Source organism: Lynx rufus, unplaced genomic scaffold (assembly GCF_022079265.1).
Source record: "Lynx rufus isolate CCGP_SWC_20201006 ecotype Redwood Valley unplaced genomic scaffold, mLynRuf1.p SCAF_17, whole genome shotgun sequence".
NCBI classification, from domain to species: domain Eukaryota; kingdom Metazoa; phylum Chordata; class Mammalia; order Carnivora; family Felidae; genus Lynx; species Lynx rufus.
The window spans coordinates 45,710,017-45,854,195 of NW_025814831.1; the positions used below are offsets into that span (position 1 = coordinate 45,710,017).

Genomic DNA, 144,179 nt, shown 5'->3' on the forward strand with positions numbered 1-144,179 from the left:
GCTCTGATTCTCCTAGATCACTTTATCCTCCCCACTTCAGGTTTCTCATACTCGATGGAAAGTTAGTGTAGCCTAGAGCCATCAAAACCTGCCAGTGCACCTCACATTAAGGTGGTCCCTAGAGAGGATTATTAACGTTTTATGGAGCATGTACTGTGTGTGAGGCACTGAGGGGATGGCATGACCAAACTACCCTCTGTGAGCCCATGGTGGGGGAGCAAGGTCAATACATAAAACAGGACACGTGGCAGATGTACACAGGGTGCTTGCTGAAAGGCACCCAGCCCAATAAGGTGGGCAGAATGGGGTGGGGTCGTGTGCACCTCCAGGGCACAGAGCTGTCAGTGTGCTAAGGCAGGGAGGGTATGTGGTCAGTTTCGAAGGATTCCTTCACATGGCCATTTTAATGCCAGTCATTTTGATAAGGCCTGGATACAAATTTTTTATCTTAGCCCCTTTCCCATTTCCAATTCATTCCTGCCTTGGCTATCTGGCATCATCCACTGGGCAGGGAACAAGAGCTGAACTGCCCCAGGGATGATTCCCAGATTTCTCTGACTTTTCTTTCTAATGGTGAGAGAGGAAAACTAAGCCAGGCACATCAGAGCCTGAGCAAAAGCCGAAAGGTGTAAGTCTTCTCAATCTGTGTCCCCGTGGCAGTGGAGGAAGCTAGGGTCCTGGTGCCCACACTGTTGTTTCCCTTTCTTAGGAGTCTAAGGTTCTGGAGCAGTGCAGGAAGGCGGCTAGTGCTGCACTGTGGCAAGAAATTTCAAGTGGGCTGCTTCCTCCAGCTTGGCACTAGGGGGCTCTGAAGCACAGCGCCTTCCCCTAAGGGGAAAGCTACACTCCTCTAAATCAAGACCAGGGAGGGGGTGGCCTCTGATGCAACCTGCTAAAATCCCCCATCATTCACACAGCACTGGGAACTCGGTCCTGCCACAAAGTTCAAAAGGGGTCGTCCGTGATCTCTGAGGCCCCCAAGAATCACATGCCAAGATGGGGTTGGGGTATTCTTACCTTGTCCTCTGCTCTCGGTCAACTTGAGGTACAGCTTTGCGTCCCATGTGAAAACCAGATCCTGAATGGCTGACTTGGGAAAACCAACCAAAAGAATGGTTTATTTATCCTGCGTGTCCACCTGGGCAAATGGAGGACCAACAGCCAGCAACAATGAGAGCTACGTTTTCTGGGCACTTACCACACACCCAGCTGTCCTCTAAATCCCGTGTGTGCAGATCTGCTTTGATCCTAAATCACAAGCCATGACAATGCAATCTGGAAGGTATGAAGAGATGGCCAGGGGAGGAGGACGAGCACTGGAGACTTCAGCCCAGGGCGCTCAGGCTGAAAAGCATTTCCAGCATACCTCCACTGGGGCAAGACCAGAGGAAGGGCACAGAGCCCATCAAGGAAAGGGAAGCTCTCTCAGCCTCTCCTTGTCCTGTATTACAGACGCATCAGTGAGTCTCGGGCTCTGGCCTAGCGTGTCAGAGGTGTCACTGTCGTTTCCTGCCAGGGACAGACTCGTTCAGCATTGAGAGACACTTTTCAGTTTTAGTACTGCCTCTTTGGAGAGGAGCAGCTTGCCTACCGATAAGGGGCAGAACAGGCCAAGGCAGATTCCAGTGTGGAAGCAGCTCCAGGGCCACCCACCCATCACCTCAGCCACAGGTGACCCTGGCTCCACCTGGCTCCAGTCCCGTTCCACTCTGCTTTGCTGACCGAGCCAAAGCCTACTCAACCTTTACAGCTCTCTCCTTCAGAGCCATGGAGGCCTTTACTCAATCACTTCCCCATCAGCCACTCTCTGGAGGTGACAGCAGTTACAAGGGTTTCTGGTGGGTGTCTGATTTCAAGACTAGTTTTTAGGTCCTCCACAGAGCTTTCTGGGGTCTGGTACCTTCCAGCCGCAACCAGCATTACATGACCATAGACCTGAATGTATCCTCACTGACTTAGTAACGATTAGTTATGCCTAGACAAGCGGTGAGAACATTCTAGATAATACCTTCTCCAACAGGAGATACAGTGGGTGGGTGTTGGGTAGAACAAATTCAAAATAAGCGTTCAAGTGTTGCAGAAATGTAAGTTCATAATGTTAAGTGAAGGTGGTCTCTTTCCCGTGGCAGAAAAACAATTTTCTCTCCCTGCTTCTCCTAACAACTAAAAAAACCTTAAACTCTTAACGATTCAATTCACAACATAATTCTCCAATATTACCTCAAAAAGAGAGGAAAAGAAATCTGCAAAACTCAGGTCCCATTTAAGATGCATGTTTTTATTGAAGTTAAAAAAAAAAATTCATAACCAGACAGAAAGAGTAAAGTAGACAAGAATGTTATAATCTGACTATATAATATTCTCTCATTCTTGATGGATCACTAAAATATAACAAAGGATTTTTCTCTATACTAATTTTAAGGTTGTCCAGTTAAACCATTATTTGGTATCTTCAACAGGTTAACCTCTTAACTATTTAGAGTTTCTTCTCAGAAACGTTCATATATTATACAGGAAACATTCATAGTTTATTTGGGAAACATTCATATTTTATACAGGATGTACAAATTTAAGATGAGACCAAAAAAAAAAAAAAAAAAAACCAAAACAAAACAAAACCCACACAATTGGAGCCGCAACACTATCCTAGCTGCATTGTGGGGATTCTCTTCAGTCAGCTATCCGCGCTATACAACTGGATTTAATAGTGTTATTTACAGAGGGGTCAAAAGCACTCATCTAAGGTAAAGGCGCTCGGGTTTAATGTGCACTTTCACAGCCCTATGAAAACACAACCATTATATACACTGTAAACACCACAGGGCATGAAATCCATCTCCAACCACAGACCTCAATCTCACAGATCAAGCATACAAGGGCTAAGGTAAGGTGCCTGACTTTTCCTTTGTAAGCATACTTTTCATCCGAGAGTGCTGCTATTCTTTCCAGAGGACACTATTCACTTATTTCAAATATGGTGCCAGTGCTTGAAAACATTTCTGGAACCCCTTTTTGGGGATCGCCTGCATAGTCTGCAATGAACTCTTCTGAATGTCCTTGATGGTGGCAAGTCTTCGTCGTTTGAGGATGGATTTGATTTGGGAGAATAGGCATAGTTATTCACAGCCAAGTGAATCAAACCGTGGGATACCACCCTGGACCAAATGGGAGGTGCCACTATAAAACAATGAGACCGATTTCCTTGTACAGCTCGTAAAGCAAGAGTTTAAAAATTGCCTGAGCAATGGCAGTCCTGATGGAATACGTACAGATTCGCCTACAGTGACGGCTCTGAGAGGCAACACTCACTTGCATGGTAGCTCTACAGCTCTAGGTGGGGTTCTGCAATTCTAGAAAACCAGTCCTTCTGTCGCCTCTCATGTAGACTTTAGTATTCCTCTTCAGTTTCAGTCCCCTTTGCTTTCTTATGGATTGCCCGATTAAAGCTGTGGCACGCAGGGACCCAGTGATTGTCATGAAGCCCCAGCTTACAGCCAGGGAAGGCTTTCTGAGACCGGTGGCAGCACATCCAGTATCCTGGCCCATAGGGCAATGCCTGGCAATAGGGCTTGGGGTGCCACCGGCACAGGGACACATCCCCTTTCACGTATTTTTTCTTGCACTGCTTGCAAGGGTCCTCTCTGTATCGTGGATCTCGCACCCAGCGGGAATCTGCTGGCCTGATATTGTAGTATTCAATGATAAACTTGAAATAGCAGCAGGTACACTTAAGAGCCACTAAGCTCTTGGTGGGAAGTAACCTGAAGATTTTCACCATGAGGTGGTGGGGCAGAAAAGCCATGTACTGCTGAGGCTCCAAAAGCTGCTGGATTTTAAACCTGGTCTCCAGAAAGTCATGAGACACTTGCTTCTTCCAACTGGATGCCTCAAGCACCGGTAATGTACTTTCCACAGGAGAGGCTGGCAGGACAAATGAATCAGCTGAAACACGTTTTTCCTCAGTGGTACTGTCACCCTCAGCAGCATCCTGAAGGTGGCCGGCATCGGAAGACTCCCTTGTGCTTTCATTCAACTGGGAACAGTCTGACTGGTGCTGACCAGGTGGCAAAAAAAACAACATCCCTGGAAGTGGGTCTTCACAGGGCTTTAAACTAGAAGGCTGGCCTTGCTCTACCTTGGACACAGTGATACTAATGCACAAAGATTCCTTTCTTCTCTGATCAGGATTTTGGCTAGTAAGTGGCACGAGCTCTCTACTCAGACAATCAACAGCATCTGTGGGCAATTCAATGGCTTGAGGGCAGGTGCCAGCAGGAAAAGATGACCCAACAAGTTCTTCTGTCATCTCCACATCATATTTATTGCCATTTTTCAGGGCAGTTTGCTGATCTGGCTCAAATTCTGCACTGTCCATGAGGAAATTCACACTCGCTGGCAACGACGGACAGCCCCGAGGAGCACCGTCCCAGGACTCATCCCCCTTGGGAGAACAATGGTCGGCTCTTGAGGGGCCACAGTCCACAGATACAGACCCCACAGGATTCACCTGAGTGTCTGGTGCCTCCAAGGCCCCTTTGTTTGTTTTGCCTTCATTAGCCTGAGTGCCATTTGCAAGCAACACGCGGCCCACATTTCGACGGAAGCTGTTATTCCTCGAGAGGCTCCCAGGCTCACGCTGGCTCTGCCGCTTCAGGCACTCAGACTCCAGCCTGGCTACCATGTCAAGGACACGGACTGGCTCGCTCTGTGGTTCACCAACCTCAGAATTTCCCCTTTCCGTGGATTCTTCACAAGCTCCTGGGGCAGAAAAGGGCTCGGAGGCTGGGGGCACACTTCTGGATTGCCCAGGAAACTTCACCACAGCAGGTGAGTTAGTGCAGTTTTTCGTACATGTAGCTAGCAGGGCACTGGCTCTTTGCTCGAGGAAGGCAACCATCTGTATGACTGACAGAGGCCTCCCGGCATAGACGCCATCCCCACTGTCACTCACATAATGCACAGAACAGTGCTCAATGCCACACGCAAAGGGCTCAGGCTGGTAGCACCTGCTGTTGACTTCCCTCATCCTTTCCAACTGTATCTTGGCTTTTTTAAGATCTCCTGATTTTTTCCTTCTTTTAGTAGCTCTCCCATCAATATCCCAGGAGCTTTTTATTTTCATAGATCCTATCCTATTGCTACACTGGTGGGCTGCAAAGAATGCAATTTTCTCCTTGGTATTTCCCGGTTTCACAACAGCCCAGATATCAAGCGGCCCTTCCCCTTCTTCACCCTGGTGGATTGATGCAGACGGTGCATTCTTCTTGGTTTTAACATTCAAGCTGCTCTCTATCGGACTCTTCCCACTCATACTGCACAGAACATTTGGAGAAAGAATCCCAAGAGGCTTTCGAGATGACGCTTTACCAAGAGAGGGTGAAGGAAAGACACTTGGTTTCATGTAGCTAGCTTTGCATTTTTCATCATTTATAGCTTCGTGGTGGCTCATAGGAGTTCTCAAAGTTTCCCTGCTGATCTCCAGAGGTCGCTCTTTCTTCTGGAGTTTCCAGTATGGCTTTAGGTGCATAACAGAGGCTCTACAAGAAAGACAGACATATTTGATTAAGGTGGTAAATTTGTTTTTAGAAAAGTTTTTTAACATACACTCAGATGGTTCTAGCAAGTAACAGAAACACTGGCAGTTCATTAAATCTTTACCGTACCAACTCTTATTTCAGCTAGTTTTTAATGTGTACATCAAGACTAACAAGAGCAAAACAACCACTTTCCATGGTATATAGGCCAGAAGATAAACTGGAGAATTTCAGACTGAATAGACAGTGAATTTCAGAAGCTGACATTAGTTAACATTCTATATGTGAAATTAGTCCTTCAAATGTATTTTTTTTTAATGTAAAGTACTGAAGACTTCCAAGTATAAGGCACAGTATAAAAGGAAAGGATAAAGAACAGTCCAGAATCTCCAGTAGACTGATATGATTTCTAAGTCACCACAGCTAGCTTTTTATTGGTTGCAAACCAGTCTATCAAAATGTTGTACCTGCTTTCTAAGCTGGTCCCATACTGTTCAATACTTATAGATGTTTATAATTTTTCACTTGTTTGCTTATGTACTTTGCCCATCTACTAGTCCTGACTTTCTAAATAATCTATTTGTATAAGCTCTTAACTGTTAAATTTTCTCCACATACCTTAAATCAAACACAGAACACATAATCCTTATTAAGTCTAAAAACCATTTTGAACTACTGCAGAAAAAACAATGCCTTGTTGTGTCCCCTGACCAGGGCTGGAGATGGGAGCCATCTTAGAAAGAGGATTACATGCAGAGATCTGTGTTCTAGTCCTTGCTATATCATTAACTAGCTAAACATGGTGAGTGTACCTTGGAAAAGTCACTTCCTCTCTGGGTCTGACTTGAAATGTTAACCGAGGAGTTGGAATACTAAATTATCTAATGATCTCATCAATTTTACAACAAAATATCCACTGTTACACAGAACACTGTGTATTGAGAAAAAGTGTTTTGTAGGGATGCCTGGTCTCCTACAAAATAAACCTACAAACTAAAATAAACGTCTGCAGTCACAGGTTGGTGGTACGAGCCCCTCACGGCTAGGCAAATAGAGTTTCCCCACTCTTAATCGTGGGGACACCAGTCTAAGACACACATAATTTGGCAACTCAACATATACCTTTATCATTTACCTTAAAACATTTAGTGCCTGCAATGTGTCAGTCTCTATGATAACTGCTTTCAGATACTACTTCTAATTGTCAAGGATGAAAAGTGATCATCCAGAACAAATTCACCTTTCAACTCTTAATTCCTTGAGTCTAGGCTCAGCTAAAAGAAGAAACAGGAATATGAATATCTTCTAGCTAAGTAAAGAGAAGTCTTGCATTTAAGACAAAGTACCTTTTCAAAATTATCCTGAAATAGATCAGATTGGTTTCTTGACTATCTTTGGCAATTTCTATCCTAAATCTGTGATGTGCCCCCTTCCTGCATTACAGCATTTTTAATAGCTTTCTATCATTGTATTATATAATTTAGTCTTATAAACAGACCCACCCAGAATTCTTCAAAACAAGATGAATACATATGAATAAAATAGATAAATGAATAAATGACAAATGAATAAAAAGAGGTATATCTAGTGCTAACGTGGTCAACGATTTTCTGGTTTTTCAAATTCCCTTCAGTCCTTCTAAGTGAAGGGAGAGAAATGGAGGTTGCTGAAAAATCCAATAAATTCTCACATAATGATCTCATTACAGAGTGTGAATAAATTTAAACTTCAGCAATGTGTGTGCCATTCTGCATTGCACAATATGTTCTCTTCGCCTTCCTCCCACACACATTATTTTAGGTGCTATTATTGATAGACAGGGACATTAAGAAGAAACTAAATGTAGTTACAGAAGGCTTTTGTTTGCACTTACTAACCTATAGTCAACTCAAGTGACACACTGCTAATAGACAGGGCTTTAGCAGGACTAAAATAGGAGATGATCCCAGGGAATAGAAGTGAGGAAAGGTACAACCAAGGAAGGAGAAAAGCCAATACAGCCATTCGACATCATCAGGGTGACTGCTGGAGGGTAGCGGACAAGTCTGTGGGACCCCTGGAGAAAGCACAATGATGAGGCATGGGCTCTTGTCCCCTAATTAAAGGTGGTCCAGGATATTAACCAACCTCCTTCCTTTGCTGGGTTTGAATGTCCTGAGGCAGAAAACAGAAAAGTGGTGGCAAGAGTAGTAAGTTCAAATGAGAAACTACGGAAATCTGAATTTGCGATGAAATCAGTGGTAGACCACGAGGATATGATGCAGGGCACCAGGAGCTCTCCCCCAAAAACCCGAAAGGCAGAAACGCAGAAACTTTACATCTCCAACAGATTACACCAGATGGTGGCGCTTTCCCTACCCCCCCCCTCCCCAAACACAGGCACTGTGGAAAGATTCAGCCAGGTTTCCATGGTTGCCAATCTCTTCATCACAATTGTACTTTGAAGTTCACCATAAGAAAGTCTTGCTCTCTTGCAATTAAATAAAATGCTGAGCTATAGCACCTACCTACACGAGTGTTCCATAGACATTCAGAAATATCCTTGTAAAAAATTAAGATCCCTGGGTACAATGAATCAGAATTTCTGGGAATAGATCCAGAATTTCTGAGATCTGTTTTCAACCTTTAGATTTAACTTGGAAGGGATTAAAAGTCATGTGTTAGATCCGATGTACGAGTATCAGTGGGGTCCCAGATTTGGGCTGGGGTGCTGGGACACCAAGAGGGGTGAAGTGGACCTGCCCAAAAAAAGCCTTGCAGACAGTCCACACTGAAGCATCTATTTGAACAGCTGGGTAAAGACAGAACCATTTTCTTGTTATTCCATTTAAAGCACAAAACAGGCCAATGGTCTTTTATTGCCAAATTTCCCCTAGAACTCGAACTCCTCAGTTTCTTTGACAATGCTTTTTCCCAGCTCTTTTCTCTTCTTCCCCAGCCTTTTAAGTCCATGTTCCTCAGAGTTCCTTGTTTTTCTAGACCGTTATTAATCTTAGGCTATACATCTAAGTGCTGCCTTATAGTTCTAACAACCACATACTGATGACTCTCCAGTGGCATGCTCTCCCAAATTTCATATCCTATTGCCTGCCTAGTAGATATATCTGGATGTCAAAAAGAATCTAAAAAACCAAAACAACTAGTTAATGAAAGCAGCAAGTACCTAGCCAACCAAGCCAGAAAGTTGAGTCACTTAAAGATTCCTCCTCCCTGACCCCCATATCCAATCACCAAGTCTCTAAAATGCTCTTCTCTTTATCTCTGGCAAAACTGCCCTACTTTTCAGCAGCCATCTGATCTCTGCTCCACTACGGGCACCTATAGGAAAGCCTAACCTCTTTATCAATGGAATGCAAGGTAGAGCCCACCCAGCCAAGCTATCAGCTTCATTCCTGCTTTGCCCTACCATACTTCACACTTTGGAAACTTATGCACAGAACCATTACTACTGGACCAGATAGACAGAAGGCCAATCACATCACTTAAGATGCAAATTTTAAAGCAGCCAGAATCCTAAAACTAACAAAACAGCTTCTAATTTTTTTTTTTTCACACTAACCACCACCCATTTCCTACTATCCATTTATCATCAGAAATTTACTAAACACTCTGGGCTGGATATTACCAGTGCAATTATGAATAAGACATAGTCACTACCCTTACAGAGACAGAGAAGTCAATAAACAATTACAATGGAATATGATGTGTGTTTATAAAGATAGTATGGGTGCTGAGAGAATCTAAGCAGGGGGACAACATACAGAAGGAAGGGGTGTATGAAGGGACATAAGGGAACCACAAGCACCAAGCTCAGTCTTGAGGGTGTAGAAATAGGTCAGAGAAGCCCTGACCTTCTAAGCTAAGCCCTCAAGGAAGATACACAAGTCCTAAGAGGTTCAAAAGTAGATGATGCTTTTGGGAAACTGAGGTAGGTGAAGAATAATCAGTCTAGCTAAGGTGCTGGGAGTGGAGAGACAACAAGTAAATTAATTAATAAGCAACAACAGACAGGAACTTTAGCTGCTGATTATAAATGGAGCTTGAGGGACAGGTGTCAAGGATGGGTCCTCATCTTATGGCTTCATCAACTGGATGAACAGTGGTACCTTACAGTGAGATGGTGAAAAAAGGTGGCTAAGCAGATTTGGAACAGGGAAGAGAGACAGTTGGGTTTTAAAAAAGTGTTGCCTGTCATTTGCAAATATCTTTTCCCATTCCGTTGGTTGCCTTTTAGTTTTGGTTGTTTCCTTTGATGGGGGGTGGGAAGGAGGGGCGGGTGGGTGATGGGTATTGAGGAGGGCACCTTTTGGGATGAGCACTGGGTGTTGTATGGAAACCAATTTGTCAATAAACTTCATATATAAAAAAATAAAAAAAAAAAGGGTTGCCTGTAAAACAGATATCTAGTAGGCAGAATGACACAGGTATGGTCAAGAAAAATAGGAGGAAAGGAATAAGGCAGTTGCCACAGAACCATTTCAATGAGAAAAACATTTTCTGGATGGAGATTACAGATGTCATTTTCCAAAATTTAACAATGAACATATATTACATATATTACTATTATAAACAGGAAGAATGTTCATAAAAGAACAGTCACTTTTAGACCCTATAGCAAGGTCAATGAATAACTGTGTCCAGTTAGCAATGGAGATCCTTGGTGACTCTGTTGTAAGAACTACAGTGGGTGAGTAGGGCAGAGCCAGAAGTTCATGGTGAAGGAGTAACTGGAAGGTGACAAAGTGAACCTTACCAACTCCTTCACGAAGCATGGCTGTGATAAAGTCTTTGTACATACCTGCCATCTTAATCCTTTCCAGGAATAAAGTGACATATAACAATGAATCAATTAAAACTTGAACAACTTTCCTCCAAACAAAAGCCAAAATTCTGTTTTCAAATAATTCCAGTATTCCTTTTAGACTCTAACTTCTGTTTTCAGCTCAAACAAAGCTGGAAAAACTCTCACCTTTAAACACAGTGTACAATCCCAAAATAGAGCCATGGAAGAGAATTTTAACTTTGTTTAGAAAAAAAAAAGTGCTTGGATAAATCCCAAAGTTGAAAGAGCCATAGTAACTAACTCTAGACTATGGAGGAGTGAATTTGATCAATGAGGAATCAAATGGCAATATGGGGTCAGAATAGAGGAAAAGGATGAGATTTCTCTTTGTGCTAATAATAGGCTTAGTGCTAATAGGAGGCCTAAAATCAAAGACAGATGCTTGTTTTTTAACTTGTCACTCAGTGTATGGCGTTGCCTATCGAAACAGACTAGGAAATAAGTCATTTCCTAAGTTTCTTTCTGCTATGTTAAAGGTACAGGAATGCACTCCAAAAAGGAGTCCACTTAAAAAAAATTTTTTTTAACTTTTATTTATTTTTGAGAGAGAGACAGAGGGTGAGTGGTGGAGGGGCAGAGAGAAAAGAAGACACAGAATTCGAAGCAGGCTCCAGGCTTTGAGCTGTCAGCATAGAGCCCGATGTGGGGCTAGAACCCACAAACTGTGAGATCATGACCTGAGCTGAAGTCGGACGCTTAACTGACTGAGCCACCCTGGCACCCCAGGAGTCCACTTTTATTAGAATAGTTAAAAGCTCTTCTTCCTTTACAAAAGGCCAGAAGAATTAAAATAGACTAATCCTTGAAAGACCATTCCCATGATACCTTTAGAGGAGTTCAAGTATACAGTAAATAAATTCACTGTTTCTTTAAGAATGTAAAAGCTTAGGCTTAGGTCTTGATCTCCCGGCTGGTGGGCTGGTGGGCTGGTGGGTTTGAACCTCTCATCAGGCTCAGTGCTGACAGCTCAGAGACTGGAGCCAGCTTCAGATTCTGTGCCTCCCTCTCTCTATGCCCCTTCCCCACGCGTGCACACGTGCGTGCGTGTGTGTGCGTGTGTGCGTGTGCTCTCTCTCAAATAAAAATTTAAAAAAAAAATTTTTTTTAATTAAAAAAAAAAAAGAATGTAAAAGCTTCCGGAGAACATCTTAAAACCACCTTCTTCACTGAACCATTACAGAAATGACTAGCAACTCCAGCAAAGTATTACATGTATATATAATGAAGTCTTTGTTTTTTCCAAATGAAATAATGGAGCTATAATGACTTTTGAAGCCCCACAGTGAGATAGTGGTAGCATCAGGATGAGAATTAGGTTAAGAGTCTCCTGGATCTGCACTTTCCTTGTTCAAAGCAAACAAAAATAAAAAACCTAGGCCCAGAGGTGCCTGGCTGGCTCAGTCTATAGAGCATGCAACTCTTGATCTTGGGGTTGTGAGTTCGAGCCCCACACTGAGCATAGAGACTACTTAATAAAAACATATATTTTTTTAATGATAAAGTGTGCCTAGCATTAAAAAAAAACACACACACTTGGGGCACTTGGGTGGCTCAGTCGGTTAAGCATATGACTTTGGCTCAGGTCATTATATCTCATTCATGGTTTGTGAGTTCGAGCCCCGCGTCAGGCTCTGTGCTGACAGCTCAAAGCCTGGAGACTGCTTCAGATTCTGTGTCTCCCTATCTCTCTGCCTCTCTTTCTCTTAAAAATAAATATTTTTTTTTAAACACACACACACACAGGCCCAATTGTGACACAAATGAGATTAAATAATTCTGACAGCATCTATTCAAAGAGATTTTTCTCTCTCAAACTAGGTCAGTTTTTCTTCAGTGCCACATAAAACCTCTACACATAACTGTGATGAATTAAAGCAGACACACCACATCACAAAGCCATACGAATCTATAAGTATGTAGAAACTACTTCCATGGCTGTTAAAGTAGAAAAAGTGCCAAGACTAGGAGGGTGTGAATACACGTGGAGGCAGAAGATAGTACTTCCCTTCATAATCCTCTAAGCACTGACAGAATGCATCCAACTCCCACTGAACGCCTTAACCAAAATATATAAATAAATAAATAAATAAATAAATAAATAAATAAATAAAAACTAAACAAACTGTACATCAGAAAAGACAGTAGTTCTCAAACTGGGCTCCAAAATATTGGGGGAGGGAGTTCACTTCTTTCTTTCAAGGAACATTCTCTAAAGCCATTGCATGGGACCTGGAACCTTTGCCTCAGGAGGTCTGGATGGTTAATTGTACACAACTTAATGGAAAAATCCTTTACTGTCTGTTAAAAGATACTGAGTAATACAGAGACTAGTCTTTGGAAGCACATGCATAGTTTTCCAGAATTCGCTGCTCACGGCTTTCATCATTCTTAGAATTCACAATCTTATTTAAGTACAGCACACAGGGGCACCTGGGTGGCTCAGTCGGTTAAGCGTCCAACTTCAGCTCAGGTCATGATTCACGGTCCGTGAGTTTGAGCCCCGTGTCGGGCTCTGTGCTGACAGCTCAGAGCCTGCAGCCTGTTTCGGATTCTGTGTCTCCCTCTCTCTCTGACCTTCCCCCATTCATGCTCTGTCTCTCTCTGTCTCAAAAATGAATAAACGTTAAATAAATAAATACATACATACATACATACATACAGCACACAGCTCCATCATGATTATCTAATATAGATTCTATACCATGATTAAAGACCAAACAAAGCTAACTTCCCCAAAATAAAAGTTTATGATAAATTTGATGGGCCAATAAAGTATCTAAAACATACTGAAAGGAGTATTACAAGTTGGGAAGGGTAGCCACTACTTTGCTTTTCCATTGTGGTCACAACTGAAGCAACACCTAACAGTTTTACAGAGTACTGCAAAATACTGAATTAGTCATTAATTTACATGGATCCTCTACCCCCTCTTTTCTTGGACTAGGTAGGAAGGGGGACAGGAGGCTAAAGGAAAGAACACTTGCTCAGTCTATTTTGAATTATTAAATAACAGTTGGGGATACAGACAAACTGAAGTATTATGTTTTGTTAAACTTACCATGTTTAAATTAATCCAGTCAACAATGGTTTACAAAGTATTTTCCTATTGTTCCTGTTCCATAATGCTAAACCCTCACATAACTCTGGCGTATCACAATTTATTGCTACCTAAAACTGATGAGAAATCTACAGTTTTGTAGTTCCCACGAGAAAGAATATCAATATCCAGCGAAACATTTAAAAAGTTTAGTCCCCCCAAAATCATTGATATATATTGAAAAGTACATTGAGCATTACCAAGAAAATTTCGCCTCTATAAATTTCAGATACTCAGCATTCCTGTTAAAACCCTCTTGCTTATTTTTCCTATTCTAGTATTTCTTAAAGAAAACAAAGGAAAAGAAAATTTCTATCCTCTCGCATAGCAAAATGTCATTCCTTGAGTAAGCTTTTTTTTTTTTCACTTTGAAACCAGGCATTCTTCCATATATAAATGTAACATATTTTTAAAAGTTTATTTATTTATTTTGAGAGATAGAGAGCACAGGTATGAGGGGGTACAGAAAGAGAAAGGAAGAGAGAGAATCCCAATCCTCACTGACAAGGCAGAGCCTAATGCAGGGCTCGAACTCACAAACCAGGAGATCATTAGCCAAGCCAAAACCAAAAATTGGACTCTTACCCAAATGAGCCACCCAGGCACCCCATAAACTTAACATATTTTTTTAATGTTTCCTTATTTATTTTGAGAGAAACAGAAAGAGAGCACGTGCGCAAGCAGGGGAGGGGCAGAGGGGAGTGGGGACAGTGGATCTGAAGTGGGCTCTGTGCTGATGGCAGAGAGCCTTACGCAGGGGTTGAACTCACTAACTGTGAGATCATGACCTGAGCTAAAGTTCAATGCTTAACCACCTGAGCCATCCAGGCGCCCCAATATAACATTATTTTTAAGGCAATATTTTCTTTAAGAGTAATGCAGTACTTTCAAAGAACTGATCAGAGCTTTAACATATAACCTCTTTGACCAAATGTAACTGGAACATAAAAATGTCATCTTTCCTAGGGAATAAATTGTTAAACATTCTAAGGCCAAGGTCAGCCACAAACACAGTTCAAAAATCCATTAGGTACCAAATAATGTTTGATATGAAAAATCAGAGAACAGGGGCATCTGGGTGGCTCAGTTGGTTAACCAGCTGACTCATGATTTTGGCTCATGTCATGATCTCATGGTTTGTGAGTTCAAGCTCCACAGTGGGCTTTGCACTGAGTGTAGATCCTGCTTCGGATCCTGTCTCCCTCTCTCTGCCCTCCGCCACTTGCTCACTCTCTCAAAAATAAGTGTTAAAAAAAAAAAAAAGAACTAATGTAAAAAAATAAAAGAAAAATCAGAGAATAGCATGAAATTCTGAGTGTAAATACAATACCACACTGCACATCTGCCGTGCATGGGGCCTCAATCTTGAGCAAAGTACCAGCTTGCTGGGCACAGGCTGGCCCATTATAGGTACCTGAATTTAAAATAGGTTATTCCTCACAGGAAAGAAGAAAGAGGCAAAAAAGTAAAAATTCAGAGTAACAAATATTAATGCACCAAGCAAAAACAGCTTGCTTGCTGTATCAATGCAGACAAAAGATCTGGCAAATGAAGACTTTGGTCAGCAACCCTGGGTAGGGGTGGAAGGGGTAGGGAAATTACTTCAGAAATAGGACCCAGGGTATTTACCAAAGAAATAAAGCCTGAGCCACAGTCCTGTGCCCAGCTGTTTAGTAATTACTCTTCCTTCTATCACATATCGCCTAGGATCTGTTGAACCAAGAACGAAGTAGCAATCTATGCAATGGCTGTTCAAAGTATTCTTTAAGAATTACCACTTATAAAAGAAATGAGGCTTATTGTCAATCGAAACCTGAGAGGTTGCTGTTCTGGAGCCTGTTTTTTGAGTTTACCAAAGCCAATTCAAATCTTGGGAGTTAAGGGGTGCCTGGGTGGCTCAGTCAATTAAGTGTTCAATGCTTGGTTTCAGCTCAGGTCATGATCTCACGGTTCACGAGTTTGAGCCCCACATGGGGCTTTGTGCTGACAGTGAGGAGCCTGTTTGGATTCTGCCCCTCCCCTGCTTGCTCTATTAAAATAAATAAGTAAACTTTAAGAAAGTAAAAATAAATAAATCTTGGAGTTAAAACAGTATTTCCAGAGTGCCTGGGTGGCTCAGTCACTTAAGCGTCCAACTTCGGCTCAGGTCATGATCTCATAGTTCATGAGTTCGAGCCCCACATTGGGTTCTATGCTGACAGCTCAGAGCCTGGAGCCTGCTTCAGATTCTGTGTCTCCCTCTGTCCCCTTCCCTGCTCATGCTCTGTCTCTCTTGCTCTCTCAAAAATAAATATTTAAGATTTTTTAAAAGAAAATGAGTATTTCCAAGGAATAAATGTGAGAAATCTGTATTACCAAAAAAACCCCTCAATCATTAGGCACCAAGGAGCCCAAATTGTCATATTACTGGAGAAAAATCACAAACCAGGGCTTATGTACTTGTCTTAAATCTCATATAAAACTTCCTTTAGTACAGAGGGTATGTCTTCACTATTCTGCAGAATTTGACTAACCCTGGAATTCCTAAAGCCAAACAGGAAAGACAATGGTATACAAACAAGGTATAGAGACCTCTCACTTACAGGGTAAACTATGGGCCTTCAGAAGCAGCTTTACATAAATGCAGAATTTAACAAGTCGGAGGTTAAAAGAGCTCTTATATATAAGTCCTATCTTCTGAAATTCCTGGATGTGTGTATTTACTTAACATGGTTGTAATCATATTATATATACAATGTTATGCTTTTTATCAGAAGTATTGTCCATGTTATTACATGGTCTTGAAACCCATCAAAACTGTTAATGTATAAGTGCCAGAATTTAATAAATATTCCCTCCAATCCTGGAGGTTCTAATGCAACTTTCATGCATGCATTCTCTTATGCATTTAAAGGTATGTCCTTAGAAGATTCCCAGAAGTGGAATTTCTGAGTCAGAGTTTGAGTATTTTTATGACTGGGTACATCTTGCTCAATCACTCCCCAAGCAGTGCTAATTTACCCTGCCACTACCAAGAAAATCATGCCAGTTTTATGGGCAAAAGTTGTGTTGTTTAAAGGGAAAGAAAGCAAGCAATGTAGACCTAGAGATAAAAAAATAACAAAGAAGTAAGAACAGAATAATCTGTTTTCACTTCTAGAATAATAATAGCTCTAAAATGTTTACTATATGCTAGGCACTGTTCAAAGCTCATAACCACCCCACCCCCAAAAAAACCTAAGTGCATATTCTTACTAACCCTAATTGCAGGTGAAAAAACCAAAGCAGAGGGAGGTTAAAAAAACTTGCCAAGATCACGCAAGCAAGCACATCAAGAAGCCTGGGTGTGCACAGTCAGGAATCAGAGGCTATCCTCTTACCTAGCACATTATGAAAAGAGGGAGCGCAGATGAGGAACACATGGATGAAGACTTCATCAGTAAGCTTAATCTCATTGTCATAAATAAAGACTGAGAAGTCTAACTGTGACAGGAAACAGAATTTGGGTTAAATTTTGGATGTTGAGTTTGATAACCAACTTAAAATTAATCTATTCATTTATTAAATACTTAACTTCCCTTTCAGTGTCAGACTAGACCCTGAGACTTCAGCAAGAACAAAACTAACAGAATTCCTGAACGCATGGCAAACCTAAGAAATCTACACTGATCCTTTAGCTTTTCACTCATTTACAAACTTAAAAGTTTCCCATGTGCTGAGTCAAGTTAGCAACAAAGATAGACATCACTAAGATCACTCAAATTTTATTTCTGACAAAGAGAAACTTCAAAAATTTAATGCAAATATGACAGTCTGGGTCACAGGCCTGAGTACAGATGATATTATCAGAGAATAAGGCTGGGTTGGAATGACTGTATACAGAAGAATACACAGGACAATACATACAGATATTATTCTGGTGTTGATTTATAATAGACTTATTTATTTACGACAATTAGTTTCAAAGAAAGAAAAATGGTAGAGAACAGATGAGATAAAATATAACCATAGGCAAGTGGAAAACTATGAAATGATAAAGAGTAAGACCAATATGAATAGGAATATTAATATATATCTAGATTTCAGAGGTCCTACCATCTCTTTCCAGTACTAGACTACATGAAGCTATACACAACACTTTGTCATTTCCCCAAAAATGCTTTGAGGCAAAGAGAAATAGTTACCCTTGCTATACTTTTTACTGACACTCAACCACTACTTCATCAGCAGCATATCGCTTTGCTAGAGCTACCATACAAAATACCACTAACTGTGTGGTTTAAACACAGAAAAGTTACTTTTCATAAGTCTGGAGTCTAAAAGTCCAAGATCAAGGGGACGGTGGGTTTGTTTTTTTCTGAGGCCTTTCTCCTTGGCTTGCAGAAGGCTGCCTTCTCATGGTGTCCTCACAGGATCTTTCCTCTGGACACACATGCCTTTGGTGTCTTTCTCTTGTGTGCAGAATTCTTTCTTTTAAAGACACCAATCAGATTAAATTAGGGCCCACCCTGTCTACCTTCTTTTAACTTAACTTACCTTCTTTAACTTAAGTTTAAAGTTTAACTTTAAACTTAACTTGATTAAGTTTATTTTGAGAGACAGAAAGAGAGAGAGAGAGAGAGAGCGCGCAACATGAGTGGGGGAAGGGCAGAGAGAGAGGGAGAAAGAGAATCCCAAGTAGGCTCCACACTGTCAACACATGGAACCTAACGCGAGCCTCCGTCTCATGAACCATGTGATCATGACCTGAGCAGAAATCACAGAGTCTGGATGCTTAATCAACTGAGCCACCCAGGCACCCCTGAATCACCTCTTTAAATGCCAGCTCTCCAAATTCAGTCACATTCCCAGGCACTGGGGATTAGCGCTTCAACATATGCAAAGGGAACCAGCAGGCAATTCAGCCCCTAACAATGGGGTAAATGTAAGAATTCATGAGTTAAAGCTTAATGTTTTAAGATCATAAAATAAAAATAACCAGAAAGCTATTCTGATTTGATCTCCATACAACCCATATTTATTTAAGAGAACACTTCAAATCATTCAAGAGCTCACTGCTCCAAATAATTAACACCTGGACAACTGTCTTTCTGCAAAACATGTCTGGAAGGGGAAAAATGTTATCATTCCTATTAAAATCTCATTAGTACAAAATACAATGGTTATTATTAACCTTTTTTGCAGCCACTATAAGCCCTTTAAAATTCTGATGAAAGAAAATGGATGCTCCCTGAGGAGGGAGCATGGGGCAAGCTGAGGGCAAAATACAGGCTGGCACCACCCCACCTTCCAGGTGGAATAAGTGTGATAGTCCTCAGACACTCCTGGCTACCCAAGAACAAAGGAAAGGGCTTTAAGTGCTTGCCACGGTAATGTGGGAAACTAAGGCAAATGAAAAATTAAATTCCCTTACTGCCTAGAACCCACTGACAAGTCCTTGAAACCAGCAGTGACCCCCCTCTAGGAGCCCAGCTGTCTCAATGATGACACTTTGCTGGGGGCAAAAGAAGTTTAGCTTAACATTATCCCAACCTTGAGGATCCTGTAAGTCTATTTCCTCTATCTCAACTGCTCCACAATATATGCTGGCAATCATGCTCCAAACTTACGGCCTCCAGATAAACATCTGAAGGGTCTCATGACTGAGGTTTTACTAAACGGTAATAAATGGCATTTCCGTAGCAACAGCTAGCCCCTCAAGGTCCTGGAAACCTTGCTTCCAAAATTTCTTAGAGACTTACTCTATCCCTGACCCCCTCCCAACCTGAGGGTATATAATGAGTTACCTGTCATGACCCCAGTGCAGAAGCTCTTCCTGCCCACAGGTCCTGTTCCCATGCTTTAATAAAATCATCTTTTTGCACTAGAGAGGTCTTCAAGAATTCTTTCTTGGTCGTTGGCTCCGGACCCCCCACCATCACCCCCAAACTTCATCACTCCCTGAGGAAAGGACACATAGCCACAAAGTCTGGCATGATTATTGTTTCGGGAGATTCACAAACCACCTCCCTAAAGCTCATCAGGATCCATGGACTCAGGTTAAAGAGCACTGACCTAAAGGACCATTTATATCTAAATCAAAAACTAAATCTATACCAAAATGGACCAAAACACTTGAAATTGAGATTATCTTGAAAAATACAGGATATACAGTAACCATGTTTATATTTAGCTACTTGCCAAAGGGTTGGAAGTAACTAATGATCAACCAAACAATATTAGAATAAATTTTAAGCCTATTAGCCAACACTAAAGGTGGGGAGAGGAGTGAAGAGAGAAGAAACATTACTTCAGAAAGTCTAAACTAAGAAAACCTACTGCAATTCAGCACAAAATCTTAGAATAAAAAAGAGACAAATAACAAGAGGTAGAAATCACTAACAAGTTTCTTGTTTACTGACAGAAGATCCATTATTTTCTACACACCAAAGTCATAGTCAAAAAAGATAACATTATGTTGTGAAATTTCAAAACCTGGCTTGTCGTCTTCTCTCTGTATGCCTGACTGCCCTCAAAAAACAGCTTTGGATATGTTCAGACAATTGGGCAAAAGAGGAACTTCTGTTGAATTCACTATTCCACCTAGGGACGTACCTCTGTGGACAATTTTACTAAAGTGTAAACTCCCAAGGATAGGAACACTTGTCTGCCTGATTTACCACTGCGCCTCTGGAGCCTCATTCAAAAATCATTTGTTGAATTCGAATGGATGCTATATTCTAGAGACAGCCTGACTGTGGAAGACAGGCTGAGAATGTAACATCCATCTCTACTGTACAAGCAGCTCAAATGGATCACTATAGTTTTGTGTTGGATCCAACACGATATGAAGTGGCAATATGGAGCCCCAGAAAACAAAAGTGCTATTCATTAAAGAGATTTCTTGTACCATTATTTCTAAAGAGATACCCCAAAAATAACTTGCTAGAGCTCCAGCTGGCAAACTGCTGAAAACCTTGAATTTTTATTTCCTGGTCTAGTAATTCAATTTCCCTTCTATGTCCATTTATATGATCCAAAGTCCAAGTTCATCTGTAAAGCGAACACACAAAATCCCCCACAGAAAAGTGAAAAACAGGTTTATTCCACTGTAGATGTATCTGAAGAATAAATTCAACTTCTTGGCTCTGAGCAGTAAGAGAGAAGTCAGCTCACCTCAAAAGCCCTGAGCTTGAACAAGAGCTGAAAAGAGTAAGAAGAAAGGCAGTACAATGTATGAGGGGAAAGAAATTAATTATCTGGTTACTTTCTGATTTACTGAAGAAAAGCTCCTCTATTAAACTCACCACATATTCTTATGAGCTTCACTGACCTGGCAAAATCACTAGGTCTTCAACTACTTTCTAGTGCACCAGCTTCAGATGCTTGCTTTAAACGAAATACCAATGAAGAAACTGGGTTTTTTCCCTAAATAAATCCTTTCCAGAAACAAAAATATTATATTATAAATATTAGTAGGGGACTATTTGAAAAGTCCTTAAGGACACCAAGTGAGCCCCAGACTCCTTGATAACTCTCAAATGTAAAATATAACAGCTGTGAAATGGGAAAACTGAACAAAATCAGATTACCTTCCAAGCTGCCCTTCTACAGTTATAAGAAAGAAAATTGCACAATTTAAAAACCAAGGTCTTCAGTAAGTAATACCAAAGCTAACTGTACTAAGCAGACATATTTTAGACTTTACTGCTCCTGATTCCAAATCAAGCCCAGAAACAGTTTTAGAAAATTAAGTGCCTAAGCTCATTAAAAAGAAAAAAAATTACACAAGTAGGTAAAACTTTAAAACAGCAATTTATAGTATTAAACAAGTAGGGAAGTACACACTCCTTAGAATGCATATTCACCCCTCATACTTATTTCTAGCTGGGAAAAAACTACTGGTAATCACTCTAAGACAACTTCCTACCTAGATGAAACACATGGGTCTAAAGTTGCTCTGCAGTAGTCAGCTACCCAATAGAGTATACAGCACATCTCAACACCAAATCATGTACAGTACTGCTACAAAATCAAAATAAAATACACTTAAAGCCATTAAATGCCTTAAATTAGAATTTTATTTCGGGGGCACCTGGGTGGCTCAGTCTTGGTTTCAATTTAGGTCATGACCTCATGGTTCATGAGATCAAGCCACAGGTCGGGATCTAGGGCACTGACAGTACAAAGTCTGCTTGGGATTCTCTCCCCCCACCCTTTCTGTCCCTCCCCTGCACGCTCTCTCTCTTTCAAAATAAATAAATAAACTTTTTTAAAAATGCTCAATCTCTGAAAAAATTATTTAAAAATTTTTTAAATTTTCTGATAGGTTTTGATTCAAAATAAATGGAAGGAATGATAGAAATAGATGTTACAATTTTCCAACTTTTACTGAATTAATGGATCTGGGCAAACCTGAAACACAGCACATGCTTCTGAGAGAGGAAAAGAAGGCATTAAAAAAAAAAAAAAAAATTCTAATCTGGTCAGTCCTTTAAAGCCAGCTACCAATTTATAGAAAACACAGGAGACAAAAATATATTACACATCTGAGGAATACAAACAGTAAAATCTAGCAGGGAAACTACACTATAGAACAAAATAAGGCTGGTTTCTTCAAGCAAATTCCAAGTTAGAAAGACAGACAGACTGGGGATGGGTGGGGTGTGTAGGCGGGGAGGCTATCCCATTAAAAGAAACTTAACAAGGAGTGCCTCTTGCTGGCTCAGTCACTACAGCATGTGACTTCTGACGTCAGGGTCTTGAGTTCAAGCACCATGTTGGGCGTTGAGCCTACTTAAAAAACAAACAAACAAAAAACCCTTAAGAAACCAGCCAAATAGAATGGATGCTGAGTCAAATAGACATACTATAAAAATTAATATATATGTGTGTATATATGTATTTTTAAGTCCTTATCTGTTAGATATACATCTTAAAATCTTTTTAGAGTAAGTGATATGATAGTTGAGATTTCCTTCATAACAATACGGGACAGAAGAAATGGTTTGGAGTATAGATCAAATAAGATTGGCCATGAGATGATAAACTGTTAAAGCTGGATATGGCTAAGTGCAGGTTCGTAACTCTATTTCTACATTTCTGTACATAACAGAATTTTCTCATAATTACTGGTTTTTAAAAAGGGGAAATAATTGGAAGCATTTGGAAAACAATGGATGAATAAGCCTGGAAATGTTCATTATACACACACAGGGTGAAGCTGCATACAGTCTGATTTGGAGGAAAATGTGGTGGAGTTCAGTGGTTCCTGGGTAAAACAGCTCCACAGGACTCTTTGTAAGTCCCTCTCCACTAAGCCCCAGGCTATCTGATGTGTCACTCTTTCCGGGTTCAGACACCGGGCACCAACCAATAAAAATTCTTCTTGCCCTACTCCACACTAGTTACTAAAAATTGAACAGGAAATAAATTAGAGAACAAAAAAATATATAAAAAAGAGAGACAAAAACAGAATCAAATAAAAAAGAACTAAAAGACAACAGTGATCAAGATCAATCAATCCATTTCTTAATTAAACAGATATGGCTTTCAATTCCCTCATTCTGTGACCTAAATGAGCAGTCTAATTATTAATAACTGAACCTGCCTTATGGATAAGTGCACTTAACTTTCATAACTTTAAAGATAAATATAAACATTTCAATAAATGCATAAGAAATTTTGCTATTTAAAGATACCTCATTGTAAATTCTTTTATAACAATACTCACCCCCTACATTCACCCATGGGGAAGGGAGAAATGATAGTATTAGTATTAAAATATTAATATTATTAACAACATAGCCATTGATATTTATTAAGCACATATAAACATTAATTTCATCTTCAGGACAACTGTATGAGATGTATACAATTATTATTTATTCACATTTCACAAATGTGGAAACTGACCAATTAAAGTGTAATGAATATTTTTAAATAATTGGTTATACAAGCAGTTCATCTTAGAATATTAAATGATGGGTCTTTTTTTTTTAAGTATTTATTTTGAGAGAGAGAGTGAGCAGGGGAGAGGCAGAGAGAGATGGAGAGAGGGAGAATCCCAAGCAGGTTCCATGTGATTAATGCACAGAGCACGACTCAGGGCTCCAACTCAGGAAACCATGAGAACATGACCTGAGCCAAAATTAAGAGTCAGAGACTTAACTGACTGAGCCACCCAGGTGCCCCGACAGGTCATTTTTTAAAATGTGCTTTATAACATTTTTAAACAAAGCTGTGTGTGTATACACACATATTGATATAAAAATAAATAGTCAGAAGAGTCAAAGGATTTGCTCAGAAGTCACCAAATCAGCTGTACAGGACTTCCTAATTACAAGTACAGTATAATAATGATTCTATTTCCTAAATCCTCAAATCCCAGTGGTTCTCCATTCTTTAAAAGGAAAATTAAGTCACACACCAAAGTCAGTTCAAGTTCATTTTAAAAGAAATGTTTCTTTTGCCCAGGAAATGGTCAAAGACTCAAAGATTAACTGAACATACACAGATCCAGGCTGAACAAAAAGCCAAAAGGAAAGCATTAGATACCATCTACTCCTTAAGGGCAGGGACCCTGTATGGTATTTTATAGATTCCCCCTATGAGATCAAGCACAGAATACTTTACACATAAGAAGAGTTCCATGATGGGAATGCAAGCTGGTGCAGCCACTCTGGAAAACAGGATGGAGATTCCTCAAAAAACTAAAAATAGAACTACCCTCCGACCCAGCATTTGCACTACTAGGTATTTATCCAAGGGATACAGGTGTACTGTTTCAAAGGGACACATGCATCCCCATGTTAATAGCAGCACTATCTGCAATAGCCAAAGTATGGAAAGAGCCCAAATGTCCATCGATGGATGAATGGATAAAGATGATATGGTATATATTTACAATGGAGTATTACTCGGCAATCAAAAAGAATGAAATCTTGCCATTTGCAACTACATGGATGGAACTGGAGGGTATTATGCTGAGTGAAATTAGAGAAAGACAAAAATCATATGACTTCACTCATATGAGGGCTTTAAGAGAAAAAACAGATGAACATAAGGGAAGGGAAACAAAAATAATATAAAAACAGGGAGGGGGACAAAACAGAAGAGACTCATAAATATGGAGAACAAACAGAAGGTTACTGGAGGAGGTGTGGGGGGGGGGTGGGCTAAATGGATAAGGAGCACTAAGGAATCTACTCCTGAAATCATTGTTGCATTATATGCTAATAAATTTGGATGTAAATTTAAAAAACAATAAAATTTAAAAAATTAATTTAAAAAAAAAAAAAAAGGAGCTCCACGAAAAGTAAACGCCGGGAACTATTCTGCAATAGCATCCCAGTCTCTCAAACCTTCATCAATCTGGCCTCCAAATAAAGGGGGAAATAATACTTAATAAACTCCTTTGACTCAAAATACCTACTCTTCATTGTCATGCAATCTACTAATGGACCCACCGGACTTGCTGGGTGGGAAAACCAGTTTGACAAGGCAATCACTGCCCTGGTCCAGAGACAACTTCATAAACTCAGTACCCAAATCCCCCCAATACCTCCCACAAGGAAAAACTGTTCTACCCCATGACTTCCTTATAAAGTCTCAATATCCTCTGTCATCGAAAGTTGATAACTTAACTCAATGGTTCTCAATCTTTCTTGAACTGCGGACACTTCAGAATCTGAGGAAAAGTCTAAGTCCTCTGCCCAAGAAAAAAGGCCAGGGCATGCACACAAACTATTCTGCACAGAATTCAGGGGAAATCTCAAGGCTTCTGATTAACAGCTCCTGTCTTAGTTCTTCCTTGTATCTTTCCTTTTACCGTCACAGGGACTGTTTAACCTTTCTTCCCTACCTGTTACCATCTTTATCATTTACTCACTGTACTACTACTGTAGTATATTGTACAACTACAGAAACTGCTTACCCAGCTGGGCCCCTCCTGCCCGGGTGTCATCCACTGCCCCACCCTCACCCAGCAGTATTAAGGAATAGCTACTATATGCCTCCCATCGGACACTTACCTTGGTCTATCTTGTCTTCCTCTCCCCTACTATACTGTAAACTGAAAGGTATGAGTAATCATACTCCTTTCTGTAGCTCTCACAGAGCATGGAGCACAGGGCCTTCCTTGCACCTGGCAAGTGTTCATTAGAGTGAATCAATGTCAAACCTAAGGATTTAATGTAAATCTTTCTTTTAAAAGATCAGCAACCATCTTTTAAATGGAACATGGGAGTGCCTGACTAATCGATACTTGGGCAGACCAGGAAGTTGATACAACTAAACAACTCCACCCACCACTTCCTGACCTAGTGCACTGCTAGCTCAGTGATGGGAGGTGGAAGAAGTGGAGATGCTCTCCAGGTCATGGTCACTTTTAATCTTCATTACTTTTCTGCAAAGCAAAACACAGTTTGGCTTGAGTAGCCACTTTTTTCCAGCACCCTACTTACCTAAAAATTTCTATGCAATGCCAGATTTTAAAGAAAATCCTACTCACCAGCCATGTGCAAACAAATACTTCCACAAAAGTTTTCCAACTTAATACTGTCAGTTTAAGTAGAGTAAAAACAACTTTCACGTTGCTAATAACCTCCACGACAGAACAATCTAGATAAGCAGACATTCAGCTATGAGTTAGGCAACATCCTTCTCATTTTCAAAGCCCCAAACCACATCCTTTAAATACTAAAATATACAGACATGAAGTCCCAACAAGAAATACTGTAAAGTCTCCCCATGGTTCTTTACTATATTAAACACAGCTGTCCAGGGTCATGTTTACATAGATTTTTTTTTTAATGCCAAATCAACATCAGTGCTAAAATATTTCTGATAAACAGACTCCTACACACCCAAACTAGAAAGGAAAAGGGCACCAAGAAGTTTAAAAATACTTTCATCTTTAAGGGCAATAAAAACACAAACTGGGTCCTATTATCATGTTTTGGTCATTCTGGTGTAACAGTTATATATATTTATTTCAAAGCCACAATGCTTTATTAATTACTTTAATAGAAAATCTTAACTTCCCTGGTTCTTTCTAAATCAATTGCAAAGTATGCAGAGTTCACACCCAGAACCCTTAGGTACTTCAATTATTAATAAACCAAACCACAAAGGAGAACCTGATACCAAGATCAGATTTCACTGCTGGGTTAATAGGTGGCAAAACTGTACATACCAAACAGCAAAGCCAAACACACTAAGAGTTAAGAAATGATACAAAACTACATCACCCCCAAATTTCTACCAATAAGCCTATTCCTCTCATACTACCAATCTTATAGAAACAGACTATTAGTACAAATAAAGTAACCAATCATAATTCACAAACTGCTGGAATTTGTGACTTGTGGGTCTCTTGTCAGCCTCTAAGCAGGATCCTACTCCCTAGGAAAGGTGGTCTTATAAGCTAATAAACTGTAGCCACTGGAAAAATAAAACAAGTATCTTCCCTAAACATACCAGCACCTGAGCTGTAAGAAATGTTTTGTATCTACAAAGCACTTTTGCAAACATCTCATCTGCCCTCTTTCTGTTCCTCAGATCATTTGCATCTTGGTTGTGTACAAAGGTATCAGCTGCTCCTTCTTTCTTTCCTCCCCAGTCTCCATATGCCTATTCCCCCATGCTCATGTCACCACAAACCTATATATAACCTTAATGTTTTTGTATTGAAGTCTGCAACCATTGTGCCGAAAGGAGATAAAAGCTCAAAAACTGAAACCTGCTCAAGATCAAGTAGGGATGTAGCCATAACTTCAAAGGTCAACATTTTCTGATACACTACAAGCTCAAAACACTATGTTTTAAGTTATAAAAGATTAAGGGGCACCTGGGTGGCTCAGTTGGTTAAGGATCTGACTACTGGTTTGGGATCAGGTCATGATCTCATGGCCTGCCTTAGGCTCCACACTGGGCATGGAGCCTGCTTGAAGTTCTCTCTCTCTCTCTCTCTCTCTCTCTCTCTCTCTCTCTCTCTCCCTCCCTCCCTCCCTCTCTCTCTTAAAATAAGATTCAAACAAAGAGGTACACCAAGTTCTCCTTATGAAAACACTTTACAATATATGTTACTTCAGGAACTGACACTTAGTCCCATCATGTATTAAACATTTCCAACTTTTAGAAAGCATAGCAAAAGACAATCTGAGAAAGAGCTTTGTATCCAAGAAGCCTTCTACAGTGATTAGCAAAGAACCAAACATTACCCAGAAGCAAACCAGAAGCTAACCTGCGTTACCTGGGATCTTACAGACAGGTGACAGTGCTAGACCTAATTTCATGCAGAGGCAGATCCTTTACATCAGTCATTCAGTGTTTCATATAACAACGCCCTCAAGGAGAATAACATTTACTATAATTCTTCTTTCTACTCTGAGTGGGATGTATAGGTGAGAAAAATATTAAATACCCAAGGATAATCAAATAGGAAGTTCTTCAGTTCCTGAATTCACGTGGAAAATAATTATTGAACACCTACAGACATGCTCCAAGGTGCCTGAAACCCTGATTTAATGAAGGAAAAATGAAAGCCAAACAATGAACAAAGGTTTCAGCAGCAGCTCAAATGTAAAGAAGTAGAGAAGATGAGTTATCACAGTATCTTTAAAATGTGACAAACACGGGGCGCCTAGGGGGCTCAGTTGATTGAGCATCTGACTTTAGTTCAAGTCATGATCCCACAGCTTGTGAGTTCCAGCCCCGCGTCAGGCTCTGTGCTGACAGCTCAGAGCCTGGAGCCTGCTTCGGGTTCTGTGTCTCCCTCTCTCTCTGCCCCAACCCACTCGCATTCTGTCTCTGTCTCTCTCAAAAATAAATAAACATTAAAAAAAATTTTTTTTTAAATGTGACAAACACAACAGAATTTGCAGAGTGAATGGCAGCACTTATACTGTAAGCATCAATTTAGTTTTTCAAACTGTATTCAAAATAGTATCAAAATAATATGAAACTAAATAGCATATTAAAGTATATTAATAAAGTATAAAGTATATTAGTTTATAGTTGTATAAGAACTAGAAGCATACAGGGTTTACTAGTTTTGTTCATACATATTTAACTACATAACAATGCAACGTAAAAATGTTTTAATTCTATTTATATTAAAGGGTCTTGGGGCGCCTGGGTGGCTCAGTCGGTTAAGTGGCCGACTTCAGCTCAGGTCATGATCTCGCGGTCCGTGAGTTTGAGCCCCGCGTCGGGCTCTGTGCTGACAGCTCAGAGCCTGGAGCCTGTTTCAGATTCTGTGTCTCCCTCTCTCTGATCCTCCCCCATTCATGCTCTGTCTCTCTCTGTCTCAAAAATAAATAAACGTTAAAAAAAAAAAAAAGTTTAAAAAAAAGGGTCTTAATGAATTTCTTCCTTTGGATGATTCACATGTTACTCAAATTTACAAAATAATACTCCAGACCAGAAATTATTTAGTGCGGGAGAAGATGAGAGCAGCACAGGAAAAACTATTAATATATTTATAATATAAGTGCATACCACAGAGATTTGATTAAAACTACACAGATGGTAGAGATTTTTGGACCCACTCTCATCTAAATCTGCAACACTAGCATTACACTCAAATTGCAACTACTGGGACACCTGGCTGGCTCATTCCTTAGAATATGAGACTCTTGTTCTCAGGATGTGAGGTCAAGCTTCATGTTGGGTATAGAGTCTTAATTAAAAAAATTAAAAAACAATAAATTGCAACTATCCTGTGGGGGGGCCTAAAGAGACCAGGCCTTTCCTACCTTTGGGAATTTTCTTCCGTTTCACAAGTATAAAATAATTTCCGGCCTCTAATTTGAACATTCAAGCAATCATTACTCCTATTCAAATCTCACAGTTTGTGAGCGAAGGTACCAACTAGATCTTTTCTTCACTCAGTATTTACTAAGCATCTACTATTTACCAGGCACTCTTCCAAAGATTAGCGATACAGCAGTGAGCTAAATATAAAAGTATTCGTCTTCATCAGATATACATTCTAGCTGGGAAGCAGACTAATAAAGCATATGGTACATGAAAGGTCTTTATGGAAAGAAAAGGAAGTATGGAGCATATATATCATATATAAAAAATATATCTAAAGCATAAGATTTTGGAAAGCTATTTTACAGTCAACCATATCATGAAACAATTTTTTTTAGTAAATAAAACTCATTAGAAAGAATATGAGTGCCCTTTTCTATGACAAATCTAGAAATGGAATACGAACAAATGGATAATTGAAACACAATGTCACATAAAGCAAGGTCTTTTAGGAAATGAATCTGATCCTGCTTTGTGCACAAACCATTCCTGAAATACCCTAGATTTGAAGCAAATTTTAGAAGATTTATGGAAACACATACAAAAAGCCTTAAAAGTGAGTTTAAGACAATATAAGGGAAAGGCAATATAAAAATCAAGAGATTATTATTTACGTCACTCACTGTTAGCATAAGTGTATAGTATTTCCTAAGTTTTTATCACTAAAACTAAATTTGATATAAAGAGAAAAGTGATGTCATGGCTATCCGAGGCAACTCAGCTGTAAGTTGCTTGCACGATTACAGGAAACACACAAATCAAAACTACAGATAAATGCCTTCTACAGGTTCTCATTTGGGAAGATGGCAAGGGGAAAAGAGAAACATCAGAAGAGGAACAAAAAACAGGCATATCCAACAGGAAAAACACGATCTTTGAACTTAACATGAAAACAAAGGCCAGCCATAAGGTAAAGAAAAGTAGTACTGAAATTAACATTTTTCCTAGCAAGAACCTAGAAAAATAGGCAATGGGAAGGCTCAAGAGGCAAATTTTATCAGAAAAAACAAATTATTGTGAAATTTTCTTTTTGGTCTTAAACAAGTACTTTAATTCCCAAATACCCCTTAAAAAAAAAGTTGCACAAGGAATTAGCTGAAGATCAGAAGAGTATGAATACCTAGGAAGTTAAAATCCATTTGGTTATATCAGCTGAAGAAAGTAACTAAAGTTGATTAGGCTTTAAGGAGGAGCTTAAAAAAATTTTAAGCCATGTTTGTTACGCCTTTAGGAAAGTGTAGGTAGGGGTGCTGAATCTTCTTGTATTGAGCAAGTTCTTTGATTCTTAAGGGGGTATAATCAGTTGTGGGTCAAAAACTGTACATCAAGATTCATCACAGCTTGGATGAATTCTTTCTTAGGTTATTCTTCTTTCTTCTATTAAAAAAAGTTTTAATTCTATCCCACTATCACATTTCTATCCATATCCCACAAATCCAGAAACAAAATTCATTGACTCTCCAAAATAATATTGAGTAGAAAGTTAAAATTTTAAGGGCTGCCTGGCTGGCTCAGTCAGAAGAGCATGCAACTTTTGATCTCGGGGTTGTGAGTTCGAGCCCCACACTGGGTATAGAGATTACTAGAAAATCATAATCATAACAATAATAATAAATTTTTAACAAAGTTAAAATTTTAGACAGAGAATGATTCAAAAGTATCAAGAAACATCAGACTTGGTTAAAAATCCTTTAAAGATCATCCAACTTCCTGGGCGTCTGGGTGGCTCAGTCGGTTAATTGTCTGGTTCTTGGTTTTAGCTCAGGTCATGATCTCATGATCCATGGGTTCGAGCCCCGCACAGGGCTCTGTGCTGTACAATCAGGCTCTGTGCTGACAGCACAGAGCCTGCTTGGGATTCTCTCCTTCTCTCTCTGCCCTTCTGCCTCTCACTCTCTCTCAAAATAAACTTAAAAAAAATTTTTAATTAAAAAAAAAATTACCCAATCCTGTTATTTCATGCTCAAAACAAAACAAAAACAAAGAAAGTGTAATGTTTATTTGGTTTCTTGAACAGAACTTCCTTACTGTGGGAAATACAAAGTCTGAGAATCAAAGAATCACGAGATGACCACCTACCCATGTGTTCATACATTGATGGAGGACCAGAAAACACACTTTTATCATTCAATTCTTAAGCTGACAGGGTTCCAAAGGCTAGCTTATACTAAAAATTCACGTAAATTTATTAAGTCATAATGGAAATCAAAATTCCAATTTCAGAAACTGGAATACCAAAGTTCTCCATTCATATTGTCTCCTCTCCTGGTATCAACATTATTAAACCAGAAGGTTTGGGTTACACATGAAAAAAAGCAAAGAAAGAAGAATAACCTAAGAAAGAATTCAACCAAGCTATGATGAATCTTACAGTTTTTGACCCACAACTGATTATAATCCCCTTAAGAACCAAAGAACTTGCTCAATACAACAAGATTCAGCACCCTTACCTACACTTTCCTAAAGGCACAATAAACATGGCTTAAAAATTTTTTAAGCTCCTCCTTAAAGCCTAATCAACTTTAGTTACTTTCTTCAGCTGATATAACCAAATGGATTTTAACTTCTAGGTATTCATACTCTTCTGATCTTCAGCTAATTCCCTTAACTGTTCTAATCTCTCTAGCTGCTCACTTACTAAACCACAAAGTTCCTTCTGAGGATGTCTCACTGCATCTATTACTACCCAGCTCTTCCTAATTTTCTGAGTCTCCGTATCTCAAAGCTGAATAGTATACTCCCTTCAAAGAGAAGAACCTGGGGTGCCTGGGTGGCTCAGTCTGTTAAGCATCCAACTCTTGATTTTGGCTTGGGTTATGATCCCACAGCATGGGATCAGGGTGGGATGAACCCCAAGTTGGGCTCCGCCCTGGGCATGGAGCATGCTTGGGATTCTCTCCTCCCCCTCTCTTCTGCCCCTCTCCCTCACTCATGCATGCACTCTCTCTTTCTCTCTCCCTCTCTTGTGGGGCTCAATCCCATGACCTATAATCAACACCTAAGCTGAAACCCAAAGAGTCAGATGTGCAAATGACTGAGCCACCCAGGAGCCCCCAAAATAAACTGCTTTTCAAAGACATTTTCTCAAATCTCCCTCAGACCCTTCCTGGGCCTCCAAGCAATGATTCTCTAGTTTTCATGGCAGATTCTTATCCCCACCCCCTCAATCTCCCATCCCCACCTCCAGGAACTTTTAATTAAGTACAATCAATTCTGCTATATGGGATTGACAGATATATTGGGGAACAACTTGAATAGAATGTGAATTTTGTGTTTGCTTATGTATGATTTCTACTGTGAGAAACACTGAATGTACATTCAAAACTGCACTCAGCTTATCCCAGCTGTATAGAAATATAAAAAACACAAGCACACATCTCAAACATTTTAGCAAAAATTTTTTTTAAAAAACATGTCAAGGATACACACCAACCGTACTGTTTTCCTGGAAATTTTCAGATACATTGCAGCAACATGCGTGAGTTCACGGAGACATCCCAGGCTCCTCAGATAGTCTAGACTGGGAACTGGCTAAATGCTCCACCCAAGTCTAATGGCTCTAAATTCAACTTACATGCTATACCAAGTGGCCACCCAAACCTGTCTCCAGGACTCCAGGTTTATACACTGACTATTCAAAATCCCCACCTAGATGTCTAATAAGCTAGCAAGCATCTCAAACTCAACATGTCCAAAATCAAAATCCTGACTCCCTGTGCACGTTCCACCACCACCCTCCCAAAATCTTCCCCATTTTAGTAATCAACAAACCCATTTTTCCAATTTCCAAAGCCAAAGACCTTGAGTCATCCTTGACCCCCTTTTTCCCTCACAAACCACATCAGGAATTCAGATTGGCTCTACCTTCAAAATATACTCAGAATCCAACTACATCTGACCCTTGAACAACAGTGGGGATTAGGGGCACAGACACCTCCCCATCCCTATGCAGTCAAAAATCCGAATTATAAGTTCTGACTCCCCCAAAACTTAATAGCCTACTACTGACTGGAAGCCTTACTGATAACATAAACAGTTGTTTAGCACATACTTTGTATGTTACATGCATTATATTCTGCATTCCTACAATAAAGCTAGAGAAAAGAAAATATGAAAAAAAGCATAAGGAAAATACATCTACAGTACTGTACTATAAAAAAATCCATGTAAGTGGACCCAAGCAGTTCAAACCCATGTTGTTCAAGAGTCAGCTTGTGCCATTCACCACCTCCACTGCTAATACTCTGTTCTAACCACAATTTCTCACCTGCATTAGTCTCCCATTAGTCTTTGAATTCTATTCTTGCTCTCCATACGGTCTACTCTCAAACTCAGCAACCAGTATAATCCTATAAAGAAAAAGAAAAGCTCATCATATTTTTTCCTGTGCCACACCCTTGTTAAAAAGAAAACCATAGGCCCAAAATGGCATCACTTGCGGGGGCACCTGGGTGGCTCAGTCAATTAAGCATCTGACTTCAGCCCAGGTCATGATCTCATGATCTTACAGTTAAAGGGTTCAAGCCCCACATTGGGCTCCGTGCTGACAGCTCACAGCCTGGAGCCCACTTCAGATTCTGTGTCTCCCTCTCTCTCTCTGCCCTTGCCCTGTTCCTGCTCTCTCACTCTCAAAAATAAATAAACATTAAAATTTTTTTAAAGATTACATAGTCCTCTATATTTTACTAGCTACCTGAAAATTTAGTTTTATTGTTGACATCCTCTAAAATCATAGTAGGTGTTTCAGACAACAAATCCTAACATATTCTTTTTCTCTTTCCACCAAACTTCTCCCCAGGACTTAGCTTTAAATACAGCTTTAAACACATTTAAGGAAAATCTCTGAGATTTAAGTTCCAAACAACCTTGTCTCATAGCAAGATCTAACACCATGCACTTCAAAATCTAAGCATGCCTATTTACACCAAAGATTACCTGTGACCCAAACCCACACTATTTGGCCAAACCTAAAAATCACTTTTTACCTTTGCCTCATTCAATTCCCTCGTCCTCCTGACCTTCACTACCAGCTGTCTTCAATGTGGGGGGATTATGAATTGATGAGCTTTTAATAGGAAGCTATTTGATTATTCTTAGGCAGAAAGTAAAGTCCATCTGGGTTTGTTTTGGAGTCTCTGTGATGTGACAGAACCTCAACTAGGGATTTACTTCTTCTATAAACTATTTCATCTGCGACTTGTGTATACTGAGGATGTTTAGACACACCTTAAGCAGGCCTGGTGTCTAGTCTACAAAAGTATTTGGATTGTCTTAGGTCCTTCTGAAAAGCAATGGACCAGCATCCTGCCCCACTTCAAGAACGAGTTGGCTCCTTGTTACTATGGTGATGAACACCCTGTGAACAGATGTAATTTGCCACTTGCTGAAAATTCAAAGCATTCTGTAGCATTGTTTTTTATCAGGAACAAGGTGGGAGGAGCAGCAGAATCAATTATGGAGTATATTTATAAACACTTAAAGGAGTGTGTTACTTTATTCTGAATAACAAGATTTTAAATTGTTTAGTTTACAGGAAAAAATGAAGGAAATAAGAGGACTGAAGAAAAGAAACATGTTGACCTACATCCTAACACGTACAGCTCTGCATCATTGTTGAACCTGGCACTACAGCTTTTCCAGAATAGAGTTCTTAGACTGGTTTTCAGATTGGTCACACATACACAATATAAATTAGTTTTCTCACCAGGATTTAGTCTCCTATTAGTCTCCTGCTAGTGTGTTTTGTGTATGTGTGACCATCCAACAGTCTGGAAGGGAAGAAAAATCCACTCAAGTAACAAGTTATCAACCAAGTAGGGTAAGAACAATGCTTCTGAAACACTAACAGTTAAAGGAAAGAAATTATATCTCAATAAATTCTTAAAAGTCACACTCAGGGGCACCTAGGTGGCTCAGTCAGCTAAGTGTCCGATTCTTGCTTCTGGTCCAGGGGCATGATCTCATGGTTCGGGAGTTTGAGCCCCGCATCTCTCTCTCCTCTCTCTCCATCCTTCCCCTGCTTGTGCATGCTCTCTTTTTCTCTCAAAATAAACAAACATTAAAAAAAAAAAAAAAGGAAGAATAGTCAGCACCTATTCCTGATTTTCAAAAAAATTCTTACCAAACTAGGAAAACTTGACCTTAATAAAAGGAAACTAACAGAAATTTATATGAAACAGCATACTTAATATCAAAATATTTAAAACATTCCCCTCCTATATTCAGGAATAAAACAAAGATGCCAGCCATCACATTACAAAAACAAACAAACATGCCACTAACATATTCAAAGGGAAGAGACAAAAATCTGTCACTGCTTGCAAGCTACATGTTCTGAGCTTTCATGTTACTAATCAAATTAAAAGTTACTTGGTCTCATAGCTCAAAAACTTACCAGATACAAGATCAAAATTTAAAATCAAACAAAAAAAACCATGAAACAAATAATTAACACATGACCCAGCAACTCTATTCCTAGGTATATACCCCCAAAGAACTGAAAAGAGATATCCAAATACTTGTACACAAAATTTTACAGCAGCACTATTTAAAACAGGTGCAAACAAATGAGATGTCCGTTAGTGGATGAATGTATAAACAAATGGCGGTGTATACATACAATGGATTAATGAAACACTGGTACAAGTACTTGTAGAGAGCAAGATGGAGTCACTCAGGTCAAACAAGGGCCTTTGTCAAGCAATGACACTGTTAAGGGTACTGCAGCTACAAGATATCGTCAAGACCAGCACCAGTTAATGACACCCCAGAAGTGATAACAAGAAGCAGAGGAGGTCTGCAGGGGCCCAAGAATGATTAAATCCTTTTAAAGGAGGGGGGGGATTTTTGCAGCTGTCAGACTCTTTAGACACTGACGCCTCTTTGACCACTTTAAAAAGGCAGCTGCAGCTGGAAGGCTCTGCCCAACTGATCTCTGAACAGAGGTGAGATCCTTCACTGCTTGAACATAATAAGCAGTAAGTGCTGAGAGCTGACCCGAGCAGGACCTAGGCCTGATCTCAACTGGTCGCTCACAGACTGACTCCTCATTTGGTTCATTAATTTCCCACCCCCCTGTGTGATCTTGTGTGTTGTGTGACTTGTCTTGTGCTCTGCTGTGTAAGAAGCCAAGTTAATCATGTGGTGAAATGTCACTGAGTTTGGAATCCTGAACCTGCTTTATAATTATGTTAACACTGCTTTATGACTGAATAGAGCTGACACTGTAGACAGATACAACTTACGTGTGTACCTTCACAGCGTGCTTATAACAGTACTACAACATGGATGAACTTTGAAAACATTATGGTAAGTAAAAGAATCCAGACACAAAAGGTCACATATTTTATGATCCATCTGTAGAACAGACAAACCTATAGAGACCGAAAGTAGATTAACGGTTGCCTAGGGCCTAGGGGTGGGGGTTGGGGGGGCAGGACTCAGTGGGCAAAGAAATGCAGAGCAACTGCTAATGGATATGGAGTTTCTTTTGGGAGTGATGAAAATGAATCAGAGGTGATGGCTGCACAACTATGTGACTATACTAAACACCAATGAACTGTATACTTTTAAAATGCAAATCTTATGGCATATAATTCTTATCTAAATTTAAAAAGAATAGTAAGATTTGTTGTGGGAAAAATAAAGTTCCCAAAACATACAAAAATACTACAGTAATCAAAACAGTATGGCAAGAGAGCAGAAACAAGTAAGTAGTTCAAGAAAACAACACCCTAAATGATTACAGCAGGATGTTTGAATAAACTCACTGGGTATCTGAGTGAAAAGGTAGATGCCTACTTCATTATAAAAACTTAAAAGTGACAGATTGAATAAAATGTAAAATCCAATGCTGTCAAATATGAGAGAATGATTTTAAAATCTTAGTAGGGGAGGTGCCTGCGTGGCTCACTTGGTTGAATGTCTGACTCTTGATTTCCACAGGTCATGATCTCATGGTTCATGGGATCAAGCCTCTCGTTGGGCTCTGTGCTGACAACACGGAACCTACTTGGGATTCTCTCTCCCCCCTCTCTCTTCCCCTCTCCTACTCACACTGTGTGTGTCTCTCTCTCTCTCAAAATAAACATTTTTTATAAATACATACATACATACACACACAAAATACTGACATATCTGGCTAAATACAAATTCTAAATATCTATTTGGGGAAAAGACACAATAAGGTTAAAAGATAAGCAAAAGATTGGAAGAATATTACTTGCAATATACAAAAAGGATTAATTTCCATGATATTAAAAACTTCATGCAATCCAATGGAAATGGAGGAGAGAGGGGACAGTATTTTAGTATAATACCATTGGTGTGAAACAAAACTGAAAAGACTGTGTAGTTTGCAAATACAGAAAAACTGGTTATGCTTGGGATGACAGGGACATTTTTTTCTGCATCATATTTTCAATGTTTGAATCTCTGACCACAGTATATATAGTAATTCTATAATACCAAAAACAATTTAAAAAGGAAAAAAGTCTGAGAGGCAAACTTAAAAAAGAAATTTAAAAAAATGTTAATTTATTTTTGAGGTAGGGAGGGGCAGAGAGAGAGACAGAGAATCCGAAGCAGGCTCCACGCTGTCAGAGCAGAGCCCAACACTGGGCTCGAACTCACAAACCATGAGATCATGATCTGAGTAGACATCAAGAATCGGATGCTCAACCAAGTAAGCCACACAGGCACTACTGAGAGACAAACTTTAAGTAGCTGAGGGACACTAAAGGATTTTTAAAGGGGAAGTAGAATGGATGGTTTAGCATTGTTGACAGATCCCTGGAGTACCTTTATAGAGAATGGATAGGAGAGATACCAGTTTGGAAATAGTTATTGATTCATTTCTCCATTCAACAAATGTTAAACATCTACTGGGGCTTGGCACTGAGCTAACCACTGGCACCAGTTAAAAATGTTGCAAGCTGTCTCTCCAAAAGGTCATATACCTACTTTGGGCAATGGTGCAAAGGAAATAAGGGAAACACCTATTGTTTGTTTCTTTCTTTCTTTTCTTTTCTTTCTTTCTTTCTTCCTTTGGGGTGCGGGGGTGGAGGGGAGGGATGCATATAGAACTTTTGCCATTTTAAGACATCTGTGAATAATATCCTTGTGGTATTCATTGTATTACAAAAGGACCAGGTATTCCTTGTAAGTATAACCCATATTTTGGCAACTCACTGAAGAAAAAAAACAAAAACGCAACATCAGCCTTGTTCTTACAAGTTCAAGATTCTTTGACTTTGGAAAGTCCAAGTCCTAAAAAAATCTCTAAAAGAAGAACTTCAAAGTCACCCTTACTCATTTTCTGTCCTTTTTAAAATTCTCTGGTTTTGTCAAGAGATGAATAAAAAGAGGACACAATATTAACAGGCCAAAGGAAAAACATCTTAATGAATCATATTAAAGATATTTATAATTATGATTTAATCTGCATTGGTTTCTTTTTGCAGACATGTTCCCATTTTATCACAGCCATCTGCTATTTCAACAGTAAGCCTGTTTTACCAAGTTTTAATAAAGACCATGACTATACATAAAATTTTTTTAAACTTTCTTAACCATAAAACTTATTTGTTAAAAGTGTCCCCTAAGTGAAGAGGCAGAAAAAAGAAACTGCTGATGAATTTGGTAAAAAATTCACGCTACCATTTGGCTTAGGTGAGGGGTGTGGCACCAGCTCCTGGTTTACCACCACTTTAAAGCTAAGTGCTCTGCTTCACGATCTAGGGCTGAGAAAAAGAGCTTTTCTGAGGTTGCTGGTCAGCAGGCAATCACCGTCACCTTGACAAAACCAACTGGCTGAGTGAGCTTTCCTTAAACCTATCATAATGTTACCATCATTCTTCCCAAACCATGCTGACAAGGTCCCTCATGTATAGATTTCCTATTGTAAATGCATGATGTGGGCAACACCAAAGCAAATGCAAGTCCCTTTCTGAGGAAGGGTATGGTTAAGCATGACAGTCACAGGACCTAGATATCGTAAGACAGTCCCAATTTCACAGTATTCTATTGTTTTCACATAAGGTGATCTTTTAAATGTGTGATTCAAGATGATTTAATAGTTAGACTCATGAGAGTTTTTTTAAGTGAATACAAAGTTCAAAACACAGAAAAGAAAAAAAAAAAAACAATCTTCCCAGACTCTCCTGAGTCTGAATTTTGAACGTGAGCACATAATCATATGGAAAAAACCTGGCCTAATCCTCCCAACCCATCCTAAGAGAAGCATTTCTTCCCAGGCAGGAGCTCACCAGAAATTACAAATGATTTTTAAAAACAAAGCAAACACGAAGAAAAAGCCATTAGCACATACAAGCTTCTAATTGAAACACAAAAGACGGTGAGGAAAGGAGAGACTAGAAAAGGGAGCAATAAACAGTGGTTTCCAGAAGCCCTTTTTGCAGAAATGTTTACTTTAGCAGTTGGATACTGCTGTACACTGGATCTTACAGAAATAATTACCATCTTCACAACTGTGAACAAACAAGAAAGTTCATCTGGTCATCTAATCTATTTCACATGTGCAATGTCAAATATTTATTTGTTCCTTTTATATCTTATTAAATATTTATTCTTTTTAGCCATAGCTGTCACTATCTTGAGCCACAAAATCTTTTATTTTTATTATTATTTTTTTAATATTTATTTTTGAGAGATTGACAGAGTGTGTGCCAGGAAGGGGCACAGAGAGAGGCAGACACAGAATCCGAAGCAGGCTCCAGGCTCTGAGCTGTCAGCACAGAGCCTGATGCGGCAGGGCTTGAACCCACAAACCGTAAGATGATGATTTGAGCTGAAGTCAGATGCTTAATCAACTGAGCCACCCAGATGCCCTCACAAAATGATTTAAAAAAAAAAAAAAAAGATGTAAATATATGCATTCCTCAATAGAGGAATCCAGGAATTTCTTAAATGCCAGAGTGGCCCACATCCCCATTCTGAGACATCACAGGTAATTGCTTTTACTTGAGCTGCCATCCGGGTATCCTAGAACCTTCCTACTCTGACCTTATCCAAAAGGTAATCATCAATAGATAGGGGAGAATTTAGTGGACTGTGAGGTGGCCTGGTATGAAATTAAGGAAAAAGAGGGTCTACCTAACCCAATCACATCAAATCTAATGGGGGGAAAGGACAATATATTTGAGCAGAAGAGATTAAGAGTGGAGACAAAGTCAGAAGATTGGAAGACTCGCTAGATGAGGGAGCAATAAATGCCTGCTTCAGAGTGGATGAGGTGACCAGATCAGCAGACCCAGCCAATGAAGGACAACAGGAATTGCTACAGACCTGGGACAATTAGATACTATCCCAATTCACCTCAAACCAAACTATGTGACCTGAAATTGTATTATGTGTTTCCTTACGTCCCCACACATCCATATAAAAATCTAACAACAGGTCATGATTCAACACCTACTTTATGAAAAGGAAAAATATTCTACAATCAGAATTATTTCCTGACTGCATTTATATGACTTGCAAACCAGTAGGGGGTTGGCTAAGACTATTCAGATCCCCCTTAAATTGCTAAGGTTATCTACCTATTTATTCCCAGAATTATATCCCAGACTTCTCGATAATACTGGATGGTGGACTAAACACAAAGCTATTTGTTGCTCCTTCCCCAAACACTAAGATTTTTTTTTTTTTAAAACACATAAACCCAATGGTACGAAGAGAACTGGAGACTGTAGTCACAAAACCTGGAAAGATGAAATATAAATGGCTAAAGGGTAAAGGACTCAAAGACTTAAGAAAACTGAATCCTTAGGTAAGCATCAGGGAACAACACTCCCCCAAAAGTATCAGCAGAGAATAAATGGGAAGGGTTAACAGAAAATCTTTCTTTAAAAAAAAAAATGGGGTGCCTGGGTGGCTCATTCAGTTAAGCATTCAACTTCGGCTCAGGTCATGATCTCATAGTTTGTGGATTTGAGCCCTGTGTCAGGCTCTGTGCTGACAGCTTGGAGCCTGCTTCAGATCCTGTCTCCCCCTCTCTCTGCCCCTCCCCCCACTTGCACTTTCTCTGTCTCTCTCTCTCTCTCAAAAATAAAGATTGTTTTTTAACATTTATTTATATTTGGGAGACAGAGAAAGGCAGCACAAGTGGGGGAGGGGCAGAGAGAGAATGAGACACAGACTCCGACGCAGGCTCCAGACTCTGAGCTATTAGCACAGAGCCCAACGTGGGGCTCAAACCCACAAACCACGAAATCATGACCTGAGCCAAAGTCGGACGCTTAACCAACTGAGCCACCCAGATGCCCCAAAAATAAACTTTTTTTTTTTTTAAAAGCTTACTTTGAGGAGAGCACACATGTGCAAGCAAGTAGGGGAGAGGCAGAGAGAGGGGAGAGAGAGAATCCCAAGCAAGCCCCACACTGCCAGCACACAGAGCCGAACACAGGGCTCCATCTTATGAACCATGAGACCATGACCTGGGCCAAAATCAAGAGTTGAACACTCAACTGACTGAGCCACCCAGGTGGCCCCAGAATATCTTTCTGAAATGCAATTCCAGATCCAGTTGTTCAGACAAATGCCCTTCCCTCTCTTGCAAAGGGCTGAAGATAATCTAAAGAAGGTTAAAACAGACGGTTATACAGACCAGGGAATCACCAAGTAAAGCGAAGGCAGTTTCAGTTAGCATAGGTACTAGATCTCTATCCATGGTGTGTTGGTAAATATAAGTGTTTAACAACTTGGGGGTAAGGGGAGGTGGAGACAAGGGTAATTATCTGTAATATCTGCTGAATTCTTGTGGTATAAATACTCTTACCATGGCTGCTTCAAGCTAAGAAATGATATCACTGTTCACAGAGATTAGATGAGATGCATGGTAGCCTATCATTAAATAGTATTTCCACCATACAGATTAGATGTAAATAATATCAAGAGCATCCATAATGACAAAATGTAATAAAATATTCAGGGGTAGTGAGTTTTTAGAATTTATTGATTTGATTTTTTTTTTTTAATTTTTTTTTTTTCAACGTTTATTTATTTTTGGGACAGAGAGAGACAGAGCATGAACGGGGGAGGGGCAGAGAGAGAGGGAGACACAGAATCAGAAACAGGCTCCAGGCTCTGAGCCATCAGCCCAGAGCCCGACGCGGGGCTCGAACTCACGGAGCGCGAGATCGTGACCTGGCTGAAGTCGGACGCTTAACCGACTGCGCCACCCAGGCGCCCCTGATTTGATTTTTTTTAATATAACATCTAAGTTTGCATAATCTTTAATAATTGTCATATTTAGCAAACAGCTCACAAAGTTCCTGAAAATTTTAACAACTGTCTATGATGCGCTAATACTAGTCATCGACCCAGCCCTCTTTATTAATACCCTTTCCCAAAAGGCTGACAGTCAGGCCTTCACTTCCAGGCAAGGGAGATTAGAAAAAACTTTTCTGGAGAATATTAACAATTAGTCTAAGAGGAAAAATTGTATTTTGCCATTATATGACAAATTCTCAAACTAAATTTGTCCAGCCAGATCTTCCTACAGTGAAGCTCACAATTGTAGAAGTCCTACTGCACATGCAGAGCTTTCAATCAGCATTCTAGGATCCCACTATTAAATATTAGCAAATAGCCAAGAATTGCTAGACCTCTCTAGCACAAAGAAATGAAACAGAAAAAGCAAGTTGGAAGAGACAGCACATGCTTTGCAGGCATGTGACCTAGGCAGTCACACAGTGCCCTGCACTTAGAAGATCCCTGTGTTAGATTTAATGCTCTGCCGTTGCTGTCTTGAAATTCTCTAATAAATGTTAACAAGGGGCCCTGCAGATTATGTAGCTAGTCCTTACAGAGACTATGCAGGGTAAAGAAAATTCTGGGGGAAAAGATACCATGAATATATTCAGAAATATAAGAGAAAATATCGCAAACACAGTAAGAACAGTAAGTTAAAACAACGCAAAGAACAAGCAAAGAACAGTAAGTGAAAACAAAATAAAACTAAAAAGAGTCAGAAAATGAAAGTGAGCAAAAGCATGCCTTGTTGGTAATTAAAAATGCAATAGCTAAAAGGAAAAACTCCTTAGAACGGCATAAGAAGATTGGAAGATCAGTCCAGGAAGTCCAATATCAGAGCATCAAGAGTTTAAGAGAAAACTAAGAGGGGGAGAAAGTCAGGGTGCCTGGATGGCTCAGTTGGAAGAGCTTGGGATTATTGATCTCTGGGTTGTGAGTCCGAGCCCCACGTTGGGTGTAGAGATTACTTACATGAAGTAAAAAAGAAAAAAAAGGAAAAGTCATCAACAAAATAGTTCCCAGATTGAAAGGGTTCGCCAAGTACTCAATGGAACCAAACTCACACTAAGGCACCTTATTGTGCAATTTCAAACACATAAATTATCAGGAACCTAATGTATCAGAATACCTTCTGCCAAAACAAAAGCATAAAGCAAGAAACAGGGAAATAAGAGATCTAGAAAACAAGAAATCCAAAACAAAAAGGCAAGGAGCATCCTCAAGATGTGGATGAAGGGAAGTCCCAGGATAAGAGCTGTGCATAAAAAAAGTGGGCAATCAGTCCAGATGGAAGCACATCTTCAGGAATAAGGGAAACTAAGAGAATACCTTAACTGTCTGAACTTCCCGAAAGGAAATATGAACAAGTTGCAATTTGAGCTACATTAGAGAGAAGTTTAAAGTAAATAATAACAAAGAAAAATAAACATTTCAGGGAAAACCAAAAGTTGTACAGGAAAGTACAAGTGTTCATAGATTACTCCATGGCTTAACTGTGAATAGCATGTTCAGTCTTAACTGTGTAAATACTGAATACCAATCTAAGCAAATTTATGAACAATTACACTAGGATCGGAGAAGAAAAAGGATACCTGTGGATGTTGAGAAAGAACTGAATCCTCATCTGCCGTAATGGGAAATCATGAGATACTACCTGAAGCTGAGAAATCAAGAAATCAGAATAATAAGCACGCTGTTAAGAACGACAGTGTTTCGGGACGCCTGGGTGGCTCAGTCAGTTAAGCATTCGACTTCAGCTCAGGTCATGGTCTTGAGGTTCGTGGGCTGGAGCCCTGCATCGGGCTCCATGCTGACAGCTCGGAACCTGGAGCCTGCTTCGGATTCTGTGTCTCCCCATCTCTCTGTCCCTCCCCTGCTCAAACTCTGTCTCTCTCTCTCTCTCCCTCTCAAAACTAAAACACTAAAAAAAATTTAAAGAATGACAGTGTTCAAGGGTGGCTGGGTGGCTTAGCTGTTAAGCATTCGACTTTGGCTCAGGTCATGTTCTCATGGTTCATGAGTTCACACTGATGGAGCATGAGTTCACGCTGATGGTGCACCGGAGGCTGCTTCAGATTCTCTGTCTCTCTCTGCTCCTTCCCTGTTCACACACGTGCCCGCGCTCTCACAAAAATAAACTTAAACACACACACACACACAAAATGAGAGTGTTCAGAACTTGCTACCCCAAAATAAGGCGCCTTGGTATACTGAATATTTTAAACTGAAAAAACCTGCGGTGCCGGAAGGTGCCAGAAGGACTTCCTGACTTTCCCTTCTGTCTGGAAGCAGGTCCTAAGACCTTCATGTAAGAGATGTCCTTTCTATACCAGGAAAAGAACATCTTTATCTGTGTAGATGGAGGGTTACAGAGAGAAGTCAAAGGAAATGGCCTTGCCAAGTTTCCCCAGTTTAATACCCTGAGTGCATATTCTTTTGTCCTATCACGTTTTTCTATGACTTTCCACTCTTCCATCAAATCTAGTGCAGGGGCACCTGGAGGCTCAGTCAGTTAACCGTCCAACTTCGGCTCAGGTCATGATCTCGCGGTTCGTGAGTTCGAGGCCCGCGTCTGGCTCTGTGCTGGCAGCTCAGAGCCTGGACAGCCTGCTTCAGATTCTAGGTGTCTCTCTCTCTCTCTCTCTTTCTATCTCTCTCTCTCTCTCTCTCTCAAAAAAAAAATTTTTTTTATCTAGTATAAAAATACTCAGACTAACAAACTGAGGGTTGATGGGGGGTGGGAGGGAGGGGCGGGTGGGTGATGGGTATTGAGGAGGGCACCTTTTGGGATGAGCACTGGGTGTTGTATGGAAACCAATTTGTCAATAAACTTCATATAAAAAAAAAAAAAGAAAAAAATAAAAATCTCTTTCCATATTAAAAAAAAAAAAATACTCAGACTGAACCATTTCTTCAGGTCTTCATTTCTTTATGAAGCCTCCTGTGTCACATAAAATTTTTATTAAATAAATTTGTATGCTTGTCTCTTGTTAATCTGTCTTTTGTCAGTTCAATTTACAGGGCCCCAGCTACAGAACCTAGAAGGGCATTAGGAAGAAAATTTTTCCTCCCCTATGAGAACAGAGAAATGCAAAAAAAATCAGATATAAGAAATTAAAATGTTTGCCTCTAGAGAGGGAGAAGTAGGAGATGAAGTGGGAGGAGAACTGTTGCTTTTCCAATCTTACAGAGCTATTAAATCTTTATGCACATTTACCTCTTTGATAAAACATAAAATCATAACATGAAAAAAGCTAGCAGAAAAACTTCAGGATGTTTTAATTCATGATTCCTCTTTCAAGCTTACAAGTTTTGTCAACAAGAAATTTTTCTCCTTCTATTTGTTGTGGTATTTCCAAATTTTCTACAAAAATGTATTACTTGTATAATAGAAACGTAATCACCTTACAATATTCAAAATCATCTATAACTCCAACTATTAGTTAGGAATATTACCATGTCCTATAATACCCAATCTGGCCCAGCTCAGGAAAAGGTGGTGGCTTACCTTCCAGGAGTTACCTCATCAGTTTATACCAAATGTCTCCATATCTCACACTGGGTTTCCCTCTCCATGCCTACATTCTTTCAAAACACTATAAAGAGACTTTCCATTTAACTCTGAAAAATTCACATAAACATAATGAACTCTAGAGTTTGCCTTTAAGGGGGCAACAAATTCAATTTTTCATACCTTTATTATTCCCAAAACTAAACTTAAAGCTTTCAGTACACAGAAATTGTAATATAGCATATATTATGTTAACACAACTGTATAACATTTATTTGTTTTTATTCTACATTTAAATAGCTGTCAGGTCAGCTATCAGTTGTCAGCTATGTATCTAACTAGAAAAGTTATTACGGTCAGAGTTTGCAAAACACAGTTCAGATAAATGTCACAGCCTCTGTTCACCTCTACAATGGATGATGAGGATGGACATGGTCATCATAGGATGTTTAAGAAGGGATCTGCTTAGCACAGAGAACTGAGCCAATCTGCAAACATATGTAGGCCAGCCAAGGCAGCTAGCTACACATGTTTTCACTTATTCCCTTAAGAGTGATTTGGTTTGTTTGGATTTGGTATAGAATCATTTCTGGATTTAAGGAAAACTAAACAAGGTTTTACAGCTTGTTATGCTGACAGGCAGAAAACCATGAAAAAAAATCCTAACCTAAAGAAGATTCCTTTTGCACTTAAAATTAAGGTAGGATAGACATACCTGAAGACATGGTCTACATTTCTCATCTTCATCCCACCTAATCATGGCAAAGATTGTCTTCATTATTAATTAGTAAACTCTGGCATGCAAATATGGCCTGTAGGATCATGAAGAGTTCCCCCACCCCACACACACACCCCTAACACCAGTAAAATGTCTCGCTGGCATAACATACCAAATTTTTCTCAAACTGGCAACCAAAACAAGCTGCTACCAGAAGATTTTTTTTTCTCAAAGTCAAATTAAATTTTGCCAATGTACACAAGAATATTCCAGATTAGTGGCTGTTAACCAATTTAATCTTATGACATTCAAAACTTCTTGTTCACACTAGAGTGCTTTAGGTAAATACTACTAATCTCTTCTGGCTTCTAGATACCTTGCAGACTTTGGGAAATTCATCTGGTTTCTTGCCCCCTCCAGCCACTCCATCTCAACCTCCAAAAAAATGCCTCGAGTTTTTTGTTTTGTTTTTGAAACAACTTGCTTTTTCCATCCTGAGTTTTCCTGAACTATTTCAGGGTTCTGACAATTTTGCCAGTGACTAAATCTCCTCCTGGGAATAGCTGCCTCATTATCACTATTAAAAACAGTCACTCCTAATACTGACTGATAAGGATCTGGAAACTTATTGTAACTTCGAGAATGCATATCCCACCCTACCCAATCCAAAGATAAATGCATCACAAATGGAATAACAGACTCACCACAGGACACAATCCCACAGGCTTTGTGTTCCAATTAAACTATTGAGTGTTGTGAATATTCCTAACTCTTACCAATATGAAGAATTTCTTACCATTTCCTTCCTCATAACTAATTAATACAGAAATTACTATGAGTCAAGCAAGCAAAACAAACGAACGAGGCAAACAAAATACACACTCACACACAACAATACACACACACACACACAAACTCAACAGTAAATATCCTAATCCTAATGTTTTTAAGATAGTACGGCCTTCCAACTGATCTATTTCAGAAATATTCTGTGCAGTACATGTACTGTGTGGGTAACTTTTGTTCTTGGCAAGCTAGTCCTCCTGGCTTAGAATATCAACAGCAGATAACCTCATATAAGAGCTCTTTTCCTACAATCCCTCAAATGGAACAACCACTTAGAAACTTAATTCTTGCAGAAAAGCATATCCAAAATAGAGATGATCATAAGTTTATTTCTATTATTGCCATTTTGGTTATATCTCACTTCCTCAGCATTAGTAAAAAGTCACATAATCATAATCCATCATTCTGGAAACCCGATAGTGATACAGAGATGACTCTCCATCCGCTCACAGCCCCCCAAAAAGTAGTACCCAGAAGTTCTTTCACATCAGCCAGAAGCAACCTGGGCCCCTTTTGCAGCCACTGAGGAGAACGCGAATTTAACTTTTGTGCCTTAAATTTCCTTGGAGTACATGAAAACTGTAAACTCTCAGAATATTTTTTAAAACAAAACCACACACACAACGAAAACCAATTATGTTAAAATACTGTTATCAAAATATTTTTTGAAAACTCAGTAGTATTAAATGCACTTTTTACGTTTGTAATATATAAAATAACAAGCTTCAATGACAAGCTATTAACTACCATAATTTCCAAATTATGACCAACATAAATGGTATCTTCAAGATATCTGCAACAACTGCAGTGTGACATAAAAATATCTTTGATTCCAGGGGAGCCTGGGTGACTCAGTCAGTTAAGCGTCTGATTTTTGCTTTCACCTCAGGTCACGATCTTGCGGCTCCTGAGTTAGAGCCCCATATCGGGCTCCACGCTGACAGATTCTCTCTCTCTCCCTCTCTCTCTCTCTCTCTCTCTCTCTCTCTCTCTCTCTCCCCCCCCTCTCTCTGCCCCTCCCTCACATGCACAGTCTCTGTTTCTCTCAAAATAAATAAATAAACTTAAAAAAATTAAATTAAAAAAATCTATGATTCCATAAAGTCACAGGGACTGCTTGCTAATTTGCTGTGGTTTGAAGCAAATGTTAAATTTCAGTTAGAGATTAGTGAAAACAAGAATCTAACATTTTCCCATTTAAATTCAGGGACCCCTGAAGCTTTTAAAATGTAATCATTCTGAAACAGAGATCTGCATCATTAAAGAGGCATTAGAGATCACTTGGTTCATCTCTTCTTTTTTTTTTTTTTTTAATTTTTTTTTTTCAACGTTTATTTATTTTTGGGACAGAGAGAGACAGAGCATGAACGGGGGAGGGGCAGAGAGAGAGGGAGACACAGAATCAGAAACAGGCTCCAGGCTCTGAGCCATCAGCCCAGAGCCTGACGCGGGGCTCGAACTCACGGACTGTGAGATCGTGACCTGGCTGAAGTCGGACGCTTAACCGACTGCGCCACCCAGGCGCCCCATCATCTCTTCTTTTTAAAGATAAGGGAACTAAGGAAGAATTGATGGTATAGCTCACCTGAAGTATCTTGACTGCAAATCACTGGGTTCTCTTTATGTATAGTAGACTACTGTTTTCTTTTGAAAACCCGAACTTCACATCTAGCAATACTTAGCACTTACCTCAAGCTTGCAACTCAGTTTCAGCATCTGTAAAATGAAGATAATAACCCAAATATGGAAGAACCTTAACGTGAAAATCATATTTAAAATTCCATGTTAAAGTACTACAGCAGTACTTTTAAAGGTAAGGCTATTTATCAATGAACTCCGTAAAATATCAAAGACAAGTTATCCTTGCTCCTTGGTATACCTTAAGCATCATTGAACTCTGACTTATTTAACACATTAACTATTTATTTTATGCTGCTAACTGTATCTCCCAAAGGATAAACTGACCCTAAAAATAAGCCACTTCAAGTAGAAAATGATATGCTTAGTACAGAAAGTATTGGCTTTAGAGTCACACTACTATAAGATATATGTCTGTAATTCTAGGTAAAATACTTGTTTTCTCTGGTCCTCCATTTCTGAATCAGTAAGACAGGAATAAATGCTAACAACCGTATGTGATTGCCAAGAAGGTCATTAAGTGTCAGTCCTTCTCTTAAAGGGGTCAATGAGGAATAGAAGATAACCTTGTAAAGCAGTGAGAACATTTGTTTTCTCCTCCTTCATCACTTGATACAGTTATTTAAAATAAGATGGGGGCACCTGGGTGGCTCAGTTGGTTAGCATCCTGATCCCCGATTTCAGCTCAGGTCAAGATCTCACAGTCGTGAGATGGAGCCCCTAGTCTGCATCAGGCTCCGCGCTGGGCGTGGAGCATGCTTAAGAGTGTCTCTCTCCCTCCCTCTGCCCCGTGCGCACTCGCACTCATGCTCGCTCTCTCTCTCTCTCTCTCTCTCTCAAAAAAATAAAATAAAATAGGAATAAGGACCGCAGAAATAATATCCTCCTTTAATGGTCAGAATAGAATCTCTCAGCAATCTAAAACAGAGCCACTCAAATAGCCAGCAATTCTTTCCATAGAAAATCCTTGTTTAAAAATAAATTACACAATAAAGATTGTATTACTGTGCACTGAAAAAAGGAAGAAGTATTAAAACTAAAGACCATTCCCAAATTTTTACACAGACAATAGTAAACAAACGTTTGGAGGACAAGAGTCACACAATTTAAACATGTAAGCACTTAAACATGCAAGTGAAAAAATAAATGCCAATAGAGGTAAGGCCACTAAACTTCTTTCCACAAAAATTGTTTTCTTTTCCTCCACAAAAAGAAATCAGGTGGTTGACTGTAGACATGTCAAAGTTATAGTGACAAATTTGCAAACATTTTAGTTGACTAGGAACAGAAAATACAGTAGGTAGTCAAAGAGAACACAAAAGGCTCATAGAACAAAGCAGATCTGTTAAACACTAGGGGCGGAAAAATGAGCCATTATCTGCCATGCCCTCCTGTCGCACCCTTTTATTTGTAGTCATAACTGCAAGCTGTTTTAAAGACAATGGCAATGTTATTAAGGGTACCTTCATGCTGTGCCAAAGCACATACACACAGCAATTCGGAACAATCAGTCTTACTTTCATGAGAGCAAAAGTTGTGGCCAAATGAAATGGGTGGATACCATATTAAACAATCTTGGAATTAGCTAATAGGATATAGGAAAAAATGATCCTAATGCAGATGCTAAATTCTCTTCCTTCTTTACACAATAAAAATTTTTTATTATCTGAAAAGCACTCGGGGAGGAAGGTTCCATTTAGTAAGACCTAAATATGGCCTGTTTTTAAACACAAAGATGTTTATTATTTCCTTGCATAATCCATAAACTTAAAATATGGGCTGGATACTAGATGCAACGTTATAACTTTCAAAAGGATGCTGTGTAGAAACAACTAAGTGGAAACCTTTAAATATAACACTGCAACTCTACAGAAAACCATGTGTTTCACAAATATTTCATAAAGTAGAAATTCACTGCAGGCAACAAGTAGCAACATAAAACTTGGTTTGTAGGAGTACTCCACTGTTCTTACACAGATTTAAAATGTGGCACTTTATCTGTCATTGTGGCTTGTCGATATTTTATTCAATCTACATTAATTACATTACTTCATGCTTTATTAACGGACTTCAAAGCAAAATCGGAAGAAGTATTAAAAAGACATTTAATAAGGCTATGACTTTATAACCACACCAACACGGCCTTATACATACACACAGTACACAGTAGTGTATGAAGTGTAGTAGAGGAAAAATGGGGTCTAAAATTCAGGCCTGGGAGAAATCCTATTCAGTGAAAATTTTTATGAAACATTTTTCATAGGTTGTTTTTAAAACTCATATTTTTGAAACCTTCTTTCCAGATGCAATTCTAATGCATTAATTAGAATTTATATTTTATATCAATTAATAGCTAGTGTGAGAGAAGTCTATTGCTCACACTAAACTGAAAGGGGAGTGTCTTCTCAGATGAGCTATTTTTAAAAGAATCCCAAGGATTTAAGCTCTTCTTGGGCACTTCCTCAGATACAGCCTTAGTGTGCCAAGAACCATTCAACATCATTTTTGCCACAAAGAACAAAAACCAAGTAGGTAAAACCCATATTTTGTAATAAACCTCATGAATATATTTTGAAAAACAAACCAGTCTCACACAGCTCCAAACCTAGAAAGATGATTACAATAAAAATGGGTCGGCCTCTAAATTATTTGCAATTTACAGTGATTTTAGACAAAATCATTTTATCATTATTTAAGAGTGAGGCCATATTTTTCCATTTTCTTAAGTTTGTATTTTAATTACAGTTAGTTAACACAATAGTGTTACATTAGTTTCGGCATACAATACAGTAATTCAATAGTTCCATACATCACCCTGTGCTCATCACAACAAGTGCACTCCTTAATTTCTGAGGCCATACATTTAAACTTCTCCGGCAATTTAGGGTAAGAATGAGGTAAGAAAGCACTACAAAAAAACAAAACAGAGGTATATCTCATGTTTCAAAATGGCATTCCCAAAAAACTGCCCAAGTCAAATTTTTGAACTAGCTTCTATTTTCCTCTTCATCTCTAAAAACCGAACTGTGTAACACTCCCTGCCCCTCTCTGGGTGGTGGGGGGGGGGGGGGGAGAATAAATAATAAATAATAAAAACATGTACAGTGCTGCAAACCTATTCTAAATTACACAAGTAGTAAATTATTTTTAAAACAAAATAAAATATAAATGAGAAAAATCTGTTTTCTGTATTTGTGACCTACTTAAAGGTCAAAAGAAAACTGAATAGAACATAGAAGACTAATCAACCCTTCATTTCAATCAAACCCCCACACCTCACCCACCCTCACAACTTTGAAGTACAGGAACTCTGCTATTCTCTTGACATTTGTGGAAGCTGCAGTTTGGCATATTTTGTTTGTTGCTTTTGTTTTGCAATTAACTGCTATGGATCAAAGAAAAAAATCATTCAAAAAGAAAATTATTCAAGTTCACAATAAAATAAAGTGGTAGGTGAGTACGGGAAGCCTGAAATATGGAAGAATTCATTGAAAGTTTCCCCCCACTACAAATGACTTAAGATTATGTCTAATTAGTACCCAAACTTACATATTCTGAAAGATATTTTCATGGACAAGAAAGACAGTGATGCTGTTTATAAGACAGGGGCTGGTGCTTCAAGCATTAGAGATAATCTGCTATTCCCAAAATAAAAAATACAGCACTCAAGGCTAGCAGATTTTTTTAAGTTTTTCACGATAGAATGAGGATACCATCGTAAAAATTAAATTCACAAACATAAACACACACCTAAAGGTAATTTCATCAGAATTGAGACATATACCTCTCTCATATTAAACAATATCACACTTTAGCAGCAGACAAGTCACTGTAACTAAGCAATAAATCCAAATACTATTCTTTTCCTTGAGAATCACATTGCTTATTTTTCTGATGTAAAATTCTAATTTGTTTAATATATGCAAATACCTACACATTCTTTATAAATACCCGTTACTGAGGCCTTCTTAAACCCAAATATTAAATGAGGTGATATTTCCCTCCATGATTTAGCTTCATCCTAAAAATTTTCCTCCAGGTTCTGTCTGAAATCTATCAAGATACCTAAATTTGATTATTGTACTAGTATGTGGTACTTCTCACATTAAAATTACTTTATAGCATCAATCCATTAAAAAACAAAAACAAAAAACTGACCCCTAGTCAGGTACAAAATCAGTCATTCTCAAAATGCCAATTCTCCTCAAAAGATTAAGCATGCAATTTTACAGTGACAAAGTCTATGTTATTCAGGGAAGTCACAGTAGTTGAATTTCATATACGTCAAAACCCTCATTTCAGATGCCACCTTAACTCCAAATCTAGTATTACAGGAAGGAGAACATCATTTGTTAGGAAAACCTCACAAAATCCTCCTCCTTACTGTGGAAATAACCAGAAAAGAGGTTCTCTATCTTCCAACACCTACTGAGGGTGGTATCAGATTCCTGGAAAGTGGCATAAAATTTGTTTATCACAAGGACATACAGAGGTTTAGAAATACGGGACTTGGTCACTGCTTTATTCTTTTAAGAATCAAAGATGGAGAACAGAGTAAAAATTCTAAAAGTCTAAAAGCAAATGCATAAAATACTCAGCTATGAAGTCCAGTTTTGTAATGTTACCAACAAGCAAGTTCTGAGAACTAAGTAAAGCAATTATAATTAACACACTTATTTACCTAAAACCTAATCTTCAGTATTAATTCAGCTCCTGGCAACATTAACAAAATATTTCAGTTCCTAGCTTTAAAAGAAAAAACAAAAAACTAGACTGTTTCAAGTTAGGTGTTTTAATGCATTTTGATAATAGCTCCTCAAAGTTGGTCTTTCCAAAATCATGAACAACCATCACTGAACACTTAGTATTTCCCAAGCCTTAAATGAGGCCCAAAGGACAAATAAATAAGACAAACACCATCCTAGTCCTCCTATGGTGCTGACATTCTAACAGAGAAGACAGAAAAATAGTTACGTAACGAGTAACAACTAAAACTAACTATGTAAAACTCTTGGAAGAAACTGGGCAATGAATCTTCTTGAATTAGGCAATGGTTTCTTACATATGACACCAAAAGTACAAGCAACAGAAGAAAAAACAGACTCCACCAAATTTAAAATGTTAAATTTTAGCTATCAAGAAAGTGAAAAACACAACCTCCCACAATGGGAGAAAATACTTGCAAATTATGTATCTGATAAGGAATCTGTATCTAGAAGATATAATGAATTCTTGTAACCCAGTAATACAAAGACAACCCAATTAAATACTGGGGAAAGGAAATAAATAATTTCTCCAAAGATATACTACTAATAAACACATGAATAAATGCCCAACATCATTAGCTATCAGGAAAATGCAAATCAAAACCACAATGAGATTACTTCACACCCCCCAGAACGGCAAGAATTGAAAAGTAAAAATAAATGTTAGCAAGGACATGGATAAATTGGAATCTTCATATACTGGTATTAGAAATGTAAAAAGTATACAGCAGCATTGGAAAACAATTTGGCAGTTTTTCAAAAGGTTAAACATAGAGTTACCATACGACCCAGCAATTTCACTCTTAAAGATGTACAAATTCAAGAAATGAAAACATACGTCCACATAAAAACCTGTACATGGATGTTCACAATACCATTATTCCTAACAGCCAGAAAGTGGAAACAACCTAAATGTCCATCAATTGATGAACAAATAAACAAACTGTGTATATCCATACAACGGAATACTATTCAACCATAAAAAGAAATGACTTACTGGTATGTACTAGAACATGGATGAACCTTGAAAACATTATGCAAAATGAAAGAAAACAAACACAAAAGATCACACACATGGTTCTATTTATATGAAACGTCCAGAAAAGCAACTCTTGACAGACAGAAAGCAGATTTTCTGGGAGGAGTAGAGGGTATGTGAAACGACCCCTACTGGGTATAGAGACCCTTTCTGCTATCTTCATGATAGCAAGTGGTACTCTTACAACTTGAATCAAATGCTCTAAAATTGATTTTGGCGATGGTTACATAACTCTGTGGATAGCATTGAACTGCACACTTTAAATGAGTTAACTGTGTGGTATATGAATTCTATTTCAATAAAGCTGTTACTAAAAACATAATAATAATGTTTACAAAGTACTGTGAAAAAGTACAGGGTATTAAGGAAACATATAAAAGGAACCTTAACCTAAACTGGGGAATCAGAGGAGGGTTAAATGAAGACCTGGATGCATAAGCATTTTTAAAGCATCCAAGTGCATGGTATGTCTGAATTGAATAGCTACTAGTAGCCAAGAGAATTCAAGAATGGATGGACTAGAGTGACAAGGTGGAAGAGATAGTAATAATATAGCTTACATTATTGAACCTTTACCTATGTGCCAGGCACCGCTTACTGCAAAGTCTTAAATACTGTATAATGAATCCTAATAGCTCTGAGGTATGGATGGTTATTATCTCCAATTTTACAGTTAAGGAAACTGAGGCATAGTGAAGGAAAGTTAACTTGCCCAAGGTCACAGCAAGTGGTGCTAACATGACTTCAACCAAAACATCCTGGCCCCAGAGTCCTACACTTCACAACCCACCTTTCCCTGGAACTGTCTATGGACTACAACAGACATAGCTTTGTATATTCTCCCCGGTAACAGTAACCAGATTATGTTATACATTTATACACAAGTTCTTTTGGTTGAACACAAGATGAAGTACTTGAGTTTAGAAACCATGTTTTATAATACTTATTAACCTTTAAACTCTGGAATCATACTCAGCAAGGCAGGCTGATCACTCACTAGCAGTTCTGAGAATTGACACTTCCTAAAAGACTGTCTCTCAATTAACTTGGGGGGACACTTACTCATTATCGCCATTTTGTTTGTTTGGTATGTGTGTGTGTGTGTGTGTGTGTGTGTGTGTGTGTGTCTCCTAAACCAACAGAGTGGAATATACTTAGAACTTGTTAGTGTTTGTGTAAGAAAGTGAATCAAGCTTAAGTTTCTAGCATGAACATCCACATGGATAACAGTGTCTACTATAGAGTCCCAGAAAAGATGGCTGGGAGAAAAATTCTGAGTTCAATTTTGGACAAATTGAGCTGGAGGAACTGAGAGACATCCAAATCAAAATGAATAACACACAATTAGATCTGTGGACCCGGTCCTCAGACGAACAGATCGAAGAGGTAAATTTGGAAGTTTTGGCACATAGCATGGTAATTGAAGCCATGATAAAAACAAACAAACAAACAAACAAAAACAAAAAAAACTAAACGCCTAAGTAGAAAGCACAGAGAAAAAGTCTTAAGACATTGGTTTTCAAATTTGAGCAAGCATCACAATCACATGGAAGGTTTGTTAAAACATAGACGACTGGGTCCCATCCCCAGAGCTTCTGAATCAGTAGATCTGGGTAGGGCCTGAGGATTTTCACTTCTAACAAGTTCCCAGGTGATGTTGATGCTTCTGGTCTGGGGAACCACACTTGGGAGAACCAATGGCCTATAGCAAAGCCCTATAAAACTCTGTTAAAGCAGAGAATAAGGAACTTACAAAGGGGAACAAGACAAGCCTAAGAGTAAGGTAGGAAAAATACTACTACCAATTAAATTTTTACCAAGCAATCTCCTAACTGATAATCCACTGGAAACTTAAATTCTACTTGCAACAAGTATTTATTGAGCACTCACCATATGCCAGGCACCTCTGTTCTCTGTAACCTGATCCTATCTTCTCTCTTGGCTTCTGAAATACCACACACTCCTCTGCTGTTCCGGTTTCTTCGTTGAACACCTATGTATCTGTTCTCTTACTCCTCTCCTTCTGTCCACTCAAAACATTTCAAGGTTCCCTAGGATTCTGCATCTTTTCTTCATCATGCAAGCTCTCCCAGAGCAAGTTTACCTAACCCTATAACCCTGAATACCATCCAGCTGCCAATATTTCTCCCATACTTCGTCTCTAGAACCCAACTGCCTCTGGGCTTCAGATCCTATTTCCAACTGCCAACCCAACTGGACACTTACACACAAAGCCCCTTTCCATAGTTTCTCTCCAAGAAACTTAACCAGCCACCCAGAGACCCAAGCCAAGTATCTGTGGATCCTCCCCACTCCCCCCTTTTTTTTTGAAGTTTATTTTAGAAATCTCTATACCCAATGTGGGGCTTGAAGTCACAAACCCGAGATCAAGAGTTGCACCCTCTTCCAACCGAGCCAGCCAGGTGTCCCAGGTATCTGTTAATCTTCCTAAAGCAACTGTTCTCAACTTTAGTTGATTAGAACCTCCCTGGAAGTTTTGGGTTTTTTTTTTAAAAGAATACCTTGCTTGTAGGTCTAATAATATGACAACAAAAATCTTGCGTCCTTAACACATATGCATGTAAAATGCTTAGCAAAAAATGCTGTGAGCACTCAAAACAGGTAACTTTGCTTTTATTGTTTTTTAATGTTTATTTTGAGAGAGAGAGAGAACATACATGATCTGGAGAGGAGCAGAGAGACAGAGATGGAGAGAGGGAGAAAATCCCAAGCAGGCTCCACACTGTCAGCGCAGAGGCCGGCATGGGGCTCAAACGCACAAAATGTGAGATCATGACCTGAGCCAAAATCAAGAGTTGGACACTTACCTAACTGAGCCACCTAGCCACCCCAAACAGGTAACTATCTTTATAAACACTTCAAATTTCAGCTCATCTGAGGTCTTTTCTGAATGAATCAACACTTTAAGTTGCTAATAACAAGAAACAAATGAAAACAAGGGCATCTGGGTGGTTGAGTGGGTTGAGCAACCAGCTCCTAATTTCAGCTCAGGTCATGATTTCACAGTCCTTAAACTGAGCCCAGCATCAGGTTCCTCCATGAGCAAGGAGCCTTCTTAGGATTCTCTCTTTCCCCCTCTGCCCCTCTCCAGTTTGTGCGCACTCTCTCACTCTCCCTGTCTCTAAAGTAAAATTAAAACATCAGGGGCCCCTGGGTGGCTCAGTTGGGTGGCTCAAGTCCAACTCTTGATTTCAGCTCCGGTCATGATCTTGCGGGTTGGGAGTTTACACCCCATGTCGGGCTCTGCACTGACAGTGTGGAACCTGCTTGGAATTCTCTCTCTCTGCCCCTCCTCCCTCCCAAAATAAATAAACTTAAAAAAAATTTTTTTTTAATATTTATCCAATGAAAACAAAAAATTGTTTATAAGTCTCTCTAATGTAAATTTATAAAACTTAGGATCAAAGTCATATTCCTACTGTTGCCAAATATCCTTTGGGTATAGATCTTTATAGTGATTCCTAAAGGGAATAGTAAAATTGTTAAATAGGTACATCACTGGAATCATGGTTGAAATTTGGCCAATGGATAAGACAACACAGACCAGTGAGTGAGGTCTGTTGTTCATACAGCCATTCACAGAGACACTGGTGAGCCATAAATGGAAAAAAAGAGACACGAACATATTCAAACAAGCTAATAAAGAGAAGCCCATTATATGACACAGTTTGCAAATGAGACATCCAACTCTGTAGTGATATCAAAAAAACTTGCACCTCTCCTCTTTAGTGTTATTTTGTATTTTGAGTATTTTCAAAAGAGAATGATGAAGATTTAAAATAGCCACTATCTGCCAAAGTATAATGCTTTGTTTGTGTCTCCTGTCCAATGTTAGCAAATCTACTTTTTCTTGACAAGACATGCAGAAATGGGCAAATGCTGAGTTAGTACGTTCATTTAAGGATACAGAATTCTGCCATTTTCACCCCCTGATGGCCAGTTTCTTAAAACCTGAGCACAACAGGACAACTAGAAAATAGCCTGGAATATGTCAGAAAACCAAGGAATAAAAGCTGCCAAAAACTGCAACTAAAATAAAGGACAACGGTTGGTTTTATTTGGTTGGTTGTTTGCTTTAGCTGAACAAATTAATTTGTCTTACAAATGAAATAAGTTACATATTTTAAAAATAAAATGTGTATCCAAATACCACTAGAGTATATAAACATTTATTTATTTTTTTTAATATTTATTTTTGAGAGAGAGAGAGAGACAGCATGAACGGGGGAATGGCAGCGAGAGAGGGAGACACAGAATTCGAAGCAGGCTCCAGGCTCTGAGCTGTCAGCACAGAGCCCAACGCGGGGCTCAAACTCACGAACCCATGAGATCATGACCTGAGCCAAAGTCAGATGCTTAACCAAATGAGTCACCCAGGTGCCCCTATAAACACATTTAAAAAACAAAAACAAAAAAACAGCCCTTCCAAAACCTGACTGCCTGGTGAGTGGAGAAGGACTTAAAGCTATTTCCAGAAATGCAATTACTGAAGATAAGCTTTATTTACATTAATGATACAGTCATAAAGGTATCTGGACTGTGGAAAGCAGAGAAAGTTTGAAACCCCCCCCCTTTTTTTTTAAAGAACGATACCTGTTATGTATGAAGTAAGCATATTTCCAAATAGGAGGGAAACACAGATACTGATTAGAGCTATGAAAACCTAATAATGTGGGTGAAGAGTAAAGAAAAAAGAAATTTATAATCTTTTTTCCAGTTTTACTTTTCTAGATTTGGGAAAATCTTTAACTTTTACATTTTAAAAATGAACAAAATGTGTATATAATCTAAAGGTTACCTATTTCCAGTATGACTTTTGAGTCCTTTTTATAACCCATTCTCTAAGAGGTCACACAGCCTGAACCTCTCCAGTGGCAGAAAAGGCATTCCACCAACAAAGACTGTTCAACTTCAGAGACTTTTACCAAAGGAAGGCATAGAGTGCTTTTCCAACCTCAAAATCTAAATGCAAAAGGAAGTTTATTTAATACCATCATAGTATTAGACCCTGGTACATTCAAGGTCACAAGTTCATGAGGGTACATAAAGCACATCTCACGTGGTTTTCGGCAGGTCACCAAGCCAGGTGACAAAACCAAGAACCTTTCTCAGGAGTCCACCTGGATTCCCAGTAGCGAAAGGAACTGTGATAGTTGCAATAGCAACCAAGCAAAAACCTGCTAGTTAATTCACTTGTGAATAAATTTACTATTATACATGGATCTCCTAACAAACTACAGAAATTTAAGAAACTGATCATTGTCCTGCTTTTGTTGTTCTCCTCTGTTACATCCAACGAGTGGTATTCTATCATATCAGAATAACCCAGGCCAATGTGGGTGCCTTCTGCTCCAGGCAATGAATGTACAATGCCCTTGACTATTATACTCCACTCTGCTCCAATGTGCTCAACAGACCCCTCACATAATTTAAAAGAAAAAAAAATACTTCTCACCCACTTGGACACAGAACAAGAGCCTTCCAACAGGTCCAATGAAATAACTCCTTTACATCAGCCCCACAGGACCCATATGAATGACAGTCTTTAAGGGAAACGGAAATTGTCTCTGTCTTTACCACCCTTGTACCCAGACTCTTCTCTAAGGGCACATCTCTTCTCAGGCAGTTACCTGGCCTAGTAAACATGGCTTCCTGCCCTTTACACTTAACATCTGCCTAGACCTGCTGGTTCTCAACACCCTTTGCCCTCTTTTACAAATGTGATTATTTTTATTTGGGGACAGGAAATGGAAGCAAGATGAGGAAGAAGGAAATTAAGGGGATTAAAAAAAAAAGTTCTCGTGGCTTCAAAAGTTCCAACAAATTTATAACTATGGAAATAGATAACAGGATCCAAGTTCTTCCCTTCCCAACAGCTCCCCACAGGCTACCACCTATGAAATTGGAAGCTCCAATCCTAATTTAGCTCCATGGGAGGGCCAGGGTGGGGGGAGTAACCAGTTATCAAATCCTAATTTGTGATATTTAGTAAAAACAGTAAATTATGATGTCACAGACTATTTAAATATAGTAATTTACACAAAAGACCCCCCCCCCCCGCAATGGTTAAGCAAAATATCACCTCAATTCCTGTAAAGACTGGATTCTACTCTAAGAGTAGCCATTTTTTCTTCGCTCTAGGACACTGGGTGAGTCACTACTTCTGAGTCTGATACTTCAGAGTTGTGGTGAGGATCAGATCCCTTAGCAGAGTACCCACTCGATAATATAATTAGACAGAATGGTCCTGTCTACTTTGTTCAAAGCAAACCAAAATTAGTGCTCACTCTTATGTAATCATTTTTCAACAACTCGGTCAGTTCTTGTAATGGTGTTAAGACATAGGTGGCATTTAACATTTTACTGAAATAGCCTATGCTTAAAACGCGAGTTCTGTAAAGAGTCCTAGAAATTAACGCATATTAAAACATTGTATCGGGGCTCAGTCCGTTAAGCATCTGATTTCGGCTCAGGTCATGATCTCACTCGCGGTTTGTGAGTTAGAGCCCCGCGTTGGGCTCTGTGCTGACAGCTCAGAGCCTGGAAGCCCGCTTCAGATTCTGTGTCTCCCTCTCTCTCTCTGTGCCCCTTCCCTGCTTGTGCGCTCGCTCTCTCTCGCTCTCTCTCTCTCAAAAATAATGAGTAAACTTGATTATATAAAAAAAAAAAATTATCTATTTATCTAGGTTGTTCTATTGTATCAGAATAACATAGGCCACTGTGGGTACTTTCTACCCCAGTCAATGAATGTACAATGTCCTTGACTGTTTCTCCTACTCTACTCTGCTCCAGTATGCTCAACATATTTGTTTTCAGAGTTTATTCCAGAAAAGAAACATGAAACCATCTTGCTTAAATTAAGGAACATTAGGAGCAAACTTGCCCCAGAATCTCTTTACAATCTCTGACACTTAGCTTCTTTGCTACTTCTTTATTCACCAGAAAGAGATATAGATGTAGTTCAAATCACAGACAAGTCCCTTACACTTTGATGTATTTGCCCAAAGACTAGTTAGATTAGATTTAGAAAGGACTTTCCCAAAGAAGGAAAACCAATTTCTTAGCCTTTAATCAATTCTTCTTTAAACCCAGGAAATACCATACAATTTGTTTCCCATAGCTAATAAGTAACTTAGCACTACTTTATAATTATTAAGCCTATTCTAGTCAGAGTACTCAGATTAGCTGCTAGCTATGAGAAAAATAACTACTAAAGGGAGTTTCCTTGAGGAGATTCCTCTATCCCTATACTTTCCCCCAAACAAGAGATGACAATCGCTTGATGTGAGCAAGGGTGTATAAATTTCTATACTATTCTTGTTTTTTTGTTTTTTGTTTTGTTTTTGTTTGTTTTTTTGCAACCAGGACCTGGCAAAATGACTACTGCAAAGAAGGGTGGCAAAAAAGAAGGGCTGTTTGGCTATCAACAAGGTAGTAATCAAAGAATACACCATCAACATTCACAAGCACATCCATGGAGTGGGTTTCAAGAAGAGTGCCCCTCGGGTACTCAAAGACATCCGGAAATTTGCCATGAAAGAGATGTGCACATGGACACCAGGTTCAACAAAGCTGTCTGGGCAAAAGGCATAAGAAATGTTCCATACCACACATGTGCGCGGTTGACCAGAAAACGTAACAAGGATAAAAATTCACCAAACAAGCTCTATACGTTGGTTACCTATGCACCTGTCACCACTCTCCAAAACCTATAGGCAATTAATGTGGGTGAGAACTAAATGCTGTCAAGTAAAGGTATAAAACTGCAAAATAAATAAATAAATAAATTTAATTTCTATATTATTAGCTAGCCTAACATCATATAAATTTCCTACACAACCAAGCAGGGGCAAGCAGAAGCTAAGTGTACTAGATGGTCCAAATGTCTGATTCTAGCTGATAAAAAGAATTCCAAAAGTCATCTCCATTTGGATGTTCTGTTATTCAAACCTAGAAGCTTAGCTGAAATACTCTTACCAGTAAACTATTTTAAGGCCTCATGAAAGAAAACTGTCATTTAAGAAACCAGAAACTGCAAGAAAGAAGAAGAAGAAGAAGAAGAAGAGGAGGAGGAGGAGGAAGGGGAGGGAGAGGGGAAGGGGAGGGGGAAGAGGAGGAGGAGGAGGGGGAAGAGGAGGAGGAGGAGGGGGAAGGGGAGGGAGGGGAAGGGGAGGGGGAAGGGGAAGAGGAGGAGGAGGAGGAGGAGGAGGAGGAGGAGGAGGAGAGAAATGGTCTTTCATGGTTGTTCTCATTAGACTTTCTGCACGTTTCTCTGCAACCACCTTGTCCTTCCTTGCTGCTGGAGCTATACCTACATCTTTTGACCAGTCTGTTTGCCTGGTCCCTAGTTCCCTATGGCCACCTCTGCTGCTCTGTCTTCCTAGTGGTCCAATCACTGTTTTTCTTGTACTAGGACTGACCTAATGCCCATCTTCTGCTGTACTATCTGTCAGACAGCAACCACAGAGGTCGGTGGGGAAAGGGGAACAGTGGAACATGGGTTGAGGGGAAAGGGAGAACAGTGGAACACGGGTATGTGTGACATGACTCATCTGTTCTGACCATCTATTCCATAACCTGTTCTAAGACTGTGCACCCTGGCTCACTCTGACAGACCTGTTCTTGGCCCAAACTAACCCTTTAGACTAGGTATGGTTTTCCTGGCCACCAGCCTTTTACCTAAAACTTTCTAATGAAGACAGAAGAATCTCACAATTATGACCATGCTTACAGAAAAGGAAATGAACATTCAAATGTCTCTTCCATACTTGGCACTGTGCTAGGTGCTTTCTCACTCAAGACCCACCAAAGGCCACTGATACAGCCTTCATTTTACATGAGGATACAACAGAATTCCACTACCTATGTATTTCAGAAGATAAAGCTAAGTGTACTAGATACTGCGTAACATCAATAAAATTCTTTTTAATGTTGCCCTGACAGGGCTGCTTTTCATTATGTGAAGAGTAGTCCACTGCAATGCCAAGGAATCTGGCTTACAACTTCTAATTAGCTATCAACTCACTTTACAAATACTGTTTCACTGGAGTGCCGGATAGCTCAGCCGGTTCAGCGTCTCTGATTTTGGGTCAGGTCATGATCTCACGGTGTGTGGGATCAAGCCCCATGTTGGGCTCTGTGCTGACAGCACAGAGCCTGCTTGGGATTCTCTCTCTCTCCTTCTCTCTCTGCCCCTCCCCCACTCGCTCACACACTCTCTCTCAAAATAAATAAAATATGGAGGGGGGATTAAAATATTTTTTTAAAATACTGTTTCACCAAAAAGAAAAGGCCACACCTTAAATGGTAACTGGCATTATACACCTGTATAGCATTTAAATCAATTCTAAAATTTACAAAATAATAACCTTTGTATCTTCAGAATTACAAGAATATTTAGTATGCTCAACAGTTTACTAGAGAGAACAAGACATAAGAACATGTTATAAACCACAGGGACATAATCATTAAAATCCAGACTCGGAAACTCTAAAGGACCAAAAACCTGGTTTCTTTAATAAAGAAATTACAAGAGGGATAAAAAAGAGGTAGTGAGGGGGAAGCTCTAAACTAAAAAGGATTTAAAAAGTCATTACCAACCATCTGGAAGTTCGTGACCTTATGTGGATCCTGATTAAAACTAGGACATTGAGCTTTCCAGTGTCAGAGTATGGAGGAGACACTCAGAAAAGGCTCCTTGCAAGGGGAAAGAAAAGAAGGAAGAATAGGTCATTAGCCTTGGACCTCAGGTAGCTGAAGGAGAAAATGCGTTTGCTGTCTACCACATCTTTACATGTCTCAGTGACACATTTGTCCAAGTCACCAATCTGTCAAGGCAACAATCTGCCAGGTGACTGGTGGGATGAAGATGAGGCTGACCAAGATGCATCCTCTCCCTATGCTGCCTTGTTGACTACCCAGCATGTAGCCCAGAGGGTGCAAGGAGCTGAGCATCACTGTACTCCACATCAAACTCCAGGCCACAGGAGGAAATAGAACCAAGACCCCTGAACCTAGGCCCAGTCAGTCCTCAGAGCCCTTGCCCACTCAGGAATGAAGATCAGGAGGATTGAGAATGTCACCCCTATCCCCTCCAATAGCACCCACAAGAATAGGGGTCATTGTGGTTGCAGTCTATGAGCAGGATTCCCAAATTATTGTCTTCTGTTAATAAATTGCCTTTGTGTAAGCTTTAAAAAAACTGTAACATTTGAAAAATAAATAAATATAATAAACTAGGACGTGTGAGACAACTGGAAATTTGAACAATGGATATCTGATGATATCAAGGCTTGGGGGGATAAATACATATATATTTTTTAATATATATATACATATATTTTAAAGAGTCCTTATCCTTTAAAGATACACTAGACTACAAATGAAATGACATCTGTGATTTGTCTGAAAATAACCCCAGAGGAAGAAAGTGGAAGAACAGATGAAAGAAAATTGAACACTGAGTTGATAACTGTCAAAGCTGGGTGGTAGGTACATGGGGGGTTATTACATGGATTTCATCTATTTTTATGTGCTTGAAACTTTCTGTAAATTAAAATCAAAGCACTTGGAAAATACAAATTATTTTCATGTAAATGAAGAAAAACAGGTCCTTTAAAAATGATACCACTACTTGAATATATCTGAGTTTTAGACAACATAAAGGAATTTGATGATACTAATATGGAGAGTAAAATTCAAAAGCTAGGCAACAGAGCAATCTGTTAATTTTGTTAGGTAAAACAATGGCCCTGTGGTTATGGGGGAGAATGTCCCTTTAAAAAAAATTTTTTTTAACGTTTGTTTATTATTGAGAGACAGAGACAGAGCATGAGCATGGGACGGGCAGAGAGAGGGGGAGACACAGAATTCAAAGCAGGCTCCAGGCTCTGAGCTGTCAACACAGAGCCCGATGTGGGACTTAAACCCACAAGCTGTGAGATCGTGACCTGAGCTGAAGTTGGACGCTTCACCGACTGAGCCACCTAGGTACCCAAAAATGTCCCTTTAAAAAACACATATTGATACATTCAGCGCTAAAATGACACAATGTCTAGAATTTGGTTTAAAAATTGTTTTTAAATGGGGACAAGAATAAACAACTATGGCAAAATGTTGAAACTAACTGATATACAGGGGCTCACTGACTACTTTTGTGTGCATCTGCATTTCAAAAAGTAAATAATAATAACAGGAACAATAATAGATTCCAAGGACTTCCTCCATTATGTGGGAGAGGAAAAAACAAAAACAAAAACAAAAAACAAGATCAATAATTCAAACTAAAACCCCCTAGTTCAAATAAGGGTCAAGTTTGGAGAGGGTAGGGAGACAGGAACAACCACACAAGAGTTTTATATAATTCACCTGAATTTCACAAATAGTCAGAAGAGTGTGGTGAGGAAGTCTCACAGTGTTCCAACATAATGGGGGCGTACTAGAAGAAAAAAAAAATTCTTTCAAGAACTATTTCCTCCTGCCAGTCCTGCCCTAGACATCGATTTATAAAGACACTTTCAACATTTTCTGAAATCCAAGAAGTAGGACTGTCAGTGTGTTCTGCATGGGAACAAAGCTTCCCTAACATCCTGAGCACATATGATTCTGATTGTACAGAGGTTTCTGGGAATGAAAATAGTATTTTTTCATTCCTAGTTTTCTGGCTGTGCTCCAAGACTACTTTTCTTATCAAGTTATCTTTAAATAAGATCCTTTGGAGGTGGGGGAGGAGAACCTTTCAAAGACTTTTACGAAAACATTTGCACATACACATTTCAGCACTTCAAGTAATGACACCAAATGTTTTTTGAGGTTCTAAAGAGAAAAACACAATCTAAAGTTACCTAATCGTACCAAAATCTCTGCTGTGGGCAATCATCACCATATCTAAATTGCATAATTATTATTGGCAAAGAGAGAAAAAAAATTAACACCTTCTGAGAATTTATCATATGCCAAGTATCTAATATGTATTTTTAACTAAATCCTCGTAACAACCCTAATAGGTGAGTATTATTATTATTATCTAAATATTACAGATGAGAAAAGTGGGCAGGCACTGAAAGGCTAAGTAACTTGTTAAGTGACCTAAGTGTAACTCAGTGGCAGAACCAGGTTTGACCACGAGCACTCTGGCTCTTAACGTCTGGGCTGTTCTCTACTACTCTATACCTTAAAACTTTTCACTCTAAAACGCAGGAAAGATGATTATTTGAACACTTCTAGACCCTACATCATTGGCTCTTTTCATAATCCTCATTATCTTTGAAATTTTACAATATTAAAAACATTTAAAACTAGAAGATCCTTCTTTAATGAAATTAAGCTGTCTGAAGAGAACAGCAGCTATTAAAGGCATTAGCACCACTGACAAAGAATAATGGGGCCTCCCCAAACTGCTCACCTTAATGCAAAGCTCACCAGTTGACAGACCTTGTCTAGGCAGAGATCCCAATCAATTTTATTTTATTTATTATTATTATTATTATTATTATTATTATTATTATTTTGAGAGCGTGAGAGAGCACATGCAGGAGAGGAGCAGAGGGAGAGACAGAATCTTAAGTAGGCTCCATGCCCAGTGCAGAGTTCCGGGCTTGATCTCAGACTGTGAGATCATGACCTGAGCCAAAATCAAGAGTCAGACACTTAACCAACTGAACCACCTAGGCACCCCCAAAATCAATTTTATACGGTTTCATTCTTCCATTTGATTGGGTAAATCAGAATCAAACATCTGTACCTTGAAAGAGACAAGGAAACAAAAGTTAAAGAAATGTGACAAAGGAAGAAAGAGAATTCATAAAACAGAACAGATCTTGTCAAAAGCCTTGTAATTAAGATCCTCAGAAACAGTCGAGATATTGCATCCATAAAGCAAAACACGATGCCGTGAAAAAGCAAAAAAAAATGAGAAAAGACTCTTGGAAATAAAGTATCAATTTAAAGAGGCAATATAGAGGAGGCACCTGGGTGGCTCGGTCAGTTAAGCATCCAATTCTTGGTTTCAGCTCAGGTCACGATCTCAGGATCATGAGACTGAGCCCCATGTTGGGCTCTGCGCTAATAGCACGGAGCCTGCTTGGGATTCTCCCTCTCTCTCTGCCCCTCCCCTGCTCATGCTCTCTCTCTCTCTCAAAATAAATAAACTTTAAAATAAATAAATAAAAAGGCAGTATAAAGTTTGAAGTTGTGAAGATGAAATCTAGAAAATAGACAAAAACAGAGACAGAAAATTACCAAAGGACCCACAGCATCAGTCCAGGAGATCAGCATTTGATTAGAAGAATTCCAGAAAGAAAGGGAATACAGTCGGTGGTATGTATTATAACAGCACTGGAGAGTGACAGATGGTAAGTACACTTGTGGAGAGCACAGTGTAACATATAGAGATGGTGAATCACTATGTTCTACGCTTGAAACTAGTAACATTATGTGTCAACTATCCTTCAATAAAAAATTAAACAAACAAAAAAAAGAAATCCAGAATGAAAAGAAAAAAAATTGGAGAAAGTTTCCAAAAAAATATGTTTTCACCAAAAGATGATTAAGTTAATAGATTTATAGAAGTCTTACAATAGGGCCCACTCAGTGCTCAAATGAATAGAGACCAACATCAAGACATATCATTGGAAAATTTCAGACAAGATCAAAAAGATACTAAAAGCTTTCAGAGAAAAGGCAGCTCATCTACAAAGGAACCAAGAATCAAACTGGTCTAGGAATTCTCATCAATAATGAAGGATACTAATAGTTGAGCAATGCCTTTAAAAATGTGACAGAAAATGATGTTTAAACCTAGAATTCCATTCCCAGCCACACTAACATTCCAGTTTAAGAACAAAATAAAAACCCTTCCAGACATGGAATCACTCAAAATTTACCTCCCACACATCTTACCTTAGTATGTACACTAGCAAAACAAAGCAATAATTCAAGAAAGAGGAATATATGGGAAACAGGAGCATAATGAAGGCAAGTCACAGGATGTCAGTTGGGCAGCAGTTCTAAATAAAGCTCACAGAATGGAGCAGGAAGATAGGGGGCATCAAGGAAGCTAACTATGAAAAAGGGAGATACTAGAAATTTGATATCATCTTTAAAAAGTGTAACTTCACTGTTTCATAGGAAGCTATAAAAGCAAAAAATGCCCCCCAAAAAAGAATACAAATGAGAATTCTGATATGGGGAGGTAATGGCATCCTGTTTTATCTTTGGAGAATTACCTTCTTCAGACCCCTAACACATGTGTTTCATATAGGGTTGACCCCATACCCATCTCTAAGAGTGTGCATGTAACCAGGCTGTTAACTATACCAGTCTATTCTCTCCACCTTGCCATAACTTGTTTGGAAATAAACACACAGCCTAGAATGGGTGGCGGGGTGGGGGTGGGGGGGGTGGCAGGGTGTGAAGGGTCCTGAAAATAAAGCTAAAAGGAGGAAATCGGACTGATAACAGCAAGAGAGCAACTCTTCAAAGCAAGGATTGAGCATGTGGATCCTGTCCTACTCTATCCTCCTCAGACTCTCAGTTCTTCAAACCAATTTTCTGTTCCACTTAAGTTATAGTTGAACTAGTTTTCTAACACTTACAAGGATTCCTATCTTATATACTTCTCTTTCAGAGCAGGAAGTCAAAAGACACCATCTATTGTTAGTGAAATAAAAATAAATACATAGTATTTACCAAGATGACCAGAGAGCTAAAAATAATGGCAGAACTACAGCAGAAAGAAGATGGGGAATGGGGTAGTGGTGTGAAGAAATAATTTGTAATGGGTCTCTAGGTCTTTCAGGCAAGACACTGTCTGCTCTTTGTTCTGGACTGTTATTTTCAAAGATGTTCATACAGCAAACGACCTTGCAAGATACAAAGTCTTTTCTTCAAGAACAAAAAGCAGACATGCTTACTATCTCCCTCTGGAGCAAAGGCCAGGCACACTTACTGCCCATTATAAAATATTTGAAATCTCTAAGCTCAGAGTTTTCTCCAGTAACAAAACCTACTATGCAAACAGGTATTATGTGGCCCTATCTGCAGTGCCCTGTGGGAATTGAGGCTTAGGACACTGACACAAATGAATGCTGCTACTCTGGCTACTGCTACTGCGATGAGTAATAAACTGTACTTTATCTCTAACTGAGCCTTCCACCAGCATCCACAAAACTGGCAGGCTAACTTGTTAGCTTCAAGTAAGGTCAAATCTCAGATCCCTTATAATTCTTGACAGTTGGTAAATAAGAGTTAAACCTTGACTATCAAAGCAGAAAATCAATAGATAATGCTTAAAATTAGGAAACCAAGAAATGAAAGAAGTAAACTAAAAGAATCCACCAGAAACAACTGTTGTGGTTTCCATGAAAAGGGAACGGAGGTGGGGAGGGGTGGGAAAAGGAACTAGAGCTTTCATCATAAACTCTTCTGAACCATCACATTTTTCCCTCACCATGAACATGCATTTGAGGAAAAAGCCTTTGCTGGCTACTTCAAAAGGGGAAAAAGAAGGATTAAGAAAAAGTTTTCAGTATTTCATCCCACTAAAATTGAATGGGAGTGTCAAGAAAAGGACCTCATTCAATATGATGTTCTCACCACAGTTCTAGAGACCCAAAAGGGACACAACTCTCACCAATGATCATTTCAGGCCAGAAAAGTCTCAATGTACCTCCAAAATAAGTACCTATGTCTTACTCTGGAGAATTTTTTTTTTCCTTGAGAGAGAGAGACAGAGACAGAGACAGACAGAGAAAATGAATGAGTGGGGGAAGGGCAGAGAGGGTAAGAGAGAGAATTCCAGGCAGGCTCCATACTGTCAGCATAGAGTCCGATTCTGGGCTCAAACCCATGAAACATGAGATTGTGACCTGAGCCAAAGTCCAACACTCAACCAACTGAGCCACCCAGGTGCCCCTGGAGAATTTTTTTAAATAAAATGGTTCTACTAGCTATGTACACAATAGTATCCTACAACCCTTCCTATCGTAAGAACATTACTGGGTTCAGCATATAAGTATGTATCCGTAAGCATGATTTCCTGCAAGTATAGGTTCTAATACACCCCCCATAAACCACCATGGTTTTAAAACTTAAATTAAAAATTAATTTATAATACTGGAGATACCCAGGTATGAGGCTCCTTAAGACAGAGCAGAAGTATTTTTACGGCAGGGGAAATAAAACACATCATCTTACAGACAAAAATACACAAACAGCTAATTAAGGTTCAAAAAGTAACTCACATTAAAGAGTAAGAATTTTCTAATCAAAATCTGAAATTACAAATGATTTTGTGTGGTACACAGGGGATGACTATTTACACTGGTATAATTATATACATATTCTAGGATCTAGAAAAGCTTTTCTCTTAAATCCAGAACAACAAAACCTACCCACTCTCTACCCCTCTATACCTATACTAAACTATACTTTCAATGCAGCCACATTATAATTTTTGCCATCCCACTGTATCTAGTTTTTAGGGAAAATGAAGGAAGATCATACAAATTCTGCTCCAGAGATAAGCTAAATTGTTCTTGAGCTAAACTAAGTCTAAGTAATAGAAGATCTGGTTAGGAGCTAGCTCTGGTTCTATTTAAAATGTACTTTATTTAAATTGCATTGCTTAACTTTAACATAACATTACTGTTTCAATCGCAGTGGCCTCATTCAATCAACTTAAGTCATGCGAAGCTGGAGCAAATAAAAAGATAAAGGTCTCTGTGACATCAGAGTTCCACTACGTTGTTTCTCATTTCTTTTTCACTTCTAGGTGCTCTTAAGTAGGAAGACATTTTGTGCAGTGAAATTCCTCTATAGGTCACACTGCTCAGAATTAAATTCCAGCTTCTACACACTTACTGGCTAAGCAAACTGCCTGTTTAACCTCTAAGACCTCTTAAGTTTTCTGTGAGAAAAAAGGGACAAGAATACATTCCTTATAGGGTTTTAATAAAGATTAGAAAAGAAAATATACATAAAATGTTTAGTATAGAGCGTAGTCAAAAGGAAGGAAGGAAGCTATTGCTATTGTCATTCCTCCCTTTGTGGAAAACCACCTCCAGTAGGAAATAAATGTTCCATCGGCACACAGTGGAACTCACTCAAACCTAGACTCTTTCTCATTAACCAAACCAGCACTGAAGGCTATGACAACTTCACCAAAAAGATGCTAGAGGTTTGAAGCAGATGATGCATTTCAGCAAAGCCCAAACTCAGTCCCTTTTACACCGAGAATATAGTCCTTAAACCTTGCACAGGTTTGCCTTGGTAGCACAATGGCACACAGTGGTCTCCAAAAGCAAAACTTTTTAACTAATGAAGACAGTACTTTCAAATATAAATTTTTAAAATAAAAATTGGGGTGCCTGGGTGGCTAGCGTCCATTGAGTGTCTGACTCTTGATTTTGGCTCAGGTCACGATCTCAGGATGAGATGGAGCCCGACATCAGCCTCTGTGCTGAGCGTGGAGCCTGTTTAAGATTCTCTCTCTCCCTCCCTCTGCACCTCTCCTACTCGTGTGCATACTCTCTCAAATGCTTGCTGAGCATTTATGAGGCACGTAGAACACAGTGGACAAATAGTCAAAGCCCCTAAAGGAACTACCACTGGTGGTGAGACAGTAAATAATAATCATAAGTAAATTATACAGTATATGTTTCAAGGAGGTAGTTGTTATGGGAAAAAACAGACTAAGATAAGGAAACTTGGAAGTACAAGGAGAGAGATGCAGTTACCATTTTAAACAGAGTGGTCAGGGGCGCCTGGGTAGGTCAGTTGGTTAACTGACCGACTCTTGATTTCGGCTCAGGTCACAAACTCATGTTTCTTGAGTTCCAGCCTCGCATCAGGCTCCGTGCTGACAGTGTGGAGACTGCTTGGGATTCTCTCTCTCTCCCCCCTATCCTGCTCACACATACACACACACTCTCTCTCTCTCTCAAAACAAACTTCAAAAAAATTAAATTTCAAAAAAAATACTTAACAGTGATCAGTACAGGCTTAAGAAGGGGATATATAAGAGATTCGGAGGAGGTAGGTAGTAAGTTAGGCATGAAGATTTACCTAAGAGAATAGTGTTCTAGGCACAGGGAAAGGCCAATGCAAATCCTAACATAAGCCTACCTGATTAACACCATCACCACTACCTAACAAATAAGCAAAAATGTCAGCTATTGCTGTTTGGTCCCTCAACAGTATCTCCCTCTCTGCCCAGAAAATCTGTGCTAGCAAAATCAAATGAAAGAAATCAATTTATCTATTCCTGAAATCATTATTACACTGTATGCTAACTTGGATTTAAATTTTAAAAAAGAAATCAATTTATAAATTTTCATTCAACAAATGTTTACCGAACTGAACACCAACTATGTGCTAGGCACTGCTTTCGTGCTAAGGACACAGGAAGGAACGTGGCAGGCACCACTTTCTATTCCAAATTATGAAGACCTCAGGAAGGGGCCCGAGGAGGACTACAACTACAAGTATAGGGAATATTTTTGTTTTCCTGTTCTTTGGCTTATCAGAGCTTCATTGCTTAAAACAACAACAACAACAACAACAACTTGACCTCGAGATAAAATGGGAGGATACCATACTAAATCTTAAAGTCTCTATCTTTAGAGCATAGACATTGGCCCTTTAAGTTTCTTTACCTAAATAGATGATAATTTCAAAAGTACTAACAATGACATTATACTAATACCTTCTCCCCACTGCCCTTGAAGGACTAACACATTGCTACTGACAGTCTAATCATTTTTCTACCACTTTCCCAAGATTCACTTCAATTCAAAAAAAAAAAAAAAAATGATCTACCAAGTGCAAGGTTCAATGGTCTGTGCCATGATAGCTAAGAAAGAGGGCTCTGCTCTCTCCAAGACATCATCATGTGGTTTGGGAAAACTATGTATACATCCTTTTTTCTAATGTTATTTCCTACTTCAAAAGTAAGTGCAGCTCATAATACCACCTGGTTGTATGGAAAATTACTATGAAATTTTTTCCTGAAGTTCCCACCAAAAGCTTATTTTATAGAGTTAAAAACCTATTTTAAAAATATTATTCTATAAAAAAATTACAAGTTAGTAGAATATATTTATATAATTTATCTGAGCCCACATAGCAAATGGAGAATAGAAGCATAGAAAGTTGGGGCACCTGGGTGGCTCAGGTGGTTAAGCATCCAACTCTTGGTTTTGGCTCAGCATGATCTCACAGTTCCTGAGTTCAAGCCCCATATCTGGCTCTGCGCTGCCAGTGCAGAGCCTGCTTGGGATTCTCTCTACCCCTCCCCCATGCACGCATGTGCACACACATGCATGGCTCTCTCTCTCTTAAAATAAACCACCTTTGGGGAGAAAAAAGAAGCTCAAAAAGTTAAGAGAAACACAAGAAATTTTTATTATAGAAAAGGAACTAAATGGAATAGATTTGTTGATTACTTTCTTTTTCCCCAATTAAGTTAAAGGGTACTTTAAGATTTAAGTTTCTACATGTTAAGGAATGTACAAGAGAAAATAAAAGGCAAAAAAAAAAAAAGCATTTTAACCTTGTGCCCTATTCTACATTTAAGAGAGAAACTCCTGAAAAACACATTACTCGCTTGTCTTCCTGTCAGTTTACTGTGAAGTATGTGATATTGGGAGATAGTGCAGTTCAGTTCCAGACCACCGCAATAAAGCAAATGCCAAAATAAAGTCAAATGAATTTTTTGCTTTTCTAGTGCATATAAAAGTTAAGTTTATGCTATGGTGTAGTCTATTAAGTATGCAAAAGCATTGTATATACCTTAATTTAAAAATACTTTATTTCTAAAAAATGCTAACCATCACCTGAGCTTTCAGCAAGTCTTAATCTTCTTTGCTGGCAGAGGGTCTTAACCTCTACGTTGATGGCGGCTGACTGATCAGGATACTTCTGATCAGGCAATTTCTGAAAATAAGACAACAATGAAGTTTGCCATACTGACTCTTCCTTTTACAAAGGAGCATGCTGCTTGAACTCCTTTACAAATTGGAGTCAATCCTCTCAAAACCTACTGCTGTTTTATCAACTAAGTTTACGTAATATTCTAAACCGTTTGTTGTCATTTCAACAATCTTCACATCTTCACCAGAAGTCAATTCCACTCCAAGAAACCACTTTCTTTGCTCATGTATAATAAGCGACTCTTCACCTATTCAAGTTTTATCCTGAGATTGCAGCAGTTCAGTCCCATCTTCTGGCTGTACTTCTAATTCTAGTTCTCTCGCTGTTTCTGCTACCTCTGCAGTTACTTTCTCCACTGAAGTCTTGAACCCTCAAAGTTATCCAGGAGGGTTAGAATCAACTTCTTCTAGATTCCTGTTAATGTTGATATTCTGACTTCTTCCCAGGAATCACAAATGTTCTTAATAGCATCTAGAATGGTGGCTTCTTTCCAGGAGGTTTTCAATTTTACTTTGCCCAAATCCATCAGAGGAATCACTATCTATGGCAGCTACAGCCTTACAAAATGGATCTCTTAAATACAAAGACTTGAAAAAAAAACCATAAATAAATAAAAATTAAAAAATAAAAATAAAGACTTGAAAATAGAAATGGCTCCTTGATCCATGGGCCACAGAATGGATGTTGTATTAGCAGTCATGAAAACATTAATCTCATAGTACATCGCCATCACAGCTGTGATATTTTAATATCTGAGCAGTAGGTCTCACTCACTAGTAGACTGAAAATATTTGGTAAGCCATGTTGTAAACAGATCTGCTATTATCCAGGCTTTTTTGTTCCATGTATAGAGCATAGGACCCAGGATTTTTGGAATGGTAAATGAGCACTGGCTTCTATTTAAAATCATCATTAGAATTAGCCCCTAACAAGAGAGTCAGCCTGTCCTTTGAAGACTTGAAGCCAGGCATGGACTTCTCTTTAGCTATGAAAGTCCTAAAAGGCATCTTCTTCCACTATAAAGCTATTTCATTTACATTGAAAATGTGTTACTGAGTGTAGCCACCTTCATTAATCATCTTACCTCCATGTTCTGGGTAACTTACTACAGCTTCTACATCAGCAGTTGTTGCTTTACTTTACTTCTCACTTCCAGATTATCAAGGTGGCTTTTTAAACCTCATTAACCAACCTCAGCTAGTTTCAAACTTTTCTTCTGCAATTTTGTCACCTCTTTCAGCCTTCAAAGAATTGAAGTGAGGACCTTGCTCTGGATTGGGCTTTGGCTTAAGGGAATGTTGCAGGTGGTTTGATCTGTCCAGACCACTAACTATCTTCATATCAGCTATTATAATAAGGCTGTTTTGTTTTCTCACCATTCATATGTTCCCTGGAGTTAACACTTTTAATTTCCTCAAGAACTTTTCCTCTGCATTCAAATCTTGGCTGTGTGGCACAAGAGGCCTAGTTTTCCGTCTGTCTCAGCTCTGGACATTCCTTTTTCACTAAGCTTAATCATTTCTAGCTTTTGGTTTAAAAGTGAGAGATGTGCAACTCTTCCTTTCACTCGGAACACTATGAGGTCACTGTAAGGTTATTAACTGGCCTAATTTCAATATTGTGTCTCAGGCAACAGGGAGGCCCGAGGAGAGGGAGAAACAGAGGAACGGTTGGTCAGTGGAGCAGCCAGAACACACATTTATTACGTTCACCATCTTATACGGGCACAGTTCATGGCACCCCAAAACAATTACATCAAAGATCACTCATCACAAATCACCCAAATATAATAATGAAAATGTCTGAAATACGGAAAAATTACCAAAATGTGACACTAACACACAAACTGATCAAACGCTGTTGGAAAAATGGCACCAAGTTGCCACAAACATTCAATTTGTAAAAAATGCAAAATCTGCAAAGTGCAATAAAATGAAGGGTAGTAAAACAAGAAACACCTTTATTTATGGGTATGGCTAATGAAACATTAAAAATGTTGCGAAGCGGCAGCTCTAGAAATCTTCCTGTAAAAAGGCTGGCATGTAACCTTCGTCCCTTCTTGCATCCTGCGGTGTGGAATGGGCTGCAATGGCTGGAGATTCAACTAGCTCAATGAGCACACTAGGCAACAGTGGAGCAGTAATAGTATGGAAAGAACCAAGGAGTGGGGGAAGGAATAAGGACCAGACTAGAGGGCTCTCTTAACCGCAGGGTTTGTTATATACAATTGTTAAAACTCATCAAACTGTTTAATGTCTGTGCAATTTACTGTATTCATTATGCCTCCAAACAAAACAGAGAGAGAAATACCACGAATGCTATACCAGCCCTAGACCAACTACCTGAATTTTTATAAGAGAACTTTGTTCGTTAACCCACTGCTAGTTTAGTTCTATCACTAATAATACACTCTTCATATAACAATATGTATAGGACAAAAATCAAGTAAAAGTCAATCTGGTAGTATGTAGAATACACTTGCATTTTTTTAAAAAGTAGGGAGAATAGAATTGTTGCCTCCAGTGAGAGGAAACGTGTGCCCAACAGACAGGGGAGGAGAAAACTCACTTTTTACACCTTTTGCATTTTGAACCATGAACACATTACCTACCCAAAAAATAAATGTTCTTTAATCCTACTAAATATTCTATTTAAATTTTTTGAAATTTTCATATATGCAAATTTTAATGATTTGAAGACTTATATTGACTTTAGTTTCAACATGATCTCTCAGTGGACTAATTACCCAAAAACCACTAGACACAAAAATGACAAAAGAAAATGGTGAAAGGGGGGAAAAGGTAAGGACAGTGCAGAGAACTCTTCTTTCAAGGAAAAAAGACAAGAAACCATTTTAACCAAAAAGAGAAGCATTGGGGGCATCCTACTGCTAGAAACATATTATGTATCTTTTAATTTCTCATTATCTGCTTTCATTAAGAACAGACAAAAGCAACTAGCTAAATCAAAAAAAGGCCAACAGGCTTTTTCTCAGATTAGCTGAAAGAATCATACAAAAGGTTCTTTCTTGCTAGGGAAGTATAGATTATAAACAGTTACAAATAGTAACTATGAAAGTCTGTGAATCAGATTATAAACTGAAATACAATGAAGATTTCTGAGAAATTTATCAAACTGACCTTCCGTGGTTTTCTTTTCTCAACACTTAAAATTTGCATATGTTAATCCTGTTACTTTTTTCATGGTATAAGCAACGTAATAAATTTTTACCTGATTCTGCAGGAAACAAAGATTAATAACTGCTGGACTTATTGAAGAAGCCAATTAAGAAGGTTTTTTTTGTTTGTTTGTTTTTTTAACGGGGCGCCTGGGTGGCTCAGTTGGTTGAACGTCCGACTTCGGCTCAGATCATGATCTCATGGTTTGTGAGTTGAAGACCCATGTCGGGTTCTGTGCTGACAGCTCAGAGCCTGGAGCCTGCTTTCGATTCTGTCTCCTTCTCTCTCTGCCCCTCCCCACGTGTGCTCTGTCTCTCAAAAATAAATACATGTAAAAAAAAAAAATTTAAGACGGTTTTTTTTTAATGTTAAATAAACATTACCAAAGTATAAAAATTATAAAAATATTTTATACTATGCAGTCTTACAAATATATGCAACTAGAATGTAAAGTTATGTTTTAATTTCAGGAAAACTTACAACCTCCTGATAATAAAAGAAAAATGTGAACTTCCAGAAGTTAATATATTTTAGGGCTCAATAGGTTAACTGATTTTGGCTCAGGTCATGATCTCACAGTTTGTAAGATTAAGTCCCACTTTGGGCTTTGCGCTGACAGCCTAGGGCCAGCTAGGGATTCTCTCTCCCTCTCTCTGCCTCTCTCTCACAAAATAAATATTTAAAATATAGATATTTATTTTAGTAAATAAATATCCAAACAAAAACAATCTTATTTAATGATATTTGCCAAAAAGGGAAAGAAAAACCCACAAGGTGTTAAACAGCAAGACAAAATATATTCTTGAAGACCACTACTTGCCAAAGATCATATAGAAGATTTGTAAAATAATGCCAACAGAAAAAGTGACAGAAGTTAACTAATGCACTTAGCTTAATGCCTGGCATCTAAAACATACTGCAAGTTTTTTAGTAAATGAATAGTAATAAGGAGGCCTTGAAATTCCACAAGTTAAAAATGTTGGTATATAGCTATTTTATCAAGATAACCATACAATGTGTTAAATATCACACAGGCAAGAAAATATCAAATGAAAGATAGGATTCCTAAAGCATAAAGCCGTATGATCTTCTTCAGACATATTTTCAGGATCCATTTTCGTAGTCCTCTTTGTAGTAATCCAAATGAGCTAAAACATTATGGATGGCAGAAAAGCTCTTCATCTAAAAGACTGCTCCACTAGAGAAACCAATCCCCTAGGGCTAAAGTGACTAGTGTGTAGAAAGTGCCGAGAACCTCCAGAGAATAATCCTGATGACTGAACTTGAAATAAAATCTCTTGTCCTACTTAGGAAAACAAGTTTGCCACTCTTGGTTCCTGGACAATAGAGCAAATGTGTCCTTTGAGACTTCCTAATCAAACTCAAATTTCATCTTCAGAAACTCTAGCTAATCAATAATTCCTTACTATAGTTCCAAGAATGATCTTACAGCTTCAAGTACATTACTTTATAAATTAAATTAAATTCTTTCACTTTCAAGACCCAAATAAACATTTCAATACACAAACTCCTACCACTGAATCTGCTAGTGTCTAAGTTAACCAGCAGAGTAGAAAACAAAACAGAATTTCAAAAAATTTAAAGCTATAAATTTAAATAGCCCAGGTATATCCTTAAAGATGGGGGGGGCGGGAAACTAGGTCTTTATGTATCTACAATTTAGAGACATAAGATATGAAGCTTAGCATTTACTAAGGGAGATAAACCTAATGACACACAGGAAACAATTAGAGAACAGTAAACAACAGTATATGATGAAGTGCTAAAGTGCTAAGTGGCTGAGTACTCAATATACACAGTGGGAGTTCGGAAAATAAACTGGAGAGGGATTGGAGAGTCCAAGGAGGTTTTATGGGAACAGACTCCTCATAATGAATGATTACAACTGAAGAAATAGAAAGGGAAGGCAAAGCTGAGGAAACTACCTAATTGAACCCCAGGTTTGTTGCAGGCAGTCCTAGAAACATGTGAGGAAGAAAGATAGGACAGACTATCTTAGGGAAAGTCTTAAAAGCTAAGGGGTGCCTGGGTGGCTCAGTCAGTTGAGCATCCGACTCTTGATTTTGACTCAGGTCATGATCCCAGACTCATGGGATTGAGCCTCATCAGATCCGCACTGGACGTGAAGCGTGCTTAAGATTCTCTCCCTCCTTCTCCCTCTGCCCCTCCCCTGCTTGCACACACACTCTCAAAAAAATAAAAGGAAAATTTTTAAAAAGCTGTTAAATGTGATGCAGGAAAGTAACATCCCAGTGGAGTTTTTGTTCAATTGACCCAGCAAGTGTACAAAAAAACTGAAGAGAATAATGGATTTATGAAAACTACACAGAGACAATTATAGAAATCTAAACCGAGAATAATCTATTGGTCTAGATCTGTGCTATCCACTACAGAAGCCACTAGCCACATGTTGGTTAATGAGCATCTGAAATTACCAGTCTGAACTGAGATGAGATTTACATGTAAAATGAACATCGAATTTCAGACTTGACATGAAAAAAAGAATGCAAACTATCTCATTAATTTTTTATATTGATTACATGTTGAAATCATGGTGTTTAGGACATTATGTTAAATAACATACTAAAATTATTTTCAGATGCTTTTACCTTTTTTAATGCGGTGAACTAGAAAATTTTAAATTACACATGGCTCACATTATATTTCTACTAAAAGGCACTGCTCTATGGTTATCTCAACTTTTCTGACCCTCCCATTCCCATGATTTGAAACAATTTTAACATGTACCCACATAAATATGTATATACTTCTAGGGGAGCCTGGGTGGCTCAGTCAGTTGAGCGTCCGACTTCGGCTCAGGTCATGATCTCACAGTCAGTGAGTTCCAGTCCCGCACCAGGCTCTGTGCTGACAGCTCAGAGCCTGGAGCTTGCTTCCGATTCTGTGTCTCCCTCTCTCTCTGCCCCTCCCTCCTCTTATGCTCTGGCTCTCCTTCAAAAATAAACATTAAAAACAATTTTTAATAAAAATAAATACGTACATACTTCTATATTTTACATATGTGCATGTACTACTGAACTTCTTTATTTTACATATGGTATAAAACATACACAAAAATACTAAAAGTATGCAAAAAATAACTATAAGTTCTAATACTTTTCTTTTTGCAACCCAATGGACTATCCCATATGCTCCAATTTGGAGGCCAGGATGTTAACAGAGACTTTGATCAGGGAAAGATAAATCCAAATGAAAAATTCACTAAAATGTGATGACTGATGGACTACGGGAGCAAAGGAGAGGGGATGAATTAAGGATGACATATTGGACATCAACTATTTGCTATTCAGCACCCTGTGGCCCCTGACTTTCCCTCAGGGAAAAAAAAAAAAAAAAGCTAAGCCATCATGCTGTTTAGGTAGGAATGAACCTAACCTCAGCTCCAGGGGTAGGTTCAGGCTGTCTAAACTAGTTACCAAATATTTTTGGCCTTAGTAGTTGGTTCAGAAATGTCAATATGACCCAAAGTCAATGAGATACATGAAGACATCTATCTGCTGGGGCTCCTGGGAAGAGAAACTCTCTTCAAGCTATAGTTCTTAAGCTGAAGCACACAGATGCCCCAAAAAGTTTGGGTATAGAACTCAGGCTGTCTAGAAGCTAAGATGAGAGGGAGAAGATATCTCTAATTTTACTGAACTTAATTTAACTGAAATTTAGCATGCCCTTTTGTGAATTCAGTCAACAGACCACAATATTCTGCAATACCAGTCACTCTGTCACCAGCAGAAATCACAGATAGTTTCATATCACATTATCATTGCTTGCACTTACAAATAATGCCAATGTTTATCACTACTTGGAAATTATTAGACCCATACTAAATCTTATTATTTAACAAAGAAGCAATACTATCTTATAATTTTTAAAAAGTATTTTGATAATGGTATTTTAATACAATTGCTTCTCTTTGTAGACCTATGTATTTTATTTTAAAATAATCACAAAGGCCCTGGACTCCTGCCTGGGTGGGCTCAGTAAGCTGAGTGTCTGACTTTGGCTCAGGTCATGATCTCACGGTTTGTGAGTCTGAACCCCTCATTGGGCTCTGTGCTGACAGCTCAGAACATGGAGCCTGCTTCAAATTCTCCCTCCTCTCTCTGTTCCTCTGCCACTCGCACTCTGTCTCTCTCTCTCTCTCTCAAAAATAAATAAACATTAAACAAAATATCACAAAGGCCCTCAGCAGGTGTTGATGCAATGTGATTTCTGCCCAGTACTCCAAATGTCAAAGTGGAGAAATTCAGTGAAGCCTGAGTACAACAGCAGGAATAACTATAACCCTCTTAAGGTAGCCAAATGCCTCACCACCTAATTAGTGCTCCACGTGAATGAATGAACAAGATTCCCACTGTCCCTACCTACTATCCAGAGAAACTACAGCATAGAGAATGGGGAAAGAAGACCCTGTTGAGCTTGACCCTAGTCTGGCATGGTGAAGTGACAAGAGAGATGTAAAATAAGTGGAAGACAACTGGTGCCCCCCACCTCTCCCCAAGGTGGGGTGGGATCAGCCTGCCTTGAGGGTCACCAGTGAAATACTATTACTCTTTTTTTCAAAAAAAATTTAAGGGGCGCCTGGGTGGCTCCGTTGGTGGAGTGTCCAACTTTGGCTCAGGTCATGATCTCACAGTTTGTGAGCTCGAGCCCGACATTAGGCTGGCTGCTGTCAGCACAGAGCCTGCTTTGGATCCTCTGTCCCCGTCTCTGTGCCCCTCCCCCACTTGCTCTGTCTCTCAAAAATAAACATTTTTGTAACAATTACAATGAAAATAAATAAATAACCCAAAAAAGGGGTCCTGTAGGCTTCAGACTGCCAAAGGGTTGGATGAAGGAACAAAGGTCAGGCCCTACAGCCTCTGCTGAAACACTCACCCTTCCTCTCTGGATTTGATGGCATGAGCACCTAGAGCTTGAGCTGCTGACAAACATGCTGGGACCACAAAGAGACCAACACATCAGAAGCAGAGCTCATTAAGTATGAGGTTCTGATCACATAAGTACAAGTGGATCAAGCTTCACCTTTGAACTTTTCAATATTATGAGCTAGTAAATTTGAGTCAGTTTTTTGTTATACCCAGAACATAAAAATCTGGTACAATTGAGAGAAGTAGTTTCCATCTCAGGAAACTAGAACAATACCCATGGTCTTTGCACAGAAATAGCAAAATCTGAAAAGACTACTTTGTTACACTGAGGGAATCTATGGAAAAGGAGTTTAGTTTTTCACATAGTGAATGTCACTACTCATTCCAACCCATCCTCACCTTCCTATTTTTCAGAGGCTGAACTAAAGACTACATTTTCTAGATGCCCTTTAAATTAAGGTCTCACATTTGACCTAAGAGCAGCTAAGCAGACATACCTGCATAAGATATGGGAGCAGAATGGGGCGCCTGGGTGGCGCAGTCAGTTAAGCGTCCGACTTCAGCCAGGTCACGATCTCGCGGTCCGTGAGTTCGAGCCCCGCGTCAGGCTCTGGGCTGATGGCTCGGAGCCTGGAGCCTGTTTCCGATTCTGTGTCTCCCTCTCTCTCTGCCCCTCCCCCGTTCATGCTCTGTCTCTCTCTGTCCCGAAAATAAATAAACGTTGAAAAAAAAAAAATTTAAAAAAAAAAAAAAAAAAAAAAGATATGGGAGCAGAAAGTAACATCAATGGTAGTTCTGCCCAAGGAAGGTAAACCACTACTACTACTTCTCCTTCTCCTACTCCTACTTCTTTTTTTAAAGGTAAGTACGGTGGCAGCAGCTTTCTGATTCAACAGCACGGTCCACACTGGCAGTAGCCCCCTTAGCAGGCAAATTCTGCAGTGTCGTTCTGAGGTTTGTTCCTAGAAGCTCATCTACTCTATTCATTCAGCCTAAATGTACATCTTTCTTTCCTAATAAATCCCATGTGCTACAACTACTTAGAACAAATGCTCTTGCTACAGACTCTTGAACAAGTACAAAGTAAATAGGGACACACAAAAAGCAGCATACTATTAGCAATTAGAAACCTAACAAGGGTTAACAGCTTATGGATACAGATGTAGCAAGGACCTGGAAAGAATTATAATTGAGAAGCCCAAAGAGCTAAGGGCCAGATAACAAGGAGCACAATAAAGAGTCAAGACAGAGCTCTCAGTAGTTTAAATCTGGAAGAGAAAGAATTGCCAGCAAAACTGAGAATCAGAGATAGGCAAAGAACCAAGAAAGGAGAGGCCTCAAAAAAATGAAGAAATCATCGACACAATTAAGTACCAGATATGACAAACAAGAGAAGAATTTAATGTTTTTTATATTCCTTCCTCTTCAAAAATTATCACTGGATATAGAATAATGTTTATACTCCAAAATTGGGTCCAAACCACCCTTCTCTGCTAGTGTTGTTTAATACAATAACTTCTAATTTCTAATCAGTCTATTTAAATTAAAAACAAAACAAAACAAAACACACACACAACTCTTCTCTGGATCCCAAAACAAAGGTCCAATTCAAGACTCACACCTAGGAAGCTTTCTCTGGCAGTCCCATTTGCCTCCTCTTAATTCATATAACATTTATCTCTTTTTGGACACCTGACTATAACCCAAACTAAATTATAAGCTTAAAGAGAGTAGGAGCAGTGTTCTTCTTTACATTCTGAACACCTAGCACAATGCTACTCAAGTGTGCTAACAAAGCTAGCCCTTTGAACGGGTATTTTCAGAAGAAACTGGTGGAAATAAGACTGCAGAAGATTAAAAAGTTAATTAAATTGACTTGGAAGGTACATGAAGGAACTTCTTATAGTGATGGTAATGTTCTATATTTTTTTTTCTTAATGTTTATTTACTTTTCAGAGAGAGACAGAACATGAGTGGAGGAGGGACAGAGAGAGAGGCAGACACAGAATCCGAAGCAAGCTCCAGGCTCCAAGCTATCAGCACAAAGCCCAACGCGGGCTCAAACCCTGGAACCGTGAGATCACTACCTGAGCCGAAGTCGGACACTCAACTGACTGAGCCACCCAGGCGCCCCGGTAATGTTCTATCTTGTCAGGGTTATAGGTTACAAAGATGTATGAATTTGCCCAAACTAAGGGTGTGGTATACGTAAGATCTATACAATTTACTGTATGTAAGTTCTACCTAAAAACCAAGTAAACAAATAGTTCATGATGGGCACACTGAAGTATTTAGGAGTAAAATATAGTTACTTTGAAACACAACAAAATATAAGATAAATTGACGAATGAATACAGGAAGAGAGAGGGATGGTAGGTTGGATAGATAGATAAGTATATAAGGCAAAATATAAATTACAGAATCTAGGTTTGCAGGTACTTGGGTATTCAGTTGTTCAGCAAACAATTCTTGCGACTTTTCTGTGATTAAAATTTTCCATAATAAAATGGCAGGGAAAGAAAACAAAAGTGGAAATGACAGCTGTGAGTTTGTCAATTTAAGAAAAGGAACAAGGAAGGAAGGAAAGAAGGAAAGGAGGGAGGGAGGGAGGGGAGGGGAAGGAAATAAGAAAGAAAAGGAATAACCTTAGAGTGGAAAAAGGTACACACAATGCCTGTGAGAGCGGGATATCTGGATTCTACCTCTTCACTCTGCCTCTAATTTTAGACTGCCTACACAGGCTAGTTCTGGCCTTCAGCACTTGTTCTTGACTCAAAGAAAGTGCTCACTTGCTAAGCTCCACTCATTTTAGAGTAATCCAAATCTGTGGAGTCTAGACCCTTTGCCAGTATCATAATCTATTCCCCATTCTTTTCACCTGAGTTTCTAAATACCTCTTTAAACTGACTTTTAGATAAGACCTCTGGCCAATCTGGCATAACATAACTGGTTCGCCCTCTTGGTCCAATTCTGGCTCTACCTACCCATGGGCCTCCATGGCAAGGAAATATTAAAACAAAGGTCAAGGATCCTTGTAGCAAGGACAATTCATCTGCACGTCACAGTCCCTAGCTGAGGTACTCAAAAAATGTCTGTTGGATGAATGAAACCCATGCCTTATAATAAATTTAGTAATATTTAATCACACATACTAATATTTAGTTTCATATTTAAACTAAACAGGGTAGGAAATGTATGTGCTAGGATTCTGCGGTTGAATGTTAAACATTTTTTTTCATTTATTCATTTTTGAGAGACAGAGAGAGCACAAGTGGGGAGGGGCAGAGACAGAAGGAGACAGAATCCAAAGCAGGCTCCAGGCTCTGAGCTGTCAGCACAGAGCCCAACGCGGGGCTCGAACTCACAAACTGTGAGATCATGACCTGAGCTGAAGTCAGATGCTGAACCAACTGAGCCACCCAGGCGCCCCAGAAGTTGAATATTTAAAAGGAGAAGATCCAGAGTCTCCTCTGTCGAGAGCTAACTAGAAGATGTTGTTGGAAATTAAAGGTTGATAAATTCTTTCAGCTAACATTAAGAAACACCTACACTCTAATTATTAGTACTTTCCTAGATAATATAGTATGTTCATCAGCTTCAACATACCATAAACATGAACTACAGAGAAGTTAAATTATGCAAAGATAAAGACTGACAGGAATTCAATTTCCAGATGACCTTAATGCATTTGGAGTTAATCTCTTTTTTTTGTTGTTGTTGCTTCCAAAGGACTGTAAATTATGCACTTGCTGAATTTTGCCTTTGTCACACATGACCTAACAAGGAAGGCATTCATTATACCATAGTAGCCTCCCTCAAGTATCTGGTTCTAAACAGCTGCAAATTTTGGAAGATTACACGAAATGATGTCTCTAATGATTAGTATGTTCTCCCCCAGCAAATATTAAACAAGACTAAGGCTTATTAGAATATCAAAACTCTCCAAGTTAAACTGAGCATAAATTTAAGTTTAGAAAATAAAGTAGAAATTTTGTACAAGAATTTAAATTCTACCTGTTAATAGAAATGATCCAATAAACATACCCAAAGAATTCGGAAAATTCATAAAATACAGCACTTTGATTTCTTCATATTTGCTTTAGCTGTCAGAAAGATGCCATAATCATTAATGAGTGGTCGATTTAGTCCCTTCAAATGCAGTAACTGAAGAAGATAACAAAATATTTTAAACGCAATCTAAAATAAATGTCCATTTATAAGAAGTAAAAGCTACTTCCTAGACCCAAAACTTCAAGGCCTGGGTAGAAAAACATCCTGCCAAAGGTAGAAACAAGCTGTAAAAATGTTTCAGAAGAGTTATGGCTTGCTAAATAGTTATACAACTATACACATAAGCTGGCTTTTTTATACCTGTCATTGTTCCTCAATCACATTAGAATACACTTAAAGATATTATTCTCCACCTATTCTCATGTTCCATTAGGAAAAAAAAAAATCATAACTACTAAACACAACAGAGGGGAAAAAAGCACTGCCAGGAAGAGATTACTGTATCATCATCATTTATATGTCTTTCAATTCACATTTAGTTTGACTTCCATCCCTTCCCAGATATACAAGTACGATACACTTAATTTACACAGAGCCACATAGCCTGCCCTTGAAAGGCTACCTGGAAAAGACCTGTACAAGTGTCCTTCTGAACCTCCTTCAATTTCATCACATACTATCTTGCCACGATCCTTTCATCTTAGAGTAGGTTGACTAAAACCCTCAATATCAGCAGTTTCATGTTAACTTGGTACCTATCAGTCTTGAGGATCCAAAGGCTCAAATTCTGTCTTTAGAGCCTTCAATCAACATCATCACCATATAATTACTAACTTCTTAAAAGAAAACAAACAAACAAACAATTTTCAGTACCACACATAACTGTCAGATTTCCAAGGTATGGTGAGAAAAAATTACAAAAAAGAAATTTGTAAGAAAGCCTTCTTTTGTGAACTTCCAGTCAAATGCAACAGTAATTAATGAGGGTAAATGTTTGCTTTCATTTACTGTGTTAATGCACACAGTATAATGTCCATCTACATGTTGATGCAAAATTCAGAGAGACAATACCTATCAATCACCTTTAGAGGCAAATGGAGAAGAGGAAATATTAACAAGACAAAAAAATTACCATTACAAATCAAGGTCAATGAGGAAGGACTGAGGACTCCTACCCAAGCTTCCAGCTGAAGACCCTATATTGTAATCATACTTCAATCTTAAGGCAACTATTTTTCAAACTAGATTCTATTTAAATGATCCTATAGAGAGGAAAAGATTATATTGATATGCTAAAATATCTGAAGAGGGTCAGTAATGGCAAGTGACTAGCTTCTTTTCTGGCCTGATCTCTTTTGAAAGCTTTCGAAGAAAAACAATATTCACAAAAGCGCTTTAAAAAAATTCTAGGGGTGCCTGGGTGGCTCAGTCAGTTAAGTGTCTGACTCTTGATTTCAGCTCAGGTCATGATGCCATGGTTTGAGTTGAAGCCCCACATCCGGCTCCACGCTGACAACTCCGAGCCTGCTGGGGATCCTCTCTGCCCCTCCCCTGCTCACACTCACTCTCTCTCTCAAAAAAAAAAAAATTAAATTAAAAAAATATATTTAAAGAATATATATATATAAATTCTGTAGTTTCATATTTGAAAGTAATACAGACAAAATTTTAGTTACCTGTCCAGACAAGCAGTCCTGGGTTATTGTCATAGCCCAGTTTTAGTGGGAAAGCAAGAAAACAGCTTGTTGGTGAGTTAAAACCACAGGAAGCCCTCAATTATCCATGACAGTACAAGACAAGAACAACCTAAATAAATCAAATCTTCAGGTATTTATTGTTTAAAAAGAATATTGGATTAATTCAAACCTCCCGCCTTACCCCTCCACCCCTTTACAACAGAAAAAGTTCATTTAAGGTCTGCCTTTCTAGCCACTCTCTAGCAAAACTGAGAAGAAGCAGATACCGTATTTGATTTCAAAACTGGGTAGCAAAAAAAAAAAAGAGTAAGGCAAACTGAATTATCAGCACTCCAGTTGGTTCTATTTCTTCAGCAATTCCAATCACAAAGCATCAAACTATGAGTTCAGCTTCCTAAAAGGCATTCACATTAAACACTCAACCTCCCCCAACCTCCTGATTTAGACTTTTCTAAATCAAATGTGTCTTGTCGAACTGTACTAACAATGCTTGTTTGAAATGAAGTTAAAGAACTTGACAACTATTAAAATTGTGAAATGCTGACATCGAACCACTTTCTGTTCAAATCCGCTGCAATTCCAGGCGTTGATAAAAGACTGAACTTCCTTTTTCTCCCCTCCTGGTCTTCCCCGCCCTCCCGCGCGCCAAGATCCCCGCGGGGTCTGCAGTGACATCATAGCCCATCTCTTGGAAACCCCTGACGTCACAGACACGAGGACCCAGAGCACTGTGACTTCATCGCTGACTAGGGCCGACCCGCAGTAGACTTGCGCCTGCCCGGAGGCGACAGAAGCTTCTGAGCCCCAGTCCTGCCCGGTCCCAGAGGAAGGTTAAGGGGAGGCGTCAGCTCACCTGCGCCGGGACGGAAAGGACAGGGTGGCCGAGCCCGGCGGGCGCGACCAGGCGAGGCGACTCCCGCCCAGGGCCCGACTTCCTCACCGGCCGCGGGTCCCGGAGGTGAGAGAGCCGGTCCAGTGCCTCCTTACGGCCTATCTGTGATCTCCTGAGCTCTAGCCCGGACCGGGGACCCGGCTGCCGCCCGCCCGACCTTCCGCGGCCCGCGGGGGCGCCCAGCGCCCGGCCGGTGCACTAGCTGAGGCCGGCCCGGGAGGAGGCTCGGGCCGCGGGGCCCCTGCCCCAGACGCGCCGGACGCGCTGCGAGCCCGGGACCCGCGGGCGGCGCCCCCGCCCCCACCCGCCCCGCTCCCCGGGAGCGCAGGCAGGCGGCGGGAGGGGGCGGGGAGCGGCCACGGTGGCCGCAGCCGCCGGACCCCGACCGCGCTACCCTCACGCCAAGCCCCACCGCGGCCTGGACCCACCTGCGCTCCTGCCCCGGTCGGGGCCTGGCCCGGGGCTGCACACCCCGATGCGGCGGCAGCAGGAGGCCTGGCTCACTCCCCACCGCTGAGGCGGACCGAGCGCCCAGCACGGCGCGGCGGAGCCCAACGCTCGCCCCGAAACCCATTTGTTTGGCTAAAACGGAGTGACGTCACGCGCCGGCCCAATCGACGGTTGGCCAGGGGAGGGGCTGCGGTACTAGGGGGTTGCAGCGACCCCTGCCGGGTATTCTGCGGTACTTCGGACGCTGGGAAAGGGAAAAGTGGGGAACTTAAAAAGGGTGAAGAATCTGCGAGCCCCCAAGTGGTGGGAAAGAGTGAAAGCTGGAGTACGAGCTGTAGCGAAAGGAATCAAACCCTCAGGCTAGCTAGCCAGAATGGTAGAAACGCCAGTGTTCAGTCCGTAGACTTGACCAGTTTATCAGCACTCATGGCTGGAGCTACAAACGGTATTAGTTACTATTAGACTTGGGTTCCAATTTTGATTCTGCTACCAGCTTGGAAGACTGGATTTTCAGAATTCGCATTTGTAAAAAGAGAGTCCCTTCTATCACCCGTTTCCATGCAAATCATGGCAGGAATACCTATCTGCACATAAACTTTCAAGGTTAACAATCTCAAAATGTGGTCTGTAGAAGTTTAAGGAACTGCAAAGAAATACAGAATAGGTTTTTAATACTTTATTAATTTATTTAGTACTTTGAAATCAGAGTGCCAGTAAGGAAACTTTTCATACCCAGGCTTTAAAATGATGATCGATTTTATTGTAAAAATAATTTTAACTGTATTATAAAACATGAGGGCAATAAAGAAAAACTCCTTCACACAAACACAGCCACTCTCAGCATCTGGTGTATTTTCCTTTAGACTTTTTGTCCCATGCATATTTATTTTACAATGCTATGATCATAGAGTACCCACAGTTTTGGGTCCTCTTTTTTCATGTGTATATGTATTTTTCATATTTCATACACTTCATAAGTATTTTAACAGCTAAATTCTATTTTAGTGGACATGGAAAATTTACTGAATTAATTTTCCATTCTTCGACGTATTCCCTTCTCTTCTTACCATTACAAACAACTCACAGGACATTCTCATGAATGTAGATTCTTAAAGATAAATACCATGAAATGGAACCACTAGGTGAAAGTGTATCAACACATTTATAGTTACTAATACAAACTGCCAAAATGAGTTTTTAGGGGTGGCTGGGTGGCTCAGTTAAGTGTCAACTTTGGCTCAGGTCATGATCTCATGGCTCCTGAGTTCCACCTGAGAGGCTCTGTACAGTTTGGAGCCTGGAGCCTGCTTTGGATTCTGGGTCTCCCTCTCTCTCTCTGCCCCTTCCCTGCTCACGCTCTGTCTCTCTCTGTCTCAAAAAAATAAACATTAAAAAAATTTTTAATTTTGTAAAGGTAGTACCAAGTTATACTTAATTTAGCAGCTTTGATTTTAGCCAGCCCTTTAAAAAGTAGCTTATCCAATTATAAAGCTACTCTGGTAAAATGCATATTATGAAATCTTAAATACCAAAGAGTAACAAAAAAATTAAAAGAATAAGGAAAATAAATATTTCCCATGATCTCACCACCAAGAAATAATCACTTAACTTCTCCATCTAGGCCTTTATCTATATACATAATTTTAATAAAAATGGGGGCAGGAGCACTTGGGTGGTTCAGTCGGTTAAGCATCAGACTCTTGATTTTTGTTCAGGTCATGATCTCAACAGTTCATGGGATCAAGCCCTATGTCAGGCTCTGTGCTGACAGTGTGGAGCCTGCTTGGAATTTTCTCTCTCTCTCTCTCTCTTTCTCCCCCTCCCCTGCTTGCATGCATGCACTCTTTCTCTCAAAATAAATAAATATTTTTATAAATTGGGAAGGGAATCATACTGTACATATCGACATCAAACTGTCTGATTTAATATCTGATTGGTATTAGCTCAATATATCATGATCATTTGAAATTTCTCTGTGTCATATTTGACTCAAAGTTGTAAAATTTCAATCCATCCTTTCAGGTTCATCTCAAACACTGTCCTCTTTAAAACCTCTTGATTCCTTACAGGAATCAAAAAAAATGGATTCCCCCCATTTTTTCCTCTTTCCTTACAGTCTTTATTTTACTCCACACACATCTCACATGTGTGTATTTTATACCTCTGCTACATTCTAAACTGCTAGAGTACAAGGATTATATCCTAGTATCCATTAAAAGATCTTGCACTTGATATTGCTTAAATGTTTAGTGGATAATTATAACCATGTTAATCTGTACTTTTCTCATGATGGTAGATAAGCATGATCTCCATTTTATAATAGTGTTTACTGCAGTTCATTAATATCCAACATTTATTGCATTTACAATGTTTGATCCAGACACTATTCTGTATATCACATACATTCTTTCATTTAATCAGAAAAACACCTCTGTGAGGTGAGTACTATTGTTATTACAGATGAGGAAACTAAGGTTTGAAGACTTAAACCACTTGACCAGGATTGCACCGGTGGTATAGAGCCAAACTTAGCAAAGACTCTAGCATTTTCACCATATCACTGTACTGTTTGAGGAATTTCAGATAAGTTAAAGACATTGTAACTACAAAGCACAACAGAGATATCATTAAACTGAAATGACAATGGTTTCCATATGGAAAGCACATCTTCATTGTCAAAAGTCCCATTAGAGTCTAGGTGGTCTAATTCAATGTTTCTCAAACTGCTTTTTTCCTTAATACATTGTAAACTGATGGTTTTGTAAAATACAATAAAACTAGAAAACAAGAAATTTAAAATTAAAAAAGACAAAAGCCCAAATTCTCATTATTAAACTCAACACACATAAAATCACTCTATCAAATTGCTAGCAAAGTTTCTAAAACTCTTTCTCTCCATTTCTGTTCTTATGGCAGACTAGTTCTAAAACTGGCCAGTGGGCCACACTTTGAATGGCACTACTTTAAGAGTAATAAGGTGAAGAGGCGGTGAAACCATTTTAGGCAAGTCTTTCCCTTGATTCTATTTCTCCATGTACACAATGGGAATGATCCCCACAAAACAAAGCCACTGGAGCCAGTGCAGTGTATTAGGCTATAGACCCTGTAACAGGTTCTGAGGAGGGCGCTCCCCAAAAAGGCATCAGTGTAGCACAGTGAGGCCGCAGGACTGAGAAGGAGCTGAAAGAGGAGCAAGATTAAGGTGGCCTGAGACGGCACAGCAACAGCAAAGTCCTAAATATATACAGTATACAACTGTGGTTATTCCATCAATGACTAAACAATCATTTCATGGGTGCCTGGGTGGCTCAGTTGGTTTAGTGTCCAACTTCGGCTCAGGTCATGATCTCGCAGTTCATGGGTTTGAACCCCGTGTCAAGCTCTGTGCTGACAGTGCAGAGCCTGGAGCCTGCTTCAGATTCTGTCTCTCCCTCTCTCTCTGCCCCTCCCCCACTCACGCTCTGTCTCCCTCTCTCTCTCTCTCTCTCTCTCTCTCTCTTTTTCAAAAATAGACAAACATTTAAAAAGAAACGTAAAAAACTTAATCATCTCAAACCAGCAAACATACTGAATCAAACAATCGTTTGTATAGACAAGGTTTCATTACTCCTCTGCTCAGAATAAAATCTAAGAACCTTCCACTTATTCCTTAATAAGCTCACTCCTACCTCCAAAGGAAAAATACCATCTCATTTTTCTCCACACCCCAAACTCTTGATCCTTAACCTACATCCTCCACAGCAATGAAAAGGAAAGCAAGAGAAAGGCTCCAGTAGACTGCATCTAGGTTCATCCTTACTGCAGAACTAGGTCACTGGGTGTGAAAATGTCTTTCCCTACTAACTATTATTATGAAGCTTAAATAAGAAAAAAGTGTGGCACAAAAACAGACACTCAGATCAATGGAACAGAATAGAGAACCCAGAAATGGACCCACAAACGTATGGTCAATTAATCTTTGACAAAGTAGGAAAGAATGGAATAAAGACAGTCTCTTCAGCAAGTGCTGCTGGGAAAACTGGACAGTAACATGCAGAAAAATGAACCTGGACCACTTTCTTACACCACACACAAAAATAAACTCAAAATGGATAAAAGACCTAAACGTAAGACAGAAAGCCATCAGAATCCTCGAGGAGAAAGCAGGCAAAAACCTCTTTGATCTTGGCCACAGCAACTTCTTAATACGTCTCCAGAGGCAAGGGAAACAAAAGCAAAAATGAACTATTGGGACCTCATCAAAATAAAAAGCTTCTGCACAGCGAAGGAAACAATCAACAAAACTAAAAGGCAACTGATAGAATGGGAGAATATATTTGCAAACGATAGATCAGATAAAGGGTTAGCATCCAAAATCTGTAAAGAACTCATCAAACTCAACACCCAAAAAACAAATACTCCAGTGAAGAAATGGGCAAAAGACATGAATAGACACTTCTCCAAAGAAGACATCCAGATAGACAGCCAACACATGAAAAAATGCTCAACATCACTCATCAGCAGGGAAATACAAATCAAAACCACAAGGAGATACCACCTTACACCTGTCAGAATGACTAATATTAGCAACTCAGGCAACAACAGATGTTGGCAAGGATGCAGAGAAAGAGGATCTCTTTTGCACTGCTGGTAGGAATGCAAACTGGTGCAGCCACTCTGGAAAACAGGATGGAGATTCCTCAAAAAATTAAAAATAGAACTACCCTACAACCCAGCAATTGCACTACTAGGTATTTATCCGAGGGATACAAGTATGCTGTTTTGAAGGGGCACATGCACCCCAATGTTTATAGCAGCACTATCAACAATAGCCAAAGTATGGAAAGAGCCCAAATGTCCATTGATGGATGAATGGATAAAGAAGATGTGGTATATATATATATATATATATATATATATATATATATACATATACAATGGACTATTACTCGGCAATCAGAAGGAATGAAATCTTGCTATTTGCAAGTACGTGGATGGAACTGGAGGGTATTACGCTAAGCGAAATTAGAGAAAGACAAATATCATATGACTTCACTCATATGAGGACTTTAAGACACAGAACAGGTGAACACAGGGAAGGGAAGCTAAAATAATATAAAAACAGGGAGGGGGACGAAACATAAGAGACTCTTAAATATGGAGAACAGAGGGTTACTGGAGGGGTTGTGGTGGGGGGGAATGGGCTAAATGGGGAAGGGACATTAAGGAATCTACTCCTGAAACCATTGTTACACTATATGCTAACTTGGATGTAAATTTAAAAAAATTAAATTAAAAAATTTTTTAAAAAGAAAAAAGAAGTGAAAAAGCTTTCAAGTTTACCAAGTTAAAGGCACACACTTCAAGAGGTCTAGAAAAAGTCATTGGAAGCCCTGAGCCCCAACACATGTATGTAGTATGACGGTGGCGATGGGAGGCTGGGCAGAGGCTACTCGGCCATGAGAAATAACTTCATTCATCATAAATAGAAGAACAAAACTAAAGAGAAACAGAAGGAGAAAGGCAGTAAACCTCCAACAGATATGAGTATATCTCACAACTGAGATGTGGGTTGTGAGGGACATAAAGCCGAATAAGTATTAAAATCAGAAAATCATAGTTCTTATCTTTTTCTTGGATCTGTGGAACCACAAAAATCTGTTAAAGCTAAAAACCAAGAGACTCTCTTCACGGGGGGTGGGGGGAAGAGAGGTGGAATAAAGGATATATTGATAGTTACACAGATAATTTTTTAAATAATTTTAATTTCTTCAAAAAAGTCCTTTAGATTCACTGACTTTATGGTGACTTGCATGCTTATATAAGGGAATAAAAGAAATGTAGGGTGATGACTGACAGCCTCCTCCAGTGAAATGCCATGGCAAAACCCAGTCAAGGTCCCGAGATCTCCTTTCCCTATTATCCTTAGAAGCTCACACTGTTTGCAGTGCCCTTTGACCTTTCAGATGATGGTTTCTACAACACCAACCCAATGGTCCAAAACAATTTCCATATGTATCCTACTTTTTTTTTTTTTTTTGAGAGAGAGAGAGACAGGGTGCAAGTGAGTGAGGATGGAGAGAGAGAGGGAGGGAGGGAGAAAGAGAGGAGAGGAGAGGATCCTACGAGGGGTAGAGAGAGAGAAGCAGGGCTCACCTGAAGTGGGGCTTGAGCTAACCCAATGCAGGACTCAAATTCATGAACCGTGAGATTATGACCTGAGCCCAAGTCAGATGCTTAACCAACTGAGCCACCCAGGCACCCCATATGTATCCCACTTATTGATGCACATAAAAGAGGCAATCCCTCCCAAACTCTTCACATTCTGATTATCATAATTAACACGTGGGTAGATTTAATACCAGGCCATAATGGTTTCCAAGTCCCTTCTTAATGTTTGCTTTTTTACTAGAAATCTAAACCTAAGCAACAATGTCCATTCCTGATGCTCCTCTATTTAAAATCTCTATGTAGGACTTCAAGTAGTGGTGGTTCAAGCTGCCAAGGCAAGCTGGGTCAAAGTCAGAGTGGTGGTCAGGGACCTGGAGGGGCAAGAAAGGATGACAAGGACAAGAAAAAAAAGTACCAACTAGAGTGGAGAAAAGAAGAAAACAAAGGGACCAAATGCTGCCAGCAAGCTGTCACTGGTGACACCTCACACTCAGCGTTGCTTAAAATTACTGAAGTTAGACCATCTTCTCATGAAGAATGAATTCATTAGAAATCAGAAACAGCTTTTGACAAAATCCAGCACGCTTTCTTAATAAAAACCCTTGAGAAAGTCAGGATAGAAGGAACATACTTACACATCATAAAAGCCATTTATGAAAAGCCCACAGCTAACATCATCCTCAATGGGGAAAAACTGAGAGCTTTTTCCCTGAGATCAGGAACACGACAGGGATGCCCATTCTCACCGCTGTTGTTTAACATAGTGTTGGAAGTTCTAGCATCAGCAATCAGACAACAAAAGGAAATCAAAGGCATCAAAATTGGCAAAGATGAAGTCAAGCTTTCGCTTTTTGCAGATGACATGATATTATACATGGAAAATCCGATAGACTCCACCAAAAGTCTGCTAGAACTGATACACGAATTCAGCAAAGTTGCAGGATACAAAATCAATGTACAGAAATCAGTTGCATTCTTATACACTAACAATGAAGCAACAGAAAGACAAATAAAGAAACTGATCCCATTCACAATTGCACCAAGAAGCATAAAATACCTGGGAATAAATCTAACCAAAGATGTAAAAGATCTGTATGCTGAAAACTATAGAAAGCTTATGAAGGTAGTTGAAGAAGATATAAAGAAATGGAAAGACATTCCCTGCTCATGGATTGGAAGAATAAATATTGTCAAAATGTCAATACTACCCAAAGCTATCTACACATTCAATGCAATCCCAATCAAAATTGCACCAGCATTCTTCTCAAAACTAGAACAAGCAATCCTAAAATTCATATGGAACCACAAAAGGCCCCGAATAGCCAAAGTAATTTTGAAGAAGACCAAAGCAGGAGGCATCACAATCCCAGACTTTAGCCTCTACTACAAAGCTGTCATCATCAAGACAGCATGGTATTGGCACAAAAACAGACACATAGACCAATGGAATAGAATAGAAACCCCAGAACTAGACCCACAAACATATGGCCAACTCATCTTTGACAAAGCAGGAAAGAACATCCAATGGAAAAAAGACAGCCTCTTTAACAAATGGTGCTGGGAGAACTGGACAGCAACATGCAGAAGGTTGAAACTAGACCACTTTCTCACACCATTCACAAAAATAAACTCAAAATGGATAAAGGACCTAAATGTGAGGCAGGAAACCATCCAAACCCTAGAGGAGAAAGCAGGAAAAGACCTCTCTGACCTCAGCCGTAGCAATCTCTTACTCGACACATCCCCAAAGGCAAGGGAATTAAAAGCAAAAATGAATTACTGGGACCTTATGAAGATAAAAAGCTTCTGCACAGCAAAGGAAACAACCAACAAAACTAAAAGGCAACCAACGGAATGGGAAAAGATATTTGCAAATGACATATCAGACAAAGGGCTAGTATCCAAAATCTATAAAGAGCTCACCAAACTCCACACCCAGAAAACAAATAACCCAGTGAAGAAATGGGCAGAAAACATGAATAGACACTTCTCTAAAGAAGACATCCGGATGGCCAACAGGCACATGAAAAGATGTTCAACGTTGCTCCTTATCAGGGAAATACAAATCAAAACCACACTCAGATATCACCTCACGCCAGTCAGAGTGGCCAAAATGAACAAATCAGGAGACTATAGATGCTGGCGAGGATGTGGAGAAATGGGGACCCTCTTGCACTGTTGGTGGGAATGCAAATTGGTGCAGCCGCTCTGGAAAGCAGTGTGGAGGTTCCTCAGAAAATTAAAAATAGACCTACCCTATGACCCAGCAATAGCACTGCTAGGAATTTACCCAAGGGATACAGGAGTACTGATGCACAGGGGCACTTGTACCCCAATGTTTATAGCAGCACTCTCAACAATAGCCAAATTGTGGAAAGAGCCTAAATGTCCATCAACTGATGAATGGATAAAGAAATTGTGGTTTGCATACACAATGGAATACTACGTGGCAATGAGAAAGAATGAAATATGGCCTTTTGTAGCAACGTGGATGGAACTGGAGAGTGTGATGCTAGGTGAAATAAGCCATACAGAGAAAGACAGATACCATATGGTTTCACTCTTATGTGGATCTTGAGAAACTTAACAGAAACCCATGGGGGAGGGGAAGGAAAAAAAAAAAAAGAGGTTAGAGTGGGAGAGAGCCAAAGCATAAGAGACTGTTAAAAACTGAGAACAAACTGAGGGTTGATGAGGGGTGGGAGGGAGGGGAGGGTGGGTGATGGGTATTGAGGAGGGCACCTTTTGGGATGAGCACTGGGTGTTGTATGGAAACCAATTTGACAATAAATTTCATATATTGGGAAAAAAAAGAAATCAGAAACGAAGACTTTAGAAGAAAAGCAAAAGTGGGGGAAGGTCAAAGGTGGATGATCTGAGGGGGACCCCAATGTTGGTAAGAATGTTTGAGGAGATCGTTGATGACAATCATGCCATAGTGTCTGCATCTGTGGGCTTAAAACACTACATCAGCATTCTTTCCTTTGTAGACAAGGATCTGCTGGAACCAGGCTGCTCAGTCCTGCTCAACCACAAGGTGCATACCATCATAGGTGTGCTCATGGATGACGTGGGTCCCTTGGCCCATGGCCCCCTAGGAGGTAGAAGGTAGAAAAGGCCTCCCAGGAAACCTATGCTGATATTGGGGGGTTGGACAACCGAATCCAGGAAATTAAGGAATCTGTGGAGCTTCCTCTCACTCATCCTGAATGTTATGAAGAGATGGGTATAAAGCTCCCAAAGAGGGTCATTCTCTATGGTCCACCTGGCACAAGTAAAACCTTATTAGCCAAAGCAGTAGCAAACCAAATCTCAGCCACTTTGTTAAGAGTGGTTGGCTCTGAACTTATTCAGAAGTACCTAGGTGATGGACCCAAACTCGTTTGGGAATTGTTTCAAGTTGCAGAAGAACATGCACAATCCATCATATTTATTGATGAAATTGATGCCATTGGAACAAAAATATATGACTCAAATTGCAGGGGTAAGAGAGAAACTCAATGAACAATGTTGGATTGGTTGAACCAGTAGGATTTGATTCAAGGGTTGACATGAAAGTTATCATGGCCACAAACTGAATAGAAACTTTGGATCCAGCCCTTATCAGACCAGGCTGCATTGACTGGAAAATTGAGTTCCCCCGGCCTGATGAAAAGACTAAGAAGCGCATCTTTCAGATCCACACAAGCAGGATGATGCTGGCCAATGATGTAACCCTGGACGACTTGGTCATGGCTAAAGATGACCTCTCTGGGGCTGACATCAAGGCAATCTGTACAGAAGCTGGTCTGATGGCCTTGAGAGAACGTAGAATTAAAGTAACAAATGAAGACTTCAAAAAATCTAAAGAAGATGTTCTTTATAAAAAACAAGAAGACACCCCTAAGGGGCTCTATCTGTAGTGAACACATTTGCCTTCAAGGAAGTGGTTGGGAGTATCCCAATTCTTCAGAGGGATGAGGTTGGGGGAGTTGCCCAGAGGAACCCATGTTCCAGTTGATCTTTCTTAGCAGAATCTCCTGTGATCTTTTTGAGCATGATGTGTAGGATGCCCACCAGACTGCCTTCATCTGTTGGTTGCTCTCTCCCCAATAAAGCGAGCCCCTTCTCAAAAAAAAAAAAAAAAAAAAACTAAACTAAACTAAACAAAACAAAACAAAACAAAATAAAATAAAACAAAATAAAATAAAATATCTATGTATTCCATGGAATCCAAGTACTGAAGTTCAGCAGGAAACAATGAAAGCATTTTGTTAGCTCCTCTATCAAGTCAGGCAATCTCTGTTCCATCTCAGGGCCTTTGGGTCTACTCATCCCTCAGCCTAAAGGTTCCTCTCCCTTCTCTGCAACTGGTTAACCCTGACACAATCTTAAGTATTGGCTTAAAGTCTCCACAGAGCACTGGAGATGCCAGAATTTATGTTTAGGAGGGACTTTGGAGGAAAAGGGAAGTACACTGGGGAATTTTTTGCCTAGCAAGTCCAGTTTTTACTTAGATTTTATTTTCATTTAGGGTGACATGGGAGTTGGCTACAGCCTCTTCAAACCAGAACTTCCCTACTCATCCTTTCACAAAATTTTGTAACAGTAATCACTTTGTTTGTTTGTTAGTTTTGAGAGAGGGGGAGAGAGAGAGAGTGTGCGCTACCTAGGGAGAAGGGCAGAGGGACAGAGGGAGAGAAAGAATTTTAAGCAGGCTCCACGCTTGGTGCAGAGCTGGATGCAGGGCTCGATCCTATAACCCTGGGATCATGACCTGAGCCGAAATCAAGAGTCAGATGCTCAATCAACTGAGCCACCAGAGTGCCTGCTTTTTTATTTATTATAACCCCCTGCAGAGGAGCACTTCAAAAGAATGGAGAGTAAGCTTTATTCATTACTATATCCTAATGCCAAGCCCTGTGCCTAACACTCAGAAGTTACTCATTAAGAAATGGTTCGGTGATTTCTTTTTAAATCCTAGAAATATTTTTCTGCAAGGGCAGCAGTGATCTATATTAAGAATGGTTTAATTCCTACAGTTATGAAGAGGTTTTTGGAAGTGAGGCAGAAAAAAATAGAGGGATCTTACTGCTCCCAGAAGAATTTTCCTAGTGGGATTTTCCCCAGGAGATGTTCTCTCCACAGCCAATGGAGTAAGATGAAAAGGAATGGTCCAAAAAAGGCCATAGACCTAGATCCTGAAGACACTCATGTGGGAACATCAGGTTTAAAGCCAGAGGTTGGGGCTTCTTAGAGACCCAGGAGGCCTAAGTTGTGCTGGAGAGACTAGAAGCCAAGTAGCAATGCTCCTTAAGAAATGGAAAGGGAAAAAAATCACAAAAGGAGAATAAAGGTTTGCATATCCCACAAATTATTATAGCACAGGAGTAAAACTCAGCTGAAAATCATGCTACATTCCAAGTACAAAACCACAACAGGCAAAAGGGAAGCAGTTCATCTCACACACACACACACACACACACACACACACACACACACACACACCATTCCCAAGTCCATTCTTCTTCCTGATCTTACCATAAAATCAGAACTCTTTCCTACAGCCCATTATATAATCAGACAGGTCCCCTTCCTCAATCTATCTCCATTCTCCCCCTTGTCTTGGCTGAAATGTTACTTCCTCAAAGAGCTTTCTCTCTAACTCTCTAATGCAGTATTTCAGTCTTGTCACTTTCCTTCATAGTATTCATGCCTGGCACACAAAAGATCCTCAATAGATGGCTTTAGAATTAATTTAAACGTTCACACTTTTTCGTACCAAATGATTTAATCCAGGATGCAAGTGTTCATCACCAATGGATGACAAATAAAAATTATAAGAGTAGAAAGTCTTAAACATTAGATATAGGACCTGAGTTGTGGCAGAATCTTAGGTAATGCTGCAAGAACATGACAAAAGTAGGAACATCTAAATCCTGTAGAATACAACCAACAAACCAATCATAATTTTGGTGCTTCAACACAAATTATCCCTGGTTATATTTTCTAGATTACCAATTGGCTATAAGGATATTTATGTTATCCACTTGGCATTTAGACAGGAACTAGCATTCTTTGAGTAATATCAGATAACTCATTTTTATATCTTTCATATTTTCAGTAAGTCCCTGATCTGTTTGTTGAAAAATGACAAGAAAAAATCGGGGGGTGAGGGAATGGGGCTCCCTATCCACTGACTGCCTCTCAAATAACAATTTCCTTTTTCTTCCTTGTTAACAGAATCCTGATCTCAGACCTTCTTTGTGCTTCAGGGTTGGTGAGCCCAGACCCATGGAGTAAGTTATGATTGACCTAAGTCAGTGGTTCTCAGTGAGGTGATTGATTGACTTTGTTTCCCAGGGTATATTCAGCAGTGTCTGGAGACATTGCTGATTGTCACATCTTGGGAGAAGTGCTATTGGCATCTAGTACGGAGAGACGAGAGATGCTGGTCAACATTCTACAATGTACAGTTCACTAGTCCCCCCAGACAAAGAATTATTTCTTCCAAAACACCAATAGCACCAAGGTCAAGAGATGTTGCTCTAAGGTAATCAGTGTGGTCCCAATCTCCTTGGTCAGTGATGTATTCAAGCATGGGTCTGTGATGCAAATCTAGCTAATAAAATACAATGGGAAATCTACTAAGATACTTCTGGAAAGGCTTTTTCTTACCATTAAAGGAAGATATTCATTTTCTGTTGAAATGCATTACTTTCCTAAGTAGAACTATATTTACAAACAATGAAAGAGAAACATACAAAAAGAAACAGTCCCTCCCGCAGCTAGATGTCATTGCATTTGTACATGGTGTCTGGTACTGTGATTGCAGTCTTGGGATCATGACAGTTGTTAGCTGAAGAGAGCATAAGAGGATGGCCAAGCAAAAAGGTAGAAGTAACCTGCATCTTTGATGTCATCATTGCACCTCTGACTTAACCTTGAGCCTTCTTGTTATATGAGATAATCAATTCTATTACTACTTAAGTTATTTACTTCATAGGACTTTCTAAAAACATTAGAAAGTAGCTGAAAATATCTTCATACAAATATAAATATCCATTTTCATATATATATATATATTTTTTTTTTAATGTTTGTTTGAGAGGGACAGAGGCAGAATGCAAGTGGGTTAGGGGCTGAGAGAGAGGGAGACCCAGAATCCAAAGCAGGCTCCAGGCTCCAAGCTGTCAGCACAGAGTCCGACACGGGGTTCGAACCCACGAGCTGTGAGATCATGACCTGAGCCAATGTCGGACACTCAACCAACTGAGCCACCCAGGTGCCCCTATATTTTTTTCATATGTATTTGCATATCTATAGATAGATAGATAGATAGATAGATAGATAGATAGATAGATAGATAGATAGATTTGGGGAGGTTGTATAGGAAATAAAATGGAAAGGTGAAGACACTAACCTACTTGTTTGGTAGCAAGCTTGCTACTTGTTTGGTAGCAAGCTCAACAATAGTCTGATAATAAAATAATTTTGTTTTGCTATGCTCCCAGAATAATCTTAAACTAATGATATCAGAAGTTGATAAAAATTGGTGGGAACAGAATCTTTGTTAATGCATGAGTTTGTATTCTTTATATAAAGGAATAGAAACTCATGTGACATTTTGAACTCTTTAAGAAAATGACATTTTCCAATCATTGAAATTTAATTTGAGGGAGCCTGTCTGCAAAAGACTAGCCAGTCTGTCCTTATTCTTCCTAAGTTCTACACACCTAATTCACATGCACCTGCTATAGGAAAAAAGAGACTGCCTGGCTAAAATAACCTAGTTACATCAGCTTGCTAAAATGGTCCAAGGGAGAGATTTTGCTCAGAAATGAGTTCTTTAAAAAAGCCACCAACTTATTCTGCAGTTTTAGGATTTGCTGACATTTTCTACCAAGTATAGCTATGCTTTTAATACCTACTCTTGTTTGAAATATCAAAGACACTTTTCAAAAAGTACAGAGCTCAGCTACCAGCATTTCCTTGAAAAAATCATTTGTTTTATCAATTAAATAGTATACTCGAACCAGATTTTCCTTGGAAACGTATACAGTGGCTTGGCTTCTTTTGAATGCCCACTGTATGGGTTCTGTCACACCTCTCCACAGTTAACTGTTACTCTAATAGAAGCCCACTGATTTCTCACCACACCTTCTTGCCTCTTTCTGAGACTGCTGAGCTATGTGTAATTTTTTGTGTGTGCCTTCAGCAAGACACCTTCAGCAAGATCTGAAGAGTAATACATACACATATTATTAAAGTAAATTGAGCCTGTTTTGTCCTTTTCCTAGATGTCCCTCCAATAGAGCCAAAGTGTGTTTTCAAAGTGGTAGAGTAATGGCCTTATAAAAGGAAGGGGCATGTGAGTGTTCCTGCTTGTCCAGAGCTACTCCAGAGCCAGCATTTTCACACTAAGATTACATGCTCCTTAAGGCTCCATTGCTCCCATGGCTTTTGCCCTCTGTTACCTTTACTGTTGCTGAACTTCCGTAGGTTTCTGTATGCTTTCCTTCCCTCTTTGGTCTCTGCCCCTACCATAACCTCCCATATTTCTTGACTTTCTTACCAAACAGCTTGACTTTTATAGTCACCACTAGCTAAAGAGAAGACTCCTCTTGGTAAGACTCCCCTTGAGCCACACATACTATCACTGAAGTCTCTGTGTACTGAATGTAGATTTGAATCCTTTCTTCTTTTTTTTTTTTAATGTTTATTTACTTATTTTGAGAGAGAAAGGGAGCATGAGCAGGGGAGGGGCAGAGAGAGAGAGAGAGAGAGAGAGAGAGAGAGAGAATCCTAAGCAGGCTCTGCACTGCCAGCACAGAGCCTGACGTGGGGCTTGAACCAATAAACCATGAGATTATGACCTGAGCATGAGTCAGACCCTCAACTGGCTGAGCCACCCAGGCGTCCTAGAATCCTATCCCTTTCTGAGTCATCTTCATTCTTTGCTACTCCAAGGCTACTTTTGCATGGCACCATGCAGTTATCTTTTTTTACACTTGTAGTAGCAGCAAAGCTGTAAACCTCCACTCTGAATAAAACCAATGTGTGATTGATATGTGTGGTAACAGTCCTGTTCTTAAGTTCATTAAATACTTCTCAAAAACGTCCTAAGTATGTTTTCACATATGTGTTATTCTGTATGTTGTCATATCTGATTCCCAGTTTCCTGCTTTGAGGAGGAAGTTGTGCTCCGATAACAGAGGCCCTGTTGGGACATCCAGGAAAAAAAAAATGTGTTTCAAGCTTCAAAATTATTGGCTAAGCTTCTCTTTCTTCAAAGGTTATACAAAGCATAAAATGAATGAAATTGATAATTTTCATTTTTTACACTTCCACCATTGCTATCAAGCTGTCCAGAGAAAAGGCAAGCCGTGGTTCACACAAACATATTATCCACCTACTACAATATCATCGCCCCTATGACTTCTTCCCTAAAAGTAAACAAAATTAATCATCCCTATCATGTATGATCTCATGGTGCCTTGTTCCACTTTTTCTATTGCACTTTAGACATTTTAATGTAATTTATTAATAGAGCTTGCCTTCTCCCTCTGTGAGCTCCTTAAGGCCACATACTACGGATTTATTGAATCAGAGAATAGATGAATGATCTGTGAGAACAATTTCATTTACTACGTCAAAATATTCAGAGGGAAAATTTTTTTCATTAAGTGCAATGATATTTGAACTGCCAAACTTGTCAATTTTAATAAGTGGAACTAATTTAAAGCGAATGGCCCTCTTCAATGGTCAGAGCTCTGTGGTCCTTCCCCAAGCAGTGAACTAGTCTTTGTGGCTGGAAAGAGTGAATCTTGCTGGCCTTTCCAAAGGCTCACGTTTTCCTCAATACCCTCTCAAAAGTGAAATGACTTATAGGTTCTCTCTAGAGAGCTTGGTGTCTTAAGTTAACCCATTGGGCCTTATCCTGGACTAGACTGCAATTTGTACACTGCTGTCAAAGGTAAATGATGTTAATCTTAAAATTATTAAATTACATTAATGAGTTTTTAGTTGGTTCCACACTCTCCAGAACTGAACACAAAGAAAGCACAGAAACATATGGTTAACCTATTACAGAGCAGTACCACTGAATGACGAAGCACAGAGGCTCCTAGCATCCAAGGCACATATAAGGAGAAACCCACATGATTCCATTATGTGTCTTTAATGGAGCTGTGGCAAAGCCACTGTCTATGGCCACCCTACCAAGTACCCAATTCTTTGACCCCTATGCTTCACACAAAATAAATTCCAAACATATTGTTACTGTTTACTCAGCAAAACTCTAAACAAAAAGCTGAATAACAATTAAAATGTTTTATTTTGCCTAGGTTTTAAAGTCTTGTGGGGAAAAAAAAAAGGGAACCACTTATTTAAAACAAGTTAGTACCAGAGACCTATGTCTAAAGCAGCATCCAACATAAAGAAACCATTCTGTGATAATTATTAGATACCCAATGGTAAGGAGAGTGAATAACAGCCAAGTATACTCAGGAGGGATTTCCAGCTGTGAAATGCCTGTAGCTCTGTGTAAGGCAGTCTCTGTGTATGGCAATCTTTTCCCATACTGTTTTTACTTGCCTCAGGGAGAGAGGTCCCAGAGGATAAGAATTCAGGACTTGATGAGGTCGGTTTGTTTTTCCTTAAATAATTATTAAGGTAATACCTAAAGGTCTGTTTCATAATAAACAGATCAAAGTCTGATCAAAGTTTAGTGGTTCTGAACCTTGGCTACACATTAAAAAGCTTTGAAAAGTAGGATGTCAAGTATCACCCCAACTAACTAAATCAGAATCTCTGGGAGGAAGAGCCCAGGCATTTGTGATTCTGATGCACAAGGAAGGTTAAGAATCACCTCCTGGGTGCCTAGGTGGCTTAGTCGGTTAAGTGTCCGACTTTGACTCAGGTCATGATCTCACAGTTCATGGGTTAGAACCCCACGTTGGGCTTTGTGCTGACAGCTCAGGGCCTGGAGCCTGCTTCAGATTCTGTGTCTCCCTCTCTCTCTGCCCATCCCCTGCTCATGCTCTGTCTCTCTCTCTCTCTCTCAAATAAAATAAACATTAAAAATCTCTCAAGGAACTCCCCCCTCAAATATCCACTAAATTAACTGAAGAAGATAATTGATGCATTTAAAGATCATATTAGAAGTCTCCAAATGAGTGTCATTGCCTTTAGAAAAAAACACTTAAAGGGAAAGGTCAAAGCTCTGGCAGAAATTTCTTTCTGAGTTGTATCAAGAAAAAGAAATTAATTTTCGCTAAATAGCCGATATGGAGAGAATTTACCTTGCAAAGATAGAGAACCTTTTTAAAATATATATTTAATTTTTTTTTAATTTTAAGTAGGCTCTATACCCAACATGGGGCTTGAACTCACAACCCTGAGATCAAGAATCATACCCTCCATCAATTGAGCCTGTCAAGCACCCCAAGAGGAGAGCCTTTTTAAAGCAGATGTGAAGATCACCCATGTGTGTGAAGAGTGGAACACCTATAAAATAGAAACAAAAATTCTGCCAGAAAAATTCAAAAGAACTTCTGATTATTATCAAAGCTAGTTTGTTTCCCCATGAAAGAAAGGCTCATGATAATCGTTGCTGGGAGTTCTGTTGGCTGAGATAAATCTTGATAATTTAAGAAGAGAAAATACATGCATTGAGACATTTGGGGAAAGATCCTTATTTTCCTTACATTCCAAATGAGATCATTGGCAGAGGCTGAGAGGATCACTAAGGAATCCTCTGGATGGCCAGACTCCTTAGGAAAAAGGAGCATCTGTGATGTGGGCATCCAGAGTCAAATGTCCTATGTGGACCACATGATACTCCCACGAGGTCAGGATCCCAGAAAAGGGGTCCCTCCATCAGGCCAGTTCCATCCATACAGACCCCCTCCAGGGGCAAGACAGAACTCGTCCTGGTGCTGTTCACACTGACACAGGTTCAGGATCTTTTTTTTGTTCAACATCCCACCTGAACTGGGAGCCTCTGACCTAGACAGTTTCCCCCTCATCCTCCTGTCAGGGTTCGGATATTGCAAAGGAGACAGAGGGAAATTCCTAGGGAGGTCCCCTATTTTCCCCTTATTCTGGAAGGTGAGGCTGAAGGTCATCAGGAATCACTTCCACCCTCCTCCTGGGGACTTCCTGACCCAGCACATCCTTTGCTGGCCACAAGAAGTGTCTGCACCAAGGCCAGACTCAGTCTCTTGTCCACATAGCATGAAGGCAACATGAATCACCTTCTGAAATGATCAATCCCGCTTTCCATGAGTCCACTTCTGAAGATCCAAGACTACCGCTGATTACTTTTTTTCACTCTACTAAAGCAAATTAGATTTAAAAAAATTTTTTTAACATTTATTTATTTTTGAGACACAGGGAGAGACAGAGCATGAGCAGGGAAGGGGCAGAGAGAGAGAAGGAGACACAGAATCTGAAGCAGGCTGCAGGCTCTGAGCAAGCTGTCAACACAGAGCCTGATCCAGGGCCCGAACCCACAAACCGTGAAATCATGACCTGAGCTGAAGTCGGATGCTCAACCAACTGAGCCACCCAGGTGCCCCTAGATTTTTTTCTTTTAAGTGATTATGCAATGGTTCAAATGGAACCTTAATAGGATTATACATTCTTAGGATAATGTTTTACAACGATAGATTTTTAAAATGTGAATCTTGAAAATTAATTGCATAGTTAGTATTTCAGTATTTTTGTTTTTATTAATAAGTTCATTAAAATAAGTCAGGAACACATGAGGTTTTTGTCTTTTAAAATGAATTTTTTTCCTCCTTTGGTTTTAGTGTTTAGTTGATTATACAATAGCTCAAACAGAAACTTAATAGGAGTATAATTCTTAGACAGGTTTTCTAAATGCACACTACAAAAGTATGAATCTTATTAGTAAATTGTTTCCATCTTATATGATTTCTAGGTAGTGAATTATATTTTGTATTGCTATTTAACAAGTCTCTTCTATTGATCCAGAAACAGCATTTTTTTAAATCTCTCTTATAACGAGATTTTGAATTTTCTCTTATTTAACTTCTCTGCTTTATCTGTTAAGTGATTATACAGTTGCTTAAATATAAGCTCTAAAGGATTATAATTCAAAGGAGAGTATAGTTTATTTAAAGTTTATTTATTTATTTTGAGAGAGAGAGAGTGCATGTTCAGGGGAGGAGCAGAGAGAGAGGGAGAGAGAGAATCTCAAGCAGGCTCCACACTGTCAGCACAGAGCCCAACATAGGACTTGATTCCACAAACCTGACCTGAGCTGATACCGGGAGTCTGATGCTTAACTGACTGAGCCACCCAGGCACCCCATAAATGTATTTTATTTAAAAATGACTTTCACAAGTGAATTTTTTCCCTTTCTTTTATTTCTAGATGATGTCAGGATCAGTTGGTTTCTGTTTAACACTCCCCCATAATATGTATTATTGTGACAGTGGTCACAACCGGAGACATTTGAAACTCAAAGTTTATTTCTATATACCAAAGACTGAATTTACTCTAGTTATATAAGACTGATATGCCTCAGAAAATTTTTATTTTTCAAAAAAGGAGCTAATTTCAAATATTATTAGTAAAGTGGAAAACAAGAATAATCCTATATAAGACTGATATTTTAAAATAAATTTTAGTTTTAAAAACAGAGTTGGGGTACTCGGGTGACTCAGGAACTTTAAACCTCTAACTCTCAGTTTTGGCTCACATGATGATCTCATGGTTAGTGGGTTCAAGCCCCACATGGGGCTCTGCACTGCCAGCATGGGATTCTCTCTCTCCCTCTCTCTCTGCTCCTCTCTCTCTCTCTCTCTTTCTCTCTCAAAATAAATAATAAAATAAACTTTAACAAACTTTAAAAACAGAGTGGAACAAGCAAAAGCTGATGAAATGGTAGATCATTAATGTTAGGTTTTCCTTATAGTCTCTGAGGAATTGAATCTGTGGTATGTAAAAAGCCTGAGATATAACGTATTGCTTTCTTACCCCTTGGTGAAACTTCCTGGTCAAGAACCCCTAAAGGTGGTGTTGGAATGGCCCTCGGGAGCTCCTGAGAGCTGATTATGCACATTTCTCCCCATTAGCTCCACATTAGTAACTTAAAATTGGCCTTGGTGGGAGTATTTACACCACAAAACAGATAGTCAGCTGGAATAGATAGCTCCCTGGAATAATCCACCCTCATCCCCAAGAGCCAGTTAGCCAACCTATCTATCCATGGCCCTATAGCAGTGATTCTTTTTTTTTTTTTTTTTTTTGAGAGACAGCGAGACAGACAGAGCATGAGCAGGGGAGCGGCAGAGAGAGAGGGAGACACAGAATCATTTGAAGCAGGCTCCAGACTCTGAGCTGTAAGCAGAGAGCCTGATGCGGGACTTGAACCCACAAACCATGAGATCATGACCTGAGCTGAAGTTGGACGCTTAACCGACTGAGCCACTCAGGCACCCCTCTTTGAGAGATTTTATTTTGTTTTATTTTTTAATGTTTTTAATGTTTATTTGTTTTTGAGAGAGAGACAGAGACAGAGCATGAGTGGGAGAGGGGCAGAGAGGGAGAGACAGAATTCAAAGCAGGTTCCAGGATCTGAGCTGTCAGCACAGAGCCTGACATGGGGCTCGAACTCACAAATTGTGAGATCACGACCTGAGCCGAAGTCAAACATTCAACCAACTGAGTCACTCAGGCACCCCTGAGAGATTTTAAATAAGTATTTAACTCAGCTGTTTCAATCCATTTCTTCAAAACTCCTTTTGTTCATCTTCTAAGAGGTGGTCATTTTCTAATGTAGTCGCTACATCCAGGTCCAAGTTCCCACCATCTACGCTGGGTTTTCCAAGAAGGGCAGCCCCATCTCCCATCTTCAGCACATGCTCGCTAGAGTCTTGCTCTGACATTCTCTACCATTTAGAAGTTGCCCCATGTGCACTTGAGCATTTTCTAATGTTTTCTTTTTTTGGATTCATCTGGCCACTCTTCTCTTCAGTTTTTTGTGAGTACAGCTTTATGCTTTCCTGAACATCAGAACTCTCATTCAAAGCATCTTTTAGTGCTTCTGAAGTTGATTTTCACTCCTGTCATGTATATTGAAGGCTGTTTTCGTTGTAGCTACTTGCACCTTTATGTGTTTTGATGCATCTTCTGAAGACTGAATCTTACTTATAATGTCAATCATCAGCTCAACTTGTTTTAAACATTTAGCTTTCTTTTCTTTTCATTCTTTTCTCAGAATCTTTAAGCCCAAGAAAAGAGTTGGAAATTTTCAGCTCTTTATTAATGCTCCAGTTTTCATATTTCTGATTATTTTTCCTCAGATATGACACCCATTAAAATTGATTCAAGGCCTTTAAATTCTTTTTTCTTCTTTTCCTGAATTGTATCCTTTATTTTGTTATAAAGGATATTACTGGAGCAACTGATGAAATTTCACGGGGTCTCAGGATTAGGTAGTAGTATCAATGTCAATTTCCCGATTTTGATGATTATATTAGGACTATGTAGAAGAATGTCCTACATACACCCTCTAAAGTATCTGGGGGTGATGGGCATCAGGTTGGCAACTTACTCCCAAATAGTTCAGGATAAAATGTTATCTGCACTGTACTTGCAACTTTTCAATAGGTTTAATATGTTTTTTTAATTAATGAACTTTATTTTTTAGATCAGTTTTAGGTTCACAGCAAAATTGAGCAGAAAGTACAGAAAACTCCCTAAAACATGTTCTCACATATATACAACCCTCTCATTATTAACATTGGACACCAAATTAATACACTTATTCCAAGTGGGGAACCTACATTGTCACATCATCACCCAGAGTCCACAGTTTACATTAGGGTTCACTCTTGGTGTTGTAGTTCTGTGGGTTTTGACAAACTATAATAATATGTATCCGCCATTGTAATATATGCAAAATAGTCTCATTGCTCTAAGAATTTTCCCTGCTCCACCTATTCGTCCCTTCACTCAATGCACTCCCTTCCCCCAACAGATTGTCAACAAGATTGAGCTGCTCATTCAGCTGGACAAGGCTTGGATCCCCTATATGGCTCAAGGACTAGGCTCTACATTGAGGAGACTGTCACATGGCCCAGTATTCCAACATCCCCTAAGATTCTCATTCTGAACAGCTGCACCCTGAAGGGCTTCTGTGCCATCAAACATTTCAGCACTATGTGCTGGAAATAGTTTGAAAATCATGCTTTCTAGGGTGCCTAGATGGCTCAGTTGGTTAAGCGAGCAACTCCGGCTCAGGTCATGATCTCACAGTTCGTGAGTTTGAGCCCCATGTCAGGCTCTGTGCTGACAGCTCAGAGCCTGGAGACTGCTTCAAATTCTATGTCTCCCTCTCTCTCTCTGCCCCTCCCCCACTCATGCTCAGTGGCTCTCTCTCTCTCTCAAAAATAAATATTTTTTAAAAATTAAAAAACATTAAAAAAAGAAAATAATGCTTTCTTTGCTTACAAGTAGACTGTACAGTCTTGAAATGTGAAGACTTTGAAAATACCACTTGCTTCTTCCTTAGTTTTCAAAGGTAAATTAGAAAAGTAAGTTGAAACCCATTGTGGGGCCCTTTATAACCCCTTTAGCACCTTCCCTCCCAACACACATACACTTTAAAAGGCCAGCCAGATATAAACTCAGGAGGAGAGCTGAGAATGGGGAGTTTTCCGTGACCTTTGTGGGCAAGACGAGGCCTCCAGGGCCTCAGAATAAAATTTTACTCAAGAAAGGGAAAGTTGTTGGCCAAGGTCTTACAGTCTCCCCTGCCCCACCTCCACTGAGGTCTGTGCCTATTGCCAGCAACCATTTGGTTCTGGGCTGGATGCTCACTGGTATCCCCTTCAGTCTGAGGTAACCAGCAAAGTGTTGGCATTCTGAAGGGGGCAAAGTGATAGCCATGATTCTCTGTGTCACATTGGTCCACTGTGCCAAGTGGTGGCAGCACAGGCAGGAAACAGCACACCAGACCCAGATACTCATGGATTGCTATGGGAAATGATGTATTTGTATTCATAGTCATATTTTTAATGATTTCTTTTTATTTTTTAGGGAGAGAGAGAGAAAGAGGGTGTGCAAGCTGGGGAGAAGGGCAGAGGGAGAAGAAAGAATACAATAGGCTCCATGCTCAGCACAGAGTCCAACACAGGGCTTGATCTGATGAACTTCGAGATCATGACCTGATCTGAAATCAAGAGTCAGATGGTCAACCAACTGAGCCACCCAGGCAGCCCAGGCTGATTTTAACAGGGAGGAGATATGCAGGTCTGCTGATCTCAGCTGGTTACCTAGGGGTCGGCTGATCTGGGCACTGCTGAGCTTGCTTAGACTTGCTCCTGTATTTTGGGGTCCACTGATGTAGGCTGGGATGGGCTAGACTAGCTCAATGTATCTTAGGGTCAGCTGGGAATTGGCTGATGTAGATTGGACCCAGCTGTGCACTGGGCTCTCCCTACCCATCTCTCATCTTCCTCCCAGAACAGCAGGAAAGGCAGGTCATGTCTTCCTTTGGCAATGGCAGAGGCACAAGAAAGTCTTTGCATTTTAAAAAGTTTGCCTTGGGGCGCCTGGGTGGCTCAGTCGGTTAAGCGTCCGACTTCAGCTCAGGTCACGATCTCGCGGTCCACGAGTTCGAGCCCCGCGTCGGGCACTGGGCTGATGGCTCAGAGCCTGGAGCCTGCTTCCGATTCTGTGTCTCCCTCTCTCTCTGCCCCTCCCCTGTTCATGCTCTGTCTCTCTCTGTCTCAAAAATAAATAAACGTTAAAAAAAAATTAAAAAAAATAAAAATAAAAAGTTTGCCTTGGCTGTTAGATGTCCACAACTGTCTTGATGACCTTTTCTTTGTATAAAGTCTTCATCTTCAGGGAGGCTAAAGGCCATTTGGAACTTGGATACAGAGTAAAAGCAGAAGTGAATGCTCATTTCTACTTCTGTTTCTGGTTCACTTCACCAGCTCCAGAACCACACTATCTTTGCCAGGATCTGCACCAGCAAAATGCATACCCTACCCTTGCCCTCCTCCCCTCCATTTTGAAACGGTTAAAAAAAAAAAAAGTTTATTCATTTATTTTGAGAAAGAGAGAGTGCTCTGCCCTGTCAGTGCGGAGCCTGAAATGATGCTTGATCGCATGAACCATGAGATCATGACCTGAGCCAAAACCAAGAGTCTGATACTTAACCCACTGAGCCACCCAGGTGCCCCTGCAACAAAGTCTTAAGTCTGATGAACAGAATCTACAACGCATTTCTGCACCCCAACAAGAAGGAAATCTGAGGAAGGGAAATGGTTCTATGTGAAAAAGACAGGATTTCCACCATGAATAACTAGGATTATGGGGAGAGAATGTTCAGAAGATTTTGGACAGCCATTAATGACATACTTACAGGTGCCATACTTATGTCATGTGACCTGGCTACTCAGGCGTTAGTGCTTCATCTATAGACTAAACATAATAAAAAGTTACCCTTTGAAGTGGCTTATAGAAGGACTCGTTTTAATAGGGACAGAGAGGGACAAGCTGGCACAATTTAATCCTCTCAGGGAATCTGAGAGTGAGACACACAGAGAGGTCAACAGTTAACAGACAGAGAAAGTAGGGTTACAAGAATGGAGAGTGACAAGAGTAGAGAACGAAGAGCCACAACTACGTGATTCAGAGATAATTCTTGCAAAAGCCATTGAGTTGTCACTAGATTTGCCACAGTATCTGGACCAACATTCTAGTTGTATATGGAAACTGATATAAATCTCACGTCATAAGAAAAGGATCTGAACACATATCTGCACCTGCAATCTGAAAATGTGCAATCCAAAGCACCCACCAAAAGTATGGCAAATTCTAAGTGTCCAGTGCTTGTCCACCAGATTTGAGCTCCTAAAGGGACGCACGTTTGATTATCATCCCAAAGTACTTTTGGAAAGCACTCAGGAGATGTTTGTCAAAAATTGAAATAAGCAGTAAAAATTATGGGATTCAGAACAGAGGACAAACAGTTATAATTCCAATGTGCTAGGTATTCTGTGTCTGTGTCCTCACCACAGATATATTGTCTGCTCTTCTCTGTCCTGCTTTCTGTGCCTTAGAAAGATGACCCCCACGGAATGCATGCTCTGTATTCCCTTACCCTATGGCTTTCCACTGGGAATGGCCAAAGAGAAACAGTGCTTCTAATAATGGGAGTAAGGGAGAGATATGGGAATTCATTCCCTACCATCCTGTGTTGTTCTGGCAGGGCTGTGTTACTCCATGGCCATAGCTACTGCTGGGTGGTGTCTCTTCCTCAGGTCTCTGTTGACACTGCTCGCTTTCCTTGCTTCTTTAGACCTATGGTTTTAACAGCTATTGTCAATCTAGCCTTTGTTTCGTCCCTTAACCCTGTCCACCCCTCTGAAAACAGTCCTTTTTTTAAAAAAAAAAATAATGTTTATTTATTTTTGAGAGAGAGAAAGACAGAGCATGAGCAGGGGAGGGGGGAGAGAGATTGGGAGACACAGAATCCAAAGCAGGCTCCAGGCTCTGAGCTGTCAGCACAGAGCCCGACACGGCGCTCAGACTCACAAACCGCGAGATTATAACCTGAGCCAAAGTTGGACATTTAACTGACTGAGCCACCCAGGTGCCCCAAACCAGTCCCTTTTTAAATTCTTCAGTTAAACCCATTGAGTATGCCTTTTATTTCCAGCCAACGCTCTGATACATTGTATTCACATTCTAGAAAGGAGAAGATGGTATTATAGTTGTCCCCAAGCAGTCTTACCACTTAGAGGCAGGTCAAGTTCACACAGTCTGAAAGAATATACAAAGCAACCTTTTACTTCTAGCATTGGAGATACAGGAGTGACTCCTCTGTTTTCTTCTATCAGTTTCTACTTCCCAGATTCTCTCACTGGGGCCAGACCTCAACCTCTCCTTCCCCTACCTCCTTGTCAGAGAAGCCTCCTCCCCTGAAACTACAGAGTTTTGTTTTATTTGGTTTTAATCTCCCTTTCTCCTGGCTCTGGGAACCCATTGCTTCCTGGGCCAATTGTCAGTCTTTTGACCTAGTCAGGTTTCTTGCCAGATGGGATTGGGGTTTCCAACCCCAGAGGCTCCAGATGGAAAGAGGAAAAAGAGGCCTTCTTAGTGGCCTGCCTTCAGGTTGTGGTGTCTGTATAATAATTAGATTGTTCAGGGATAAGGTCAAACATCTTGCAGGCGTTTCCTGCACTGGCTGAAGGCTGGATGTCCTCTGTTAGGCTGGCCTGATACACATCTGACTCCAGGAAAGAAAGAAAGAAAGAAAGAAAGAAAGAAAGAAAGAAAGAAAGGAAGGGGAAAGGGGACCTCCATCCACCAGGTCAGCAACTACTTCTTTGAGGAAGCAGAACTTGAGCGTAGCCTTAAAGGAGAAATGGGATTAAACAATGGGTAAGAAGGAAGAGGCCATTTCAGAAAGGGAAGGATGTGAGCAAAGAAGATGGGAACATGGCCATTGGAAGAAATGAGTGTACCACTTTGCTGATTGATGTGAGCAAGTGGAGGGAGATGGGTTTGGAGAGCTGAGTAAAGAACCAATCTGGGAGGCCTGAATACTGGGAATAAAGGTTTAAAGGAGTCTTTAAAGATTCTTAGAAAGGCAATATTTCAGGATTCACACATAAAGCAGACTGGAGGGTTAGAGACAGGATGACAAGTTAGAACATTAAGTGTAGTCATCCAGATATGAAATTGTGAAGATCTGTGCCAGGGTAGTGTTCCTTGAATACATCACAAGGGATGAAATTACAATTTGGTTGTAGGGTAAATGCGCTAGAAAGTAGCAGATAAGGACAACTTCAAAGTTTTGAAATTAAGAGGCTGAGAGAATGTTGGGGATGGAAGGTACAGCATAGGGAATACAGTCAATGGTGCTGTAATACTGTTGCATGGTGACCGCTGGCAGCTACACCCGTGGTGACCACAGCACAACATATGGTCGAATCACTGTGTTGTACATCTGAAGCTAATTAACATTGTGCATCATAGAAAGGCTTCTGAGAAAAAGCTAATTTCAGATGAAGGATTAGTCTGGTTTTAGGTACACTGCATTTAGGTGGCTACCATGCCTCCTGGTGAAGGAAGAAACAGAGGCATGAGATCCAAAGAGAGGGCTCCAAGACATGAATTGGGAAGGTGACTATTTGAAGTCAGGAGAGTGAGAAGCACCTCTGAGAAAGACTTCATATTAAATCAAGGACCCTGAACGATCTAATTATTATACAGACACCACAACCTGAAGGCAGGCCACTAAGAAGGCCTCTTTTTCCTCTTTCCATCTGGAGCCTCTGGGGTTGGAAACCCCAATCCCATCTGGCAAGAAACCTGACTAGGTCAAAAGACTGACAATTGGCCCAGGAAGCAATGGGTTCCCAGAGCCAGGAGAAAGGGAGATTAAAACCAAATAAAACAAAACTCTGTAGTTTCAGGGGAGGAGGCTTCTCTGACAAGGAGGTAGGGGAAGGAGAGGTTGAGGTCTGGCCCCAGTGAGAGAATCTGGGAAGTAGAAACTGATAGAAGAAAACAGAGGAGTCACTCCTGTATCTCCAATGCTAGAAGTAAAAGGTTGCTTTGTATATTCTTTCAGACTGTGTGAACTTGACCTGCCTCTAAGTGGTAAGACTGCTTGGGGACAACTACAGTACCATCTTGACCGAGTTTTAAGACATGCCTACCTTCAATGGCTAGAGGAGAAAATAGAGGAAAGGAAACAAGCCAGTACAAAAATAATCTGAGAAATTGGCAAATAAATACAGGAATGACACAACATAAGAGAAACAGAGTGTTTCCAGAAAGGATAAACTATACTTTCAAATTTTAATCATACTCTTCAGCCTTTCTGAGATTATCCTTCAAAGACTTTGAAAATAAAGTAAGAAAATAAAGCAACAGTGTTAAACAGTGTGAAAAAGCTTTGTTAAATTAGGGCTTCCTATCAAAAATACTTCTTTAGAAATGTTGATCTGCATTATTGGGTATTGATACAATACTGAAGCCACTGAAAGGTATATCAGTTAAGAGGTCTTTCGATGTAATTAACAGAAAACCCAATTCAAATTAGCTCTAAATATACAACAAGAAATTTTTTGGCTCACTTTCCTGAGAAGACCACAAGTTGGTCAGGCTTTTGGGTTGGTCCAATCTGAGGGAAAGCACCATTTCCTTGTAATTTTCTTGATTCTACCTTCCTCCACAAGCCAGCTATATCTTCAGCCTGGTTTCTCTAAAGCAATATACTTTATATCTAGGGTCACATCTCTGGGGAGAGGGAGCCTCTCTCAAGCCTCACATTATTTTATCATACCTGAAACAACCACTGGGGCCATAAGGGAATGCCATAAGTGGTTGGTTTGGGCACTCATGACTGAACCAATCACTCCCGCATGTTGAAATTACCCAGACTAGCCTTAAATCAGTCAAGGCACCATCTATATTTGGGTGTGTGGGCAATCTCACTCAGCCACCAGGCTGCTTCATAATAGGAAAAGCTTAAATGAATGTTGAGTAAATAACTAGAATTTTGCAGATGGGTACTGGATGTATACATTAGGATATAATTGAGCAAGTCAAAATATCAATGGCTTAAACAAGGTAGAAGTTCTTTCTCTGTCTCTGGAACTTGCCAGTACAGGATTGGTACAGCAGCTCTGATCCATAAAGTCCTTGGGACCCAGGACTCTACTTCTAGCTTGCCACCCTGGTGACATTTCTAGGATGCAGCCCTAATTTTCATTATCCAAGGGAGGATCTCTGCTCCAGGCAGCAAGATGGAGGGAGTAACAAATAAGAAGGGGCAAAGGGATACATTTGAAGCAAGAATGAACTTTATTCTGGGTGACCATTTTCCTGGCTAACCATTCTATTACTATGGAATGAGGGGAAAATAAATATTGGGAAAGGCACTCTCCACTACTCTGAAGAAATGAGATCTGTTAGAGTCGACTGAATGATCAGTCATTCAGGTTACATGATCAGTCATTCAGTTGTTACATTATGTAACTCAGGTTACATGGCTAATAAATTATTTGGCAAAGCAGTTATCCATGTGTAATCTGGCAAATAGGACAGGGGTGAGATGAGGGAAAAACTCCCAACTCAGAGGAGTGAAATGGTGAAAAGGAAACAATAGATTGTGCACTAAAATAACTGTGTTTACACCCCATTTTTGCCATCTAATAGTTGGACAATCATCAACAAGTTGCATAACCTTGATAAGCCTGCAATCTTATCTGTGCAATGGAGATGATATCAACTACTTCGAAGAGCTGAAAAAAAGATGAACTGAGATAATAGTTAAGTGCTTCATGAGTAATAACGCTCATTCAGATAAAACTTATTAATTATAACAAAGCTTACGATAACATGGTTAGTATTGTAGAAACACATTTATTGAGTTAAAAATGAGATGTGAGACTTTCGCTAGCTTTTTAAGATCACTTTTTTAACACAATAACTGATTTTTGTGGTTAATTGAATTCTTAAAAATTCTTACTATTTCTTTTCCCCTGCTAGGCAGGTCTCTTATCAAATTGTTAGATGTGCATTCAGAAAGCAGCTGAGCAAATGAGAACACTGTGCCATAACAAACTCACAAAGATAGAAATTTCACATAAAAATTTCAGTTATAATATTTATGGCATTAATTTCTAGAGTAAAATTAATTTTTTAAAATTACAATAAATTATATACATGGAGCCTCAAATTTCATATATACTCTTTTTTGCATAAAGAATAGGAATGTGTTAAGAAAAAAAGTATCTCATCTGAATTGTATGATATAATTCATAAGTTATAATGAGAAGAGCAATGGGGCTGGCCGATTGGGCATGTCCTCATTTCCACTACACAGTGGCCTCAATGGGGGTAGACATCTTGATCTTCAAGGCAGCCATTAGGTCAGGAGATTGGTTCCATATAGGCAGATGAAGTAAGTATATTGAGATAATGAGAGCCAGACTCCTCACTGTCAATTATCAACAGGGAAAGGGAGAAAACTAGACCCAAAAGAAGTGATCCCCTAGTAGCAATGAGCACACTTACAACCAGATGGTGACTTCTGAATATCATTCTCCACTAAAAGGATACAGAATTCCTTGGAGAAATGGTTGAATTCAGAACTGGCACAGGGAAAGTACAATATGTTCCTGGAACATCCTGTTGAGTATGAAAGTAAGGGAGTACTCAAAGAATGATGAGGATATGTTAGAAGGTCAAGAGCCAGATTGAAGAATTCCCATTAGCTAAATCTGAGGCAACTTAAACATAAAATAAAAAAGAATAGCAACAAATTGTGGCCGATTGAATAAAACAGGAATCCATGAATCCATCTGGACATAAATATATGTGAATGAATGAATGAATGAATGAATGAATGAATAAATAAATAAGAACAAAAAGTTTTACCATATAGTACAATGCCAACTAATAACTGTAGAACAAATGATGCACTTAGAATATCACTATTTGTCAACCATTACAGTAATAATTGATTCAGGGAGGAACCAACAATGGACACTAAAACTTTGAGTGAAAATGTAGTGAGAAATAAGATATTTATATACTATCAAAGTAGCTCTCTACAAAATACATATTAGTAACTTATTGATTAATAAGTACAAGGTACTTATTCATTTTACAATGAATTTTACATCTTAAAAAGTGATGAAAGTCAACACTGATAGAAATGGGACAAATTAATATTTGTTAATTTGCTTCTTGATGATACATTGAGAAGAACATAGCATCATGTCCATGATATCCCTTCCACAAGATGAATCACCTGAATCTAATCATAATAAGTATAAAACAAACTCAAATTGAGGATACTCTATAAAGTAACTAGCCTGTTATCTTCCAAAAAAAAGTCAATGTCATGAAAGACATGAAAAAGTGAGGAACTGCTCCAAAGAGAATAGAGATATGACAACTAAATACAACACATGATCTCCTATTGGATCCTGCATTAGAAAGGAAAGAGTGATTATATGGTATATTATTAGTGAAATTTGAATGCAGCCAATGGATTAAATGGTAGTATTGTAACATTTTTAATTCCTTTTTTTTTTTTAATTTTAAAGAGAGAGGGCATGCACACACTCAAGCAGAGAAGAGGGGCAGAGGGAGAGAGGGAGGGAGGGAGGGAGGGAGAGAGAGAGAGAGATTGAGAATCTTAAGTAGGCTCCATGCTCATGGAGAGCCTGAGGTGGGGCTTGATCTTATGACCCTGGGATCATGAACGGAGCCAAAATCAAGAGTCAGACAGACACTCAACAGGCTGAGCCATCCAGGTACCCCTAATTTCTTGATTTTAATGGTTTTACCAGGTTTTACCATATACTTTACAAAATAATTGAGAGAGAAAAAGAAAATGATAAGACAAATATGGTAAAATGTTAACAACCAATTAGAGAATCTGAGTAAAGGGTAAACTAAAATGCTTTGTATTGTTCTTGTAATTTTCTGTAAGGTTGAAATTATTTTTAGAACAGCTGTTTTGAAAAAACATAATGTATAATATAAAAATAATCAAATTCCAGGGATGCCTGGGTGGCTCAGTCAGTTGAGTGTCTGACTTTGGCTGAGGTCATGATTTCATGGTTTATGGGTTCGAACCCCATGTCGGGCTCTGTGATGACAGCTCAGAGCCTGGGGCCTGCTTCAGATTCTGTGTCTCTTTCTCTGTCTGCCCCTCCCCTGTTTGCATTTTGCCTCTCTCTCAAAAATAAATAAACATTAAAAAAAATTTTTTTAATCAAATTTCAATCCATTGAAGGTTATAGTCAGCATCTAAAAGTGACAGCATAGTGTTTGGGTCTTCTCAAATCCCTACATATAAACAAAGAAATTGGAAAGTAAAATAAAAAGCCCATAGGATAACATTTACAACAAAATAAGATGGTAAGTTATCCTCACAAACCACAAAATACAGGGGCACCTGTGTGGCTCAGTTGGTTAAGCATCTGACTTCGGCTCAGGTCATGATCTCATGGTTTGTGAGTTTGAGCCCCATGTCAGGCTCTGTGCTAACAGCTCAGGGCCTGGAGCCTACTTCAGATTCTGTGTCTCCCTCTGTCTCTGCCCCTCCCCTGCTCGCGCTCTGTCTCTCTCACTCTCAAAAATAAATAAACATTAAAAAAAACCCACAAAATACAAGCAGGTGGAGGAAAATCACTGACAACCACAGGCCATGATATTAGAGTTTATGCAAGAGAGAAAAGAGGGTATCAATGGGTTATTTGATGGACCTGAGAACAGAAGAACCCCCAAAAGAAACAGGTATTTACTAGAAAGCACAGTGGGTCAATCTGAGAATGACAACTGAATCTGGGACAGGTTTTGCCCATTCCAATAACAGATAAGTGCAAGGGGGCCCTGGTAAGACCCCAAGGGGTAGAAACAGTCTTGCACCTATGAATTCTCAATACTGACCAGCCAAAGCTCCCTTCCAGGACATAGTTCTGAGAAGAAACCACTGACTGTGGAATAAAAATTGATCAGAGCAGGAAAAACACAGAAGTAAAGAGAGATCCAGATCAAAAGTAGCTGGCAGGGGGGGCCTGGGGACTCAGTCAGATAAGCATCTGACTCTTGATTTCGGCTCAGGCCATAATCTTACTGTTCAGGGGATCAAGCCCCGAGTCAGGTTCTGTGCTGACAGTGCAGAGCCTGCTTGGGATTCTCTCTCCCTCTCTCTCTGCCTCTCCCCACCCCCCACTCTAAATAAATAAATAAATAAATAAATAAATAAATAAATAAATAAACTTTTTAAAAAAAGTGGCTGAGGGGGGAAAAAGTGATTGAGGGAAACAGGGTCAGAAAATCTCAGAAAGCAAACAGTCATTTTTTTAAAACATTACACAAAAACATGAAACACTGTCAAGTTAAAAAAAAAAAAAGCTATTTGAACTAAGAAAGGTATCAAGGTAAAATCCCAAAGTTACTACACACATACATACATACATACATACATACATACATACATACATACAAAAAAGAGGGGCGCCTGGGTGGCTCAGTCACTTGAGCATTTGACTCTTGAGTTTGGCTCAGGTCATGATCCCAGGGTCGTTGACCTCTCTTCCTCTTCCTCTCCCTCTTTTCTGCTCACACACTCTCTTAAATAAATAAGTAAGTAAGTAAGTAAATAAGAAAGAATAAGGAGTAGAATGACACCCCTACAAAGAAACAAAAGCATACTGGAAAGATGTACTCAAGAAACAGATAAAAACTACACTATTTAAAAATGAGGGGCATCTGGGTGGCTCAGTGGGTTAAGTATCTGAGTCTTCATTTCAGCTCAGGTCATGATCTTTTGGTTTTTGAGTTCGAGCCCCATGTAGGGCTCTGTGCTGGTGCTGCACAGCCTGCTTGGGATTCTCTCTCTCCCTCTCTCTCTCTCTCTCTCTGTCCCTCCCCTGCTCATGCTCGCTCTCTCTCTCAAAATAAATAAACATTTTTTTAAAACTTATAAAAATTATTAAAAAATGAACTTTAATAAAGAAATAATACAAGACATGAGAAAACAATATAAATCAGAATTAGAAAAATTCATAAGTTAGGTAATAATTCTCAAAGGAGAATTTGAAAAGAAAAAATCATTTTAGAAATAAATACTAAACTAGAAGAAACAAGAGCAAAACACAAACTCACACACACACACATACATATGCACATCGACAAAAAATGCCTTATAAGGAATAAAAGATGAAAAGAACAGTTTTAAAACTAAAATAATAATAATAATTTTTAAATAAAAGAGATTCAAAAGTTGTCAATGTGGATGATAGCCAAAGAAGATCAGCATATAGACAAAGGGAGTCCAAAGAAGAAAACCAACAGAAAGAACAAAACAAATACTTCAATTCAAGACAAGTTTTCTGAAATAAAAAAAGACTTAAAATTACATTTCAAAATAGCACTTTTAAGTATCTGAGAATATTGATCAGAACAACCAACGCCAAGGTATATTCTACTAAAATTACTAGACTTTAAAGAAAATAGAATGTTTGGTAACAAGGCAAAAAGAGTATGTGACTTATAAAGGAGGGATAATTAGGTTGTCACCAAACTGTCAACAGCAGTACATTATGCCAGAAGAAAATTAAGTATGGGCTGTTTTTACAAGATTCATAAAAATAAAATATTAGCCAAACATTTTATTTATTAAAAAAAATTTTTTGGGGCGCCTGGGTGGCGCAGTCGGTTGAGCGTCCGACTTCAGCCAGGTCACGATCTCGCGGTCTGTGAGTTCGAGCCCCGCGTCAGGCTCTGGGCTGATGGCTCAGAGCCTGGAGCCTGTTTCAGATTCTGTGTCTCCCTCTCTCTCTGCCCCTCCCCCGTTCATGCTCTGTCTCTCTCTGTCCCAAATAAACAAACGTTGAAAAAAAAAATTTTTAATGTTTATTCTTTTGAGAGACAGAGTGTGAATGGGGGAGGAGCAGAGAGAGAGGGAGACACGGAATCGGAAGCAGGCTCCAGGCTCTAAGCTGCCAACACAGAGCCTGGTGTGCGGCTTGAAAGGAACCGTGAGATTGTGACCTGAGCCAAAGTCAGTCACTTAACTGACTGAGTCACCCAGGCGTCCCTTAGCCAAATACTTTATATCCTGCAAAATTGGCTTTCAAGTATAAAAGGTACACACAAATTATTTTTGGTAAATCTCAAAAAATACTGTTCCTATGTGTTCTTCCTAAGAAATCAAATAGAATTTCTGACAATCAAAATGACCAGAGAGATATTAAATAAGGACAGGAGGTGATCATTAGATATACAGTTGTTTGTAGAACTAAGACAAAATAACAGTTAAAAAGGGGGGAGACTATAGTGTCTAATGGCTAGATGACCTCACAGTGAAGATCATATATGCTTTGATACAAATATTCCCCAATCATTTTTAAAATGAGAGGTGATGGAGATAGCATATATAAATTTTAATTTTTTTACTAATTGGTGGTGATATAAGTAATATTAATAGTCCGTAGTAGTATTAGTACTGTAATTCTGGGATATTACAGAATTATGGAATATTCTATCACTCCCTGTTACCTTGAGAAACAGGGTTTTTGGTGTGAAAGACAGGAGATAAAGATATAACACAAAAGAGGTTAGGTAAAAACATTGTAGTTGTGAATTTAAAATAGAAATACTAGAGGCACCTGGGTAGGTTAGTTGTTTAAGTGTCCAGCTCTTAACTTCGGCTCAGGTCATGAACTCATGGTTCATGGGTTTGAGCCCTGTGTCGGGCTCTGTGTTGACAGTGCCTGCTTGGGATTCTCTGTCTCTCCCTCTCTCTCTGCCCCTCCCCTGCTCATGCACTCTGTCTCTCTCTCTCTCAAAATAAATAAGTAAACTTAAAAAAATACAAATACTAGTATGAACTCATCAGGTAATATATATCTATATATTTACATACATATCTCTATGTAAATAATATAAATATATATAAATATCTATCTATGATAGATAGATAGATACACTTCCACTAAAGAGACTTAAAAACAGCAACTACATTCTCATCTTGAAATATTTCCCATTGAAAGAAATCAAGGGTCCTTGGCCAAACAGCTAATTCCAGGAATTGAGGTCTGGAGAGGAAGATGGAATATCTTGACATATCAGCTATTAAGAAAGCCATAAAAAAAAAAAAAAACTATTAGGATCATGTCCAAGGAGCCAATCTGAAGAGTACCCATAGCCAAAGTTGGAGCTTCAATGACGATAAGAATTGCAATGGATTGAAATCCCTCTAATATGTTTAAGTCCATGAGTTCATTATAAGAGTTAAAAAATCTAATTTTTGAAAGATAACAGGGAATCAATTTGTTACTGGGGAAATAAAAGAGAAAACTCAAACATTTTCCCTGTCTTTTCTATAATAAACCATTTCATTGGATAACCAAATAGTAGATGAAGGGGTGCATCTCATTATACAATCTTTCAAAGTAATTCATGAAAGCAAAATGGTAGGGATAGATTATTATCTTTTTGCAAGCTTCCATTAATAAATCTAAATATTGAGTATCGATGGCTGCTAACATTAAAAAGAAAAAAAGAATGAGTGAAAACCGGACTTCCTGAAAAAAGAACACAAAGGAAATGAATCTAAGCCTGAGGAAACCTCTGGATCCACCTGCCAATTTCTAGGAAACACAAAAGGCACAGGAACATGTGAAACTAAATCAGGAGTGTGCAATCAGCAAAATGTGTCAGAATGAGTTCTACAACAGACAAAGTATGAGGAAAGGAAAGGGTGGAGGAGAACCTGTAGCTTAAAAGAGATGTAAAAAAGTAACAAGGTGTTTTCTTTTCACAGGCGAGACTAAACTGTAATGTAAGGAAATGCAAAAGAGTGATTGCTATGACTCAGGATAGTGGTTTGTTGGTTTAATGTTTATTTTTGAGAGACAGAGAGAGACACACACAGCATGAGTGGGGGAGGGGCAGAGAAAGAGAGAGGGAGACACAGAATCCGAAACAGGCTCCAGGCTCTGAGCTATCAGCACAGAGCCCAACGTTGATCTCATGAACGGTGAGATCATGACCTGAGCCAAAGTCAGAGGCTCAACTGAGCCACCCAGGTGCCCGTGTTTGTTTGTTTTTTGACAGTAGTCATTTTGGAGGAAGAGGAATGGCTATGAATTGTATAGAGCATGTGGGGGGCAGGGGAGGCTTCTGAGATGACTGGGAAAGTTGTTTCTTGACATGGGTTGTGGCTACAAGGATATTCCACAGTATTCACTAAGGTCTATATTTGTTTTCTTTTCTGTTTCTATATGCTTCTATTTATTTTATAATTTAAAAGTTTCAAAAAGTTATAGTGGTTTAGAGAGATAAATCAACCTGGAAATGGTGAGAAAAAAGTATGTGCAATATATTGACTCTTATTATAATATAGTTGATTATTACTATTATGTATTTGAGCTAGTGCAGGTCCATTTATGCCTTCCAAAATGTAACCATATAAAATGAGAAGTAAGGGGGTGCCTGGGTGGCTCAGTCAGTTGAGTGTCTGACTCTTGATTTTGGCTCAGGTCACAATTTCACAGTTTCATGAGTTCTAGCCACCCCCTGCCCCTGCCACTGCGCTGTCAGCACAGAGCCTGCTTGAGATTCTCCCTCTCTGCTCCTCCCCTGCTCACTCTCTTTCTCAAAAATAATAAATAAATAACTTAAAAAAATAAGAACTACAACTGATAAGAGAATCATAGAACATTTATAAAACCAAAACAACACAAAGAGCTCTTACAGTTTGGTATTTTCTAAAACTGGTTTCTTCGGAATATTAATTCCACAAGAAGTTAATAAGTGCTTTCTCAAAAATGAAAAAAAAAGTTTAAATGGTCAAATAAGTCAGAGAACTAGAGTTAAACAGATGCTTTTATGTCTAATACCTTTGGGACTTTAATAAGTTTGTATAATTTCAAGCACTAAGAAGAGACTATAGTTACATTATTTCCCAAACTTATTTGACCATTGTTTTTATTGAGTAGAGTTATGCCTATCTCTAACAGCAGCAAATAAGGGATGTTATTTTGTTTATTGCTTTATAATATCCTCTGCCTAGAGGTGCCTGGGTAGTTCAGTCGGTTAAGCGTCTGACTTGGGCTCAGGTCACAATCTCGTGGTTTGTGGGTTTGAGTCCCGCGTTGGGCTCTGTGCTGACAGCTCAGAGCCTGGAGCCTGCTTCAGATTCGTGTCTCCCCTCCTCACCTTCCCCTGTCTCTCTCTGCCTCTCCCCTGCTTGCTCTCTGTTTCTCTCTCCTTCAAAAATAAATAAATTAAAAAAAATTTTATAATACCCTCTGCTCAATGAGATCATGGACTTAGTTCTATTTATAACTCTACCTGCAGTGCCTATAACAGTGCCTGAGACACAGAAGATACTCAAGAACTACTTGATGAATGAATGACTTCTCAGCATGGAAATCAGGTAAGATTAAAGATCTCTTTGTAGCAAATCAAAGTCAAATTCATTTGTAGATTTTGTAGAAAATCAAACAGTAATAGCCTGACTAACAAAGAGCATCTGCTGTTATCTTGGTGGTTTAACGTGGATTTTTAACATTACTGCATTTCCACCAATAGATCTGCAGGGACAATTACTTAAAGAGAGCTGTAATAGCCAAGTACTAAGTTCTATTATTTTTATGAATAACATAAATTAATTGCATTTAGAAATTCACTTCAACTTTCATTTTATTGTCTAAACATTTGCCTGTGCACCTTACAGATTTGGAGAGGCAGTAAACATCATGGTTAATTAAGATCACAGGTTTTGGAGTTAGGCAGTTAACACCCCATTCTACTTATTTCCTTCTATTCTTTCAGGAGGAAATTTTAATACCATAACATACCATGACATCATGCTAGGAAAGGAACCAGAGATCATCAGTTGAATTAACATATGAACTAAAGACCCTGCCACAGCGATTGTGTTTCCACTATGTACCACTCTCCCATTTATTTCAGTTTGGCATTTTGACAGAAAAAAAAAATGATCTCATCAGCACAGCCTTGAACTAAAATTAGAGTAGTATTTTTCATTTCCAGTGCTACCTCTGATAAGCCCTATTACTACAGGGAAATTATTTAACATAATTGCATTTATTTCTTTATCTATAGCAGCAATGACAAAATTCTAATCTTCAGAGAAGCAGATGATAAAACATTTTTTATCTCAGCATATTAAGGAAGCAACAGGGTGTGGTGGAAAGTGTGGCAGGCTGAAAGAAAATTTGGATTCTAGTTCTGATATGTTACTAGATGACTGGATAGTCTTGTACACATTACTTAATCTCCAGGGGTTAGAAGCTAGCTGCAAAATGATCTCTAGCAGTATTTCCAACTTTTGAAATAAGTCTAGGATTCTAATCATTACTATAGGGATTACTATTGTGCATGTCTAAAACTTTTTAAAATTATTCCTTCTATTGCCTCATGCTGGAGTCTTTGAGGCGGCCAACAACCATCATCCGTCTCTCATGCCCTGATTCTGAATCAACTGAGAATACAGAGTATAAAGTATTAGGGACTGACAGGAATCAAAGCATCACCTTTTTTAAAAACGTGTTTGTTTGTTTGTTTGTTTATTTATTTATATAAATAAACTCTATGCTCAATATGGGACTTGAACTCACAACCCCGAGATCAAGAGTCTCACTTGCCACCAACTGAGCCAGCCAGGTGCCCAGAGAAGTATCACCTTTATTATTAATAAAGACTACAGTAGATAATATGGCATATAGCTGTGAGCAAGAGGACTTCTTAAAACTGAAGCCCACTTAGAAGATAGTCTCACCTGTCCAGACCCAGACACTGGGCTATCCCAGACCTCCCCACAAAGAACCAGGTATAAGTATAATATTTCAAATGGAAGAACAAAGGAAAGTGTGAGTTCCCCAGAGAAAGTTTTCTGTAGATGTCCTCTACTAGGTTGAGGAAGTTCCTTTCTATTCCTGGTTTATTGGTTGCTTTTATGATAAATCAGTGAATTCTATCAAATGCTTTTCCTGCATTTATGAAGATAATTATGTGGTTTGGCCCTTTATTCTATTAATATGTGCATTTCATGTATTAAACCAACCTTGCATTTCTGGAAGAAAGCTCTCTTGGTCATAGTGTATAATTCTTTTTTTACGTTGCTAGATTGAGTTTGTTAGTATTTTGTTAGAACTTTTATATCTATATTCATTAGATATATTGTTTTCTAACTTTCTTGTGATGTCTTTGTTTTTGGCATGCTAACACTGGCCTTACAGAATAAGGTGCAAAGTGTTCCCTCCTCTTCCATATTTTAGAAGAGCTTGTGCAAAAACAGTATTAATTTGTCTTTAAATGTTTGATAGAATTCACCAGTGAAGCTGACTGAGCCTGGACTAAGCCCTCTTTTTTTTTTTTTAATGTTTATTTTTGAGAGAGAGAGAAAATGAGCAGGGGAGGGGCAGAGAGAGAGGGAGACACAGAATCCCAAGCAGGTTCCAGGCTCTGAGCTGTCAGCCCAGAGTCTGACGCGGGGCTCGAACTCACAAATCGCGCTATCATGACCTGAGCTGAAGTCACACACTCAACTGACTGAGCTACCCAGGTGCCCCGGACTAAGCCTTCTTATAACAACCTTCCAATTAATTTAAGTCAGGGCTACCCAGGACAGTCTCCCTTTTGATTAATTTAAGGTCAACTAATTAGGGATTTTAATTACAACTACAAAAATCTCTTCATAATAGCACCTAAATTATGTTTGATTGAATAAGTGGGAGAAGATGTTTGTATGCTACAAAGTGGCTGCTGCCTCCCTTCCCTTCTCCAATTCTGGCAAGAGGGGATCACTTGTCATCCCCTCTAACAGGAAGCATACTAGAAAGAAAATTCTTGGGACCGAAGTTCAGCCTAGTCAAGTTGACATAGCAGAAAGCCATCAGTTTCTTAAAACCACAACTTCATGAGAATCATCAAGAACTTGTTACAAATACAGCTTTTCTTTGGACCATATTGGAACCAATATTTGAGAATCACTGATTCATATACAAGTAGAATAACATAAGTAATAAATAATATATATTTAATCCACACTATGTGCCATGCACCAGCCTGAGCACTTTATATTAATTATCTTATTTAATCTTCACAAGAGCCCTAAGGTATAAGTACTGCTCCTGTTCCCATTTTATATATGAGAGAACTGATAGTCACATAGGTCACATTATGTGCTCAAGGTCATCCAGTGGAACTCGAGCTCACAAAACAGGTGAACAGCTTTTCAGTCACTAGCTCTAACCATCAATTATATACAGAGGACCATGAAACATGTTAAATGACACCATGGAAATTCAATTTTAAAAAATCCAGAGTGTGGGACATTCTATAAGACAAATGACTTGGTTTTTTTTCCAACAATTAAATTTCAAATAATAAAACAGAGGGGAAAGAGACTTGTAGATCAATACTGTCCATAATACTGTGTGCAGTGGTGGAAAGGTTCTATATCTGCACTCTCTGTGTGGCTATTTGCAACTGAGGAAATGAATTTTTGATTTTATTTACTTGTAATGAATTTATGTTTAAACTTAGTAACATGTGGCCAGTGGCTGCCATATCGAACAGGGAAGTTATAAAAACCTTTTTAAAAATTACATTTTAGAGACATGTACTTAAATATTTAAGGATGGAAATAATATTGATACCTGGAATTTCACTATTGCTTTTGGGGGTGGGGGACACCAAGTGGAGTATAGATGAGCAGAATTGACCACGAGTGGATGATTGTTGATGCTGAGTGGTAGGTAATGAGGGTCCTACCTTTTCTCTCAATCTTTGAATACGCTTGAAATTTTTAATAAATAAAAGTTTTTAAAGGACATTTTTGTGGTGCTTGTCCCACGTATCACTCATTTAATCATCACAATGCCCTCGTGAGGTAACTGGAATGGTTCTATTTACAGATGAAGAATGCAAGGCTCAGAGAGGTTAGGTAAAGTACCAGAAGTTACACAGCTACTCACAGGCCCAGACTCAAATCCATGTTCCTCCAAATCCCATGTTATTCTATCACCCTGTCCTTACTCTGGATAACAAGCTGTATAATCAACATGCGTTGCTTAGTGGACAGTAAAGCAGAAAGGATCAGAGAAACAGATTAAACCCTTTTGCTCTCCTTCAGAATGATAAATTTGTAATGTGTGCTTCTCTAATTAGGAAGAGATTAATACCAAGCATGAGCTGCTGTAAGTTTATTAGTGAGTGCGGAGAGATGCATACTCCTGAACAGGATTGATTTATAAGTTCCAGATGTGAAAGAGAGGCTGTATCAACTTTTTTCTGTATTATCACTGAAGATGATAATACAAGCAGCTTAAGACATTGAATGTATTGACTGAAATTGCTCTTCTCGGGGCTCAAAGGTTATGTTACACACCTTTTCCTTCAAAATATAGTTAATATGCACTGAGAAGAAAAATTACTCATGGTAATATCGGAAACAGGGACAAGTAATTAACTTGTATCTTAATACATATGTTGTTGTATTAAGTGGTTTTTGTCTTTGATCCCTAATGACTTCTTAAAGGGCCTTATGCTGATATGATATGATATGATATGATATGATATATGATATGATATTTATACTTCATATATAGAAGACTTCACGGCAGGCACATAGCTTCAGCCAATGCTTCTAGCCAATATTTTCACTCCTTGACAGTTATAATGCAGTGAAGCATCTTTCTTAAGCTAATAAATTAACCATTTAGCATCTAGTAGGAACTACAAACAAGAGACCTTAATATACTAATTGCTCTTCATATCTAGATCTTTGGTCTAGGCTTTACTACTTACAAAGCAGTATTTTATGGTAGTAGTCTCTTAGCAACTGAATGAATAACTACAGGTAACTGCATCTCCTCTACAAAGATTTTTAGGGGTCTGGGTGGCTCAGTTGGTTAAGCATCCAACTCTTGATTTTGGCTTAGGTCATGATCTCACGGTTCATGAGATCAAGCCCTGTGTTGGGTTCCACGAGCTGACATGTGGAACCTGCTGGGATTCTCTCTCTCTCTCTGCCTCTCCACCACTCATGCTGTGCTCCCCCTCTCTTTCTCTCACGCTTTCTCTTTAGAATGACTAGTTCTGTAAGAATGCAATAAAGGGGACAAAAGACAATGTCTGTTAACAGCTATTAATGATGGAGTCTGAACATTCAGAAAAAAAGAGTTTTAAAATCAATCTTGAAACCAACTACCTGTCCCATAGAATGTTATTCCCAGGCTGTGACAGTAGTGGCCTTGAGAAACTTTGGCCTTCTTGCTCAGAACAAATGCCTGCTTCCCAAGCAGCTGCTCTAAACCCAGCATCTCTGTCATCGAAAGCAGCAGCCATTTCTGTCTTTGGGTCTGATCTACCCACTTCACCTGAGAGCTGACCTAGAAGGTAGGAGTCAGAAATCAGGGAGTCAGATGGAAGGTGAATGGCAAGCACGGATTTATGAAAACAGTGAGCTCCAATAATTAAATAACCAAAGGTAACAATTAGTGGGAGATATTGCAACACAATTGTCTCCAAGAGTACCTTGGAGTTTACTGTGGAGAGAATAGGACTATGAATACTTCACCATAAGAGTCTGAGAAGGCTATGTAAACTAGGGATGTCTTTCCATGTGTCTTGAGTGAGGACTTATTTGTTTTCTTTAAACTCTTATTAAAAACCCAGGTGTGGGCCAAAGGGGATAAACTTGACCACCCTCTAAAAACCATGAAGTATTAAAAACAAAATAACTTTGCTTATGTAGAAGGTAAACTTTCTTAAACTAGTTGGGCTCTTTTCAAAAATTTTTCGCATATAATTTGGTAGAATGTACATCTTGAGGCAAGAATTCTCCATTTAGGGACATTTAGATGGTGAAAGAAAAAAGTCCCCACCCACCCAGAGATAGTATCATAAACTGTTGTTAGATTTTATACTGTTATGAAACAATATGTTTTATTTTAAAAAGACTGAATGTGTAAAATAAGAAAATGCTTCTGATTGTTCCAGAAGTAAAAATATCAGTTTATGTCAAAAAGCCATTCCCGATTTACCACACCTGCCAAATTCCTTGTTCACTCTGTAATTTATTGCTTATTTATACAGGACGGCTCAGCAGATGTCACATCTGGTTATCCTACTGGTTTGGAGTTTTAGTTTATTTTTAGCTAGGATGGTATAAGAAAGTTTAATGCCCCGGATAAGCTTACACAGCAAAAATTTTTAGCCTGAACTTTGTTACATCTAGGACTTTCCTGAAACTTTAAGATTTGATCGTAAGGAAGAGAAAGTGAACACTATTCAAAAGAAGTAGGACACGGAAGATTGGGGAAAAGAAACATTAGTCCTGGAACCCTCCAGATTAACTATTCACCCAGGACCTGATACAGTTAATAATACTGCATTACATAACTCAGCTCTGTGCAGTGAGCAAAAACCTCTCAATGAACAGTGGTTAGCACAGTTTCCCAATCACAATTTTCTGAATTTACATAACTTTACTGTTAGCCAGGCAAAGTGTTATATAATCCAGATAGAATCATGCTGCAGGATTACCAGATTTCTGGACTATTAGCACTATTCTTTTTCAGTTTCATCACTGGGCGACACAATTAACAGCAAAACGGTATTTGCAATAACCCTTTAGTGCCAAACTAAACATAACAAAAAAAAAAAAAACCTCTAAACATGACAACATACACACATACCACATAGGTCATAAGGCCTACGTGTTTGATAAATTAGACTATTATCAAATTCATACAACTCTAAAACAAAAATGCCAGAGACAGAAAGGATATGAGAGTCCTCTTGAGAGGAACCTTCATTTACTGCTGGGAAAAGTATAAACTATATGATACAACCATTCTGAAGAGAAATTTGGCAATATTCAATTAGGAGGTATGCAGGACTCAGAGCCCAGCAGGGTCCCTCTTAGATACACTAGAGAAATTCCCAGCCATGTGCACAAGGAGATATGTTCAAAGGCAGCATTATTTTTACTAGAAGAAAAACGGAATAATCTACATGTTCATTGATTTTAAAATAGAAAGACGGGACTCCTGGGTGGCTCAGTTGCTTAAGTGTCCCACTTTGGCTCAGGTCATGATCTCACAGTTCGTTGGTTCAAGCCCCACACTGGGCTCTTTGCTGACAGCTCAAAGCCTGGAGCCTGCTTCAGATTCTGTGTCTCCCTCTCTCTCTGCCCCTCCCCTACTTGCACTCTGTCTCTCTCAAAAATAAATAAACCATTAAAAAAATTATAAAATAGAGAGATAAATTCATGAAAGGGAATAGAATTCAGTAGTTAAAATAAAAAATTCAATCTATATGTGTCATCATGGATAAATTTGGAAGTCATCATGGAACAACCATGGCAAATTGCAGAATGATATGCACAGCATCATGCAATTGATATAAACCTTACAATTTTACAAAATTATTTTGAGAGAGAGAGAATGAGCATGAGTGGGGGAGGGGGCAGAGAGAGAGAATCCCAAAGTAGGACTTGAAACCATGAACTGTGAGATCATGACCTGAGCTGAAATCAAGAGTCGGCCATTAAACTGACTGAGCTACCCAGGTGCCCCAGAAGTATACCGTTTAAAGTGCTTGTCAAAATCATAGGTGACTCCCTTGTTTAGGCTAAGTTTAACTTGGATTCTTTTAAAAATAAGCAATGAAGATATGTTTCAGAATATCAAAAGACTAGAGGTTATTCAAAGATTTTTAAAGTGTCTTTTAATTCCTTCTGCAACAATGTTCAAACAAAACCATATTGATTTCATCACTCTACTTATGAAATTTCTTCATCTTTCATATGTCCAAGCAGATCTGAACACACCCAACCCCCACAAGCTCACCTTTTATGGAAACAGACACAAGGGCTTTGACCCCAACTAATGTCTGTTCCAAAATGAGCAGAAAGAGGGATTACAGCCTTTTTAAAAATAACCTCTTCTGGGGTAAAAATAAATTATAGTAAATATATCCTGTCATAACTCAGTGACCTCATTTGAGGCAACTTTGATGGGCAGATTCCTCTCTGTTTTATTAGCAACATTAATCAGAAGGCTGGCACAGTTTGTGAACAGCTTCTCATGGGATCTTTGCAAGCCTTCTTATTGCAATAATGTGAAATTAATGTCTCTTAGAAAGATGTCTGCAAATTCTAGTAACACTTGAGAACAACTATTAACAATCAATTGTTATTGCTGTCTTTTTTTTTTTTTCTGAGAGACAAGAAAATATTTAAACCTTTGGTGCATGCAAGGGTTTTTTTAAGATATATAGTCTCCAAAAACATGCACGTTGCCTTCAGGGCAGTGATTACCTCTGGAGAGAGATGGACAGGAACCAGATCAGTGGAAATATAAAAGAAGCTTCAATTAATCTGTAACATTTTATTTTTTTAAAGAAAAAAAGGTGAGGCAAATATTGCAAAATGGTAACATATTAAAACAGGATAGTGGGCACATAGGTGCTCCATTATATAATCCTTTCCTGTTTCCTGTATGCTTGAAATGTTATACTTAAGAAAAAAAAAAGAAGTAAAGAAAGAAAGTAATGTTAAAGCACAAACAACAATCTTGGGAAAAATATATTTAAAACATGTATGATGGGGTGCCTGGGTGGCTCAGTCAATTAAGCGGCCATTGGCTTAGGTCATGATCTCACAGCTCATGAGTTCAAGCCCTGTGTCAGGCTCTGTGCTGACAGCTGAAAAACTGGAGCCTGCTTCAGATTCTGTGTCTCTCTCTCTCTTTACACCTCCCTCATTCACACTCTATCTCTCTCAAAAAATAAATAAACATTAAAGAAAATTTTAATTTAAAACACCTATGATAAAAGGATCTATTTTCTTAATATATAAAACAAATCAATGAGGTAAACAAATGACCCAAATAAAAAAAAAAAAAAACAGAAAAAGGATGTGAAATGGGGAATTTATAGGACGATAGTTAACAAATGCATAAAAGAGCCTAAACACGTATGGGTCTCTATGTGTATATACTCATGGAATAAATGCAAATCAAGAAAACAATACTACTTTTCACTATCATACTGGCAGAATGTCTTAAATTTGACAAAATACTGTTAGCAATGATGAGGAGAAACATTCTCAGGTGTTTCTGAGAAAAGTATGAATTGGTATAATCATTCTGAGGGGAAAATTTTTAAATGTACATTCTCTTTGGAAGAACAATTTCATTCCTAGGATTTTTCCTTGGATACAGTTGCATATATGCACAAAGCTTTATGTGTGTGTGTGTGTGTGTGTGTGTATACATAAATTTAGGAAAAAAATAAATTTCCACCAGTGGAAGATAGATTAAACTGAAGATACATCCAACTTGCAGAATATTATACATCGACAAATGAAGATGTCCACAATACAACATAGGTTTACAAAAACCATGTGGTGGAACCCTATGTACAATAAAATCCTACTTGCATTAAAAGGCATACATTATACGTATATGTGCAAACAAATGTATGAAAGATATATAACAGCAATTATCTCTAGGGGGTGATACTGGAGGTTGGGAATGGGAAAGAAACCTTTTATTTCCTCTTAGACTTTCACTGCATCAGTTAAGGACAAGTTGCTACAAATGACGGAACGGAAACTCAAACTGTCCTAAGAAGTGAATGAATTTACTGGCTACATTTAACTGAAAAATCTGTGGGGAGTTTCAGGCCTATCTTGAATCAAGGCTCCACAATGCACCACGATGATTTTTCTGGTGTTGACTTCATCTTTTGTGCATGTGAATACTGCCCTCTGGGAATGTATACCTGATGGCCTGATCATCTGGATGGCTCCCCTAAAGTTAGCAACATGGTGGCTGTTAGCAAAGGCAAGAGTGAATGCTTCTCTTTTCCAGAAGCCTTTACTTACAGGATTTTAAGGATCGTCAATTCTAATTGGATTATATGCCCATCCTTGAATCAAGCATTGTAATTCATGGCAATTGGCTTGGGGTCAATTCTACCCAAACCATATAAGATAGAATGGGATCTGGATGATTTCCCGTAATAAAGAGGAATGCTGGGCAGCAAACAGCAGATATCCACTATTGCTGGATAAAGTTTTACCAAGTGCATATAATCTATCTATCTATCTATCTATCTATCTATCTATCTATCTATCTGCCATCCCGTAGGACCTAGACTTTGAGCTTCATAGGAAGGGACTATATTTGTGTCATTCATTATTCCGTTCTTTGAGTCTAAGATGGTTTCCTGGCACGTGGGAAGCTGTTACAATATTTGTAGAATAAAAACAAAACAAAACAGGGGCGCCTGGGTGGCTCAGTCAGGTTAAGCGTCTTGATTTTGGCTCAGGTCATGATCTTACGGTTTGTGGTATCCCCACATCAGGCTCCACGCTGATAGCAAAAAGCCTGCTCTCTGTCCTCTCTCTCTGCTTCTCCCTCCCCTCACACATGCTCTCTCTCTCTCTGTCTCAAAGCAAACAAACAACAAACATTGAAAACAAAACAACCTACCGTGCAACTTCACTCCTAATCATTGACTATTAACTAGAAAAACAGCCACAGAATCAGCATCAGGCATCTTTCACAATATCTTTATCTAAAGTTATCAGAAGAAAGACTGATGCAGTGAGAGATAAACAATTTCTAAGAAAAACACTGATGGCTCTTTTAAACATTTGCTGATACTGTTTTTTGTTGATAGAAATTATTTGACACATCAGGTGGATTCATTACCTGAACTATTGTAATAATGGGTAAACTCATCAAATTTAATTACTCTGTTCTTAAAAATTTTTTTTCAACGTTTATTTATTTTTGGGACAGAGCATGAACGGGGGAGGGGCAGAGAGAGAGGGAGACACAGAATCGGAAACAGGCTCCAGGCTCTGAGCCGTCAGCCCAGAGCCTGACGCGGGGCTCGAATCACGGCTCGAACTCACGGACTGTGAGATCGTGACCTGGCTGAAGTCGGACGCTTAACGACTGTGCCACCCAGGCGCCCCGTTACTCTGTTCTTTAAATAGGAGTTTAGGGTCAGGCTAGTTTAAGACTTCTAAAAAATAAAAATAAATAAATAAATAATTGCCTAATTAATTAAAAAAACTACTTCTTCCTCCTCTTCCCTTCCTTTGACCTCCACTCACTGGGCCACTGAGAACTGCTTCTGCCTGTGCAATTTGCCACATAATTAGGTCTGCCAGATAAAATACAGGATACTCAGTTACATGTAATTTCAGATAAATAATGAATTATTTTTCAGCATGAGTATGTCCCAGATATTGCATGGGACCAGAAGTGGGGATAACTTATACTAAAAAATTATTCATTATCAGAAATTCACACTTATCTAAGCATCCTGTATTTTTATTGCTGTAGTTTCTTATTTTTTTTTTTTAATTTTTTTTTTCAACGTTTATTTATTTTTGGGACAGAGAGAGACAGAGCATGAACGGGGGAGGGGCAGAGAGAGAGAGGGAGACACAGAATCGGAAACAGGCTCCAGGCTCCGAGCCATCAGCCCAGAGCCTGACGCGGGGCTCGAACTCACGGACCGCGAGATCGTGACCTGGCTGAAGTCGGACGCTTAACCGACTGCGCCACCCAGGCGCCCCTGTAGTTTCTTATTTTTATTTGCTGTAGTTTCTTGTTTTTATTTGCTAAATCTGGCAACCCCACACATAATACAAGGTGCCTGTGATTACTTCCAGTTTGCTAAAGGGTAAACTGCTGGGCTTCCTGCACTATAAAATACTGATTATTGGATTTTCACTTCCCCCCCTTTTTTTAAATTTGGATTTCAGTTAACATACAGTGCAACATTGGTTTCAGGAGTAGAATTCAGTGATTCATCACTTATATACAACACCCAGTGCTCATCACAATAAGTGTCCTCCTTAATACCCATCACCATTTAGCCCTTCTCCCACCCACATCCCTTCATCAGTCTTCAGTTTGTTCTCTATCATTAAGAGTCTCATGGGACACCTGGGTGGCTGAGTCGGTTAAGCATTGGACTCTTGGTTTCAGCTCAGGTCATGATCTTACAGTTTCGTAGGGTGGAGTCCTGCATCGGGCTCTTCACTGACAGTGTGGAGCCTGGTTGGGATTCTCTCTTTGTCTCTCTCTCTCTCTCTCTCTCTCTCTGTCCCTCCCCTACTAGTGCTGTCTCTGTCTCTCTCAAAATAAATAAATAAACAAAAAAGAGTCTCTTGTGGTTTGTTTCCCTCTCTTCTCTTTTCTCCCCCTTCCCCTATGTTCATCTGTTTTGTTTCTTAAATTCCACATATGAGTGAAATCACATGATATTTGTCTTTCTCTGATTGATGTATTTTGCTTAGCATAATACATCGTAGCTCCATCCACATCATTGCAAATGGCAAGATTTCACTCTTTTTGATGGCTGAGTAATATTCCATTGTATATATACCACATCTTCTTTATCCATTCATCAGCTGAGGGACATTTGGGCTCTCTCCATAGTTTGGCTATTGTTGATAGTGCTGCTATAAACACTGGGGTGCATGTAACCCTTTGAATATGTATTTTTGTATCCTTTGGGTACATACCTAGTAGTACAATTGCTGGGTCGTAGGGTAGTTCTATTTTTAGTTTCTTGAGGAACCTCCATACTGTTTTCCAGAGTGGCTGCACCGGTTTGCATTCCCGCCTACAGTATAAGAAGGTTCCCCTTTCTCTATATCCTCACCAATACCTGTTGTTTCCTATGTTGTTCATTTCAGCCATTCTGACAGGTGTAAAGTGGATCTCATTGTGGTTTTGATTTGTGTTTCCCTGATGATGAGTGAAGTGGAGCATCTTTTCATGTGTCTGTTAGCCATCTGGATATCTTCTTTGGAAAAGTGTCTATTCATGTCTTCCACCAACGGGTGATTTGTTTTTTGGATGTTAAATTTGATATATTCTTTATAGACTTTGGATACTAGGATTTTCACTTTTTAATCTACCTCTTTTACACTTAAAGAGCAAGTACAAAGTAAACTCCTGCGTAATTACCACCCAGGTTAAGAAATATAGCAGAGCAATGCCAGTACCTTAGAAGTAATCTGTGTTCCTCTCCTCAGCTGGCATCCTCCTCCCTCCTCTCAAGGGTAACCACTATCCTGACTTTTATAATCAATCTCTGGTGTTTCTTTAGGCTTGCCACCTATGTGCACATCTATAAACAATATATTTTGACTGTTTTTGAGCTTAATATAAAAATGTATATATCAGAGACGCCTGGGTGGCTCAGTTGGTTGAGAGTCCACCTCTTGATTTCAGCGCAGGTCATGATCTCATGGTTCATGAACCCCGCTTAGAATTCTCTCTTTCCCCCCTCTATGCCCCTCCCCCACTCATGCACACATGTGCTTGTGTGCTGTTTCTCTCTCAAAATAAATAAACATTAAAAAAAGTGTATATCAGTGATCTTTGCAACTTGTTTCTTTCACCCAACATTGTGCTTGTGAGATTTATCCACATAGCTATGCTTCCTTAATTCTCATTGCTCTATAGTGTTTCAAATGTGATTATGCCCATGATTTATCCACCCATGCTACTGCTTTCTTGTTGATGGCGCAGTCTTAACTTAAATTGACAATTTTAGGATCCTTTAAATTTATTGTAATAAGCTAAAACAACTATCATAAAATAGTTTCATACTATTTAGGGAAATTTCTAATACTTAGTATTCCCTCTGAAATTTTTTGTTGTGTTCAGCACTAGGACCAATTTGAAGGTGGCTTATATAAAATTGTTCTCATTTATAGTCACTTAAATTTTGTATTGAGGTATAAATATAGTAAAATGCAACTGATCTTAAAAATATAGCTTGATGAATTTCTACATATGTATATACCTATGTAACCACTACCCAGATCAAGATATAGAATGTTTCCAGTAGCCTTTTAATATGACTATCTTACAGTCCTACAAGACAGCTGTACATAAATTTTTGGACACATGCTTCATCCAGGACTTATGCTGTTGGTTTCTGGGCTTTCGGCTGCCACCACGTGGTGAGTCTCCATACTGCTACTTGATTCCTTTAAAGGACTCAAGCAATTAGATTTCTAAAATGAAAGTGATTACACAGATTCTGATGAGGCTAACAATTAAAATAGGTGAGCTAATGTCTCTATTAAAAAAGAAAAAAAGATTTATCTTCCAAAAGGAGGATTTAAGATTATATAGATAATGACATCACTTATATTTACAGTTAAATCGAGTATATAAATTTCTGCTTGAATATTTAGCATATTAAGAAAAAAATGACTTAATGCAAATATTATTAGCCTTCTAGCTGTGAAATGCCTTGAAGCTGGTAATGTATAAAAACTATAAGGATAAAGTTACAGGGGGCGCCTGGGTGGCTCAGTCATTAAGTATCTGACTTCAGCTCAGGTCATGATCTCTCGGTTTGTGAGTTCAAGTCCCACATCAGGTGAGCTCGAGCCCCGCTTGGTGTGAACATGCTTCAGGTAAACACGAGCCCCACTTCTCTCTCTCTCTCTCTGCCCCTTGCTCACTTGCATCCTCTTTCTCTCTAAAACAAACAACAAACAAATAAATAAAGTGATACTTAAAAAAAAGAATAAAATGACAGTCCCCTGGATAGCACAGCTCTAGGACACAACGATGAGGAACACCTGCCCTGGGTGCTCCTGTCAGGAGATTGCTGCTGCTCTGGTTGTTCATTTACAAGAGCTTGATCTGAACTGATCCTTGTCCTGGCATGACAGAGAACAGGGCTCAGAGTTTCTGTCTCTAGCCACACCCTGTAGTCTGTTTCTACTGACTCCTATGCTTTGCCTCTCGCCAATTTCCAAGAAGGGATGTGCCTGTGGTCTGGAACGGAACCCACACTGTCTGGGAGGTGTGCCTGTTCATTGTACAGATGGCCATGGCTGCACTTGGGTAATGACGCTGTACCGATTGAACTGAACTTAAAACCTTGGAAATCGTCACCTCTCTACCCTCATATGGCCTGTGTACTCTTTTTGTCTTCCTTCTGTCCCTCTGTGTCTTTTCCCTCTAAAGGTTCAGTCCAAGGCTCTAGACCCTGTGTTCTCCCATGGAATCTACTGGGCAGCTGTCTCTGAATCCCTAGACCCTCACTCTTGGTATTACTCATTTTAACACTTAGTCACACACAGCCAGGCCCCTTTAAGCACAACTGGGAAACTGTGATCTAGAGCTTAACAATTTCCTTTTAGGAGCAGCTTGTTCCTAGGGGAAATAAAAGTGTCATTTTCAGTCAAAAAAAGAATAAAATTACATGCAAGAAATTTATTCAAACCTTTGGACATACTGATATATGTTTTATTATTGTACTATATTCTGACTACAAGTTGCTGTAATTCTGTTTGGAATTATGCCATTTTAAAATGGCTACCTAACATTAATATATCAAAAAATATATAACTGGAATTTTTGAATGCACTAGATATACATCATCCAGATAGGTCTTTCCAACATTTTCATTATGTGGGGGGGGGGGGGGGGAGAAAAGAGAATTCCAGCACTGAAGATTTTAATAAATATTAAGGGAAAGTGTAAAGATGATAAATTAGATGATCAAATGATTTCAGCATCCAATGCATGTTGAAGAATAAGAGAGAGAAGAAGAAAATGGATGGACACCAAACAATGTTTTATTCCTATAAATATGGAGCTTATTAAGATTTTGTTATAGGAAAGATTCCAGGTCAAGCTGTAGACTGTGACACATGATTCATCCTGTACCCTACCTCCTCCCCCACTGAAATCCCAAGACAGATCGTTTTCAAAAAACCATATCAGTAGAAAACAATTAGTGTACCATCAGTGTACCAGAACTACTTGGAAAATAGAAAGCAAATGCATTTGAATTTCTTGAAAAAAAAAAATCAATAGAGAAGAAATTGCATCTTAGGCCAAAGGCCAGTCAGCTTCTCTAAGAAGCCTCAGATAAGATTCAGGCTCAGTATCAGCAAATTCAAAGAGAGAAGTTGGCTGCAGAACAACTTTCAGTGTAGTTTCTTAAAGATGTTTCCTTTAAGAAAACTTAAAGGACTTGTAGTAACTTAAGACTTGCAGTAACTTAATAATTTGTACCAAAAAAGCATTAAACAAGATACTTCGTAATAATAAAGGCAGAATTCACAATGAAAATATAAAATCTATACACCAAATAACATAGCACCAATAGTCATAAAGCAAAAACTATAGCAGATACAAGGCAAAATAGAAACATGCTAGAGGATAGAGACTTTAATTTACTTCCCTTAATCTGTTAGAGAAAGTGGACAAAAAGTAAGAATATAGAAGAAAGTAAAGTAACGTCTTAAAGGTCTAAAGGAAGATTTTTTAAAAAAAAAATTAGCTTTATT

At 39.2% G+C, this 144,179-nt stretch overlaps 1 protein-coding gene and 1 pseudogene across 11 annotated transcripts; one reads left to right on the plus strand and one right to left on the minus strand.

The window, feature by feature from the left end:
- Window positions 1–2,257: 2,257 nt before the first annotated feature.
- FBXO34 (F-box protein 34) lies at window positions 2,258–90,210 on the minus strand. 11 transcript variants are annotated; one of them, XM_047079609.1, is made up of 3 exons: window positions 90,109–90,187; window positions 33,519–33,600; window positions 2,258–5,537 (listed from the first exon to the last, which is right to left on the minus strand). In XM_047079609.1, exon 3 carries the CDS (start codon window positions 5,525–5,527, stop codon window positions 3,389–3,391), a length of 2,139 nt encoding a protein of 712 aa, XP_046935565.1. In that variant the 5' UTR covers window positions 5,528–5,537; window positions 33,519–33,600; window positions 90,109–90,187; the 3' UTR covers window positions 2,258–3,388. The 11 variants fall into 11 exon arrangements, 10 of the variants coding, with proteins under 10 accessions (XP_046935565.1, XP_046935571.1, XP_046935567.1 ...); XM_047079615.1 differs by lacking the exon at window positions 90,109–90,187 and adding an exon at window positions 89,642–89,734; XM_047079611.1 differs by lacking the exon at window positions 90,109–90,187 and adding an exon at window positions 78,223–78,351.
- On the plus strand, window positions 84,853–100,182 carry LOC124512272 (26S proteasome regulatory subunit 4-like; annotated as a pseudogene).
- Window positions 100,183–144,179: the final 43,997 nt, after the last annotated feature.

Coding starts and splice junctions, on each gene's coding strand:
- FBXO34 (XM_047079607.1), bottom strand. CDS start 5,527: ATGCACCTAAAGCCATACTGGAAACTCCAGAAGAAAGAGCGACCTCTG.